The sequence below is a fragment of the Vicugna pacos genome, chromosome 10, assembly GCF_048564905.1.
Source record: "Vicugna pacos chromosome 10, VicPac4, whole genome shotgun sequence".
Lineage (NCBI taxonomy): Eukaryota > Metazoa > Chordata > Mammalia > Artiodactyla > Camelidae > Vicugna > Vicugna pacos.
This window is the reverse complement of record NC_132996.1, coordinates 2,736,679-2,858,574: the sequence shown is the minus strand read 5'-3', so window position 1 is coordinate 2,858,574 and position 121,896 is coordinate 2,736,679. Positions and strand designations below refer to the sequence as shown.

Here is a 121,896-nt window from a genome sequence, read left to right as displayed (position 1 = left end):
GATTTCAGGTTTATTTGCAACAAACGTGCTGGTTTCTGGGAGCTAAGCTGTGAGCCTTGGGGTGGATGGTGGGGGTGCAGGGCTGCAGACTCCTCTTTAACTCCTGCACCACTGTTAGAAGGGCCGTTATGTTTATGGCATGAGCCCCTTCCAGGGCTTAACAGTAGCTGCAAACAGCAGGTCTAAGCTGACGTGGCCCTCCTGGGAGAAAGGCAGGGGATGTCCACGTGCAGAGCCAGCTCTGCTTTTTTCTGTGTGGTTTGTGCGCTGGCCACACCTGTGGTAAGAGCCTTGGTCAGGCAGCCCTTCAAGGGGTCCCTCACTCTCAGCCCACTATCGGGGGGAGCGCCCATTTCTGGCAGTTCCCACACTTGCCACGAGGAGCTTCAGTTGGGTGACTTAGGGAACACGTCTCCGGATTTGGCGCTGACGGTTCCCCATGCTGGGCTGGACTGTGTGTGTTCTTGAAGGCTCTGCCTTCCTTGGAGCATCTCCATAGGAGTTCAGCTCACCAGTCCGATGAGGACAGCTTCTGTGGCCTGTGCCATCTGGCCTTCCAGGACAGCTGCACGGTGACTTCTCTGGAGAGCCGGCCTGGCCCACTTGCGGGATCTGGCAGTGGTGGACTCACTGTCTGCTTGAGGATGGCTCCTGGTGGGCTGATGGGCTCAGGAAGTCAGGACCCCACCTCTCTCCCAGGAGTAAGTGCCTCCATGAGGAACATGGGATTTGTTTGTAGCCAAGAAGGGTACCTGCTTTGAGGGAAGTTTAGGAAGTAAATCTAAAGGATGTGGGACCATCACTGCACAGCCTCCGGGGCTGGGGCGGGGCAGCCAGTCTGGAAAGGAAACCGGTACCCAGGGCAGCACGATCTGGCCGTGGGTGGGCAGCAGGGATGGAGACTTCTGGTCCTGCAACTTCATTGATGTCAAGTTGGACCTGAAATTGTCACTTCCACTTCATTTCCAGTTCTGTATTTGTCAAACCAAGAAATCCCTCTTTGAAGTGGTTTCTGTCCAGCCACCATATGGGATGTAAGGGCTTTTATTTCCCTAAAAATTTCCTCTTACAGCTCTCATTGTGGGGTGACATTTGTTGCTAAAAAGGAATAAACATTTGCAACCAGCCCATGCTAGTTACAGCAAAAAATTTTTAAAGTAACTTTGTGAATCTCAGTGGTCATTGTCTTTGAAATATGTGCTATGCTCTGCACAAAAGAGAAAAAATAATGAAACGATCTCCTAGAGCCCATGGAGGATGTATTCTAAGCCAGGCAACATAAAGTGATCATCTTAACGCTTCATGGAAATTTGCCCTAAGATTCTCGCATGATGCCAGCCAGCAGCTTTATACTGGCCGTGTGGGTAGCGGTCGGGAGGGAGGGTTCTGGAGTTACCTGGCTTGGGTGGCTGGATGGCTCTGGCGGTCTGTTTGCCCTCATTATGGTTTAGTCCTCTCATCTCTAAGCGAGGGATGGATGGAATGTTAATGCAACAGTGTTGTCAGGAGGATTACATTAATTGATGACTAAGGCAGAACAGAGCACGTGGTAAATAATCACTATGTGTCCACCAGTATGATCAGGAAGAAATAAATTCAGGGTCCAGTTTGAGCCGTCCTGCACTGGGCATAATCAAGCCATTTGCTGACTTACCATAAAACTTAGGTGTTTGTTATTTCTAGTGTTTTTTTACTTGTTTACATATGGTTTGCCACCACTTTCCAAACAGCATTTTGGCTCAGCTTAACCACAGAAGGACAAGGCAGAAATATAAAAGAGAAACAAACAATCAGAGCAAAGGAATACGGTAAGCACAAGGGTTACTCTAGTCCTGTGACATCAACTCTGAGTCTGAGTTTCCTGGCAGGCAAATCACAAAACCATGAAACACAAGCCCTGATGGGGGCACACTGCATGCACATTTTTCAGGGAGGACAAGATTTTCTCTAGTGCTAAGTTGTAAAAGATGCTCTCATGGTAGACTTAGTTTAAAGGGGTCGGTTTACATAACATACATCAGTTGTACAAATACAGAGTGTTTTTCATGGTTGTATCTTACAGCAGACTTGGAAGGAAGCCAAAAGCAAACCGTGCATACACAACCCACGAGAGGGTATAATGACCTTTTCCTCATATTTCCAGGATCTCTGCAGGACCAGATGGGAAACTGGGTTTCAGGAGCTGGTCTTTGGGCTCTGGCTGTCCCCCAGTCTCCTTCAGTTTAGTGTCTGTATCTCTGGTGGATAACTTGGATTTCTTGGTCTTGTGTTCCTTCTTTTTTCCCACAGTGCTTTCAGGGAGATGCCTAGGAATGTGTCTCAGCCGGAGATGGGGGCTCTTGTCCTGAGTGTGACTGTTGTCCCCCTGCTGTTGCTTCCTCCCAGTCTCCCCACCCCACACCTTCAGGAGGGTGGTCCCTGTCCCTGTGTACCTGTGATGGTGCCTGCCAGCTGTGAGCACCTTGTCTGTCTGTCCTCCTCCCTCTGGAAGCACGGTTAGAGGTAGGGTGCCTGGCCATATCATCCCTGGGTCCCCCTAACCGCCTACGGCTGTGAAGGAACTGCGAGCCAGGGAAGTGTGGGCTCCACCTCCCACACTGACCTCCACTGTCTCTCCTCACTGGTCCCTGCTGTCCCTGCCTGGTGGGAGGACTCACCATCTCATCCCCGTGTCCTGATTCGGACGCACAGCGGCGAGACCCTGTGCTCTTGCTCACTTGTCACCATTTCTTTTTTGTGTTTTCCCCGTGTTTACCCTCCCAGACCTGGTTGAAGGGTGTGTCCCCTGTGGTATGAGAATGGATGCTTCAGCTTGGTCACCCTGGGGGTCCTTTGTGCCTCTCAAGGACACTCCTGGGGAGATCCTGCTCCCACTCGTGCCTGGAGAAATGGGGAGCTGGACAGCCTTGGCAACCTCCCACTTCCCCAGAGTGTTTTAGATCCTATCACTCGATAAGTATTTGAGAGAATGAGCAAATCCCCAACCAGCTGACCCTTCGCTCCCTCCAGAGGTTCCTCAGTCACATGCCTTTCCTCTTGCTTCTCTGGCTTGTGTGAGTCTCTCTGAGATACAGACCTTACGAGCACATCAGTGGATTTGCCTGTTTTATGAAACTTTGGCCTCTTCAAAAATAATCTCCATTTTCCTGCATTCTTTGTAATATTTTGACAGTTTCTGGACAAATTTCTGATTGTTTTCTGATTATATTAAAAACTTAATATAGAATTTATATTATAGATAATGTAGAAATTTTCATAAGTAGTTGAATGGTGTACTTTGAAACTTCCATTGTGGCCGCTGTATCGCATTCCTTAGTCTACAACATAACTGTCACTTACATGTGGGTGTTTGGTGCCCACTTCTGCTGGTGAGACTGACATTTTCTGAGCTCATACTCTGTGTCACGTGCCCTGCGAGTATGGTATGTGCACTGGCTTGTTCACGGCACCAGCCCCGTGAGATCAGCCCCTTAGAAGAGGGGCCAAACTAGGAGGAAGGTCAGTCCTATGTGGGGTCTGGTGGAGCCGGCTCTGTAGCCGCTGTCCCCAGGGCCCTCGCTGCAGTGTGCTGTGTCTGGGTCAGGGCAGGTGCCGACCCAGGGACCTGCATGCAGTGCTTGCTGAGCGAGGGGACAGAATCAAAGTACTAACACTCCTTATCTGGGGGTGCCGAGCCTAGAGGTGGTTTTGGTTTCTTTTTCTTTTTTTCCTGTTTGCATCAGACAAAGTGGCCTCTGCAGGACTGTCCGTTAACTCCTAATGAGGCTGGGGCAGAATGTGCGAGAACCCGTTCTCCTCGCCTTCCTTCTCTGTGGCTTTCTCTGGTGGCTTGACCCTCCACGTTGCAGAGGGCCATCACCATTCAAGGCTGTCATTCTCAGGTGTGACAGATGGTGAAACATAACCTCACACACGAATTTTTTCTAGTGTTATTTTTTACATTGAAGTATAGTCAGTTACAGTGTGTCAGTTTCTGGTGTACATCATAATGTCTCAGTCATGCATATATATACATATGTTAATTTTCATATTCTTTTCCGATAAAGATTACTACAATATATTGAATATAGTTCCCTGGGCTATACAGAAAATTGTTTTTTTAATCTGTTTTTAACATTTGCAAATCTCAAACTCCCAAATTTGCAAGTCTTGTCCAAGTTAGCCACTGTAGCTCAGCTCGCTCGTCATGAGGATGAGGCCAGTGATCCACTGAGGTTTTTTCTGAAACCCAGACTGCTCAAGTGCATGGTGCTTGGTGGGAAACATCTGGACTATGCTAGTGCGTCCAGCCATCCGGATGTGCACCTGCTGCGGGCAGCCTACCATTTTCACGTGATTTTAATTAGTATGGCATAAACATCTGAACTCAGTAGACAGTTAACAAAGCACCTGAATTTTCTTTCAACAGGATAGCGAGATGGCCTTAAGCAATGAATTAAAAAAAAAAAAAGCCTTCAAACTCCATAACCGAAGGATATTGAAGATGCTTCATTCCAACAGGCTGGAATCAGGGAGAGGACTGGGACACCCTGCCTGAGTGTGGCTTGGCAGGGCGTCCTGTCATGTAGTCTGCACAGCTAATGCTGGTTGAGGAGCAGTTTTGGAGGGGGAAACCAAAAAGCTTTAAATCTTTAGCTGAATCATTTTAACGTGCTTCTAAAGCAAGTAAAAAGCATCTGTAAAAAGGTGAGAATAATACTGAGTGCCCTCTAGTATTACACAGTTCTTTGCTGTGTTTTCAAGGTCCCTTGCAGCTCACTTAGGACTAATGCCTTTTCGGAGAAGAGATCTGTGAGACGTGTTTTGGATGAAATTTCGCAGTGCTGGCCACTTGCCAGTTGGAATATCTTTTTAAGGTCACCAGTTTAAGGCTTAAAATCCTTTTTATGATGTAAGCGGCCTAGTTTACATTTAAAATGATCCCCTAAGATACATTTTACACTTTCATGTTGGAACGCATTTCCAGATCTTGGCAAAGTTCTCAAACAACTCCCCCGTAGAAAGAGCTTTTTCTGATAGATGAGTGAGCTGGAGAGAGCGAAGCTGACGCTTAGCCCTGTTTTACTCCAGACCAGGATAGGCGGATGACAGAACGTGTGGTCCTGCAGAAGCTGAAGCCCATTGCTCCTTACACCATCACCCTGTCCTCCCTGCATCCTGATGTGGAAGGAGGTCGGATGATGGGAAGAGGCGAGACCGGTAAGTGAACCTGGACTCTGTGGCTGTGTCAGTAACCGTCGTGGGGATGGAGTCACATCTTCCACTGCAAACACTGGGGTGGCACGGAGTTTTGTTAACCTTTAAAAATGCATGTTAGTAATGATCTTCATTGTTTCTGGTTGTTGTTTTTTTTTGTTGGTGGGGGCGGGGGGTAATTAGGCTTTATTTATTTGTTTTTAATGGAGATACTGGGGGTTGAACCCAGGACCTCCTGCACACTAAGCACACACTCTACCCCGGAGCTATACCCTCCCCCCAAGAGCTAAATTGTCTTTAATATCCTTACTGCAGTTATCTGTCTCTGGTCTTGGAGAAAGGTGTTTATTACCTTTTAGGATAACAGAGACAATGCTGTGAGGCCGCAATACCTTGTGGAGGGATGAGACATGTACCAGATGATCCCAGACCTTTTTTCCTTTATTCACTACTTCAACAGATATTTGTGGGGTGCCTACTAAAGGGGTCCTGCTGTAGGATTCCCGGGACCCCTCAGTAAACCAGGGCTTCATGTGTGCTGGGTTGTTAGGGTCACACGTGATGTGCTTTCTGTGCCTTTCAGAACCTTTGACTGCCGTGAGGAACCGCAGAATGCATGGCCCTTGCCACCAGCACTTTGCACGTTCTCTGGGACCTCGCGGAGGGAAATCCTGGTCAGTACAAGCTCATCTCTGGAGTAACAGTAGGTTGTCCGGAGGAACTGGTCATTATTTCCTGTAGGGAAGAGTGCGTTTTAGGTTCAGTTGTAGATTGCAAAGTGGAGATAAAGAGTTAACCAGCTTACCGTAGCGCTGAACGAGGCCATGTTCCTTCAGTAGAACGTGAAGGAGGGCAGTTGGTTTGGGCCTTAGAGCCCGGGTGATGGGGGCTTTTGGGAGACTGGGGCTGGGGAGTCGAATCATTCCAGGGACTTCTCAGGAAGGAGTGAGGGCATGTGCAGGTAAGTCTTCATCAACTCTTACAACAGTTTGTATGGGGCACATCCTTAGCTCCCAGTATTACAGAACCTGCATCTTGACTTGGTCTTGAGTTAATATTTTGAGTATTTTATTGTTCAAAGTATTATTTCTCGTACAAGATTTTCAAATCAAGTACTTTACATTTTATTAAAATCTTCAGGTGCTAATCCCTGGGAATCCCAATGATGCTGTTCTTAGGAGTCTGCAGCCGGATGCCCTGTACATGTTACAGTGGTTCCCCTTTATCCTGAGGGTGATGGAGGGCATACAGTAGGCACTGGAAGGACATGAAAGTAAGAAGACAGAAAAATTTAGCATTTTCATGATGCATTTTGCTTTTTAGTATAGTGTAAAGTGTAAAGAAATTTTGGGGATTCATTATGATGGAATAAAAATGTAACAATTACCCATAGTTTACCTCCTAACACCACCAGTTGTTAATATTTTAGTGTATGAAATAAAAATGAATGACATTTTTCTGAAATGATAGCTTCAGGATTCTTAAGTGTGTATACAGTTACCAGTATTCTCTGTCACTGACAAAAAGTTCGTGAGCTTTGCTTTGTGCTTGATAGATTTGTGTGAAGCAGTGTTTTGTCACTGGCTTTCAGTGTCAGTTGTTGAAATCTGTTGGTCACGTTAATTGATAGCACATGTCTGCTGATGAAGTGCTTTTTGGCTTTGAAAATTTATGTGCTTTTATTTTCTATTGACATTTTGAGAAACCAGTTTATAGTGGTTTTACAGTTCTTTGTAGTATTGTTTAAAGGCTTTGGTGCATACCTCTAAATATTTTGTTGGCTTAAAAACATAGGTGCTGATGGCTTAAAGAAAGCAAGTGGATGACTTCTTTTGGCAAAAGATTAGTGATCTAGAAAAATGATGTTATTGCTAAACTGGAGTTTGGAGTTAATACATGGATTTAATTTGCATGTCTTTCTAAGTCCCTTTTGGGGCAGTTAATTGCGAACTGAGTGTATCTTTGATTTCTCCCTATGTTTTTCCTTTTCTTTGAATCACAGAAGACATTCAGTGTCTGTTTGTTGAATGAGAAGAAATGAATGATTGAAACTGGCTAACCTAGCTTCCCGGATTAAATGGGCGTCCTCGGTGTTGTCAGTTCTCATTTAGAGGCGGAGATGGTAGAATCCTCTTGTCTCTCTCTCCATGACCTCTGCTGGAAAGCTGCAGCTGCTTTTCCAATTTCTTGCGCCTCATCCCTTGTCCTTTTTTGGCCAACCCAAAGTACCACTACTTTTACTCCCTTGTTTTTATTGGCAACAACTTAGCGTCTGTAGAGACCAAGACCCTAGTTGGCTAAGTTTGGCTAAATTTGGGTTCGGAGGGTTTTAATCTGCTTTTGTGTGTAGATAATTCAAAGTTTAAGGAGGACAGTATTTTATCATGCTGCACAGTGGAAGTTCAGGAAGAGTGATAACAAAAGCTCGACACGTGTAAATAGATGTAAGAAATGTGTGTTGGCTTTCCTTTCCTCAGTGGTTAGAAGACTGGCCAGAAATGTCCAAGTGTACAGTCCGATGCCAAACAGCCAGGACGTTGGCTGGACCCCGCCCCTGGCCAGTGCAACAGCACTGCATGTGTGTGCTCCCCTGGCTGGCACAAGGCCCCCGGAACCTGTAAGTACTGTTGTCATCTCAGAGCTGGCAGAAGAATTTTGTAGATTTTATGGCGCCTCCTGCTGTGGTTGTGGCGCAGGGCAGTAGATGAGTTGGTGTGGCACTGGGTCACGTGCACACTCATTTCCTGATGAACTTAGTCTCGTGTTTGTGTCGTGCTTGGCAGCCTGTGAGAATGCAGGCCACAAACATGCCCACGTACAATGCTTAAGTGATTGCTTTTGATGAATTAAATCGTAAGGGTATTAACTAACTGTAGGGTTAGTAAGCAAAAATGAATTTGGGGAAAATGCAAATTAGCTATATGGGTTAAAAAACCCCAGTAGTAAATGGAAGTCATTGACCTTGTCAGTATGGGCTTTCATTGTAACACACATGTCTTTGTTTGGAACCTACCTGAGTTTGCCTTCATTGGCTCTTAGCAGATTGCCCATCTGTCTTGGTACTATTCTGTTTTCTAAGTGGATTAATAATACAGAGAACAGAAATTACTAATTTGAGTAGGGAGAGTATCAGAACACGTGAGGGAAAGTAAATTCATGAGACTTTACAAGAAGAAGCAGGGACCGTGAACAAAGATAAACAGACACTGAGCCTGTTGCAGTGTTGATTTGCACCCTTGTGTGTGGCAGGGCATGTTCAGACAACACTGCCCTTAGCCATCGCATGGAGAAGCTCTCCATTTTAATAAAAAAATCTCTCCCTGAGTAGTGTAGCTTATGTGTACGTGTCTCTAACATTTGGGATGCTTTGGGGTCACTGTTGTAAACCCTGGATGTTGTATGTGAGAACCTTCCCCAGGAAACTAAATGGGAGGTTGTTGAGGTTGCTAAGGGTCAAGTGTGGACTGACATTTAGTGGAGAGAGAATTTCCGAGGGTAAAGTGCATCTAATGCTGTGGCCTGGGTGGATGTCACGAGGTAGCACAGAGGTTGGCTTCTGCTGTGTCTGGGCTCAGCCCTTTGCTATAAACGCTATTATGCTGACTAATAAGAGACTAGGTAAGCATTTGGGTTGTCATCAGACAGAATTTGTCATGTCCTTCCACTCCAGATTGTGGTGCCAGGAAACACCCACATGGGGCACTTGGAGCAGCTGATTCCAGACACACCCTGTTCTGTGAACATCACTGTGCTCCACTCAGATGGAGAGGGGAATCCCAGCCTCGGCCGGGGCCAAACACTTGAGGCTGAAATCCTTTCCACCCAGTTCCCTTGTGACTCAGTGAGGAAGGCTGGGCAGGTGAGGGAGGGGTGCTGAGAGCTGCCTCCACCTTGCACAGGTGAGGGGAGGCCTGGTGCCCACTTCTGCCCGGGTCCCCCATGTTCACATTTAGGCTGAAAGCCCTCTGGGCTGAGTGAGTGTCATCAGGCCATTGTCTCATCTGGGACCTGAGTTAAGGAGAGGTTTCTTCCCTCCTTTTGCCCTGTGTTGGGTCTTCTCACCAACTGGGCACTTTTGAAATGTGAGGGCTTGGCCTCTCTGTTTCATTCAGCAGGAAGTAGTCAGGGTAGTTGAAATCCCTTGCTCTCCCAGTCTGTGCATTTAGGTTCCAGCCTAGTCTCTGTCTAGGGAAGTTCAGCACATAACCGTAGCTCTGAATGGAGCACTTTCTACTGTTTTCGGGTCCACGTGAGAAAGGTAGGAGATGCGGATTTTATCACAGGGGAGGAAACACCCCAGAGAGTGGTGAAACCCCTGGGTGCAGTTACTCTGACAATGCATACAGTTCTTTTATACCCCTCCCTTCACCCTCATGTCCACCATGCTCACAGACAGGCCACTAACTCTATTGTGTTTTATTTATTTAGGACCATGCAGTGGACCGAGGAATCTGAGTCTTTGGAGAGACAACCAGCAGCCTCTCCGTACACTGGGATCACGCTGATGGGCCAGCTCAGCAGCACAGGATCATTTTTTCTCCCACCGTTGGTGACCCAATCGATGAATATGTGAGTCCGATATTTGTTCATTTGAGCAGTTTGTAACCTGTTGCCTGGTTGGAGGGTGAAATTAAGATTTCTTCTTTAGAAAGTGCTGTGATGACTGTTGAATCCTATCTTCTTGTGTGACATTGACAGTGTCCTGTGTTTCTTGTGTGACAGTCACATTTTACGTGGTTTCTTTGACCTGGCCAATCGGAATCCTCCCCAGCTTGGGGGTGGTGACGTAGGGCTGTGCTTGGTGGCGCAGTGGGGGCCAAGACTGAGGTAGGAGACCTGGAGCCCCCACTGGAAGTCCTGGACCCGGGACCCTTCCCCACAGCAGGGGTCACTGTCACCTCCCTGGTGGTCCTGCCTCCTGGCCTCCTGTCTTGGGGCCCTGCTGGGATCCTCTCACCTGGCCCTGCCTCAGGTGAGTTGCCTTTCAGGAGGTCTGTCAGCCTCCTGGGCTTATTTTTCTTCGTAGTGCCTGCTTACTTCCCTGTTGGTTCTTTGTGTTTTCTTACATTGATTTGAAGACTTATTTTTAAAATTTCTGTTACCCAGAGCCACTGGGCTCAGAGGCGCTGGACATCTGACCAGGGGCAGTGTGGTGTGAGTGCCAGCTGCACAGGGAGGCCGATGTTGGGCCCCTGCTGGCCTGTGCACAGCGCCCCACAGCCTGGGCTGGACCCAGCCTGGCTGGGGAGACCTCACAGCCCCTGCGGGGTGGCCAGGCACGGCCTCATGAGGCCTGAGGCATTTTTTTAAATGTGGTTAAAGTTAATCTTGTATTGGGTCTTTTCTCCTGTGGATACTCATTTCCTCGTCTGGTGTTTGCAGATTAATTTAATTTTGTTTGTTTCTTGCTCATGCAGAATACAGTTGATTTTATACACTGATCCTCAATCCAGTAACCATTCCTTAATTCATTTACTAATTGTGGATGTCTTTGGATTATGGTGGATTTTCCATGCATATAATAATGTCATGCACACACGATGACAGTTTTCTTGCTTAAAATTTGATCTTTATGCCTCCTGTTTTGCTGCTGCTGTTACTGCATTACTTTCCTGACAGTGTTTTCAGTACAGTATCTAATAGAAGGGGTGAAAGCTGGCATCTGGTCTGGTTACAGAGAAAATTCTTTCAATATTTGCACATTAATTGTATTATTTACTGAGTCCAGACTCATTCTCCTCACTGCATGACAGGCCAGTAAATCAGGAGACAAGTTGTTGGGACAAGGAATAGCAACTTGAGAAAGCTGGCTGACCCAGAAGATGGCAGACTGATATCCTGGAGAACCATCTTCTCCAAGCCAGAATTCAGGCTCCTTTTCTACTAAAAAGGGGAAGGGGAATGCTTGGTTCTTGTAAACTTGTTGGTGTAGGAATTCTTTGTTCTTGGAATCCTGTGTTCTTGCAGCTGTCCATGTGGGTCAGAGCATGGTGTCCCTGTAAACCTCCAACCAAACAAATGTTATTTTCTATATTGCAATTTGTTATCTTTATATGAATGGAAATGTGTTAATATCCTTAAAAGTCAGCTTTTGGAACAGGCCCTCCTGTATGTTTTACAAAAGGTGCAGAGCTGGCAAGACTAAGCCTAGGAAACAGCACAGGGTTAAAGCCAAAGAAACAGATCTAATGTGGAGTCAGATTTGTTCTTTTCTTTTCCATTATGAGTTCACTTAGATGATCAGATTTAGGAAGTTGCTTTCTTTCATTTTCTTTCTGGTTCATGCTTCTCTGAGCTTCTCTGAGTGTGTTTCTTCTTGTCTGGATTCTAAATATTATTGGACTCATCGTGCTCACTCATGTTGAATCAATTTTTCTGTTTACTTCCTCTGACCTCACTTTGCATTCCTGTCTAGTAAAAAGCCAGTTTTCAGTCTGTTTCCTTCCAAAGAATTTGAACAATACTGTGAATGGAATTTCTGTTGGTAAAGCAATAAAGATGGCAATCTTTATTAGAGATCTTGTACCTCAGAGGGAGGAGTAACTACAGCTGAAGTGACCTGGGTAATTGCAACCACCTACAGGAGCTGCCTGCACAGTTGCAGATTTCTGTAAAGGGGAATGAAATTGTCACTTTTGTTTCTGAACAAAAGGCAAAAATTTGCTGTCTTTTTGTGTTCCTCTCCCATGCTGTTTGCATTTTCTTGGACTTCTGAGTGTGTGATTCCTGTACTTGGGCACCTGGAGTCTTGAAAATTAATGCCTGGTGCAGGATGCCTTCTCTTTATTCTCACGTTGCTCATCCTAAAGTGTTTGCACCGACTCATCAGGATGGGGTGTTAGTGCGGACACATGTTACTGTGCAATAGAGTAAGCCCATCTCTGCCACTCCTGCCTTCCTCACCCACTCCAGGAATTTCAAGAATAAGGCCCAATATATACTTTCTTACAGAACCACAATTAGACAGTTGCTCAGAGTTAATGATAGCAGCCTTCCTTTGTGTAGCAAAACAAAACAAACACATGCATCAAACCCTCAACACTTTTATTGAGCTGATTCTGGATGTGCTGTTCTTCATTTAAGCTTCATTTGGCTATTTTTATTTAGCAGGAAGATGCCTAAGAACAATGGGGTGTCTGCATTTTATCTTGTGCAGAGACCGGAGCGAACTTTTGTTGATGCTGTTACTGCGGCTTCTGTGGCTGATGCTCCCGCTGTGCTGTGACCACTGCCTGTCTTCCTTGTATTGATTCATCTTATTACAGTTTTCAAAGCATCGTTAACCCCGTTCTTTCTCAGTACAGCTTTGCAGGATAAGCAGTGCAGGTTTTCATACCCTAAGTTTTATATGTAAATGAAAATTGAAGTTCAGAGACTTGAAGTGGCTGGAATCAGAAGTGATTAAGTAGTAAGATGTAGTCTAGTAGGATGAAGGTCTGTGCACTTTTGTTCTGGTTCCAAGACAGGTCTGAGTCCTGGCTCTGCCACTTGCTGTCTTGGGAAAACTGCTTAACTTCTCCAAGCCAGTTTCATTCTTTGTAAAATTACCTATGATACAGATCTTTTTACGATTGATTGTCTTATAAGTGACATAATGTGAATTAAGCCCTTAGCACAATGATCACCAAAGGATGTACCCAGGGTTACCATAATTATTATTATTGTTGTTGTTGTTATTATTACTAATGTTGCTAAATGTTCACATTATCCCAAATATATCCTTTTACAAATTGCATACATGTTTGGTTTGTTTGTTTTTATTGAGATATAATAGACATACAACTTTATATTAGGTTCTGGTAAACAACATAATAATTTGATTTGTATATATATTGTGAAGTGATTACCACAGTGAATTTACTTAACTTCCATCATTATATATATTTACACATTTTTTTCTTGTGATAAGATTCTACTCCCTTAGTAATATCAAATATTTTATGTGGTATTATTACTTAGTCACCACAGTGTATGTGTCATGACCCCATGTTATTTATTTTGTAAATAGAATCTTGTATCTATTGCCCGCGTTCACTCGTATTGCCCCTCTCCTCCTCCCCACACCTGGCAACCACCAGTCTGTTCTCTGTGTCTGTGAGCTTGTTCTTGGTTTTGTCTTAGTTCCCACCTGTAAGTGAAATCATACATGTTTCTCTGTGTCTAATTTATTTCATTTAGCATAATGCCCTCAGGGTCAATCCATGTTGATACAAATAGCAAAATTTCATTCTTTTTGATGACTTAATAGTGTGTTGTCAGATATGTACACGCATACCAGGTTTTCTTCGTCCATTCATCCCCTGATGGACACTTCAGTTGTTTCTGTATCTTGATTGTTGCAGTCAGTGCTGCAGTGAAGATGGGCACGCAGATCTCCTCTCAAATTAGTGTTTTTATTTTTCAGAGAAATAAGAATGGAATTGCTGGGTCATATTGTAGCCCTATGTTTAACATTTTGGGAAGCCTCCATGTGATTTTATATTGTGGCTCCACTGATTTATATTCCCGACAGTCACAGCTTTCCCTTTTCTCCATGTGTTGCCAACACTCTTACGTCTTGTCTTTTTGATAACAGCAATGCTAACACATGGGAGGTGAGACCTTGTTGTGGTATTGATCTCTGTTTCCCTGATGACTAGTGATGTTGATCCTTTTCATGTTTTAAACAGATTGGGGTTTTTTGTTTTGTTGTTGTTACTGAGTTGTAGGAGCTTTTAAATATTTTTTGTATGTCAGCCCCTTTTCGGTTGTATTATTTGCAGTTCTCTTCTCCCATTCAGTAAGGTACTTTTTCATGTTTTTGTTAATTTCCTTTGCTGTGCAGGAGCTTTTTAGTTTGATAGAATCCCACATGCTTATCTTTATTTTTGTTTCCTTTGCTTTTGGTGTCAAATCAAAAAGCTCATCACCAATGTTGATGTCAGGGAGCTTACTTTCTGTGATTTCTTATAGTAGTTTTATGTTTTACATATAGTAGTTTAGTTTTGCATTCAAGTCCTTCATGCATTTTGAGTTGAATTTTGAGCATGGTAATAAGATAGGGATCCATTTTCATTCTTTTGCACGTAGCTATACAGGTTTCCCCATACCACTTAGTGAAGAAACTGTCTTTTCCCCATTGTATATTTTTGACTCCCTTGTTGTAAATTATTGATGATATATGCACGGGTTTATTGATGAGCTTTATTCTGCTCCATTGATATACATGTCTGTTTCCAAGCCAACACCATACTGTTTTGGTTATTTTCACTTTGTCATGGAAGTTGCTTTCTTTTACAGTTTTGCTAAGTTATTTTCATGACTGATTGATGGAAGTTTATTAAATACCTTTTTACATTTATCCTACTTAATCATTATTTTATCATTGCTCTTCTGCTAGTGGGATAATTTACAATTATTTTTGAATCTTGACCAGTATTGCATTTTCCAGTATAGTCTACTGTTATTCTGTTATGTTTACATAATGGCTTAATTCATGTAATAATACTTTAGTTGAATGTGTACAGCATAATCCTTTAGTTGTATATATAATATATATATATATACTCATTTTCATATTCTTTTTCATTATGGTTTATTACAGGATATTGAAAAGGTTTTCCTGTGCTATACAGGAAGACCTTGTTTTTTATTTATTTTATATGTAGTAGTTTGTATCCATTGTTGTTTGTATCTGCTCATCCCAAACATCTAATGTATCTTCCTTCTTGCTTTCCACCTGGCAATCTTGTTTGTTTTTTATGTCTCTGAGTCGGTTCTGTTTTGTAAATAAGTTCATTTGTGGCATGTTTTAAATTCCACATATAAATGGTATCATGTGGTATTTATCTTTCTGTAACCAACTTACTTAGTGTAATCTCTAGGGCCATGCATGTTGCTGCAAATCATATCATTTCATTCTTTTTTTAATGGCTGAGTACTATTCTAGTGTGTGTGTATAAAATATATATATAAAATAGTTCTTTATCCATTTATCTGACAAGGGACATGTAGGTTGCTTCCATGTCTTGGCTACTGTAAATAATGCTGCTTGAACATTGGGATGCATATATCCTTTTAATTTAGTGCTTTCTCTGGATAAGTCCAAGAATGGGATTGTTGGATCACATGGTAGCTCTACTTTTAGTTTTTTAAGGAACCTCCATACTGTTTTTCATAATAGTTGTACCGATTTGCAGTACCACCAGCAGTGTAGGACAGTTCCCTTTGCCCGATGTCTCCAGCATTTATTTTTAGACATTTTAATGATGGCCATTCTGACTGTGTGAGGTGATATCTCATTATAGATTTGATGTGAATTTCTCTAATAATTAGAAATGTTCAGCATCTTTTCATGCACCTGTTGGCCATTTGTAGTTTTCTTTGGAGAAATGACTATTTAGGTCTTCAGCCTGTTTTGGGGTTTGAGTCATCTGTTTTGTTGTTCTTGTTATTGAGTTTTATGTGCTGTTTGCATATTTTGGAAATTAAGCCCTTTTTGGTCACATTGATTGCAAATATTTTCTTCAGCTTCATAGTTTGTCTTTTCATTTTCTTTATGGTTTGCTTTGCTGTGCAAAAACTTACAAGTTTGATTAGGTCCCATCTGTTTATTTGTGCTTGTATTTCTTGCCTTGGGAGACTGACCTAAGAACACATTGCTATATGTCAGAGAATGTTTTGCCTATGTTCTATTCTAGCAGTTTTATGGTGTTATGTCTTATATTTCAATCTTTAAGCCATTTTGAGTTTATTTTTATGTATGGTGTGAGGGAGTGTCCTAACTTCATTCATTTACATGCTGCTATCCAGTTTTCCCAACACCACTTGCTGAAGAGACTGCCTTCTCTCCACTGTGTATCTTGCCTCCTTTGCGGAAGATGAACTGTATGTAGGTCTGTGTGTTTATTTCTGGGCTCTGTATTCTGTTCCATTGATCCAACACCACACTGTTCTGATTACTGTAGCTCTGCAGTATTGTCTGATGTTTGGAGGGTCATTCCTTTAGCTTTATTCTTTTTCTTCAGTAATGCTTTGGTAATTCTACATCTTTTATGATTCCATATAAACTTCAAGATTATTTGCTCTAGTTCTGTGAAAAATGTCCTGGGTAACTTGATAGGGATTGCATTAAATCTGTAGATTGCCTTGGACAGTATGGCCATTTTAACAATATTAATTCTTCTAATCCAAGAATATAGGATATATTTCCATTTCTTTAAGTCATCTTTCTTTAATCAGTGTCTTGTAGTTCTTCATGTATAAGTCTTTCACCTGCTTGGCCACATTTTCTCCTAAGTATTTTATTATTTTGGATGTGGGGTTTTTTTTTTTTTTTACTTTCTTTTCCTACCATTTCATTGTTAGTGTAAAGAAATGCAAACTTATTTGTGTATGTTAATCTTCTATCCTTCTGCCTTGCCAAGTGTTTTTGTAGTTCTTCTCTGTCTTTCTTCCTTCATACTCTTCTCTTACGGTTAGTTGATTTTCTTTATTATATTTGTGTTTCTCTTGTTTTTGCACATCTAATGTAGGTTTTTGATTTATGGTTACCATGAAGTTCATATACTTTGCTGCATTACAATATCTGATTGTCTTAAAGTGATTGTCATTTAAGGTCATATAAATTCTAAACGATCTGTTTTACTCCCCCAACCCTTTTTTTTTTGTTTTTGATTTCATTTTTTACATCTTTATATGCCTCATATAAGTGTTTACTGTAATTATAGTTGCTTTTACAATTTTTGTGTTTTAGTATTTGTAATAGCTTATTTAAGTGGTTAATTCACAGCCATTGCTCCGTTTTTGCCCTTAAAGTGGGATTTTCCCCTTCACACAAGTTCTTATTTCTTACTCTGTTTCACATAAAGAAAATCTTTTAATATATCTTGTAAGGCCAGTTTAGGATTGATGAACTCTTAGTTTTTGCTCATTTGAGAAGCTCTTTAACTGTCTTTCAATTGCGATTAATCTTTGCTGAGTAGGTAGCCTCGTTTCTAGGTTTTTCCTTTTAAGTAATTTAAATACATCGTAACTGTTCCTTCTGGCCTGCAATGACTGTTGAAAAACAGCTGATAGGCCTCCATGACCTCTACTCACAACTGCAATGAAACCACAACTGACTAGCGCTAAACAAGCATCAAATAAAAGACTGGAACCTAGCAAAAAAGATCTTCAACTTGAAATATAAAAAGGGAACCACAGCAGGACGGTGCGAGAGGCATTCTCATGATATAATCAGGCCCCATACTCCTCAGGGTGGGTGAACCAGAAGCTGAAGAATAAATCACAGAGACCCTCCACCAGACTGAGAGTTCTAAACCTCACATCAGGTTCTATTGCCCATGATTCCGGCATTGGGAGGTGGAGGAGACCCCAGGATGTCTGGTTTTGAAGGCCAGTGGGGCTTAGCTCTAGGAGCTCCACAGGACTGGGGGAAACAGACTTCATTCTCTTGGGAAGCATACACACAATCTCATGTGTGTCAGGTTCAAGAGCAGAGGTAGTGATTCCATAGGAACTTGGGGCAGACCTGCCTGTTGACTTTGGAAGGTCTCCTGGGGACATAGAGGGCACCTGTGGCTCACCCAGGGGACATAAAAGCTGGTAGAAGACATTCTGGGAGCGTTCATCTACATGAGCTTTCCTGGAGGCTGACATCTTGATTGGATCGTTAGAACCAAGACCAGCCCCACCCATCAATCAGCCTGTAGGAAAGCCTCAGGCCAAACGACATACAGGGTGGGAACACAGCCCTACGCATCAGCAGGCTTCCTGAGCCACAAAGGCTTCTAAACAGGGCCCTACGCACCAGAGGTCCAGGACCAAGCTTCACCCAGCAGTGGGCAGGCCCTGGCTCCTCCAGCCTGGAAACCTGAATATAAGCCTCTAGTCCAGCCTCATCCACCAGGGAGCAGATGCCAGAAAGAAGCAAACAACAATCCCAAAAACTGTGGAAGGAGTCCATACAGAAGCCAGATTCCACACTGAGACTGGCTGGACCTTGGCCCTTGGGTGACAAGAGAGGAGCATACTGCTGGGACACATAGGACATGTACCACAGAGGGCTGCTTCTTCAAGTTCAAGAAATGTAACTAACCTACCTAAAAATACATACAGAAAAACAGAATGAGGCAGCAGACAATAACTCCCAGGCCAAGACACAAGATAAAATCCCAGAAGAAGAAATAAGTGATGAGGATATAGGCAATTTATCTGAGAAAGTTTTAAAGTGATGATGGTGAAGATGTTTAGAGAACTGCAGAGGAGTACAGATGCACAGAGCAAAATTTTTAGCAAAAAGTTGGAAAATAAAAAGAATACCCAAACAGTTGAAGAAGAAAATCACTGAAATGATTTTAATGATCTAACACAGTAGAAGGAACCAAGAATAGACTAAATGAAGCAGAACTGATCAGTGAGCTAGAAGACAGATTAGTGGAAATCACTACTGCAGAGCAGGAAAAAAAAAAAAAGAAAGAAAAGGAATAAAGACAGTTTAAGAGAACTCTGGAACAACATGGAGCACACTAATATTCACATTATAGGGGTCCCTGAAAGAGAAGAAAGGACCTGAGAAAAATTTTGGTGAGATAATAACCAAAAACTTTCCCAGCTTGGGAAAGGAAACAGTCACCCAAGTCCTGGATCAACACAGAGAGGAACACACCAAGGCACATAGTCATCAAATTGACAAAAATTAAAAATTAAGGAGAAAATGTTAAAATCAGCAAAAGAAAAACAACAAAACAACACACAAGGCAACTCACATAAAGTTATCAGCTGATTTCTCAGCAGAAAATCTACAGACCAAAAGGGAGCAGCACGACATACTTAAAGTGATAAAAGAAAAAAATGTACGGTGAGGAATACTCTATCCAGAAAGGCTCATGTTCAGACTTGATGCAGAAATCAAAAGCTTCACAAATAGACAAAAGCTAAAAGAATTCAGCACTTCTAAACCAGCTTTACAGCAAATATTCAAGGAACTTCTCTAGTCATCAAACCACAAGAAAAGACAACAAAAAAGAAGAGAGCAGGGGAGGAAAAAAAAAAAAGACGTATACAAGATTGCTTTGGCTGTTAGGCGGCTTTTATTCCATATAAATTTTGGAATTGTTTGTTCTAGTTCTGTGAAAAGTGCCATGAGTGTTGACAGGGGTTGCATTGGATCTGTAGATTCTTTTGGGTAGATGGCCATTTTGATAATGTTGCTTCCAGCCAAAGAGCATAAGATATCTTTCCATTTCTTCGTATCATCCTCAATTTCCTTCATCAGTGTTTTACAATTTTCAGAATATATGTAACCTCCTTGGTTAAGTTTATTTCTAGGTGTTTTGTTGGTTTTGATGCAATGGAAATGTTTATGCCAGTTCTGAAATTCTGGGTTTTGAAGTTTAAAAAAGTGAATGAAGGGCCACAAATGGAAAAATACCCTTCTCTTATGGGTGAACTGTATTCCATTACCTACATATGGTGCATCTCCTTTATCCATTCATCAGTTGATGTGCACTTGGGATGCTTTCATGTCTTGGCAATTGTAAATAGTGTTGCTGTTAATAGTGGGATGCATGTATCTTTTTGAATTTTTATTGTGTTTGATTTTATTCCTTTAATAACTACATAAGTTTAAAAAGCTAAAGCTCTAAACATTCTTAGAGACAATGAACAGTGCATATATGTAAACTTAAAAAATATGTGCAGTAAAGACAGCATGAGGGATTTCCTTTCCTGTGACACTTTCCTTTTTTCTTGCTGCCTTCAGAATTCTATCATTGTCTTTAAATTTTTCTTATTGAATGATGATATGTCTTGATGTGAGTCTGTCTCAGCTGATCCTGTTTGAGACTCTCTGATTCCTGTGCCCTGATACTCGTTTCCTTCTTCAGATTAGGGAAGTTTTCAGCCTTAATTTTACCCAATGTTTTTCAGCCTTTTCCTCTCTCCCTGCAGGGACTGTAATGTGAGTGTTAATATGCTTGATGCTGTCTCAGAAGTGCTTCAAACTCATGTAGCAGGCCTTTTCTTCTTGATTTTTTGATTGGGTGTTTTTCATTCTGTCTTCTGGATTGCTAATGGATCATCTGCATTGCCTAATCTTCTGTACTACCTGCAGTTATACTCTGATTGGTTCTTTTTTATATTTTCTAGTTCTTTTGACAATTTTTCTGGTGCTCATCTCTTCTTTTTCCCAGTTCAGTTATCATTCTTCTTGCTATTGCTTTGACCTCTTTGTCAGATAAAGTATTTATTTCTTTTCACTATGGTTATTTTGTTATTCATTCATTTAAAATGTGTTCTTGTGTCTTCTCATTTTAACTTTCTGTATTTCTGTGAAATTAGGTGAAACAGTTACCTGCCCCAGAATGAAAGGTGTCCTTGTGTGAGAGCATTCCTGTGCAGTTTTCTGTGCCCAGCAGGTTTGTTGGGAAGAGCTGGACCTGAAGTGATCCTGGGCTGCCCTCTTCCCCCGGGACGTGCTGGCAGCCACTGCAATGGGGGTGGCAGGGCTGGAGTCAGAGGGACTGGAGCCAGTTCCAGGTTGAAGCAAGGGCTTCTCCTCTGCTCAGTGACTGTTCCAGCCCTATCAGTTGTGGCACGGGGTCCTGTGGGGCTGGAGCAGGATCTCTGGGAGTGGGGTTCTCCTGGGTGTGGTGGCAGTCTCTGGTTTGGGATGTGACTGAGGCCTGAGGGCTTGCAGCAGCCCTTCTGTACTGGTTTTACCTTTTCCCCAGTGTGCACATCTTGGCTAGAGGGAAGGTCCAGGAGAGGGCAGGCCCAGCAGAGGGGAGGCACAGGTGAGGGCAGGATCAGGTGAGCGCAGGAACAGGAGAGGGCAGGCCCAGGAGAAGTCCTATTAAACTTCAAAGAGATGATGTTGAGAGGCAATGGGTATTTGAGTCTGAAATACAGGAGGGAGGTCTAGGTTGGAAACAGCAGTTTGGAAGTTGTGAACTTGTAGAGAATACATAAATATATAAAGCGGCAGCAGACAGTAGCAGAGGCCAGAAGACTGAGCCTCAGGGGTGCTGTGTGCCAGCACTCAGGGGCTGGGACTGAGAAGACCGGCCAGGGCCATGGGAGGAAACCAGAGCAGCCTGAAAGCCGGGAAGCCCCGTGAGGAAAGGGCTTGAGGAAGTCGGGGAGAGCAGCGGTGGGAAGTGTGGCTGCCAGGCCGTGCGAGGAGAGGGCTGAGAGCTGCCCATGGAGTCAGCACCTGGTGAGTGATGGGGGACCCTGTCATGAGCAATTGCAGTCAGTGGACACGCTTGCTTGGATGGAAAATGAGAGGAATCAGAGAAAGCGAATGGGAACAGCTCCTTTGCAGGGGCAGGAGGCGTGTGTGCCGGAGAGCAGAGAGATGGGGCCGCAGCTGGAGGGTGAACGCATCTTTTTTTTTTAAGACGAGGGAAGTAACAGTGTATGCTAATAGAAAAGATAGATTAAAAGGGTAAATTAGTAACACCACATTTACTTAGGTCAGGGGAGTTGCAGGTGATGGCAGGTGTGGGCCCAGAAATGCTCCTGAGAGAGTCAGCTTCAAAACACTTGCCAGGTCGAGTCCACTCAAGACCAGCTCCCAGGAGTGTCAGCCACTTAGAAACTCTGCCGCTCCCTGCAGTTTTGATCCTGGCAGGGCCAGAAGCCGTAATTAGCCAGCTGAGGGAGGAAGGATGGAGTTAGGCAGGAAGAAGAGGCCTGCCCTGCCTTCCCCTCCTCCTGCAAGTGGTCAGCCAGCAGCGTGGCCTCGCTGAGTAACTGACGTGGTGTTTTCATACTTACGTGATTAAAAGGTTCTCAGATGTTATACCATGCTCCCAAATAAATCTTTGATTAAGGATTTACTTGGTGGAAATAAAAGCAAAAAATAAAATAAAGTGAAAGCGTGTAAACATAAGGCTGAGCCACAGAGCAGGGTCAGCAGACATGCGGAAACACGTTTTCATTTAATCTGGAGAGCGCGTGTTGGTTTCTCAAGTTTGTACTTAATGATACATATTGTCACAGTCTCTGAAACCATGAAAACAGCTTTCTGCTGTTTGCATCTGCTAAATTCCATGGAGACTGGCTGGGGCCCAGAGGGATGTGGAAAGGAATGAACTGAGGGATAAGGAGATTTAGAGATTTTTGGTGGGGAGCTCTCAGAGGGACTAGGCCTTCAGCATCCTGTGGTTCCACCCCACTCTAACCGCAGTTGCATACAAACATGGCTTTCTCAGGGGAAAGTCTCACTTCTGGAAATCCCTCAAAACACTCAGCCACCTAGCACCAACATTTGAAAGGAATCCAAAATGGCCCACAAGCAATTGCAGAGATTTGAAATGCCTTAGGCTCCCACGTGCGCACCGGGCACGCTGGGCCTCCAGGCCTCTGTGCGCACTCACAGGGACACTGGCTCTGGAGGGACAGTTGAGGGACAGTTGTGGGTCAGTGCTGTTGCTAGGCTACGAGTGTTCCGGACCAAACATTCCGAGCCGTTGAGCTTTGCAGCCAAGGTGTGGCAGCGAGACCTCTGTGGCTCTTCTGTAGCGCCAGCGCTGAGATCGAGAGGCGGCAAGAGGCCAGGAGGGAAGTGAGCGGTGTCGGAAGGCGATAAGCCAGATGAAGAAGAGACTTGCTAAGTTCGTGAGCTGGGTGGGCTTCAGCGCCCGTCAGAGAGCGCGCAGGGTTTGTGAGAAGCCCGTGCCTGGGTATCACGTCCATAAGAGTGAGCTAAAGGAGTTCCACAGAGCCGCATATTTAGGTGCCAGTTGTACAGTGGAGGAGTTGCTGTCTTGTAAGAAAAATGTCGTAGACAGCAGAGACAGGAAGAACAGGTAACAGCAGCGGGGCGTGGCGGGCCTGGGAGGAGCTGCCAACTATGGCTGTAAGACATGAATTTTAAACTGCCTTCCCATGTCAGAGATGTTGAAGTGTGAGACAATGAGCATGTTAGAATCATTGAAGTACAGTGTTCTCTCTCATCCTTGCAGCAACAAAGTAGATACACTATCATTTTACTTAATTGAAATGTTGTCTTTGTAAGATAGTAACAGTAACAATTATAGTATTACCTAACAATTATTGAGCTGTTAGTTTGTGCAAGGAACTGCCAGACACCTTGCATAGCTTTTCATTTAAGCATCACAGTGGCATCCTATAAGATAACTACTACTTCATGCCCGTTTTGTTGATGAGGAAATTGAGGCACAGTCAGGCTAAGTGAGAGCTAATAAGGGACAGTGTTAAAGTAGAAGTCAGACCCAAGTTGAGCTGAATCTCAATGGCATGCCCTTTCTATTCAAACAGGTAGTTCTTCCATTAATGTGGTGAGTAATAAGAGCTAATAAATATTGTTCTTTCCCCATAAAAGGAACTAAAATAAGAAAACTAAATGTTAGTTTTAAAGGGGTAGGAATAGCATGCTGTTGAATGTTGACAATTACGTAACTGTGTCTTTGAACTAGTAAGCTCTGATTTCCTAAACAGTCCTCTTATGTTCACAGGACTGCCCTACACTTAGCCTGCACCAGAGGCCAGTCATCAGTGGTGGCTCTCCTTATCCAGTGGAAGTGTGATCTGAATGCTCGTGATGAGGAAGGCAAGACAGCTCTCATCAAGGTGTGTAGCAGCCAACCGTGTCCACGTGAGATTGATTTGATTTAATTACTTAGAATAAAAATGAATTTGTTTTAAATGTAACGAACTGTTGGAACTTGAGGAATGTTAACTTGGAATGCCTAGCACTTATAGTCTGTTTCTTGGCATGATACCAACAGGCTGTACAATGCCAGAAAGAAGTATGTGTCACTGTCCTGCTGGAACACGGTGCTGACCCAAATCTTGTGGACGATAGTCAAAGCACTGCTCTGCATTACGCCGTCTTGGCTGAAGATACATCAATTGCAGCAGAGCTGCTCCGCTATAAGGCAGATAGCGAGGCGATGAACAAGGTATAGCTCAACTGACTTTATTTACAAGATATTTGAAATACAGGGTCTTTTCTAGCTACGGGTGTTTTATTTATAGTAATATGTGTACTGAATACAATACATCAGGCCTTGTTATCATGGAAACAACTCCAAAGCCAAGGCCAGAGGCTAGAGGTAGTGCCCACAGAAAGGGCAGAGCTCTGTCTCCCAGCCGCAATTCTACCCCAGAAGGAACAACGTCCCATTAGGAAGTGCCTGGGAGTGGGTGGTAGGCTCAGAGCCTACAGAAGATGAAGGCTTGCGGGGAGTGAAGTGATGGCAGGGGCTGGCTGCCTGCCTGGAGAAGGTGGGAGGAGGAAGGAACCCAGTACCCAGCAGGGGGAGCTGGGTGACTGCACCTGGGCAGGGGAGGCAGCAAGCCACAGGCCCTGAGCACCCCAGGATCCCAGGTTCTAGAATCTGGGCAAGTGAGGTCAGGTCATGTTCGACAGCCAGCCAGCAGGGGCATTCACTTGTGCTGGTGGCCACATGGCCCTCCACGTAGACCTTCACCTTGGGGTCTTCCATGCTCAGCCTGGTGTAGCTCCCCTGCGGGGCTGTGGCTGTAGGTGGGGAGCAAGTGATGGCGAAGCTGGTCCTCCTGCTTTTTCTCCTGGTTCTCCCTTGAAGATTTTGATTGTGTCTACACCTGAGTACATTTATTCAGGTATTTAGAAATACTTCCTGAGATTCTGATACAACCCTTGGTTAAGGACTATTGAATGGATTCGTGTAATACATGTAAATTCACAGATCTCAAAAATAAGACATCTCTGGAAGAGCAGGGGTTTGATAGATGCTGCTGCTTTCAGTGCTCTGCTTTCCAGCCATGTTAGCCTGACTTTTATCCGTCTGTTCCTCTGTGATTGAGGAGTTTATTGGCAATATTACTGGCAGTATCTATTGCCTGGAAGAATAGCTCCTTTTCCCTTCTAACCACTGATTATTCAGTGGCACTCAGTCTTAGAAACTTGCTTGTGGTGAGTGATTCAATAAGTAGAGTCGGACACTTTAAAGATTTTGCACCTTTTGTTCCCATCCAGGTCATTAGGTCAACAGGGTTTTTCTGATTGCAGTAATAGGAAATCATGAGCCTTCTTTTGGTTAAAGCTGTGTGACGGACTCTTGCAATATATCTGTTAGATTCAGTGAGCCCTAGCATAATCAAGATGACAGGTTTTTTTTAAATTAAAGTCTAATTGATTTACAGTGTTGTGATAGTTTCTGGTGTACAGCAAAGTGATTCAGTTATATATATATATATTCTTATTCAGTTATATATATTCTTATTCAGTTGTATATACATTTTTAGTTACATATATATTCTTATTCAGTTATATATATATTCAGTTATATATATTATTCAGTTATATATATATATATTCTTACTCAGTTATGTATATATTATTCTGTTATATATATTTTTATCAGTTATATATATTCTTACTCAGTTACATATATATTCTTATTCAATTATATATATATACACATATTCATATTCTTTTTCATTATGGTTTATTACAGGATATTTAGTATAGTTCCCTGTAGTATATACAGTAGGACCTTGTTGTTCATCTATTTTATATATAGTAATTTGTATTTGCTAGTCCGAAACTGCTAATTTATTCCTCTCCCACCCCCTTTCCCCTTTGGCAACCATCAGTTTGTTTTCTATGTCTGAGAGTCTATTTCTGTTTTGTAAATAAGTTCATTTGTATCGCATTTTTAGAATCCACATATTAAGTGATATCCTATGGGATTTGTCTTTCACTTTCTGACCTCACTCAGTATGATAATCTCTAAGTCCTTCCATGTTGCTGCAAATGGCATTATTCCATTCTTTTTTATGGCTGAGTTGTATTCCATTATATATAAGTATACCATGCAAGATGGCAGTTTTAAACATCAAGACCCATGACATTAGTAACAAATTGGAATTGTTTTAATAATTTAGTTTCAGCCATCTCATGAACTAATTATCCATTTGATTAACAATTGGGGAGAATTAGATACAGGTAGATTGTAGTTTTAGTAGGCACTGGAAAAATTCTTGAAGCGGGTATTATGAGCCTTTTTTAAATGTATTTATTTTACAGTATATTTTTTTAATTGAGGTATAGTCGATGTACTATATTATATGTTACAGGTATACAGTTGAGTATTTCACAAATTTTTAAGGGTTAGGCTCCACTTATGGTTATTATAAACTATTGGCTCTATTCCCCATGTTGTGCAATACATCCTTGTACCTTACTTTATGCCTGATTGTTTATACCTCCTAATCCTAATTATCCATTTGATTAACAATCATGGAGAATTCGATACAGATAGATTGTAGTTTTAGTAGGCATTGGAAAAATTCTTGAAGTGGGTATTATGTGTCTTAATCACAATTTTTATTACATGTTGGGGCCCAGTGTTTTTGTGTGTAAGACGTATGATTCTAAAGAAAGGCAAAGTTTTACATACAAATACTTGATTTATACCCAACTGTTTGGAAACACAGCAAACATAAAAACACAAGTGGGCTATAGACTAAACGTGGCCCTGGATATGTTTGGTTTGTCTCCACACATTGAGTCAACATTTCAAATTTAGGAGACTTGTGCAGAAATCTACATTTCAGAACTTCTCCTAAAGAATCAAATCTTGTCCCCCTTGAGCCCAGGCTCCCATGTGGTCTGCTCTGCAGAGGTGGCCCCTTCTCGGTGGGGCGTGTGTTCTCCAGTTTGCTGTCCTCACTTGTGACCTTGACTTACTCGGGCCACCTATGTTGCCTCTGTAAGCATTTGAATTTACAATTCCTGTGGTATATTTTGATATATATTTCAAGATTTTAAAGACAGTCTATATTAATTTATAGTCTACTTCATATTTTATAATAATCCCTTAAGAGTGGGATGGAAGTTTTCAAATTAGAATTTGTAAGTTGGTTAAAGAAAAACTTTTTCTTTACATGAAAATTGTCATAGTCCCATTGGAATGTCTGCAAGCTTTATGAGATTAGTCGTAGTTGTAATTGGATAGGTTATGCATGTTGCAGATAGTATGGTATCTTTCTCCTCAGTGTGGCTCCTTAGAAATGTAGTTGATTCAGTAGCTGAATGGCTCTCTCTAGAGCAGTGTTTAGAGTGTCGGGAGTAGTAGTTGAGCAGTAAGGTAACTAGAGAATGCCTGATACTGCGATAGAAGCGTAGGTTCTTGGAACCAGCAAATGTCTGAAGTGAGTTTCAGAGAATAACTTCACAGGGAAACTTTCGAGGAGGTTAAGGAGGAACCTTTTAAAGAGAAGGAGCACAGAGGGGCAAGGAGGAAGGGGCTACTTTTTATTTAGTTAATAGTGTATGTTTAAGTTCAGAGACTTAAGTTTTTAAACTCAGTTTTGAAATTTCTATGTAATTTTACACATTGTCAACTGTTTTTACTATTTTATAGTATAAATACACACCACTTCTACTCGCCATCAGGGAGAACAGAGAAGAAATGGCCAAATTTTTGATAGAGAACGGGGCAAATATACATGCAGTCGACAAGCTGCAAAGGTACAATAGCGTGTTCTCTCTCTCTCTTTTTTATTTTAAATCTTAATGTTGTTCTAAAGTAGTAACAGCCATTCAGAAAGATTAACTTAATAAGAAGAGGATTAACTTAGAATCAACACATCATCAGTTAGGTAGAAAAGCAATTATTCTGCCTGGGTGTCACAAAGAGCAGTATGCAGCAGGATTCATCTTCCTTTATGATAGTGACTGATGTCATTTGCAACCTGATTTTTTTGGTCATACGATCTCACAATAGTTCAGGGGTTTCATTTTAGTTTATTAGTATGGACTCTTAATTTTAATTTACCTTATGAGACAGTGTTGAATTTCTTCATTCTTTTCTAATTTGTTTTAACCTCTTCTTGGTATATATTTTTTTCTTAAAAGATGCATATTAAACAAAGAAGAGTTTGTTTTGCTTTTTGGATGACTCTGCTTTAAATTGCTTTCTTTGAAGGATACTGATGTTATTAGGTTCTAAGTGAGTATGACTAAGAGAGTAACTATGACCAGATACTGTGGGCTCATCAGTTTTTATCCTTTTTCATTTCTAGTACATTTTGATGTTTTTATTTTTAATTGATAATGGTAGAAGGAAGAAAAATAGCTTTAATTATTGAACAAACATTCCCTTTAAAGAAGACAAGTCTTTGGTGGATGATAAAGAGGAAAGAGCTGGGCTTTAGAGTCAGACGAGGTTGAATTCCCAGCTCTCCTGCTGGCCAGGTGTGTTACCTGGGGGACATGACTTATTACCAACCAGTATGTTTCCTGACACGTAAAGGAGGGTCGTAGTACAGCCTTCAAGGGTGGTTGTGCCTAAGAAAGACCATACGTAGACTATTCAGGTTAGTGCCGGGCACATGCTTCTCAGCGTGATTAACTGCAGCCGTGACTATTTTTATTGCCTTTTTTATTCATATTACTGTTTTCAGCCTGCAAACAGCTTCTCCTTACCTGAGCTCTAGCTGATTTTAAAGTATTATATTTCAGATGAGGGAAGAAATGGGGAATCCTTTATTTAAATCTTTACCTACTTCAGACAAGTGACCTCAGCGTCCTTTCTTGTCCTTCAGAGGACTTTAAATTAGCCACTTCTACTATGTGCTACCCAAGTAGGACAGGAGGCTTCTTTTTTGTCCCTCCATTTTGGCCTTGGAGGTAATTTGCAAAGATGAGCACTCGGGCGTGTAAATGGTCAGTTCTCCAGGGGTGGGCAGGAGATTAACTTGGTAAAATAGGTCAAATTAACTAAGTTAAGCTAAGTTCCTAAGGGCGAAGCTGTCTCTTTTATTTTAGATCAGCACTCATGCTTGCCGTATATCATGACTCACCGGACATAGTCAAGCTGCTGCTTGAGAAAGGTGTTAATGCCGATTTGCTAGATGTACACGGACAGTCTGCTGAACAATATGCTTCTTATAGTGGTTTTAAACAGTAAGTGTTTACATTAAAGTGCCAGTTATCTCTAAACTGAGGTTGGAAATGACCTAACTGTTACTTGTAATGTGACAGGTGAGAGTTCCTAGTTGGGAGCAGGCACTTTGGGGATGGCAGTGAGACCTTCCCCATCACCAGCTGGAAACCAGCAAAAGGCCAGACTAGTGAGATGGAGCAGTGGGCACAGGGTTCTTTATCTCAGGGTTTGTAAGACCTTTTTCCTTAGGTTCCTGCTGTTCTCCATTTCATTCCAGTGTAACCCCAATGCATGGGGTACAAATAATGTCACATACCTGATTTTTCTAACTAGTTATTTGGGTCTTGAAATGTTTAGTAGAGCAGAAAATCCTGTATTTGCCTTTGGGGACTTTCTTCTATAATCTTCCTCTTGAATTTTCCAGGAACCTAAGGGATTCCCTAAGGCCACAGTGACGATCCTCTCCCACAAGGCATTGGGGCAGCGCGAGGGCATGCTAATCGTTCTCTTGTTTCCCTTGATTCTGTTGCTGCAGCGTTGGTACTAAAACTGGTTTTAACAGGATCTCCTCGGCAGCTGGGTCTGGGGTCTGGATGTTGCTCTCTAAAGACCTTTAATAAAATTTTCAAAGAAGAAAAGGAAAAAGAAACTGGTCCTGCAGTCGGGTCGTGCCTGACCTCTGCTCCTGGGATGCCTGTGCTGATCCAGTTTCCGCGGTCTTCGTGGTGATCGACACGTAAACTTCAGCATGACAGCTTGTTTAGTTCTCATACATACGCTTGTATGAGGTCATATACTTATAAATAAGTTTAACTACAAGTTAGATAGTAGCTGAGGTGCCCTGAATTATAAACCACAAAGAACAGCTAATCACCGTAATTTGTAACATTTTCTGAAAACTACCACATTTAAATGTTACACCTAGGAAAGAAAACACACATTGGGTTTTATTTGGGATTCTCAAATAGTTCCAGCATTTAAGTTCAGGAAGAAATTTTTCCATTCTGCCACTAATTCTCTGAGCATCTGGGGGATACATTATCTCATTAAATCTTCGTAATACTTTTACGAGTATTAATAACTAACTGCCTAACAAGACAGTAAGATCCCAGTTTTATAAAGGGAGACTTTGAGCTGAAGAGAAGCAACTTTTCCAGGAACAAATAGCTGTTGGTTATAGAGCTGGGACTTCTGAGTTCGAGATACTTTCCATATGTCAGGCTCGCTCTAGTTAACTTACTGAGCTGTACTGCCCTCAGTTCATGACTACTTCATCTTTTTTTTCTTTTTTAATTATACATGCTAAATTTAAAAGTTTGTAGATTGTACAAATTTGAAGTATATGGGACAATTGAAGTTTTGATACTACCTTTGATATTGTGTGAAATAATCTAAGAATTTAATATATTTGGTAATTGTGTTTCATATTAGTATTCAAGTAGTAATATTTATTTATCACCTTTTTTATACATAGCCTTTACCAACTGATTGTCGACTACAGAGCCGGAAAGATACCAAATACTTCCCCTCAAAATAGCGACCTAGGACAGAGTTCTGGTAATAAGTTACTCTTGTTGGGCCTACCATAGATAAGGAAGATTGAGGAACTTTTAATAATGAAAGAGCAGTGATAAAAGCCAGTGTGTAAATTTCATGTATGTTTTTATTTTTTAATTAATTTTTTCCTAAAGGTCTAGTATTCAGAATTATTCGAGAAGTTAATTGTAGGTAATTTAAAATCTGGGACAATATTGTCTGAAAAGAAATTCATTTATTTAATCATGGCTCCTGAAATCCCATATTATATCTTTGTGTAGATACGAAAAACAGGTTTTTTACTTTGTTGTATGTTTCCTGTAACATTATAACAAGTTGGCCTTGTTACAGAACTGGATCTTTAATTTTTACAGCAAATGGATTACATTGGGTAAATGAATGCTAGTTATTGCATAGTGATTAGCCTCACTAAAAAGTGATCGTCTTTAAAACTGGGAGCTTGGCAATACCTTCCTGGTGCTATAAACAAATGGCCAACAATTAGAACTGCACATCTCGGCCAGTGTGCAGCATACTAACAAGAGATTGTTTTTTAAAGATACCTAGTGATAGTGCAGAAGTCAGGAAAGCAGTGCCTTGTTGAGAAGCAGTGGTTACTTTTCGCATCATTACACCAACAAGGTCTCTCTTACCGATTTCATTCCTCAGAAGTGCAGGGTGCGACATGTTGCCTTCATGAGAGTCAGATGCTTTCTTCTTTTTTTGGGGATACTTGTCATGAAACTATAATTTTGTTAGAACAAGATTGTTGCCATTAGTTAAAGGATTGTGATAATAAATACTCAAATAGCACAACTCAGGAGTCAACAAAGTGTAATAAAAGCACAGAAGTGCTTCACATAAAAAAAAAAAAGGACTGTGTTGCCTAGGTGTGACCCCTCGCGTGCTGTTCAGTCTGAACTGTGTGAGGGCACCTTAAACCTGGTAGACCTGGATCAAGCAAAGAACTTCTGCTGTAGGAAATACAAAGACAGAATAGACAAGAGTTTTGGTTTTCACGGTGCTCGTAACACAACAGAGTTGTCCCTGGTTAATATCTGTATTTTTTAACAGGACTTTCAAAGAAAACATTCTTGTCTGTTAATTCATCCACTTAACAGATGACTCTCAAGTGTGTTTTAGGTACTGAGCGCCACTCTGACATTGCAGGATGCAAACAGGTCACAAGCGCAGTTCCTGGCCTCCGGGAGCTTGTTCCTGTCATCCTTGTTTGTATGATTTGCTTTACTTTAGTCTGTGCTTCCTGTGTCCCAGAGCTCACTAGGACTTTGTAGCTGTCTTTATGTATTTTTTATTGGCATTTAATATGTGCCAGATACTTTAAGTCCATGGTGAGGAAAGTTGTTTTTTAAAAGTGGGTAGGATGTCAGGCAAGCCATGCAGAGCGAGTAGAAGTTTGCCAGGGAAGGAGGCAGAAGGGCAGTGTTTGGTGGGTGGAACATCTTTGAAGATTACATTTGGCAGAAAGGACAGCGGTGAAGAGGCTAAGATGTGCCAGTGAACTTTGCAGGATCTATGAGTTTCGTGTTGGTGGTGCAAAAATGCTGCTGTAGGAATGGTTGGGAACGAGGTGACTATCTAGCTCAGGCACGCTTCTGAAAGCCTTTCTAGTACTATAGAAAGGAGGAGGTCTGCTGTAGACCTTGGGAGATGTGTCAGAATGCTTTCAGCTGCAAATAATAAGAGACCTAAGTAACAGTGGGTACAGCAACAGGAGTCAGGATTGTTTAGAAGGTTCGGTGATGTCATCAGACGCTGTCCCTCCTTCAGCTGTGAGGCTGCTGGTGTTTGATGTCGCCTTCCCTGGTCTGCTGATTGGCAGCAGCTCCAAGCGTCATCTTCTCGCATGACAGTATCCACAGGCGAGGAGGGCTGCTTCTCTCTGCATGTTTCCTGTTAACGAGGAAGAAAACAGAGACGCTTCCAGTAGACTTCCCCTAGCATCTTACTGGCTGGGCTACATCGCAGGCTCATTCCTAAACCAGCCACTGGGAAGGGAGATGTAGTTACTGTGATGACTGTTGAATAATCATTTCTCTTTACCTTCTTCTCATACTGGAGCAGAGAACATCCAAGGAAAGTTGCAGTTGTCCGGCAAGGATGACGAAGAAGAAATTGTTGTCGAGTTGGAAACCAGCAATGGCGGCTGCACGGATTCACCGAAGAATATTGAGCAGAAGAGTAAGAAGATTCGATTAGAGTCTTAGGGTTTCCTGTTATGACACAAAGCAGGGATGCACAAGCTTTTTCTGTAAAGGACCGGAGAGTCAATATTTTAGGCCATGTGGTGTCTGTCACATCTACTCACGTCTGCCATTGCAGTGTGAAAGCAGCCCTAGACAGTATGTGAGCGAATAGGGATGACTGTGCCCAGATAACATGAGGCTGACAAAGCCAAATGGGGTGGGTTTGTCCCATGGGTGTCGTCCAGAAACACCACACTGTGTGAGCCTGACGTTGTCAGTTTATGATGCTGATTCTACTAACAATTATCATTTTTTGTGAGTCTCATAAAGTTTGGTTGGGATTTTGGTTCCTGTAAACAGCAGTTCACTTTAAGATATCAAATTTGGATAAACACCCTTTGTTTTTGATAAATATGAAGGAGGGAAGTGGTTTTTATGCATTAATCACCTACCAGGAGTGTACTCAATATTCACTCAAGTGTGTAGTCCCAGGTGTGGTCCCAAAGGAATGCTTTTTAACAAAACATTGGTCTTACACTTTTAATATTCTGTATTTTTCTATTGCTGATATAGAATCTGTTTTACTTTTTTCTTTAATAGCGGATTTAGAGGTTGAGTTTTCACCGAGGTTTGAAGACATCTCTGTCATCGGGTAGGATTTTATGGATTTTTAAAAATATGTTGACTAGGGGAACACAGAGGAAAGAAACAAGGCTTGTTGAGTGTCCTACTCTGGGTTAGACACCGAGTTATGTACTTGACATTTGTTACCTCGTACAGTCACCATAACAGCTTTGCAGAGTAGCTGTGCTCTTCTTGCAGCTTACTGTCAGTTAGGCAGCTGTGGTTTAAGGAGGTGACTAGTTGACCCATGATTCCATGGTTAACAAGTAGTTGACCTGTGACTTAACCATCAGGCAGCCTGGCCCCCAAATCTGCTTTCTTATCCCTCAGCATAGACTTTTGTCACTTTTGTTTGTTTAAAGAAATGAACTCACTCATTTTTGACATGTATTTTTGCTCCAAAGTATTTCACCGAAACATGATGTTGATGATTCAAGGCCTCCATCAGACGGTGACTTAGATCTTGCTCCCAAGGTAAAGTGTTTTCTTGTGAAATTAGTTTTTCTGCTCTGAATTTAGTTTTGCGTAGTATTTACTGTTAAAATTTAGCAGTGGCCTGCCTATCATTGTTTTACGTTTGTATTAGAAAGTTGGTCAGAGTAAACCATTTTATAAAAATATGACAGGTTGAATTTTTTTCGTTTTTTACTTTGGTAAATACTGAAGATGAGGCTGAAGTAAAATGGAGTAGAAAATAGATCGTGACAGGAAAACTGCACTGTGAAAAGGTTTCCCACAACAGAGGAAGTGTGAAGCTTGCCCAAGGATAAGGATTCTTTGACTTTTAAAAACACACTGACGGCACTTGTGTAATACTCGTGCCTCAGGGACATCTTCAGTGCACACAGCTACTTACTGTGATAATCATGGCCTCTTCCTGGGGCCTTCCAGTTCCAAAACTACGTAGCATGTATCTTTTTTTTTCCCCTTGGACACTTTTTATTTTGGTATCAGACTTGTGAGGGAAGAGGGTTTTTTTTTTTTCCTTTATTTCTATCTCTGGTTCTGCATTAAGACTAAAATAATAGTTGAAATTATAGAAACTTAGAAATTAAAATTCCGTTTCCCAAACCCATGTTATAAAGAGATTCCTCCGTGTTTTCTAAATTATCTCATTTTGAGTATATTCAAAACTTGTCATCTAATTGAAGAGTACATGTTTTCCCTAAAATAACAGCCAGCTCTCAAAGTAGACTCCTAATAACAACCATATAATAAAACCTACTTCAGAATTCTTTTGTATTATAGTTTTAAAAAGTATGTCCAGTCCTCGTGTCCCATCCTAAAACTTCAAGTTTCAGATATTTTGTAGTATAGTTATTTCCATGCTCATTTTATAGCCCCTGCATCAGTATACACCGCTAGAGATTAGGCAACGTAATTGTTCATTTCCTAGAGCACCGAGAATAAGGTCTTAAATGTAAGAAGCATTTTATTATTTTTTGAGTGTGAATGCATGAAGAGACATGGAATTCTGCATCATGCTGCAGGTACTGTAACGTGCACACTCTATCATAATGAAATCTATTTGACGGTACAGGTAACACGATATGCGTACTATGTCATAATGAAATTATTCAAATTCTAAAAATATGACTTAAATTTCTATTCCCTTTATTTAGGCTGTAAAAGTTCAATTGTTATGAGAGGAAGTACGTCATAAATGCTGAGGAAATAGATAAGAAGTATATGATAAATAGAAATGTTACAGTCTGTTTTTCAGTATCCACCAACTGTTAGCTTAGAATTTGAGATGAAAACTTTTTAACCTCCTTTTAGCACCCTCTCATGTTCCATTAAATATATCTTTTCAAGCTATATATTATCCTTAGAATCCTGATTACCAGTTCTTTCTCTAGGTGGAAATTTGATATGTTAGGAACTTCCTAAAATCTATTTTTCTGTCTCTCTAGTAATAATTTGCAGCATTCAGGTAGTGAGAGAGTACCATGTTCAGTTGAGTGACTTAGAGTGACAAAATTTAACTCTTATAGTAGTATTTACAAACAAACAGTTGTAGAGTAATACAGGTCAGCATTATTGGGGATATACTATGAACAAAGGCCTTTGTTATATATATATGTTTTATATATCATGTATTTTGATATTTTTATAAAACTTGAATAATATATATACTTGCATATACAATTTATGTATTTTTATATATATAATAAAAAGGTAAAACAGAGGCTTTCACTCATATTATATCCCTAACAATACTGATATATCCCTGATCTATTATATTTAAGTGCTGAAATATATGTATTTCTCCACATGCGTTGTTATACTTACGTTTTCCTTTTTTTCTTGCCTGAAGTTTGTACTTGACTAGTCATGTCTCATTTTTTGTTTTCTTCCTCCTTCCCACTTTTTTTTTTTAATGATTTGCCCCAAACCTAATATTTCTTTGCAGAAAACACTTCTTCGGTGTCTGGTCTTTCAGTCCGTCTCACTCTGCCTCTGTGAACATGTTTAGTGACAGCTTTCTGTTTGCTATGTGTGTGGCTTTCACTCATGAGTCATTGCCCCTCAGAATTTCTTTTGTTTTTATTCCTCTTTCTTAGAAGTAGCTGAATTTGAACAATCATTTGTCTTTAGTTTTTTGGCGAATGGAATAGAAGTAGCTTATACTGTCTGCTGTTCTAACTCATCCAAATAAGATACTGCTAAAAAGTAAACTCTCATATTTCCCCCATGAGAGATCATTCACACATGTATAAATCATGCAAGCACATTTCAAAATATAACAATCACTTTAAATTTCTTAATGTTAGTTTTTTCAATAGGACTCTAAACTATCAGGGATATGTTTTTGTTCTAGATCATTTTGGTCAAGAAAGTCTTCTAGTGGATACCGTAGTGTTTGTATAATAATCAATGAGGGGTAAAGAATGTAACATTTTGGGACCCCTGAGGTCATCTGTCATAATCCTCACCCCATGAGAAGATGTAGGTTGGTAAATGACAGACCCAGGACTTGCATCCATATCTGGATGATTCCAAAGCCAGGGCTCTTTGTGTTAGATCATCTAGGAATGGGGAATGTTATAATTATTTTATTCAATTTCATATCTGTTGTTCTTAAAGCTGTTATTTTCTTCTCTAGAAAGTCCAGCATCCAAGATTCGCAAAGCTAATTCAGGCCTGGCAAGAACGCATGATAAACAGTAAGTTATTTGAAGACTGTCTTTTTGTGTTTTCACTGATGAGAAATTATAGGTAATTTCATCTACCATACCTTGTTGTCACTACAGCAGAGGCAAAAGATGGTGTTTTGAAACCAGGAACTAGCACCTTCTTTGAGGACAGTAATTCTAATAATGAAAATGAAGATGCGGTTAGAACCTTTCCCCAACCATCCACCGAAGTTTCAGGCTTTTCTCATCCTGCCTTCCCAGTACTGGCTCCTCTCACGTCTTCAGCAGACCTTGGTGTTACAGGGGTAAGTCATTTTGTTTTTTAACTTTTTCTTCCTGTGCTTTTTCACTTATCATCCCCCTGATTCTCATGGGATGAAAAGGATCCTACACAGAAATGGAAGTCCTCAAGATCACAATAGAAAACAGTGTGATAACAAGAGAGGTACACGTGCAGGACTGAGATTTGTTAAGGTTGGTGGCAATAAACAGTTCTCAAAAATGCCATTAAGAAAAGAAAGAGTAAGAAAGCAACTGGAAAGAACAGCTGGATGAATATGAAGATGGGCAGGGGTACAAAGGGGAAGGGTTCATCTAATAAGGACAAGATGAATATAAAGATAAACGAGTGTCAAAATGAGAGAGATGATTATACAGACACAGCAGAAATAGTGGGGTTAAGTGAGAGCAGGAACTCTGTAGTACAAATTATGATAGAAATCACCTCAAATTCAAATTAAGAGAAGGAAAAGTCAGCTCATGGAAAAAAGTGCTCAGACTCTTCTGAAGGACATATAGCTGATTTTATGCACATCAGAAAGAAAATTTGACCCTCACCTTTTTTCTTTTTGGTTATAGAAGTTTGTTTTTTAATTCAAATGTAGTTGATGTACAGTATTGTATGAGTTACAGGTGTGCAGTAAAGTGACTTGGCTATACATATATATGTATTTATCTAATTCTTTCTCTTTTCTTTTCCATTATAGTTTTTTGTGAGATACTGAATATAGTTCCCTATGGAAGTTAGTTTTAACTTGAAGTTATTTCTTTTTTTTTAGAAATCCTCACATTTAAATTAATGAAGTGATGTCTTACATTTAATCTAGCAAATTTTGTCTCTCCATTCCGTCCCCAGTAACTGAGTTCTAGTTTTCCATGTGGCTTATCATGCTGTTTCACACCTCGACCTTTGGCTCAGGCTGCCCTTTTTAGAACCCCCTTCACATCTGCTCTTTGCACGGGGTCTGTCTTTTAAGACACAGTCTGGTCTTCCCAGCATTCCCGGAGCTATTGACATGCAGCAAGTCTCTTCTCTCCTTTGTGCCCTTACTGTGTCTGTTCACTGCAGGTGTAGAGCTGTTCAATGATACTTGTCTGTGTTGATTGATTTTCATGTGTCTCTACCTCCCCTAGAATATAGAGCAGAATCTGTCTTTTATGTATATTGCCAGCTTCTCCCAGGATAATGCCTATGATCTGATGGATACAGTAAATACATGTTGTCTTCCTGACTGATGGATTGAATGACCAAGTGTAGGAATATGATGTTTTCTGATGTTGGGTTTTTGTTACATTGTGTTTTGTTTTTATAGGAAGAGGCAACAAAGCCAAAAACTGGGGGAAAAGAGAACGGCAGTCGGACTACTAACAGTGTTCTAAAGGAGCAAGCAGATCATAGCAAATTGGTTTCTACTGACAGAGCATGCAAAGTTGACAAAGGTGGTAAGTCAGTGAGCATCTGTGGGCTTTCTTCTCTGCTTAAAAGCTAGTGTGGTTGGAAGGGGGAGGGTATAGCTCAGTGGGAGAGAGCATTCCTAGCATGCACGAGGTCCTGGATTCAATTCCCGGTACCGCCATTAAAAAAAAAAAAGCTAGTGTAAAACATCTGAAGTGTGTAGATCCAAATATGATATCCATTTCTTCTTAAGTGTTTTTCTTTTGCCATCTTCCTTCATAAATATCCCGACTACGACCAAGTTTTCTTCCAGAAAATGCTTCAACCCTCTGAAATTCTTTTCTGCCACTTTAATTTATTGACGTATTCATGAATCGAGATAGACATATATATATTTAAACTTCCCAGTGGTATGTGTTCTCATTAATGTATCTGTGACTGCATTTTGTAGCTGCAACTTCAACTTTAGGATTAGAAGAGAAGGAAGATGTCGAATCATCCCAGGATCCTGAGGTGCTGTCTTCTATTATTATCATTTTCAAATATAAGCATTGCGTGATGTTAAAACATAAATGGAGGGATGTTTTGACTCCACTTTCTCACTTTTGCTTTTGCCCAGCAAAATCTTTTCCTCATTTTAACCCACGCTTAGTAAAGTCATTCCGTGCTACATGTCATACCACTGCAGAGTGCACTTCTGTTAATTTTCCAGACTCACCTAGTGAAACTGGTGTATGTCGTGCAAAAGCCAAGGCTTAGAAGTCACAGGGAATCGGTTTGGGTTCTGAAGTTACCTTTTCTAAAAACTAAAGAAAATAATTCTTGGTCAGCCTGTGACCAGATGTTTGTTTCTTTTTTATCAATGAGTGTGTAAAATGCTTAATGAGATTCAGAGAGAAACAGGTTGTACTAAAAAAGAAAAAAAAACAAACAAACCAAAAAACGGTGTTTTTGTTTAACCACTTTGTCCTTGAAAAGACAGTGCCTGTGACTTGAAAGTACTATTATATTTGGATTTTCAAGTAGATCTGCAATGAACATTTCAGGAGAAGCAAAAGCATGGAGAATAGTAATAAATATATGGGGTTAAAATACAAGCAGTTTGGTTTAGTGATGTTTTACTGAGGACAGCCCATTTTGGGTAGAAAATAGCAGGCACTGAGTACCTTTATGGTGACCGGACTTGAAGGAAGCTAAGTGCAGGGTAGTGGTGACCTATTCCAAGGTGATAGCCATGGAAAGAGGGAAGAAGAGCCTGAACTCTTGGATCTCGGAAGCTCCTGCCTAGTGGCACAGCACTGTACTTGAAGTCAGCAGATGTAGCATCCTGGTTCTGACCCACTGTGGGATCTTGGAAAAACTTGTCTGACTTATTTGAATGTCAGTGACCTCGTTCGAAAACATGGTACTGATACCTACCTCTCAGGTTACGTGTCATGAAAAAAATGTGGTAACAAATGTGAAAACACATTGTCAACTGTAAAGGGTGCTATAGAAATGTAAGACAGAATGAGCACAGTGGCCACTAGTTACCTACTGAAATGTTGAGGCCACTTTTTTAAAATCTGAAGGACAGTAAAATGGGAAAGTTAGAGCGGGCACGGGGATTTCTCATTTGGGCTATGTTGAGTGTTGGTAGACTATTATCGGACATCTCCGATAGGTATATAGTGCTTTGGTACTTGAAGCTTTCTGGGGAATTTAGATGTTTTGACCTAAAATAAATTCCTATTCCTGAACACCAGCTATGCACCAGGCAGTTAGACACTGAACGTAGCAGCTGAGGGGTTAGGCTGTAGTGGCAGGAACAGAAGAACAAGTAAACAGGAACCCTTTATCAGGGACAGTAAGTCCTTCATATAAGGAACGTGGAGAGCGTTTGGTTAGACAACAGTGGGGGAGTTTGTAGTTAGCACGGGGGTGGTGTAAGGGTGGAATTTAGGTAGTTAGAAAAGAGCTGAGTGTGACCAAAGCTGCCAGATGACGGACAGGAAGGAGCCAGTCACACGAAGGACCAGGGGAGGGATGTTCCGGACAGAGAACAGCGGGTCCCATCTGCTCATCATGGTACTCCAGCATCTTGGAGTGGCCAGGAAGCAGCAAGTGGGTAACCGTCCTTAGAGTCACTGTTGTTATTGTTGTGTGTAGAGAAGAGAGTGCATGATAAGGGCCTGGCACGTGCGGGTGGTCACTAAACAGTGTTCTTATTCTTCCCTTAGTAAAGTAAAGCTTATGGTACTTTTTTGAAGAGCTGCATAGCTACATTTAAAATTTTTCTGCTGTTTGTTTAAGCATAAATGTTCTTCTTTCTACTTTGGTACTTTATTCAACTATTTTCCCTATCAAAAAAGTTTTATCAAATAATAGTTAGATTCTGCTAAGCCTTTGTTTACTGAGATGTAGCAGTTTCCACAGTGTTCTGTTAATATTCAACATGACAGACTCCCAAGGCTTCTTTTCATGGCACGTATGTTATTTTAATACTAAAAACAGTACCTGTCCTAAGAAACATTTTAAACTTTTAGCACATACACTTACTAGAGAATATATTTAAATATATGTATTTTTAATTTTATTTTTTAGTGAAGTGTGATCAGTTTACGATGTTAGTTTCAAGTGTACTGCAAAGCAATTCAGTTATACAGATAAAAATGTGTCTTTTTTTAAACGTCCTCTTCTGTCGAGGAATGCAAAATGGAATTAGCTGTTTTGAAATTAATTTTTCGTTGAAATCTGCATGTAAGTCAGTATTTTGTCTATGAAAATATTTGCTCTGGCTTTCCCTGCTCAGTTTACAGAGTCAAAAGCCAACTGAAGATAAAAGATAGACTTGCTCTAAAGAGTGTATATGAAATTTTCTATTTAAATGTTTGGGTTTCCAGGATATGGTTATTTTGTTTTTTAAGTCTAATTGCTTTTAAAGTATGAAATTAGAAAAAATACCAATAAGGTAGGGAATGCAGGTATTTTCTTAGAAAGGGATCAGGAAATCTTTATGCAACTCATTGTTAATACTAATTTTAACAGCGTACCTCCGAGATTCAACTACCGAACTGTGTTGATCATTTATCTGGAGCTGCAGGTCTAAGAGAAAAAAATACATTAAATGGACAAATAGAAAGTAAGCACTGTATTTTATAAAAAAGTCATTTGAAAGAATGTTGATTTAAATCATGGATTTGGATCTATTCTCTCAGCCAAAGAAAATCACCTGTTGAACATATAGTGAGAAAAAAGAGGAGGAAAGGAAGTAAATTGTATATCTTATCACGTGCCAGCAACAGATTAAACTAGAATGCTGTTTAAGGAGCTCAGTTGTTAGCTTTTTTTCAAGATGCTCTGTGACCTGAGGACAGTCAGGAAACCAGGAGGAGGGAAGGAGGGAGTGAAGAATGAGAGAGGCAGGGAGGAGGGGAGTAAATGAAGGAAAAGGAGTTGGGGGCTCCTTGGCAGGAGGTGGTAATGTAGAATACTTCTTTAGAAGAAGGAAGAGAAGAGTGTTTGAAATGAGATGGGTATGAAGTGAGCTTCTTCCAGCACCAAAACTTGTCCGGGAGGCACAGCATAATGTTCCACTCCCCCGTCCCCCTGACCGTTAGGAAGGCAGTGAGGACTGCGGTACCTGATCACGCAGAGCTGGGTGTGCCTGCCGAGGGTGAGCACAGGCGGGTGTGGTCAGCTGTCAACGTCTGGATCTTCATGTCATGCGGCGTGTTGCTGCCTTATAGGAAGGTGTCTCATAGGCCAACAGAGGAGTGGGAAAGAGGAAGAGGGCAGAGTGCGTTCCGGGGAGTTCAGGGGCGCTGGAGCCTGGTAAAGAGTCCCCTGAAAAGTCTGCAACCCCTGATGCAGCTTTTGGGGAAGTGTTACAGTGAGACGCATGCGGCTGTATTTCAGAAGGATCAGTTAAGTCCGAATGCTGTAGAAGCAGACTCGGTATAGACCGGAGTTTCTCAAATTTAAATCAGTCACCTGGGGACCCAGTGAAAAGTGCACATTCTGAGCAGTGGGTCTGCATTTCTAACAAGCTCTCAGGTGATGCCCTTGTTGCTGGTCTTCAGATCACGCTCAGAGGGTAGACTTGTGTTTAGGGGAATCTGGAAGAAGAGCCGCTGGGGAGTTAAAGACACAACAGCATCAAGGAAAAGCATGATTTTGAACGTGCATGATCTGAGCACGTTCATAGCCAGAGGGAGGCAAAGAGTTGAAGTAGAAGTTAGAGGTGTAAGATAGTGCTGCTAAGCAGAGAGGAAAAAGAAGTGGTGGGGATCATCCATCAAAAGAATAGAAAAGGGGAAGAATTAAGACCACAGACCTAGAGGTACCTTTGAAAAGGGAAGTGAAAGGAAGGAAGAAAAAAAGGCCACAGGTAGGTGATTTTGGAATTGAGGAAAGTTGAGAGAACTCCTTTTCGATGCCATCAGTGTATTTGCACTGAAGCCAGGTTAGATCATTGCCACTCCAGAGGATACTGGAATCAGGAGGGGGCCTAGAATTGGGGTAAACCACAGCCACTCCTCCTATCAGGCTTCGAAGGTATATGTTGTATTGGTATTTGTTATTCAAGTGAGATTAACTTGAATATGAAGCATTGGTTGTGCTTTTTTTTTTTTAAGGATTCCTAATTTTTTGGTAAGATAGTTTTTTTCACAAAAATCCTTGCAAACATTAGCCTGATTTACCAAACCAAACTAATTTAGGAAACAAAAGAAATTAATAGGGTTCATTCCATAAATGCTAAAGTTGTTATTTTCAGTGAATACTACACAGGTTTTGAAATGTAAAAGACTTTTAATATCTAATGATCCTGTGGCAATTAAATTTTTTTGATCACTAGATTTCAATATTGAAAACTCAGTAGACATTCTTTCTTGCATGAGTGGATCAAGAAACTTTGATGGCTAGAGGATCCAAGAAATGTAGGCATACCAACAGCCCATGTGGGTATGGGAAAAAATATTTTTATGAACTAGTATTCTACAAGTGTGTATCCAAGCTGATCAACTCGTAACACTTTCTCTGATGAGAAGTGAATTGCACGTTGAAATGAACTGTCATCACAACTGTGGACTTCCTAAATCACAGGACAAATTGAAGAGCATGATAAATACTTGTAGTCTAATGGTGTCAGTCGCATTAAAGACTTGCTGTTGCATTTTACCGTCAGCTTTCACATTTGTCTTCTTGGAGCCGTGACTTGTTCCTCTGATTGGAGATCGCTTTTCTCCTCCTCAGGCAGCATGTTCACATTGGTATACGTGCACGTTTCTATTTTATAAAGTCATTTGAAACATAATCGTACTTTTGAGATCTTAACTGCATGTTTTGTTAAACCTACATTCCTGTTCTTTATTGAGTATCTATAATGGATTCATATTTCTGTCTTGTTGCTGTCCTAACTGCCCCTGAAAAACAAAACACCGAAACCTAATGTGTTCATTTCCAAAGCAAGCATGAGGATTGTGCTCAGTACTAACTCTGCGTGAATGGATAGTTGGCTTTCATATTTGCATATAATTGATTATGTGTCCCTTTTGGCTTTTAGATTCTACTGAAAAATATCCTCACTTGAAGGTAAAAACTTTTATACTTTTATCTTGAATTTTTTTTTTTTAATGAGGGTACTGGGAATTTAGCGTAGGACCCCATGCACTGCTAAGCAGGCACTCTAGCACTGAGCTAGACCCTCCCCCCTTGAATTATTACTATAGATTTTATCAAATGTACATTATTAATTGGTTTGTTTCAAAAACCATTCAGCCTGCAGTTGGAGTGAAAGATTCTGTTCCTAATAAAACAAGAGAAATGAAGAATTTACAAACATTCAAATCAGGTAAATTTTGCAATACAAAGTTCACTCTGAAAAGAAGTACAGTCTTCTTATTCCTAATTCCTTTTATTTCTTCAAATTTAATTGAAAGATGACATAAATAAGGCAGATGTTATTATTGATATCCATGTTTGAAATATATATATATAAGCATAAGAAGTAGATTTTTAAAATGTCAGCTTTGACTCGGATGTTTCTGTTGATGCTGGGAGACACTAAAGTGCTCAACTTGGAGTCCCTATACTTCTCGGGGATTCTGAGAGATTATTAGGTTCTAAGATTTTTCCAGAGTTTTAAAATGCTTAATTGAATTCTGACCTTTACGTAGGGGTAAAGCTTCACTTGCTAACGTGTCAGTCATATCTCACTTTAATTAGTTCATCTAGTGCTATCACATTGATGATATTTATTTCTGTATTTATTTATTAATGGAGGTCCTAGGGATTGAACCCAGAACCTTGTGCATGCTAAGCATGTGCTCTACCACTGAGGTATTTCCCTAGCCCAAAGATCTTATGTCAACTGGATGTTTTGATTAGCAGTGTGTGTGTGTGTGTGTGGTGTGTTTGATTATTAAAAATGCTGGAAGTAATTAGTCCTACCTTAATATTTGGTAGGCACAATCTTTTAAAACAATAATCCTAGAAGTTTTGGCATTTAGGATATTTTTTATACTATTAAAAATTACTGAGAATTCTGAAGAACTTTTAAGTGGGTTGTATCTATTGATGTTCAGTATATTAGAAAGTAAAACTGAAAGATTTAAAAAACAAGCACACACACACATTCCATTAGCCGTTAGAGCTGTGATGTTATCACATGTCATGTATCTGGAAACCTCCACTGCACACTTAACAGAGAATGAGAATGAAAATAGCATTCAGTATTACTGTGAAAATAGTTTTGACCTCCTGGACTCCCTATATGGAGGGAACTTGGGGCTTCAGGGCTTCTCAGATGACACTTGAGAACTGCGGTTTTAAACAGTTCATGGATGTGAAATAAGTGGGCTTTAAAGTTCACTTCTACATTTCCTGCCTTTTTTTTTTCTTTAACTTGTCTTAAAAAGTTTGAAGCTGACAACTTAATTCTTTTTTAAAAAAGGAAAACATTTTTGTTACATATTTCCTGTCTCGTGGCACTCTACTCTTTGGACCTAGTTTGTACCTAGATTTACCCTATTTTTATATGGAAAAAATTAGTCACTCAAGGCTATCCTTCCTTATATAAATTTATGATGTTTATCCACGGCTTAAGGTAAGAATTCTGAAGATATTGGTACATTGAGGAAAGATTGTCTCATTGTAATGTAAGTAGTACCATTCAGTAAAAGTTTTCTTAAAGCCCATGTCTCTAGGACACAATACTGTCATGCATACTTAAACGTCCAGTAAATGGCTAGTTAGACATACATTTTGTTAATGAAAAAATTCACATGTTGAAGAAATAATTATTCATAAAGCTCTTACGGAATATTGACTGTTTTATAGAGAGTGATGAGTGAATCCAAATAAGTAATACTAGAAAATTAAAAGTAGAAAGAGAGACAGTGGTTCCCTATGTGAACAGCAATGACATGTAAAGTACAACCAGCTGGGAAGGAGCAGCGTGTTTGTGGGGAGAGGAGGACGTGGGGCGGCTGCTCTGGGAAGAGAATCCGTACAGGTTATTCAAGTTTGTGTTGTTACTCACATTCTAATAAGTGGAAACTTTGTTTTCAGATCCTTCAGACTGGGATTCTACTAGTTTGAGCCCCAATAATGGGGCTGGTCAAAGAGCCAAGCTTTTGAAAGTGGATCAATGTCCGTTGGTATCACAGTCAGTGACCACAAACCAGTCAGCACCCACAGAACTGAGGCAGACGGCCCTAGTAGGTAAAAAACAGATGAATATTGGAGCCGTGTTTCTGTCAGAAAATGCAGCGCTCCGTGACCTGCGTCAATCACAGCTGCCAGAGAACAGAAGCAGCAAAGAAGGTAATAAAGCAGCATAGAGAGTTAGCCATAGTCTATCTGTGCGTGGCTTCACCATACTCCAACTTTGCAGAAATCACTTTGTGGCAGGATCTCCTTTGTGTTTACTCCTTTTATGCAACCTGCAACCAGACAAGACCTTTTAGCATGACATTTACATTCATCCTCTGACCAAAGCAGCATATTAAGTAGCAAAGAGGATTAGGAGAAAGTAAGTTCGTTCAGACTAGCATTTAGCACACTCCTGGGAGTGTGTCGGAGGCTGATGTCTAGAGCTTTGTGACTAGTTGGGAAACCTAGATGGACATCCAAAGATTCCCTTCGGAAAATATGGTTTCTTAGCTTTATTTTTATCTAGCTCTGAATTTGTATATATTAGTTATAGCTATATTCAGTGTAACTGAAAAAGCACCTCTGCAACTAAATATCAAAATATTTCTAGTATATTCTCTGCCTTTCTGTATTTTAGAAATGGCTTTCCCAGCAGTAGTGGCAGTCATTGGGTATTTGCTCCACAGGACCTCCTTCTTAACTGTGTCCACATAGTGTATATATCAGCTTATTTTATTACTTTTAATGGATTGATAGGTCAAAAAGGGTATTGGTTTTAAGGAGTGCTTTAACACTTAAAAATAATATATGGAATATCAATTCTAATTCTTCTAGGATACCCAGTCTGTTGATTAACCACATCTAATATGTGTTCTACTTTATATACCAATTAATTTAGTGCCTTAATCAGTGATAGGATCAGAGCTGTAGTAATAAATCATACAATATTTTTTCTGCTCTTGTTTTATCTTTTCTTTCCTTACCTGTAGAATTAATGTCATGTTTGCAAAGGATTCTGTTATCTCCTATAGTAGTGACTCCAAGCTCTAAACTCAGTTTTTCTAATAAATAAACTGTTTATACAAAGATACTTTTAAGAGTTTGTCCTCCACAGCATAGGAGCAAAGAGGATAGACATGTAAAGAAATAGTTTACAGTTCAGCTGATGAAGACACACTAGAAAAAGCTGTGAGAGGTACCAAGGTAGCTCCGAGGTAGGAGATCCCTGTGTCTCTGTGGAAAGACAGCTGCAATCAAGGAGGACTTCACAGAGCAGCTGAGTCTTCAAAGAGGAAAAGGAACTTGTCAGAACAATAGAGGGAAACATTTCAGGTTAAGAAAAGATAAAAGCATAAAAAGTAACAGTAATTTTGGAAACCATGAATAACATTGCTCTTGAAGCTTGGTATGTTGTTAAAAGGTACTGTTAGGAGGTAGAGAATAGAGTCTATTGTGACTTTGTATATTTCTACTGTATTTTTAAATGTTGTTTTATTTCTCTTTGTTTTGTTCATGTCTGGTGAATCAATTTGTGAATAAAACTTTGAGATGTTTGTATGCCTTTATCTGGTAACATCTAGTATTTCCCAAATAGTTTGTTGAAGTTTTAGATAATTAGAAGTATTTCTTAAAGAAGTAAATATCCAGCTAAAGATTGAGCTTAATTTAAACTGCCAATTGATGAAATGTTTTTTATGTTTTTATAAAGATGATGCCTTTTATCTAGTTGTTCTAAGCAGTGAATTTTAACTAAGTATATTCATTTTTCAGCAGACCTTGACTTACAAAACACATGTGAGGAAGAGCAAGAAAGACTCGATGGAAGTGAAAATAACCACTCACAGGTATGTAAAAATGTAAATTTAAATTTCTGGTTTATATTGTTTTCTGTGCTTTAATAACACAGTTATTCAAATTCAAAAGAAATTGCCTTTCAAACTAGAGTTTTAGAGTCAATAATTACTTAATAGTTTTTAATAGCATTTTATCTAGTTACAAAACTTAAAGTATTGTTAGAATCTATAATAACTTATAGTTCAACTTTATCCTTGGAATTGAGGCAAAAAAACTTCCTGAATATTGTTTACTACTTCCATTTTTATAGCTCCCTCACATGATAAAGAAGGTAATATCAAATATTAAGTCATGTGATTAAGCAGTTGAAATTGTAAATAATACAGCAGTGATGGCCACCAAGTTAGTTTCATGTAAGGAACAGTCATTCCCAGTGGTCCAAAATTTGCAGTTTCAAATTGCAAGTCATTAATGCCAATGAAAGATTTCTTCTGTCTTGTGATCTCTATGTAATCGATTTCAGAATCTACAATCATGGAGAGAATAGGTGTCATAGAGTCAACTCAGCTGCCTAGTAAGAGAATCAAACCTTCCAGGATTAGACATTTGCTGTTAGGGAACAAACAAAAATGTTCTAAATTATTTCATTTCAGGGTAGGAAATCAGTATTATTAAAAATTCTTTTATTCACTCTCACTAGTGAATGTTAGAGTATAATATAACTTGGATGCAGAGAATACATACTGAGATAGATCACTATCATAGTATATCATTTGCACTTAAACTCAGGAATTTGTTCCTCTGATTGATGTTAATTGATTTTGGCACCTAATAATTTGCAGTTTTCTTATTCTCCAGTTATTAGTCCTTTAAAAAAAAATCTTTACATGCACTGGAGGGGCTCACTATTTCAGGTATGTGAGGTGAAATATTTTTTAGTGAGGAAATCTTTGTAATGTTAAAAATCTTATCTCCTCTAATTCTTGGTAGATTTGACATGTGTGAATTGTTTAGTTCAAACAAACAGTGACAAAGTTAGGTTTCTGAGTTCCTGTTTTTCTCCTATTTCAAGTCTAAGGCAAGTTATGTTTCACGTCTTAGTTTGTGAGTAGCCAAACGTAGATTAAGAAGTTTGTTAAATTTTAGTTAGTTTTTTATTTTTCTTTATCGATACTTGACTACTAAAGGATACATGTGTTTTACGATCATGTACTGTGAAAGAAAAGAAATCTGGAGAGCAAATCAAGCGGATTAATCTTTCATTTGTGCATCTGCAAAAAACGCCTAGAGAACCAGAAGTGAATAAGGAAGATGACAGAAAAGATGTACCTGTATCTTTAAAACATTCTTGTGTGGAGAAGCATGAGGACATGTGGGTCAAACAAGGCAAATTAGACTGGAAAAATAATTCCAAATTTATCACAAAGAAGTCAAATCAGAAAATCAGTAAAATCCATGAAAAATGCAAAATTATTTTTCATCGTAAGGTGGAGTCACTACATGACAACTCGGAACTACATGGTGACATAAAGGAACTACCTCCCAGTGTGACAGATAATATATTTGATTGTGAGGAAAAAGATGCACCTGGAGCCTTTGTCTCTGTAGGATCCCAGGCATTCTCTGAACACAAAGAGCCCAGTCTTGAAAATGTTTTTCCGTCTTATTCCATGTCTGAGTCAAAAGAGTATGGTTGCCAGTCATCTTCAAAACTTTATTTAAATGAAAATAAGTTATGAACATGACAAACCAGGCACTGAACATGTTTTTAACAAAAATGAGGAGAGTTTTTATAATAGAGAAAATGAAATAAGGAACCAAGTTCCATTTACAGTGAATGAAGACCAAGAACTTGATACAAAAAGAATACAAAAAAGGAACCAAAATACTCACTGGAAATCAGACATTGGACGTGCTCCTCAGGTAAGTGACCCAAAAAGCCTTTTTGGTTTGTGGCTTGCCCGCTCCAGTGAGATGAAACACATGATTCAAATAAAAAGTCACGATATGTCTGCTGTTTCAAATACTTACAAGAAAACCAAACCAATGCAAGACCAGCTCCAGAAGCCATTGCTTGCAGATAACTGTGGTGCTGATAACTCTAAAATCATGGACCCTGAATTAGGAAACGTGAGTTCTTCTCCATCAAATGGTAACAGAACATCCAAAGTATATCTAAAAGAGTTACACCAAGATATGCCAAAGGTTTAGCAATGAGGTAGGCATGTTACAAGTAGAATTCCTGGCTTTGGAAAAAGAAAATTCAGCTTCAAAAAGAGGTAGAGGTTCCTTTGCTGCTACTCTGTTTTTTTCCTCCTTATCAATAATCTCTACCATTCTGATCCATATTTGATCTGATTTTCCACTTACAAAAATAGCCTATATATAAAACGGGGTCATCTAAATATGTAATTGTGTAGAAACAGACTATTTCTGCCATCTAAATAACAGGAACTCAGGGAAGTATTTTCCTGGGTTTTGTTCCTTAATCGACCTAAGTCTCTGTGCCGGTCTTTGGTATGAAGTGGGAAAGTAAATTCAGCTGTGTGCCACGTGACCTTATGAGCTGGAATAAACGCGAGTGAAATAGCTTAGGAAATATAATAAGCTCAAGGGTTTTGTTTTTTTTGTTTTAATCTATTGGCTTAAATGTAAGTTGCACATCCATAGAATGGGAAGGAAACAGTGACTGAGAGAAGGGATATAAGCACACGCTCTCACTAAGCTGATCCGTGTATTGTGTGTTAGTGAGTGCAGGCTTCTCTGTTTTACTGATCTCTGGACACTTAGAATTCCATCATGGCCACTTTGAGATATTCTTAAGGATACACGTGCTTGCACATAGTCTTGAATCACCACTTCGGGGTGTTTCTGTTGAGACAGACACTTACATTATATTATTTAATAAAACGTAGTAAGTTTTGACATGTATGATTCTATCATATAGGTAGTATGAACCCTCAGCAAAAGAAATTCAGTATTTATCTTCAAAGGAGAAAACTTGAGTTTTGAGATGCACTGAATGATTTTAGTTCTAGTAATAGATTTTTAAAATGTGTGTGTTCTTTTGTGTGAGGTGCAAAGAATGTTAAAGATGGAAATCTGAAGTTTTCTCCTTTAATAGAAGAAGGAGATGAGCCCTGCCCCCAACTTTGCCAAAGTCACACTTTTAACTTACCGATCAATTTGATGAATTTATTTGGTAGCTTATTAGATTCAGTGTTACAGAATTGTATCATCTCTTTTGACAAGGTAAAATGCTGGGGAATACTGCTTTAGGGAATTTGGACAAATCATTTAACCTTTCTTGGTTGTGTTCCCGTTTTCAGTAAACAGTGGGGCTAAGGTAGATCACTCGTTACTCCTATGCCGTCTAGCTATAAAATGGCCATGGTTATTGAATGTGAAATTGGGAAGCATTATTCCTTCTGCAGAATTCCACATAACTGGCAGTTCATCAGTTTCACTCTGCTCCTTTCGGTAAACTTGTGTTCATATGTTTTATTAAACACCACTTTTTTGATACTCCAGGATCCAAATGAAACAAGAATTATAAAAAGTAGTGGGGAAAGGATAGCTTTAGCACAGCAAGAAGAATGTTTCCTTTCTGTTACTGAAGCACCAAGGTGTGACATCTTCTAAATCTGGCTGTTTAATACAAAGTCTAGGTGGTAAAGACAGAAGAGGACAAATTTTATGCCTTTGTCTTTCTATTTCTCTGTCTCTGCCATTCACATGGGGAAGAGTGGATGTAAGAGCACAGCATTCAGAAAGTCCTTTTTGAAATTTTGGAAATTCTGTTTCTTTTCCACAAACAGAAAGAAGCAGAATTTACAAACATTCCAATGTCTTGAAATGATAAAAATTAAAATAAGCACAAAAATATTTTAATCAATTGAAATCAGGGCAAACTCTGAGTCAAATGATAAAGTGAATGATAACAAAGTCTTTATAATGAATAAAGTAATAATTACCCTTTTTATCAAACTTTCCCTGAAGGTTGAAGTAGAAGAGAACAGAAGCAAAAGTGGTGAACTGAAAGGATCAGAAACCGTATGTGATGGCAGTTATCATGAAGGATTAACTCAGCAGAGGAAGAGGGGAAAAACTGATGAACAGCAGTTTCCTGCTCTGCAGAAAGGAGATTCTGATAGGTAAGCCTGTATCAGTGTTCAGCAGTAGGTAATTATTATTTTCCTAGAAATTGTTCAGAATTTCTTCCCAGACTCATCTCTCTACTTGCTTCCATATATTTTATACTCTTCCTTCCAGGTTCCTAGGACATACCTAAATGCCATGTGCCTAATCTTTGTGCTCACATTCTAATCTCTTAAGTAGAATAATTTCCTCCTGTCTCTTTTGCTCATGACTTCCTGTTTATTTCCCCTCTTCTGTAAAGCCTTCCTTATGCTCACTTTGCTTTCGTATGTCAGCTCTTGCGTATCACATTGTATCATAATTGTGTATCTGTCTTTGAAGCAAGAATTTGTGTTTCCTTGCATATGGTTGGCCCTTGTTAACCATTTTGTGAATTAATAAATGATTGAAGATGGGTAAGAGTTGGAATTTTACAAAAATTGGGGTTTTTTTTAATCAGTAGAATTATTTTTTAAAAATTGGCTTTTTTATGGATTGTTTTAAAGTAGCTGTCCTGGCTTGCATATGAAGGGAGTAAAGAAGAATGAAAGTGGAAAACGGACATTAAAAGCATCTGTGACTTCACGTGTATTTGCAAAGACCACCTCACTGGCTGGTGGTCTCCTACACGTGAATGACAACAGCGGTTTAAGTGAAGGAGATCAAGGTTGTGGCAGGTAAAACCTACAAATTCTTTATTTCTAGCTGAAGACGTATTAGCAGTGATTACCTTCTCTGGAAATAGAACAGCAGCATATAGTGCAAAGGCCAAGGCAAGAGAATTCTCAACTGTGTTGGAGGAACACTGCCGAAAGGCTAAGATGAGGACAAGTGCCTTTGACCTTAAGTAGTTTCAATAATATGTCCCCATGGAAGCCGGGCTGCAGTGAATCAGTGTGAACAGCCCCTCAGAGGACATTCCCTGGGAAGGCAGGAGAGGACTGGGTGATAACTGATGGGAAACGTGGGGCTCGTGGGGGTTCCCTTTCTTTTTTTAATGATGAGATGATTGTTTGTAGAGGATGTCTCTATGCTGTTGGATGCGATTCCATAGATGTGTTTTTCAATTTAACTTTGGATTTCTGATATTAGATAGTGTATTGATGGTACTATATTATCTTTAAAATATTGTAGTAAACTATTCATGTATGGTATTGTTGTAAGGGCTTATTCATTAGTTCTGAAGCGTAATATTCTTACACAATTGAATATGCAGATAATGACTTTAAAGTTACACCATTGTCCATAGATTTTTTAAAAATTGTATACTCAGAATAACTATACAAACACTTAGGCCATACTGAATAGGGTTTAATCATTCCTTGATGATTCTAGATTTTATAATGTCCTTGACAGTATCATCACGAGTGGCTATGGTTTTGTATGCTATTGCAAAATACCAGATTATATTATCTTAATATTTGTTTAGATTTTAGGAAGAAGGGGAAGATTTTGTTTACATACAATAGAATAATAAACTATTAACAATCTATCACAGGTGATTACTTTTGGATTACTAAGTTCTAAATTAAAAAAGCCATTATGCTCCATAAGGACCTGTGAAATGCATGAACACAACAGCTGAATGGATAATGAATGCCCGCTGATTAATGTCTTTAGCGAAAGCAAATCTTTATTAAAAGTAGATTTCCAGTATTGCCTAGGTCTAAAGTCTTTTTAAAAAATAGGTGTTAAGATTCAGAAATTATTATTATTTTAACTTTTTTTTATTGAGTCATAGTCGTTTTGCAATGTTGTGTCAAGTTCCAGTGTAGAGCACAATTTTTCAGTTATACATGAACATACATATATTCATTGTCATATTTTTTTGCTGTGAGCTACCGTAAGATCTTACATATATTTCCCTGTGCTGTAGAGTATAATCTTGTTTATCTATTCTACATTTTGAAATCTCAGTCTGTCCCTTCCCACCCTCCTCCCCCTTGGCAACCACAAGTTTGTATTCTATGTCTATAAGTCTGTTTCTGTTTTGTGTTTATGCTTTGTTTTTTTGTTTTCGTTTTTGTTTTTGTTTTTGTTTTTTAGATTCCACATATGAGTGATCTCATAAGGTTTTTTCTTTCTCTTTGTGGCTTACTTCACTTAGAATGACATTCTCCAGGAGCATCCATGTTGCTGCAAATGGCGTTATGTTGTCGGTTTTTATGGCTGAATAGTATTCCATTGTATAAATACACCTACCACCTCTTCTTTATCCAGTCATCTGTCGATGGACATTTAGGCTGTTTCCATGTCTTGGCTATTGTAAATAGTGCTGCTATGAACATTGGGGTGCAGGTGTCATTTTGAAGTAGAGTTCCTTCTGGACATATGCCCCAGAAATTATTACATATAATTATACCTAGACATAGAATAATAATAGAGATTCATTTACTACATTAGTTAAAAATACTTAAAAATAAATATTAATTTCTTAGCGTAGTGTGAAATGCAAGTATTGAAGCCAGATTGCCTGGGTTGGAATTCTGGGCAGGCATAGGGGCTTCGACAAATGACTTAGACTTTCTGTGCCTCATTTTCTTCCTGGGTAAAGTACCTGATGTATTACCTACCTCCCAGGATTGTTGTGAGGATTAAAATGTCTTTAAGACATGTAAAGTGCTGATAATAATGCACAGCAGTTGCACACTAAGTTTTCAAAAAAGCTGATGTCATGGTTATTAGAAAAGGGTTTCTTTCATATAAGGACTTAAGTAATACTTTCCAAATACTTTTATTGCCATAAAAGCCAGTTTTTATTGCAAAAGACAACAACAAGAAAATCCTGGTATATTTTTTCCTTTCAAATAATACAAGTAATTTTATGTTCTTCCTTTTCCTTTCCTTGTCTGCTTGATTTAAATTTAATACTTTGTTAATAATATAATTGATATGCTTTCTTTGTCCTTTAATGTTACTGTTTCCATTTTTTGTTTAATCCCTTTTATTGAAAATTTAATTATCAATGCAAAGATGTTATATAAAAAATAATAGATTTACATACATCTTGCATTTTCAATATTTAGTATTTGGCTTTAATGAATTGCTTGTTTCTTTTTTCAGGTCTTCAAAGAAAACGTCTACTAAAAAAGACAAGGTATAGTAAAATATTAATCATAAAAATATTTTCCTGTAGTAAGAAAAATTTATAAAAGATAGAGTGGGAAAACAGAAAATCCTCCTTTGTTGTAGAGACGTTTACTTAAAAATAATATAGAAACATGATTGACAAAGTTAGCCTTTTGACAAAAATCAGTTCTTTGGAGAAGTGTTTTTTTTTTTTTGCTCTCATAAAAAGATGGATATTTATCACCTCTGTACACTGAGCATATTTTATAACTATGTTGGAGACATTGTGAAATAGCATTATTTATTTGTAGGTCAAAGAGCAGCTTAATTCTGTTGATGACCTCGGTGACTCATCTCTGGCACTGGAAACAGCTTCTGAGGATCGCAAGTCGCTTTACCCTAACTGTAAGAATACCCTGAGGCTAATCGAACAACTTGGCCCGGAGAGGAAAGGTAGGACCCCCGTATGACTACACAGCCTTTTTAAGTTATCTGGCGGTAACCTGTGCACACCTAGTACTGCCCCAGGGAGCACGGATATGTTACAGTCTGCTGCGTCTCAGAAACCTGCTTTGTGTTAAAGCAGAATCAGACGTGTGTGCTGCCAGCCAGGAGCTGTGGCTGTTCCCTCTCCCTGAGCTTTCTGTTGACTCTGCTGCTCCTACGCCTTCACCCAAGGTCAGGGTATCACTACTTCCCTCCTAGAACGCTGAAATCACCTCAGGAATTTCTTCTCCACTGTTCCATCTCCTGGAACCTTGGTCTACACCGCAACCGTGATTACTAGACAGTTTTTAAAATTCAGGTCTTTGTTACCTCCTTGCCTAAAATCCAGCTCCTGCTTCTCGTAGCTCCATAGTTAAAGGCCACAGTCCTCTGGCTTCATCTTGTTTCCTTTTATTACCCTTCTTTCCACATGAATTTTAGAATTGGCTTGTCAATGTAAAAAAAAAGTCTGCTAGTGTCCTGGAAATGAGATGTAGATTATGTTGAATCTGTAGATTAATTTGGGGAGAATTGACTTCTTAACAGTATGGAATTTTTAACCCCAAACAAAGTTTATTTCTCCATTTATATAGGTCTTCCTTGATTTTCTCAGTAATATTTTAGAGTTTTTAGTGTCTGGATCTTTCTGTCTTTTATGAGTTTACCTGTATTTCTTACTTTTCAGTGCGGTTATAAGTAGTATGTTTTTACTTATTTGTTTTAAAATAATATATTTTAAATTTTAGTTTCTGATGATAGAAATACAGCTGATTTCTGTGTGCTGACTCTCTGCCCTCCAACCTGGCTGAACACATTGATTAGTTCTAGTAGCCTTTTTATGGATTCTCTCAGATTTTCCACGTAACCAAAGGTGGTCAAGCTTTTTCTTCTTTAAACAACTGTGTTACTAAGGATAGTTCACATTTAAGACTTGCAGCCAATAAATACATTCTCTGTCACAGCTAATCAGCTCTGTCACTGTTGCAACAAGAGTAGCCATAGACAGTACACAAGTTAATGGACGTGGCTCTATTTCAGTAAAAGTTTATTTACCAAAGCAAGCAACTCGGACCACAGGTTGGAGTTAGCTGACTCGCACCATGTGATCATATTCCCTGCTGATTAGCAGACAGTTTTACCTCTTCATTTCCCATCCAGATGCCTTTTGGTTCTTTATTTTGTCTGATTGCACTGGCTCTAGTACAGTGCTGAATAGAAGAAGAGAAGCCACTCCTGTCTGGTTCCTCACCTTCTGGGAAAAGCATTCCGTTTTTCACCGTTGCATATGGTGTCAGCTGTAGGCTTAGCACAGATCTTTGTCATAGTGAAGACGTTCCCTTGGTTCCTAGTTTGCTGGAAGTTTTTATCAGTAATAGATGTTGAGGTTTGGCAAGTGCTTCTTTTTATCCACTGACATGATCATATGGTTTCTTTTTTAGTTTGTTAATATGATGAATAACATTGATTTTTACGTGTTAAAACAGCCCTGCATTCTTGGGATACACCCAACTTGGTCACGATGAATTATCCTCTATTGTTGGATTTTTTTCGCTAATGTTTTGTTTAGAATTTTTACCTCCATTTTCATGACATCAGTTTTCTTTCTTGTAATATCTTTGTCTGGTTTTGGATTCAGGGTAAGGATAATGCCAGTTTTATAGAATGAGGACATATTTCTTCCTCTTCATTTTTTGAGGAAAATTTGTGTAGAATTGGTATTAAATTTTCCTAAAACATTTGTTAGAATTCACCAGTGTAACCATTGGGACTGGAATTGTCTTTGTCGTAAGGTATTTAAGTAGGACTTTTGTTCTGGTTTTTAAGATACAGGGCTTTTTAGCTTATTTGTTCTTTCTTAATTGAGCTTTTGCAATTTCTCCCTTTCAAGGAATTTTACCCACTTCCTCTGAATTGTCAAAGTTATTTGCATAATGTTCATAATATTACTTTGTCATTCTTTTAATATCTGCAGAGCTTAGAAGAATGTCTTCCATGTTATAGATGCTCAATATCCATTTGTTCAATGTAGAGATGAATGAATGTGAAAATGCATAGTCCTTTATACACAAAAATTATTCATTAAGTTTGTTTCTATTTTTGTCTTCTTCCTAATGCAGATTCTGATAGGTTATTGAAAATTCAGGATCCAGTTCATTCATTCAGATCAACAGAACTTAAAGAATCTGACTGTGCACTACTTAGAGGAAAACTTAGAGAAATGGAAAATAAGGTGAACTGGCTACACACAGAGCTGCTGAAAACAAGAGAAGAAAAATCACAGTTAAAACTTCAAAATGTGGAGTGGGAACGAGAGCTCCGCCACATGAGGTACTGAATTTCTTGGTTTTAAAGAACTCTTTATATTTACTTTAATACTGTAGGTATGTAGGAGAAGTGTTATGATTGCTAACTTACCTTTTGGGATTTTACAGGGGAGAAAATTTCATTAATATTGTGGAATATGAGACTCTTGGAAATAACACAGCCCTATATATATATATATATCTCCTCATTCTATATATTTCTTTAAAAAAAATCTTTGATCCTTATCTCTCAATTGTCCTCCAGAAAGTTTATATTACTTTACATTCCCACTTGCAGAATTATGAAATGACCATTTTTCTCAAGGTAGAAACTTTAAAAAAAAATTATGCAGTTTGATTCTGAACGTATGAATGGATGGACTAAAAAGTAAAGTGGAAAGTGATTACTGGTTAGTTTATTCAGCATCTCTCTCCTGCAGAGATAAGATTAGTTCCAAGGTCTATGCTGAAAGCATGGATTACTCTTTATTTTTTAATTACTTACTATGGATCCTGCCTTGTACCAAAAGGGATTTAAAAATGATTTACTAAATAAATAATATTCAACAAGGTAAGTTCAAAGTGTTGCAAAAGAAGGAACAGAGTGTAGGGCATCAGGGAGTAGACTCCCCAGCCTCGCCTTGGATTATGCTAATTAGCGGATCTGTGTTCTGGAAAAGACGCCTGTGGATGTTACCTTCCGCTGGAGATCATGTAGGAGTCCCTGTAATACTTCATGAAGTTGAAATTTTATCTCTCATGAACTTACAAACTTGTTTCTAAATAGCAACTTCTCTTTTAACTAGTAACTAAATTCTCTGTCCCAATGAAGGAGTAATTTATGACTATGTGGGGGAAAAAGGTTAATTTTCAATTCAAACCTTACTGAACAATTGCAAAATTTCTTTCCTACACTGTTGACCAGAGTTACTCTTGACTGAAACTCAGTAGCATTGTGTCTTTTCATTGCTACTTTTCAAGTGTGTGTGTGTGTGTGTGTGTGTGTGTATCTTTATGAAGAGATTGAAGTGAGAAATTTAAAATGTGAGACTTAGAAATGAAAAAAAAAAGAGAACATAGAAATTCCGTTGGGGTAATAAATCAGCATGTGAAGAACCATATCATAAAATGAACTTTTTACTTTCTAACAAAACAAATTTTAAGATAAGCATGTTTCACTGCAGATTCACATTAAAACAAGAAACAAAGAAGAATAAAAATGCTTATACATTATATGAAAAATCTAAGGATGATTTAAAAAGAAAAGAGAAACAATACGATGAGCAAGTTTACCTGAAACAACAACTTGAAAGCACTGCCCGAGGACTGGAATGCAAACTGAAGAGCGTAAGGAATAAACCAAATCAGGTAAATTGATCTTAACTTGAAAGCTTCATATCTCTAAAACTGTTTCGTCAATATTGTTTATAATATTCTTTTGAATTAATCTGTATTTTCATTTAAAACAAAAGTTATCTCATCTTAAATATGAACTATGACATTTAGAGCTTAATTTACTAATTTCTTGGTGTTCTTGGTATCTAATAGATGCTCTGTGTCTTTTCTGAATGAAGGAATGGAAGTTAAATTGAGCTTAATCACTAACATAAGGATTGATGATTTTGGTCCATTCAACAAAGTAACAAGTCTAATTCAAATCCATGTGTTAATTTTGGCTTTTTGAAGTTAAAATCCAGGCTAAATTGCCTCGAGGCTAGATGGAACTGGTTAAATGCCTTATAAAGAAATTTTCTGTCACGGGAATTTCAAAATTTGTAGATGCTGACAGGCATATGCAGAATAGATAAAACAAGATTATATTGTATAGCACAGGGAAATATATACAAGATCTTTTGGTAGCTCACAAAAAAAAGTCACAATGAATATATATATGTTCATGTACAACTGAAAAATTGTGCTCTACACTGGAATTTGACACAGTATTGTAAAATGACTATAACTGAATTTAAAAAGAGTAAAAAAGTTTTTCTTTCATGATACTACATCCCTTGTGTTTTTGCTCTGTGATAAATTTAGCTGTCATGTATATTAGAATTTGAGTTATTTATGTGCATTAAAGGTCCCTGTGCTTAAAAAGGCTACTTCTTTTTAACAGGTTTAAAAAAATTTTTTTAAAGATTCCCCTCCTAAGCTTTTTTTGACTTTTTTTTCATGGTATAAAACCCAAAACCTAATGAAATATGTCTCCAGGTTTTAGAAGAGCAAAATGACGCTCAGAGACAACTTTCTCGAGAGCAGAATGCCAGAGTAATGCAAGATGAAATCCTGTCCCATCATCTTTCCCAACAAAAGGAGGCAGAAAAGGCTAATAAGAAAATGAATGCTGAGGTATTTTCTTTAGTCATCTTCAAACATGTGTGTGTATGAATTTGTATACTTACATAGTTTGAAAACCAATACTGTAGGTACAGAAAGTATAGAGGGTTTTAAAAGCCTATATATGTAAATATATTTTCTGGAGGTTTCATTTCCGGTCTATTGGATAAAGCGATATTTTGAATTCAAGTCCACTTGCCGGCAACAGTGACGTAGTGACATTCACAGTGGCCTCATCCAAGGAGAGGCTGTTAATATTGTCCATAGGAATTGATGAACTTTCCATTATCTCAAAACTGTTGCTACTAACGACAGGCATTCCAGTTTCTGGCAGTGATCTCACTCCTTTGATAGACGAATGGAGAGGTTACTTTATCATTTCCACTGATGGTAAGGAGGAAAAAGTATAGCCAGTTCAGAAACCGTAGTTTGGGTGTCATTCTCCTACATGTGATAAAAAGTAACGCTCTGCTGCATGTGGTATCCGATTTCAGTACAAGGAGCTTTCGTATACAGTGATACATATGCCATAATCTATACTTAGTGATAATTTATTGATCAGTATTTTATTTTTAATAAAACAGTTCACTGTATTTGCCTGCTATTTCACATCCATTACTGTTATAAACACCATGAAGAAGAAATAAAAATTATTGCAGAAGCAAATAGTCTCCTGCTTTTCTAAGAAGAGCTCTGCAAATTTGACCTTCTTTAGCTTTAGTGTATTCACCATTAGGGAAATAGAAGGCTTCTCTTGTGTTTATGTATTTATCCTAGAGAAGTAGCTTTGGTTTGATGTAAGTCAGAGAATCAGAAGCCCTGGGGAAAACCCTGCAGCTTGCTTGTGTTTTTAACCCTTTATTCCAGAATTGTCACAGCTAAATGAGTTAACTGATGTTTGTAGACATGCTTAGTACAGTGCTTAGATTTATCATTTATCCGTAGATGTAATTCTTATAACTCGCTCTAAAAATGTTAGAAAGGGAGAATATTTATGGAATATTCTCAGGAAAGAATTTTTTAGGAAATCTAACCTGTCCCAATTTATACAGAGCTAAGGCTCTTACTTTGGGGGTAGCTGTAAAGGTTAGATGTCAGATATAATTTTTAAGTGTAGTCAAATTTATTCATTTTTTATTTTAAGCCTTTTGGGTTTGTTGTATTTCAGAGAAAGAAAGGCCTTTCCGATTCTGAGCTTCTTAAACATCCTTTTGTGGTTTCTTTTTTACTTTCATGGATTCACTGTCTTTAATTAAATTTTTGAACTTTGGGGTATTTCTGGTTGTTTAAAGTTTGAGATTTGTATCCACCTTAAGTTTTTCCAGTTGGATACCCAGTTACTGCAAACTTTTTGTTGTATAAACTTAGAGATTAGTCTTTCACTTCAATGGAAATTATGATATGTCAGTACATATCATTGCGTACAGTTCAAAGAGTAAGAGATGAGGGGTTTCACTTACAGGACACAATGGATTTTGAGCTGTCTGACCCAAAAGATAGCAGCGAGGTGCTTCCTCAGCAACTTCCCAAAGCTGAACATCAATTCCGTGGCCCAGAAATTGAGCTCCATCCCAGGAGAGATGCTCTTAGACCAACGACGTTGGTATTAGAATGTGTGAATAGAGACCGAGGCCAAGCCCAGCGTTCAAACAAGGAAACTGAACCCTTGTCTCAGAGCAAACAAGGAGACATCAACAGATACATTGGAAAGCAGGCATTCTTGAAGGAGACAATATGTAAACTACAAAGTGAAAACACGTTGCTTCGACAGCGACTAGAAGTGGCTCAAAATAAAGCCAGAAGTGAAAAGACAATATTTAATACCCCAGAGCCATTTCTGGATCGCACGGGAAAACTTGAAGCCATGAGCAGACGAGTTCTGATGCTGGAGGAAGGAAACATGGAGTTAATTAAAGAATGCAGACATTTAAAGGACAGACTGTGTCAGTATGAAACGGACAGAGCAGAAATGGAAGTAAGTACCCAGAAAGGGAACTAATTTTCAGAGTTCCTCAAAGAAAATTCAAAGTAGTATCTGATGGAAGCTGAACGTTGAAACTAGTTGAATATAAAAATGTGCGGGCTATAAATATATACACTGTAAAGCAGCCTAAAGGCATTTCTTGTATCCAGCAAACAAAAATTAGACCTGAGAGGTGCTTTACTTTGTGTAAAGATGCCGTGTCACCTGAAATTCTAAGAGATTAAGCCAAAAGTTGTTGACAGATACAGGCAAGTCTTAGTAATTTATACCGCCCAAATCATTTTAATCTTTCTGTCACCACATTTTAGTATCATGAAGCAGATAAATGAAATGCTCAGACCTAAAATGAGTATTTTGAAATTAAGATTCAGTTGTGTGAACAAAAAAGTAAACAAAAAAAAAAAAGAGAAAGAAAAGATTCAATTGTGTGGATTACCTTGACAGTTAATGTGTAAATGCTGTATCTTGCAGTACTTTTCCTTCAGTAGCTTTTCATACATTTTAGTTGATATAACTTTATTTTTATTCATGTCAATTGGAATTAAATTTAGAAATACTTCCATCTCAAATCATGTATGTTATGACCTCTCCACTCCTTAAAGGCATCTACTTTTCATTCAGTCATAATTTGGGACAAATGTAAATTTTAGCAAAACTGTTTGACTTAGTCTCCCCTGTTCTATTTATAATTTACTTTGAACGGTTTTCCAAATAACGTGCTTACACTTCTCATTGCAAGGCTCAGTTACTGTCATTTGGATCTAAGTTTGTCCAGTACAGAGGAACTGGGGCGCTCTGTGATGTACGAGTTTGGCATTGAGGTCCCATTTTCAGACTGAGGAGGAGCAGCCAGAGTCCTGAGTGGCAGGAAGGGAGTGCGTGGGAGGGGTTGGGGGAGCTGTAGGAGCTGCAGTCCAGGAGGTGGGGGAGGCCAGGTTGTCTTGGGTCCCCAAAGGCCATTGGAATAACCTCATTTTTACTGTGAGATGGGAGTCTGTTGGAAGGATTTAAACACCAGATTGAATATGTGAAGAACTCTGAACTTAAGCCTCTAATGAGAAAGAGGGAGAATGTTCCACAGTGTGGAAATTACCAACACTCATCCCACCCACACACCCCTTTCTGTTAGAGACTTCAGTGGGGGTAAAGCTTGGCCGCTTCCTGGGAGTGGCAGGGAATGGCTGGTGGACTGCATCCATTGTCTAAGTTAACTTACTGTCAGTAAGGCAGGAGGGTCACGCCTTCTGTGGGTTTAATGAAATTCAGTAAACAGGAATGTGTGCCTATGAGGAAAAGAAGGTGAACTGATGACTGTGGGGATAGTTGTCAAAGTCCATTTGTTGAAGTTATATATTGTTAACAATGATAAGGTGACTTAAAATTCAGTAACAGAGTTATCTTTTTAGGCCCGTATGAGACAGCTTCAACAAGAGCTGACTGACACCCAAAAGAAAGTGTCCATGTTGGAAGCATCCCTGGAGGTGACAGCACATCATCAAACTAACTCAGAAAACAAGAGACGGGATGGAGAGAGGAAGTCACAGCAAACTGCGAACCCAGTATGTATGAAATTCAGCACGTCGGCCGTGAACGTGCAGCGCAGAGTGTTGCAGGACACTAGCTTTTCAGGGACAGCTTTCTTTTGCATCTTCTTTGTAATTTCACTTTTATTATCTTTATAATGCACTTGTTTCTTAAATTTTGACTTCCATTCTGCCATTCTTTATTTTTTTCTTATAATGTTTACCCTTAGAGAAGTTGAGAATTATACCTGTTTCCTCACAGAAGTTAACTTTTTTTTCCTATTAAACAGTATTTTTTAGTGATCTCTCACCACAATGAGGCAAGGTAGATAAAATCAGAGGACAATGTTTCATGGAATGTTCCAGAAAATTGTCATGTCTCATCTTCACTTTTGTGAATGGATATAGAATCTGTGTGTATTTCATGGATTTCAGAATACCTTGTGCAGAAAGGTCATTATACAAACCAGTTGAAGTTAGGCACTGCCTTCATTTTCTCTTCATTTTAGACATGTTGTCAAAGCATGGAGAAGTTCAGATCACATCTGTACACCCAAAATAGAGAATTAAGAAAATTGTCTAGATCTTGCCTTTGGATTTTTTTTTAACTTTGTTGAGACATAATTCACATATTATAGGGGGATTGCATAACTCAAGTGGTAGAGTGCATGCTTAGCATACACAAGGTCCTGGGTTTGATCCCCTGTACCTCCTCTAAAAATAAGTAAGACTTAATTACTTACCTCCACCAAGAAAGAAAAAAATTCACGTATCATATAATTCGTCCATTTAGGATGCATAGTTAGTATCTCCTAGTATATTCAGAGATGTGCAGCTGCCACCACAATCAGTTTTAGAACATTCCCATCACCCCAAAAAGAAAGCCTGCATCCCTTGGCCATCACCCCCAGCACCGCAGCCCCCCATCCCCCGGCAACCACCAGTCTGATTTCTGTCTCTATAGATGTGCCTGTTCTGGGTGTTTCCCAGGAATGGAATCACATGCTGTGCAGTCCTTCATGATTAGCTATTATCATTTGACAAAACGTCTTCAAGGTTCATCCATGTTACAGCGCTTGTCAGTATTTCCATTTCTGTTTACTGTCGAACAGTACTCGGTTGTGGGGCTAACCCATTTATCCATCCATCAGTTGATGGACCTTTGGGTTGCCTCTGCTTTTTGGCTATTGCTGATAATGCTGCTGTGAACATTTCTGTCCAAGTTTTATTGTAAACATGTTTCCATTTCTTTGGGGAATATACTTAAGAGTGGAAATGCTGTCATATGGGTCATATGGTAACTCTGTTTAACCTTTTGAGGATCTGCCATACTGTTTCCCAGAGTGGCTGCACCATTTAACATTTTTACCCAAAGTGTGTAATTCTCCCAATTTCTATGCATTCCTGTCACCACTGGTCATCAGCTCTCCTGGTAGGTGTGAACTGGCATCTCATTGTGGTTTTGATTTGCATTTTTCTGATTAAGAATGTTGGGGATCTTTTCATGTGCTTATCCATTTGTGTATCTTCTTTGAAGACCTGTCTGTTTAGGTTTTTGCCCATTTTCAAATTGGGTTGTCTTTTTATGAATGAATTGTCAAGAGTTCTTTTTGTATCCTGGGTGCAATTCTTTGATCAGATGTAGGATTTTCAAGTATTTCCTCCTGTTCAGGAGCTTGCCTTCTTACCTTCTTGAAGGTGTCTTTTGAAGAGTAGAGGTTTTTAATATTGATGAAGTTCAGTTAATCTATTTCTGTCTTTTACTGTCCTAGGAAACAAGTGCCAGATCCAGTCATGAAGACACACGCCTGTGTTTTCTTCTAAGAATTTTGTAGTTTTAGCTCTTTCATTTTGGGTTAATTTTATATATGTTGTATGAGGTAGAGGTCAAATTTTGTTCTTTTGCATGTGGATATCCAGTTGTCCCTGTACCATTTGTTAAAAAGACTATTATTGTCTCATTCAGTTATTTGACTCTCATATTGAAAATCAATGGACTGTAAATGTGAGGGTTTCTTTTAGATTCTCAGTGGTGATGCATTGATCTATGTCTGTCCCATGCCAGTACCAATTCAGATGTTATGAGAACTCTTTCCGAGTCTTGCATATTACCAGTTGTTTTACATAATAATAAAAAGTCAGTGTCGCGGAATGTCTGTAACTGTACTTCTGTGGAGATCTGCTGCTTCCTGAAGGGGACTGTGGCCAGCTTATGCCTTGCTAACTCTGTGACATGACAGAAAGCTGGCTTGCAAAGGTAAAGTCCATTCCTTCCCCCCGTTCAGACCTTTAGTTTCTCACCCAGTGCCTCCCACTTCACTCCAGTTTCCATCAAATCATGGTCATGGGATCTGCTGACTCAGTCTGCAATATACTTCATTATGTTGCACTCATAATTCATAGATTCATCCATAGATTTCACTATCTAGAGGCAAAAGATTAAGCCTGGAGGAGATTAATTCAACCTTCCTCTTTGGAAGCCTCTCTAATCCATCATCTTGCCGTTCACGATGAAGTCCTCTTTTGGCTTGGTTCTTGTGTGTAACACTGGTGCCGGTCTTGTTCTTGGTGCAGATCCTGCATTCTCAGCTCCCTGTATCTACCTCCTTTTACTTAAAATGAGAGGTGCCTAGCTGTAGTCTATAGCTTAATGCATAATTAATGAAATAAATATTTCATCCCATCCAAGGAAAATTTTCGAAGAGTACAGCTATTAAAAATTAGATAATGTTCAATCAGTTTATCAGAAACAGATAACAGATTAGTAATTTGAATTTCAAAAGTTGAAAGCCAATCTGTGATATGGGAGAAGCATTGTGCTACAGTATAAAGCTGAGACAGTCTTACCTTCCCTTACCAACAAGCTTTTAAGTAAGGTAAAGGAAAAATTGTATTTAAATACTGCCAAAGGACACTACATTTATGGCTCCATAATATTTTATTTTCTCTCTGAGGAAAGGAAAATGAAGAGTGAGTGCTAGATTAGTAAGTTCTCAAAGCTGTCTGTCTCTGAGAAGTTCAGTTAGTTGAAATGAAGTAAAAAGGTTGATTTTGGTAAGCTGACTTTTTCTAGTTGTTTTTCAATTATTAGACTTGAAATCCTATGTGTCCTTGCTTACCCGTCTTCCTTATACTCAAAGTTGAGGGGAAACTGTGAAATACATGCCTGTTTGTAAGAAGCTGTAATTGGAGGGAACTCTGAAGTACCTTCCTTCTCACTAGTTCTTAGGTTTTTCTTTCAGTTATCTGCTTCTTCTCATCAGCACTTTGTCATTAATAAGTTATTCTCAGCGTTTGTTACTTTCCACTTTATAGGAGACCAGTTTCTACTATATTCAAGTTACATTTCTTACTAGCTTTTTTTATCCACTCTTCTGTTTGTCTGTTTTTGCCTAACAAAATCCCCAGAGTTCATTGGCTTAAATAAGCATTTATTTTGTTCACAACCTACACTTAGGAAAAGTGTGGCCAAGACAGCTGGCCTCTATTCCTCTCAGCTTCAGGTGGGGCAGCTCGAAGGCGGGGGGCTGGAATCACTTGAAGGTTCATCCATTGATGTCTGATGGTTGATGTCGGCAGTGGGCTGTGGCTTTGGTGGGGCAGGCAGGTGGACCACCTCCCCTGGAACACATAAGCTGTCTTTGTGGCCTGAGCTTGCCCACCTGAGACTGGGTTCCAGGGTTAAGAGCGAGGCAGAAGCTGAAGTGCCTTTTCAAACCTGCCCTGCAGTTCACTCGGTGCCACTTTCACTGTTTTCTGTTCATTAGGAGCAGAGCACTTAAGGTTGGCCCATATTCTACCTTTTTTATGGAATTAATTTTGAAAATTTATGGAGACATTCAAAAACCAGCATAATCTTCTCACTAGCCACAATGTTTTGTCACTGCTTTCATACGAGAAGTCCACTTATCCCTACTCAGTCATGAGCAGGTCTCGGTCGCTGTGGTGTTAGGCTCAGGCTCCAGCCCAAGGTCTTACTTTACCATCTTCACCAGGTCCAGGTGGGGCTGAGGTTCCTGGGTGTGGTTTCTGGAGTACAGCCCTTGGGTACACTCCTCTCAGTGCTGAGGCTTGAGGATAAGGAGACACGGGTTATTTGCCGCCACACACCCAACATTCTGCTAAATCCTAAGGACTCCCTCACTCACAGATGGAAGATGGGAGGCACACTGGCCCGTAGCAGTTCTGAAATGCAGCCTGATGCTGCCGGCTCTTTGATTAGGACTTAGTCCTAACCCTGGGACGGGTTCTCCTTCACTGCCCTCTCTGAGCTCTTTGTTTTGTCCCTTTCATGAGCAATGACCTGTGTTTGCAGCTGAGTAGTTCTCTCAAGCCAGCTTCCTCCTTGTAGACCTTCTAAAAAAAACCCAAAGTCCTCTTCCTGTTTTGTACTGTCTTTGTCTCTTTCAGTCCAAGCTAGCAAGCAGTAGTTTTGCTACCACAGTTCTCTTTAAAAACTGAGTTTCCTGTGAATTTTATTGGGTTCATGCCATTGGAAAAGCTACTCTCACGTCTTTTTGAGATAAACTCTTCACCTTGGTCTTCCTGTGAAGCTGTTGTGGGACCATGCCTTTGAAATTCTTACGCTTTCAAGAACTTTAAAGGAATTTGAGGCAGCACGTTAAATCTTTCCAAGGTCTTAACAAAGTCTTGGCTTCATCTTTAGACTGTTTTCCTGGCAGCACCCTAGATTTGATCTTAGTCTGGAAGCCATTTCTCTGCTTAACCATTATGTGACAATTGGGCATGTGGAGATGCTTTAAATGGGATACAGATACTTGAACCCAGTGAGTACTGGTTCCTTTATATTTAATAATCTTTTTGTTTGTTTTAGCTTATCTCTCTTGTCAATTTTTCTTTCAGCTGTCCGGTAGCAAGAGTCCCGTTTCCTCCGGTTTCAGTGTCATTTTCTTCTCTGGCCTAGAAGCCTTCACTCTCAGCCCTTCAAGGGCCCTCAGGCTTCCACCAACAGTCTTGTGGACACTTTGGGTTTTCACCCTTACTCTTCTCTACATCTGTTCAGGTTTCACCTACCTCCAGGCGCAAAGGCATCCCCACATTTTGGGTTCTTTTTTAATGGCTGTGCCCCATTTTCAACATCAATGTCTGTGCCAGTTATTTATTGCTAATAATTTATATAATAAAGTGTTTCAAAACCTGGTGACTCAAAACAGCATTTGCTTGGTTCCAAAATCTGTGTTTAGACAAAGCTCAGTGGAGCCAGCTCATTTCTTCTCCACTTGGCATCAAGCAGGCACTAGAATAATCTAAAAGCTTGTTCATGCACATGTCTGGAAGTTGGAGCTGGCTTGGGTTAAGGACATTTGCTGGGGTCATCAGCTGGGACAGCTGCGTGTACACTCAGTCGGTGGCCTGGGCTTCACAACGTGGTGGCTGGGTTCTAAGGGTGAGCATCCCTATGGAGTGAGAGTCAGAGGCCATTTAGCCTTAGAAATCACACAGCAGTGCCCCCACATTCTGTCCCCTAGAAAGCAGTTGACTGAGGCCAGTACATACTTCAGGGGAGGGAATTTCGCAGGGGAAGTGTCAAGGAATTTGTAGAGATGTTTTACAGCCACCACCTCCACCTGCCTTGTCTCACCAAATAATGCGTCTATCTGAAGGAAAGCAGTTCTTCCCAAGTCAGTGTCACTGAAATTCCAGCAAGTTTTTTTTGTTTTTGTTGAGTATGTTCTCTTGATTTGTGGAGAGCCACAAAGGATTACAAGAATGAAGGCTTTTTTGTTTGTTTAGAAAAATGTATGGGTCATCTTACTAAACCACTACACAAGAGATGGATTTCTCCTTAACTCTGTGAATCATTCATTGCTCCTTGGAATGCAATTCAAACTAGCATAAAATATTTGTAGTTCAAAGAAAGGCTTATGGCATTAGAATCCATATTTGTAAGATGTATTAATTGCAGTCTTGTTTTCAAAGTCTTGTTTGGGAGGCATTTATTAATTCAGCCCTAAGTAACTCAATATGATCTCTCTAAAACTTTAAAAATCATGAAGAGTTAAGACTTGGGGAAGGAAGGAGTAAGAGACTTTCTACAAAGAGGTGCCTTATAGTCATTATGTAGGGAAGACATGAAACAATTACGGAAAAATAAGAGTGTAAAATCAAGTACAAATGTATAACAAAGATGATGACAGTAAACAGTATATTTTTGTGACTCTTGGTGGTTTGAACTTTCTTTCTTGATTTTCTGAGTAATTTGAGTTTCTCCATTCCACAAGGTAGATATACCATTTTATTGTAACTGAATTTATTTCAGCCTTTGATGCTGGGTTAGAGTTAGGCTGTTCTCAGTCTGCTAACCTCATTACCAAACAATTTTATCTTTTTCATGCAGAATGCTGATCTTCCAGCAAAAGAGGAATCGACATCTTCAGTACTTGTCCATCTGAGTGGAGAAACTCAGCTTCTTCTAAAGGAGTTACTACCTATGACAGAGATGCAAAAGAAATGTGAAGCACTAGAGGAGGAGAAGAAGAAGTTGGAGGAAGAAGTAGTAAACCTCAGATGTCACCTCGAAAGGAACACGGTGGAACGCAGTCAAGTGGAGCAGGACAAACGGGAGACTGAAGAAGAAACGAGACAGGATGTAGTAAAAGCACTGAAAAAACTCAAGCGAGCTGTGAAGTACAGACGGGAAACTGAAAAGCAAGGAAGACGCGATGTAGTAGAAAAACTGAAAGAAATCAGCCAGTTTCTACAGGTGAGACATTGATCTGTAACGTGCTCTAACTCACTTCGCTGAGAATTACAGTTCGGATGTGTATGTTTTATGTGTTTCCTCTACTTCCCATATAGCAGTTTGTTTTGTAGATTTCTGGAAGGAAGGCCGCATTTGTTACTCCCTTTAAATAATTCAGTTTCCATCATCACTATCACTAAATGGATCTTTCAGAACAGTTCTCACTAGAGAATCATTTTTAAGACCAATTGGGGTAAATCAAGACTACTAGGAGGAAAGAATATATTGTGATGTAAATACTGTGCCACACTCTGGGATTACTCTTAGGTTGTATTGTTCAATTATGAAATTTTAAGTTGATCCTATTATTCTTTGAACTATCACATTACATGAGTACTAATATAAGAGTGATTCAACTTTAATTTTGTAATTCAGATTTAATTCACTTGACATTGATGATAAGTAGTTTAACATTCAGGTTTTTTCTCACACTTAAAATTGCTCTCTGAGTCATTGACTGAAAACTAAAGGGAACAAACAGACTGCAATTACTCAGGTTATTATTATTTTTAAAATTGTATCCTTTTAATGTGCTTTAGGCACAAGCAGCACTTCAAGAAAACGTGTTAAGAGAGTGCAAACGTGCTTCAGTCAGTCAAACGGAACAAAGAGTTAAAGATCTGGAACCTGAACTTAAAAGTGATTCTAATGAAAACAAATTGGAAAAGTACAAACAACTGTACCTGGAAGAGCTAGAAAATAGAAAGTCTTTGGCAAGTCAGCTAACCTCGTAAGTCAAAACGTAGAATTATAGAAAATAATTTAGGTCGTTAATTTGCCTCTAAGGCATCATTTTTTTGAGCCAGGTTCATGAGGTGAATAGCAAGTGAGAGCTAACTAGATAGTGTAATTTTGGGAAATGATGTTAGCAAATGAACTCTCCTTTAAAATGTCAGTCCAGGGCAGTTTGCATCTCCCTGCCTTTTGTTGCTTTTACATGACTTTATTTTTTATATTTGCATATATTTAACCTGATCTAGTCTTTAAGCTAGGGGTTTTGCAAACTTTGTAACTTAGACAGCCATATTATCGCAAAATTTCCAGCTGGAATTCCCATAAATAGGAATGTTAATGAGTTTAAAATTAACTGTGTTTTGGAAGAGCACAACGTAAACCCAAGGGGCCCCATGCTGGTGTTTGGTGAATTTACTTTCTTGATTGTGATATTTGGTGTCACCGCTCGTATGCACCCTGAGACGAAGTACTGTACCCTTCTAAGTTTGTCTCCGCTACATAAAGGCATGCTTGGGGAATAGGGGGAAATTCACATCGGGGTGAAGGGCAGCATAGTGGTTCACAAAGTGGCTAAGAAGAATATGGTGGCCTGCCTGAGGGGGTGTGTGGAAGACAGAAAGGGCGGGTCCCACCTCTGGTGTCTGAGTAGCAGTGTTACAAGCTACAGGTCTCCCCGCTATCCAAAAGTAGAGCCTTCCTATGAAAGTTGTCGGTGTAAAGCAAAGGGGCAGTTACCTTAGGACACATCTTGCTGGTGGATGCATGAAATAAATATGCATGAAGCACAGGCGCTCACAGACACAGTCCAAAGCCATGGCGGCGTGATGCCGGGACACTGAGTGTGGCTCTGCGGAAGGAGGTCGGTGGGGCCCCTCTCGCTGCTCGGGGTGCTCGTTGCCCCTCTGATGGCTCGGGCTAAAACAAACACCCAGCGCTATTCTGGCTTTTTGCTTTTTTTCCATAAAAGTGAAAATCCGCTTGAGATTCTGTTTGGTTATGGAAAGCAGGTGCTGATGTAGGCCTCTGGTAAAAGCGAAGTAACAAAGTGAGCTTTGGGAAATCGGGGGACATTTGAAATTGCCCCTGGCGCTGTCGTATTTCTTTCCCACCATCGACTCTGCCGCCTGGTGCCCCCCAGAGGTGGTGGCTCTAAACTGTTGCTCAGTGCCGCGTGCTTGATTTCTCCCGGGTAATGAGTGAAATGTGTATATAAGGGGGGTGAAAGCAAATGCTTGAAAATGGCTTTGAGGGATGGTTTATTTTTTATTTCTAAACTGGTTTACTGAGGGTGAGTATGTCTAGATGCAACCGGAGCAGAAGGCAGTTGGGGTCCTCTGTGGGTGCGTCTCCAACTCTGACTCTCCCCACTTTGAAGTACTTGTTACTTAAGGGCCCCCCCAGACACATACGTCCTTTAGGACAGTTTTAAACTGTAATTGTTTACAGTAGGTCTTCGCTGACGCATTTTTATTGTTAAAACGCAGTTTAATGGGGCAATCTGTTTACTATTATAGCAACTTTAAAAATACACATCACTTAGGAAGAAAATGAAATGAATGAAATCTGTGTTCTGCGATCCTTGCAGGGCTAATGAGAGGCTGGCCAAGATGTGCACTAAGCTTCAGCTGGAGAAGCAGCACAAGAGCTCTTTCCCCGGCTTTGTTCCTACAAGGCCTGTTGGTGGACCGCCTTCTGCTGCTGGTACTAGCGCGGAGGCCAAAAGCAGTCCTACTCGAAGAAGGCGCTTCAGGACTTTTTCAGACCCTTCGACTAACTTTGAGCGATCCCTTGTTCCGGGTTAGTTACATTGCCTTTTTTTCCTTGGGTTTCAGATTTCTGATACAATTCTTGTTTTTAATTTGATGAAATTCTGAGTTGTTTATTTGACTTATGCACACTAAGTAAAAGCCATAATTAATTGTGCTAATAAAGAAAGGAGACAGAAATTTTGTAAATTTTTTAAGTCCCTGGACTTGTAATTTTCAAGAGATACCTGTCATTAACTTTATTCAATAAATGCAACTAAACAGACAAATTTTAAATTTCTTAAAAAGCTCCACTTTAAATTCTATTTTAGAAGTTAAGTATTAGTGCCAAATAACTAGCGATCCACTTTCCAATGTTTGGCTTAGTTTCTGATTGATTTCGGTTTGGCACTGGTTGATAGTAATTTCCAAGTTTTGCTGCACCCCAGTTTTCCTACTCCTAAGCATAAGTAAATGATTGGCATTGAGCTACTTAACCACTTGCGGATGTTTTTTTATTTAAAGGAATCCAAGATAAATTCTTTTTATGAATTCAATAAACTTGTAACACTAAAAACGTTAAGTTCTGTTTCTAAGTTTAAAATTTTTATCATTTTCTTCTGTAAGAGTACATCCTTAATTGCTATTTTACTTTTATAGCATTGTTATTTTAATTGTTATAAAATGTCTTACTGAGCAGTTGTAGAACATTTCTAAATACGTAGTCAAGTAAAGCAAATACTTAAATTTTTAAAATGAAGTTCACTTATGTCTCTGTCTTGCCCTCACCTGCAGGAATACCAAGGTGGCAACAATAGGGAGTCTTTAAATTATAACCAGTTTTCATTGTGTATCGTTGTTAAAATAGCCATTTAAAGCGGTGCGCATTGGTTTATGGTTTGATGGTGTTTTCATGATCTTCTTGATGCAGAGAACGGTAGCACAGGCACTTGTTAAGTGAGGTCTCAACCTGTTTCTTCTCACTTGGCTTCATGTCATAATAAATCAAAGAAGAAAAAAGCTCAGGTTTCGTAGATAGTGTTGTGGGTAAATTGAGTCTAAGTGCTTCAGAGTCATGAAACCGGACTGCGTGGTGTTTAAAAAAAAAAATGCATGGCTAACACTTCCGCCAGTGGCTAAGCATGATGCAAACTCGAAATGTTTTCATTAGTTGTCACCAGAAAATCGACAGTGTGTCACTTTGCAGGATGATGGTGGAAAAGTGTGAGTGCAAAAGCAATGCAAGAGAAAGCTCCTGAGGACAGTTTTCTCCTTTAATGTTTTTGGGAGAGAGAGGTGTCTATGTTTTAGTACTTCAAGATACACTGGAAAATGATTTATTTTAAACTCAGTGTTGTAGTTCCGAAGTACACATAGTTCTGGGCTGTGGGGCTGTGGGGCCGTGGGGCCGAATCATGCTGGGTTTAGCAGGGAGGTTCACGAGCCCTGCTCTGTCCGGGTGCAGAGACACGGCTCCCTCAGCGCTGCCGGGCGCCTCTCAGGAGTTACTGTACGGTTACTGCTTACAGATTTCTTAGTCAGAATTAGAGAAAGAAGGCGCCTTGTGGAATTGCTAGGGATGTAATTGTTTCTGCTGGGAAAACATAAAGTAATGCTATGAGAGGTGTAAACATACTGTTTAAAATGACAGGAAGGGATGGGTTTTTGCATGGGGCTTAACAAAACAACAGACTTCCACAGCTTTTCAGCTATGGCTCTAGAAAGCAAAATGTTAAAAATGGCATTGGGATTGACTTTAACATTCTCTTTATGTGCAAGGTTTTAACATTTTGGACTGTTCCTACTGTGAAGTTCCAGCTTACTCAGCAGTTTTTTTTCTAACTTGGCGGAAGTGTTGCTCTAAGTCTGTGATTTCAGTGGTGCTGGTTGTCAAAGCAAGTTTTTTCCAGTTCGTAACACTTGGGTTTATCGCCTCTCTTACCGCTGCATGAAGTACAGCCTTGTCCCGTGACATCGTTGTAGCGGTAACAGATGGACCCCGTATCTGTTTTGCTAATTTTTATCCTCAGATTTCACATTCTAGTTTATTTCTGGGATGTTTTGTCCTACATGTCAGAAACAATTTTACAGTTTTACTCAATGGTGTTAACTCTATTACTATAAAATACAAGAAGTTAAAATTAGCCTGAGCAGATACATCACTGTTAGATTTTCTTGCACATAGAATTTTTTTCTGAGAACTGAAAACTTAAAAATGGATTCCAGACAATATTATAACAGACAAAATTTCTCTGTTTTAAACATTTTTTTATGTTCAAGAGTTTTTAAGTATTGGTGTGCCTAACATGAAGCATGGCCATAGTTAATAAATGTCCTTCAAATCTATTTTAAATAGGAAGACTAAATTTTACACTCATTGATTTTGGACTTTTGGTGTATTATTGACACTTTCTAACATTTTCTAATGATTTATTTAACTAATTTTTAAATTTCTCAAATGTCCATTCAGTTTAGCAGCCGTTTTTCTAAATGGGATTATAGCAGTGCACCAGAGCTAAAACGATTAACATTCTAAGATTTTAACGTTTTACATGACACAGCACTGCATCTCAGCAGAATCTGGTCACGTTCCTTTTAAAAGTAGGCTTCCAAGGCAGGGCACATCCACTCTGAATTTTAATTCTAATCAAACTATCACAGTAGTTAAGTTCACTTCTCATAAGGCAGAGGCAGAGTTCAGTAACCTTGTTTCTGGTATCAGCTCTCTGCCCTATGGACTCCCTCCTGCCCTCATTTCATTTTGTCTGAATGGACAAATGAGGAAGCGTGTTATCTTTTGAAAGACAATCACTCAACTTCTTCCAGTTCTTTTTCTTTCATTCACTTTTTTCTCTGTACTTAATTTTTTAGCTCCTTGATCAACAAATACTTTATTTCTTTTCTCTGCAGCAAAATGTATGCATTTAATAGTTACAAACTGACAAGTGTCATTTCCTTCATACATTAACCTATTTACAACAGGATAATGAATTGAAGCAGTTAAATGACTTGATTTTATTACATTTCTGGAATTGTACTTATTTTTATAACATTTAAAATAAGAATGGTACCAAATTTTAACTGAAAAGTATCAATAATCTGAAAACATATTCACTTCGGAAATGAACGTGTGTGTATACGTGTTGGCAAGTGTATTTTTATCAAACTGATCTGAGGAAGAGAGGGCAGCATTATCTTTCAGCCTGTGACCTCAGTTTTGACCTCAATCCTGCAGTGTCCCCAGTGGGACCTTCTATTTCTATGGGACATAGTCTGCAAACTGCCAGTTAGGAGAGAATCCTCCTAATTAAAAATCATTAGAATTAAAACTTGCTGATACATTGTCTTCCTGTGTATAGTTTTCTCACCTTTCTGTGTTTTTGTTAAATGGATAAGTTTAAGTAAAACTGCAGGTGCCTTCTCCTTTGTTAATGTTGGACTTCAGACCACTTCCACCATCTGGACATATGGGGGTCCTCACCTAGAAATAAACATAAAGGTCCCAGAAGTACCTGTTTAGGAAAGTAGCTTTGCAGAGGAAAAGATAGTACTCGTACATTCAGCTCATGTGAAAGTGTGATCTACATTTTGCATAGTGTTTATTAACGGTTACATGAATTTATTTCAGTAAAGTCTTCTCCCTTCATCTGTTAGGCGTTTTTCACTTCACAGGACCCACCTGGCACTGTTGTCATGTTGTTGGCAGCAGGCCTCCGTAGAATGTTCTGGTCAGACAGTGTTACGGAAAACAGGCTGTGAAAATACTGGCAAATGGTAGCCCCAAATTTTGTCTTTGCACCTAACATTTACAAAGGCCTCAGCTTTCGTGTCGCTGTTATTACCACAGTGTTTATTATGTCTGGTGTACTAGTTTAGACCCTGTTTAGTGAGCAGGTGACTTTTATAAGAAAAATTTTTAAAAGAACACTCTAGGTGGGGACATTTGTAGTTTGAAATGTCCCCACACATTTCATAATTAAATATGTAACTAATTAAGTCAAGTTTCAAAAAGTTGGCCCTAATTTCTAGAATGGAAACAAAGTTACATTTAAAGAATTACGTATTGTTTTCCTTATTCCTAACTCTGGGAAGTTGTGAATCAGAAACCAACTTTTGAAACTGGCGCTAGCCCTCTTCTTTTCTTTTCTTGAAGCAGATTTTCTGATACAAATATTTTAGTCATCTACAGAGAGCAAAATACATTTGCTTAACTTGTTTGCCAGTAGAATTTTCACTTGATATTATAGCAGAACCCTTTTCTTCATTTTATGCATCTACGATTCTGTGCTAAAAACATGAGCAAGAACAGACCTTAAAATTTTAGTTTTCTAAAAGTGCAGGAATGGAAAGCTCATTTTAAGGAAAAATCCGTTAATGTTAAAAAAAACTTAACTTTTATAAAAGGCAGTTTTTCTGAGAACTGCAGAGCAATGCATTCAGTGTAGAACGTGACTTGAATTGTTTAAACTCTTTGTGCTAAGATTGGGCATCGCCCTCTGAGATTATGTGCATCTGCTAGGGCAGGGCTCACTGTGCTTTCCGTCAGGGGAATCGAAGTAGCCTTACATACATATGTTCTCTATTATCTAAAATCAAAGTAAGTAGGAATTTATTTGATTTTATTCCTGTGATTATTTTTTCTATTTAAGCAATCCCCAAGTTAGGTCAAGTCTCTAAAAGTATTTATTTAAAGGCCACACTTCATAAGCTAGCTGTCATTCCTATGATAGTGTTTCTTGTTTAACTTACACATTAAAAATAATATTTGACTTATTTCAGATGCTGAAGAAGTTGGAGAAGAATACAGATAGAGAATTAAAAGAAGGTATGTTGCCAATATTTCTGAATTAAATTAAGGCATTGATTTCTGAAATACACTGTAAACAGTAAATGGCACCTCTTTCTATTGTTTGAATAACAGATACTATGTTAAATGTTTTTCTTACACATATCTAATGAAAAATGTGAAAGCATAATTTCATTCATAATGATAAGTGTACTTGTTCCTCATTTATTCATCATGAGCCATAGCTTTAAAAAAAATCTCAGGAAGTCTGTGTTCTCTATTTCTGGCTGTGCCCTTCCTCTTCTGCTGTCCCCGTGGGCCTGTCATCTGCACACGGACCTGTTCTCAGAAAGCATGGAGGTCATCAGCTTCTCGAGTTTGGTAGTGACTGAAGGCCAAAAACCCAGACTCAAGCAATCACAGTTCATGTACCTGTCTCCTGGTGGATGACAGTTTCCTGTCATTCACTTTGTCAGGGGTTAACCTTTTGCCCTCAGGAAAAATTCCAAATTCCTTAGCTTGGAAGAAAAACACCCACATCGATTTGGCTCTTGCCAAAAGTCTTTATCCGTATCTCTTTACTCCCCTGCTCTGCCCTTTTGCTCCAGCGACTGGTCAGACTGTGTCCAGCTCCGCGGGCGCCCTTGCTGCCTCTGCTCTTTGTGTTTGCTTCTTGCCTCTCCCTCCCACACTTTCTCCTCCTCCTTCAGGTATCTGCTTACACATCACAGCCACCAAAGAGGGGACAGTATTGACACAAAGCTGGACGTCCCTTTTGAGTTTTCCAACTGTGCCCTCTTCTATACCTGTCATGGCGTTTATGTCTCTGTACCGAAATTGCCTGTTCATCTATTTTTCCAGTTTACGGTACATGATTTTTCAGGGTGGACTCTGTCATCTTCATCTTGTGATTCCAGTGCTTGTCACAGTGCCTTAGTACATGGTTGCTGAGTAAATGAATGAAGAATGAGAAAGCCAGGGGCTCTGATCCTTAGCCACAAAAGCAGTTAATTCAACGTGCAGCCCTGGGCAAAATGTAGAATAGTAATCTTGTATTTTGTGTTGTAATCGTATGTAGGTATTTTTCATTCTTGTTAAAACTTAGAAGAGTCTCAGCTTTTCTTAAAAAATAAACTGACATTTAGTTACCTATGAAAGTATTTTAAGTAAAGAATCTAATTCTTTCATTTCCTTTCCAGCTACTACTGAACTTGAATCTAAGTCCTACAGACTCTCTAGTAGCCTTAATGGACGAGTCAAGTCCAAGTCCAGATCTGGTTTCGAAAGCACGTGAAGAATATGTGGAGATTTTGAAGAATAAGTAGAATGATCTGCAAGATAAATAGTAAACGTTTACCTGCTGGGCTGTTTGCCTAACATTTCATTTACTTCCCGTTATGTAAGATACTGACACTGTTTATTAAGCGAAAATACTCTTGCATTCTCTGTGCATGATTAAAATTGATGTAGTATTTTAAACCACGTTTCTCTGCATCTCATTGACTTTTAAGCAGATTTTGGGAATAAAACCCAGCACTTTGGAGTATTATATACTCAAACTGAGCCTGGATGCCAGCTGTTTAAACAGCACCCAGCCAACCACCAAACTTGTCATTGACATTGAGCCGTGTTGATAGCTTTTTTGAATTTTCCATCGTTAATCACTGTCTGTAGACCTAAAGATTTAGACAGACAGCGTTTGGATCTGCTTTGGCTGTTTCAGTGTTCTGATGGATCACAACAATCATTACAGTGCCATCACGCTTTCTATATGTTACCTTAAACACTGATTTCACAGATGTTTCCTCATGGAGAAACGAAATCTGCCTCAGGCTTTTCATCTTATTTATTTACTTTTTGGAAACAGTCTTAAAATTAGAGACAAGTTCCGAGCACCAGACTCAAACGGACATTGTCACAAACCTGCCATTTCTCCCATACATTCTCCTAAGGCGTTCTCTATTTTCCCTAAATGTCAGTTGTTCTACCATAAGTGCCCTTTCTCGCCCCTCTCACCAAGAAGTCATTTGTTTTTCAGAAAATGCCTTTCTTCTTTTCCTGTCACTTATTAAATTGCATATAAGCCCCCACTTCTAGCCACCCCTTCAAATCCCATTGCTTTGTGAACTCCTGCATGTATTCATACGTAATTTTTTTCTCACAGTAATCTGTTTTAGTCAATTTAATTTGCAGGTTCCCAATCACTGAATGTAAGATGGTAAAGGAAATACTCTCCTTCTCAACAATTTCCAGGAGCTAAATTTTTAATAACTCCTTAGGTCCTTTATTCCCTTTTCTGTCTTTTCAGTGTGCTTACTTGGCAAAGCTCCCAGCTGCACAACAGACTGATTCTCACTCTTCCCCCTTACATCCCCCCAGGCATCTAAGTGCTGCTGAAGAAAGTCACGCACTGCCCAGCGATCCTGCTACTTTTATTTAGTTAACTTGCACCTTCTTCCTTCTCAGTGATGATTTCAAATTTCCCTCTCTGTAAACATCTCCCTCTGTTTCTTCCCTCTCACGTGAACCAGACAGTCTTACTTCTGACGACAAACTTCCTGAAGGATTTGCCTGCTTCTCCACCAGCAGTCTGTCCCCACCCACTCTGGTGTGTCTTCCCTTCCTCCGTTCCCACGCAGCGAGTCTCTGATGACTCCCACGTCTAAACCAAAGTGACACCTTTCCAGCCCTTGTCTAACTGAACTTCTCATTCCTCCAGGCATTCCATGTAACTGACCTCTATAACTGACTGCTGCCTGCAGCTTCCTCTTTAGTCTTTAGCTGAAGAGGATGTTGAAGGTGAGGGCTGCAGCCTTCTTGGTGAGTTCACTCAGTTTACCCTGGCTGTCTCCCATCGGTATACACAGGAAATATATGTTATTCAATTTTTGTTTTATTTTTCTCCTGTTAGTCTGCCTCATGTCAGGTTAATTCTTAGACCAGCCAGATGAGCCTAGAAGAGTGGAGGACTGCTCCCCGCCCCCACCCCAGCTCAAGCCTGAGCACAGGTAGCTGTGCTCATTCACAGGGGGCGTGGGCGCTGCCGCGCCTGCAGGGAAGAGATCGATGGCGAACGCCGCTCTTCCTCCAGCACTAGCCAGTGAGCTGAAGCTCACCTGAATGTCCTCCAGGCTGAGCTGGGGTCACCGCTCCCGGCAGCAGAAGACTGCCTTTGTGAAAGAAAAACAAAAATGGAGTCTGCATTGCTCGAGAGGGCTCACGAAGGAGGTGTGACTTACACACATCTCAGCCCACAGAGAATCCGGCCCCGTGAGCATTTATTGCCCTAATGAAGTCATCCGGAACGCCTGCCAGAAACTTCAGCTACTGACCAAGCCCTCACCTTGAAATAAGCTGTGATTCCTTAAGGACACAGGTTTCCTGTGACACTGACGTGCCAGTCACAATTCTCATCAGGCAACTTTTGACAGCCTCTTCGTTTTTTGTCTTTATAAGCCCCTGACTCCTGTCCTTGAAACACTCAGTTTTACCCAAATCTGTGTCTCCCAAGTCGCAATTTATTTCTTCCAGTTTATTGAGAGATAATTGACATCAGCACTGTATTTTAAGTTTAAGGCATACAGCACCAATTTCACACCGCCCTTGGCTGAGACCCCCCAGCTAACACAGGTGAGGCAGAGCAGCGCACAGGCCAGGGGCAGGGGCTCAGGGCGGGAATGGCAGAAAATCTGAACTTGCAGGGGCGGGCCCAGGGTCAAGCTGGCTGAAGCCAGGATCCCTGCCCCCGACCAGGTCCTGGGGGATCTGGCAGGTAGGGGAGGGGGTCTCGGGAAGCTCTGTGCACCAAAGTTGGGTTTACCACCCTGACTCTCCCTTTAGCCTTCTCTGTGCCATTGATTTTTCCACAGCTCAGTTGGCCCATCTGTAAAATGGAAACTATATGTGAGGGACTCCACTGAGACCTGCGTCCCGTTGCTGCCGACGACCACCGTGGGGCCTGGGCGAGCCTCCGTTCCCCTTTGGGGCTCCACTTCACCAGCCATAAGATGAGAGGTTTGGACGGGGCAGGCTTTAGGGATTCTCTCTTCACGGTGGGATTCAGGTAAGCCTCAACTTGAGCCCAGGAAATGTGGGTTCTGTGACCTTGGCCAAGGCCCTACACCTTTCTGAGCTGCCTCGGTTTCCTCACCTGCAAAATGGGGACCACACAGGTCCCTACTTCAGAGGATGGGCGTGCAGCTCTGAAACAATCCACATAGACTGATCCCACAGGAGCTGCCCGAGGACCCCCAGCTCCTGTTAGCAGAGGGAGTCAGTGCAGAGCTCAGGAGTCAGGCAGCCTGCGCTGGGATTCAGAACCCACCTGGTGAGGACATCCCTGGAATTCAGTGGCTGTTCTCACTGGGCCTCAGTTTCCTCAGCTATAGAGTGGGGATGATAACGTTTCCAAACGGTTGATTTCAGACTATGAGGATGCAAGAACCACGTGACATGCCTGTCATGGTGCCTGGCCCACAGCAGGCACCCAGTACCTGCCAGAGGTGAGGTTGAAGTTGCGGGTGATGAGAAAGCAATTCCAGGCAGATGCAGCAAAGCCCCTTTGTCCCCCGGCTCTCCACATGGACATTCCCTCCTGCTGTGGGTCCCTCAGCTTTCTGGCTCTGATGTGCTCATCTCAGCCAGAAGGTTCAGGATCTTGTAGGGGCTACAGGTCCCTCAGTCCTGGGAGCCCCTAAATCTTGTGGTTATTAGACCCCATGTGCCAAGCCCCGGCAATGATGTTTGCCACAGGCAATTGCTTGGATCTTGGCCAAAATTGGGGGGATGAACAGAGGACCCCTCTGACCGCCCTCCTCAGTCCCTGTGATACTTAGGGCCAAGGAACGCAGAGCACTCGGGGAGGAGGCCAGATTTGGTGCTGGAATAGGAAAGCTTGGATCTGCTGCAGACTGGCGGAGTGCCTCCAGGGGCCTCAGCATCCTCACCTCTGAAGTGAGATGCTGCCCTCTGGCTTGAATGGTCAGGGAGTTTTGGGAAAGGACCCGGCTCACAGTAGGTGCTTCAGTTATGTCGGCATTCTCCACTCCCCTAGAGGGGGAGAAAGGGGAGTCAGCTCACGTCCAGAGCTCTGCCCTGGTGTGTGTGCCTGGTGGCACTGGGGATGTTGGGGAGGACCAGCTGCCAGTCTGAGGTAGGATTGAAGGAACATCACGGTGTATGAGGAGCTGAAACTCTGCCTTCAGAGCCGCTCACGTGGGTCAGAATCCCTGCAGGGTAGCTGAGCAACGATGCTGAAAATCTGGGAACAAAAGCTGTCCGGTTTCCCCTTTCACCTTGCAGGCAGTGCACGTGCTGCTCAGTTATCCTGGTCATCACAGTTCAGATTGTCCCTGTCACAGATCACCAGCAGGAGGGCTTCACACCCACCAGGCCCCCAGACCCACTTCAGCTGCCAATGGCAAAGCAGAGCTGGTGGTGGGGTCCCTGACCAACCAGCACCCCTCCCCAGTGTCCCCCAGCCAGCCTCTGAACTCCATCTGTTCATCTTCACCCCATCCTCTAAGGATAGGTCCGCTCCTGCTCAAGAAATGGAAATGGCTCCCTAGTGCCCACGCCATCAAGTCTAACTACACAGCTGTCTTTCATGTGTGTCCGTGTAATGTCTGCAGCCAGCATCCTCTTTCCCTAGGCAACTTCCTGACTGTAAGACCCATTCCTCCCTCCAGGCCTTGTTCCTTGCTGTCCCCACACCTGGAATGTCGTCCTTCTGGCATCGCTCTGGAGCCCAGCTCAAGTGGACTTCAAGTGAGTCCTTGCTCAAAAAACCCATCCTGACCTTCTTCTCTGAGCTCCCAGGGCACCAAGTGCCACCACAGTCCAGCCCAAAGCTCTTAGTTTCATCCTTGGTACGTTTCCCTTTTCACCTACATCAGAGGCTTAACATACTACTGCCCAAGGGCCACATTTGGCTCAGCCACTGCCTGTTTTTCTGAGTGGAGTTTTAGTGGAACACTGTCACATCCCTTTGTTTCCGTGTTGCCTGCAGCTCTCTCATCCCACAGTGGCAGAACCAAGTACCTGCAGTGGAGACAGTATGGCTCCAAAGCCTCAAATATTTACTAGCTTGCACTTGCAGAAAAAGTTTGCTGACCCCCAGTCTAGACTGAAAATCCAGAAGGACTTTTCCCTTCAAAGGAAGGTTTGGGCACCTGTGTGCTTGAAAATTCTTGGTGATGATTTTTTTCTCAGTGGAAGACCCCCCAGCCATGCCTGGTTCCTCTTTGTCCCCCCCCAGACTTCGGCATCAGCTGGGAGGCAGGGGGACACCTGAGGGGCCTCATCCATCTTAACCCTGCCTAGAGCAGCTCCAAACTCCACCCCACTTCCTGGGCCCAGCCACAGATCCCCTACCTTGTCCACAAAGCCCCTGTCCTGCCTGACTTCACAGTCCAGGTCGCAGTCCAGGGCTGTGTCTGCAAAGGGAGGGCAGAGGGTAAGTCACGACAGGGTTCCCAGGAGCCCAGCACAGGCCCATGGCCTCCACCTTCTAACCTGTCTCAGGTCCCATCTGAGGCCAGGCAGACAAGTCATTTCGAAGAAGTCACTGCCCAGAGATGAGAGCATCTGGAGCCCCCCACCCTGGGCTAGGGGCCCGGGGGCCTTGGGGAGGAAGAAGGGTCAGAGCAAAGGTCAACTGCTGCCCCCTCCAGGAAGCCTTCCCTGAACTCTCCTGCATTCCTACAGTCCTCACTGGGATGTGCCCTGTACGGAGCCTGGGTCACCCTGGGCTCCCTTGGTCTGTGTGAAGCTGCTTCATCTCCTTGGGATGGGGCAGTGAGCCTGGACTTTGGTGTCAGACAGTCGTGAATGTGAATTTGGGCTAGCACCTGCTGGCTGTGTGGCTTCTCTGAGCCTCAGCTTCTTCCCAATTCCCAGCCCCCTTCCCACCTTCTTAATCTTTCTCCCTAGAAATGTGGGGAGATTTTACAGCACCAGTGAGACACTGAAGGGAGAGAGAAGACACCCAGCCCCCAGTATAGAGAGAATTTGAAATGATTTTTAATCGTGTGAAATGGCACCCGATCACCATGCAACAGGGCATGAATCTCACAGACACAACACAGGGCAAAGGACGTGTGTGATATGGTTCCATCCACAGAGAATTCAAATATAGGCTAAAATAGACTGTATTATTTGGGTGTGACCACAAGTTAATGGTTACCTCTGCGGGAGGGAGGGGCTTATGATCAGAGAGGAGCTTGGGGGCAGGGTGTGCTTTGGGGTGCCTTGTCACATTCCGTGTTCTATTTCTTGACCTGAGTGATGGTTGCCCAAGTGTTTGCTTGGTATCTATTCATTAATGTGTGTGTATGCACACGTGCACACGCACACACACACACAAAATAAAGCTTTGTGCACGTTTCTGTATGTGTATTTTCTTTTTTTAATTAAAAAAATTTTAATTGAAGTATAGTCAGTTATAATGTGTCAATTTCTGGTGCACAGCCTAATGTTTCAGTCATACATGTACATACATATATTCCTTTTCATATTCTTTTTCATTACAGGTTATTACCAGATATGGAATATAGTTCCCTGTGCTATACAGTAGAAATTTGCTTTTTCTGTATGTGTATTTTCCAATGAACAAGGATGTCTGTGTGTTCTGGGAGGGGGAGGCAGAGAGATACCCAGCCTCAATCCTAACAAAAGGAAAGCAAATTAAAGCAACAGTGAGAATCTGTCCTCTCAGATTGTCAAAAAAGAACAATGGTTGATAATGTACAGAATTGGCAAGGCACTCCCAAATGATGGTGGGTGTGTGAAATTGTACGGTCTTTTTTGAAAAGCCATTTGGCAATATCTACCAGAATTTTAAATGTACATTGCCTATAGCTCACCGGAATCTGCTTCTAAAAATGCTTCCTGCACACAGAAAACAAACTATGGTTCCCAAAGGGCACAGGGTGGGGAGGGATAAATTAAGAGTTTGGGGTTAACAGATACACATGACTCTATATAAAATAAACAAGGTCCTACTGTAGAGCACAAAGAATGATATTCAATTTCTTATAATGACATGGAGAAAAATCTGAAGACAAGAAATGTATCAGTATTTATATGCATAACTGAATCGCTTTGCTGTATGTGCGAAACTGTTACCGAGTCCAAGCTCTGCTCACTTCACGACAGGCCAATAAATCAAAAGATGAGGTGTTGGGGCAAAGAATGTCATCTTTATTTGGAAAGCCAGCCGACTGAGAGGATGGCCGACTAATGCCTTGGAGAACCATCCTCCCCCAGTCAGAATACAGGCTCATTCTATACCAAAAAAAAAAAAAAAAAAAAAGTTTGGGGTGCGTGTTAGTTGTTGTAAACTTCTTGCTGTAGGAGTTCTTTGCTCCTGCAGCTGTCCACGTGCGCCAGGTCATGGTGCTCCTGCAAAACCTCCAACAAAACAAATGTTACTTTCTAGCCTGCAGCTTGTTCCCGGAATGCAGAAGCCTTAAAGGCCAGCGCCCCGAGAACAGGCTCTCCTGTCTATCTCAGGCTAAAGGCAACATTGTTTCCCAAAAGGTGCAGAGCCGGCAAGGCTAAGCCTGGAAAACAGGGCACAGGGTTAAAGGAAAAGGAACAGACCTAACGTGGAGTCAGATTTGTTCTTTCCTATTACATCACCAGTATTTATTATTGTCATTATTTTTTAAACTGCGCATGAAAAGATGCTCAACTTCGCTAATAATTAGGGAAATGCAAATCCAGCCAATAATACATTGAAAAATCCAAAGTAATCAAAAGCAGAGCACAGGACAGTGAACCCTCTGTGCCCATCTGCTGCAAGGATCACGAACTCCTGCCACTCTTGTTGGACAGATACTCAACATCCCTGCTCCTATGCAATTCTGGGGGTCTTTTGAGGGGGGGAATGAGGCTTATTTATTTTAATGGAGATACTGGGGACTGAAGCCAGGACCTTGTGTAGGCGAGGCAAGCGCTCTACCACTGAGCTGTACCGCCTCCCCCTCCCCAAGCTTTTCTGACACACATCCAGGGCATAATTTCAGCCCTAAATACTTCAGTGATTCAATACTCAGTTAACTATATTAAATTACCCATTATCCCAATGAACAGGCACTAAACTCAAAACAAAACACCTTGAGCCCTCTGGCCACACAGATGTGCCTCCCCACCCTGGTCAGAGGACACTGGTTCACCTTTCATGTGGACTGTTAGCAAGATGTTCTGGAAAGGGGCTGCGTGCATCAGGTCACATACTTCTAAAGACCAGAACAAAGAGAAAAGGTCACATGAGGTAGTTTATCTCACAGCAAAGATGGACAAAGAAATCAGTGCTGAAAACAAGGCACATCTTTGTCACTTAGTGAAAAACAAATGGAGTCTCGGGGCTGGTGGAAATGTTCTCTGCTGTCCACCGAGGTAGCTGCCGGCCACCTGTGGTGATCAAGTCCTTGGAATGTGGCTGAGGAACTGAATTTTCAGTTTACTTTCTTTTGACTGATTTCAATGTGGACACGCACAAACCCAGCCTTGAACGTGGCCTTTGCTTTCCAGCACTGATGGCCTGACAGCCGTCCCTGCACAGGCAGAAAGAAGGCACTTCCTGTGCAAACAGGGCAGGAGGCAGGAGGAAGGGGCCCTACACCACGCATAGCCCATCCACTCTTCATGAGAACCCAGTGTGGAGTAAAATTTACTTCCAGCATCACAGGGGTGACAGAACTCCCAAAGCCCCACCGTGCATCCACAGATGGTCAAGCACAGGGCACCCTTCCCGAGTCTGGGGCCCACAAACAGGAAGTCTCCCCCGACTGGTGCCTTCAGCTCAGGGCAGAAGATGAGCATGAGTTTCTGCACCTCCTACTCTGCACCTAACCTGAAACCATAAAGCAGGTTATTAAACAGAAATCAGACAGTCAAAGCATGTGACTGCCAAGAGTTTCCCTTGAGGAGCTCCCCCAAGGTGACAAAGCTAAGACCAAGAAGAGGGAGAGAAGGCTTTCTGTCCCCAACAGATGAGGGTCCTTTTGTCACCAAACAGAAACCTCATGCAGCGGTCAGCAGCCATCCCCGGCTCCACCAGAACCCCCCAGAGGGAGGCTGCTCGCCCAAGCTCCTGGTCACCTGTGCCTGAATCCTGTGCACAGAATACATGTGACGGGAGCACTCAGAGCACCCACACTAGCTGTTCCCGGGCCTCCTCTAGAAGTCTGTATGTGTGGCGGTGTTGGGGGGACATGCTCAAGGAAGGAGAGCACCGGATGGTGAGGCACAGCTTGCAAACAGGAATGAGGGTGGTGTCTGCGGGAGTCTATGCATCTACAGAAAGGTAGAGGAATGTCACCACTCATGTGCTGTGGTCTCCAGGACATATTTACTGGTAAGCAAAAAGTGCAAAGTGGAGATGGGTGATCGGCCAGCCTGCACCAGCAGGGCAGGAGGGCATTTGGAAGGTGACTGAGTGCAAGAAAGTGGCCCGGCCAATGGGGGGCATCATGGGGACAGTGCCACACAGACAGGGGTCTCAACTGGTGGTAAAGCACCTGCCTACAAACAGTGCCCCTCCAGACAGGCCATAGAGCCATTTTTGCTGCTTCCTGCTGCCACAGGCAATGAGCTCAAATTATTGCCCCCAAACCAAACCACAGAAAGACGGTGAGTGGCTACAAAAGTCAGCATTAGAAACAAGCATGCAGCAATGTGGGTGGATTCGGAGAGCACCATTTTAAGTGAAATAAGCCAGAAAGAGGCCCAAGAGAGGGCCGGCTGAAGTGGGGGCTGGCCCAGGATTGTGAAGGCCCATCCGATAATTTCACCTTAAATCACAGACATGAATTACATTTCCGAAGACTGAAATTCTTTCAGAACTGTATGTGTGAAGAATGTCTGTGCCTCTTTCCTTAGATAAATTTAGTGAATAAAAACATTCAGAATACAAAATAAAAAAAGTAAAGGTACAGTTAGTGATGCTTATAAAGTAAAAGTGAATTAATGTTCAATGTTTTCAAATGGGATCAGATAGAGTGGGTAAAATTTATTGGTGATTCATTGAATCAAAAAAAAAATCATGAGACTTAAATGCATTGAGCTTAGCTCGGTATTGAAATGTTTATCTAAGTAAAAATAGCTTCAAAGCATTGGAAGGTCTTGAATTAACACGAATCATTTTTTCTTGTCATTGGGGTGACTCGCCAGAACACATTTCCAAACCCTACATCCGTGCTGTTTCCCTTAACTAGTTTTTATTTACTTATGCTACTTCTGCTTTGCAGTTTAAAATAAGGCTATTGAAAATGTTAGAAGAAATGTTTTTTAAAATGGTTTTTTGTGACTATGAAAGTGGGAAATATTTGGGAACAGAGCGATCCCCGGCGCTGGTGAGAGCTGAGCGGACACCCAGACGCGGGGCTCTCTCTGCAGGACTGTTGTTAGGGCGCAGCAGAAGCCTCGGGGGAAAGTCTGACTCTTTACTCAGAAGCATTATTTCAAGGCCTATGTCCTGAAGAAACAATAATTAAGGAATTTTACTTTAAATAGTAATATTATGAAACCATAAAGCTGACATTGTAGAAATGCACTTATTAACTTGAACAGACCGTGTGTTTAATACTGTTGGGGGAGGGGCTCGGTCTGCATCACCCTACATTTTATTATTAAATACAGAAGGGAGAAGCCACAGGTGCATTGCCCAAACTCGAGTCCAGCTGTGCGAGGCTGGGTGTGGAAGGAGAGATGGAGGGAGCGCCCCGAAGTGCCAGCAGTGACTCTCCTGGGGGTGGGGGTTTTGTCGTGTATTATGTGTTGTTCTCACTCATCTGGATTTTCTCATTTTCCTTCAGCAAGTGTGTAGTAGGGGTTAATAAAATGCGTATGCATCCCCAGCACTAGAATGAGACCTGTAAGACTTAGGTTACTGTCTCAGGTCTGCATCCATAAGGGGCTGCATCTTAGCTGACCTGTCCGTGGCTGTGGTCTGCTAGCTCCATTGGCAGTTCGAGTGTGGGCGAGACCACCTCCATTCCAGGTATAGAACACGTGGGGTCCAGGAAGCACACGGTAACCCTTGTCCCCTGCAATTCCTCTGCCTGTGGCCGACGCCGGGTCCCGCCAGCTCAGCAGGTAACAGATCGGCAGCACCACCCCCAGGAAGGCTGGGGCTGCGACCTAGTGAGGAGATGAAAGCTGGAGCCGTGGCGGCTGCGTTCCACAGGCCTCAGCCATAGAAGCGATCTCATGTTTTCAGCCGTTGACACATTTCTACCTTGAAAAATAGAGTCAAATTTTAAAACAGAGAAGGAGGGGCTGCAGCAGTGCTCAGGAGAGGGAGACCCTTAATGACAGACTCGGCTCTGCAGCGTGTGACCTGACAGCTCCTCCGTCCACTAAAGCCCATGGTGCAAACTCTCTGCATGGGCACCCATCCCACGTGTGCCCGAGTGTGTGTGTGCATGCACGTGCGTGTGTGAGCTTGTGCGCACGCACCCGAATGCCACTTGAGAAATCATTTTCAGCACTACACTGCTATTGTAAAGCTGGTCAGAGTTTCAGTTAGTGCCTTTCTCATACTTGACGATTTTCTCAGAATATCCACCTTCCTTTTTGGGAAATGATGAAACAGCACAGTGTGGGGTGATTCGTCTTCATTGTGAGAGCTGGATTTTTAAAAATAATCATACCTAACAGTTATCAAATGAATCTTTTACACCTAAAAGTGTACCATGTGCTGCACCTAATAATTTCTCCAACATCAATAACAACCTTGAAGTAAGTAGCATTATTACTCTCTTGCCAGATGAGCACCTTGGTGCTGAGGTCACCGAGTCACTAGCGGGCAGAGCGGGAGTCACCCCATGTCTGGAACAAGCACCCCTGGTGGCCCTGCCCAGGCGCGGGGCAAGGGGGGCCACTCGGAGCCCCGTGTGCTCTGTGTCACACTGCCTCCACCCCCGAGGCACAGTTGGAGCGGACCTCCCACCTCCTTCCTGGGCAAGGGGGGCCCTGTGGACCTGCTGCCCTCTCTGCCCACAGGTCCCCGGGTGACCCCGATGGCCTGCCCGACGCCCCGGCCACAACATGCTGAGTGGTCCCCTGCCTCCCCGCACGGAGCCCTCTGGCCCCAGGGCCCACAGGCACGCGCACTGCCCTTCTCATGACCCTGCACCTCCTGCCGTCACACTCAGGCAACGGCTCACTTTTATGACACAAGTGAAACGAGCGGTCAGACTGGAGCCGGACTTGCCCACCTGCTGCGCCTGGGCCCTCGGGCTCCTGCTCTGTGGGCTGCTGGGCCCCATCTGGGAGGGCGGGGCCTCTGTGCCCCCAAGGCAGCCGCCCCCTCCCCAAGGACATCCCGCTCTCACACCCTTCCAGCACCAGTCATCGACTTCTCCTTTAGGAAACAGCGCTGCCCAGGCGCTCAGGCCAGAGCAGCTCCCCGCACAAGGAGCGCTACCCTCCCCTCCACTCCCCTCTGCTCCCGAGCCGGGCCGCGTCTCCAGCCCGCTCCCCGCCCCCTTCTCTGCGGCCGCGTCTCCATCTCCATCAGGTTGTGGAGAAGCGGGCCCTCCTGCTCTGTCCTGACGCAGGTCCGGGACCACTTTCTGACCCAGGGGCCACGGCCCGTCTCGGCCCCCCCTGCAGAGCAGAGTCAGAGCACAGCACAGCGGAGACAGAGACCCACACGGCAGAGTGAGGACCCCGCACGCTGGAGACAGAACACTGAGCTGTGGGCGGATGGCCAGCTCACACTCACCTTGCAGGGGGAGGGAGCTTGTTGAACACGGGTTGCACACGCCTCCTTTACGTAAGTGAAACTTCCAAACAGCTGAAGCGTATCTCCATGCATTACACACATGCAGGCCTTCTTGATCAGAGAATACTGACCACACCTTGGACTACTATGACTCAAGACCCTGTAACAAACGTTCCATGTTGTACTGAATTAGTGGAAAAATATAGTGACTCTTCTGGTTTGTTGAGAGGCCTGAACGAGGTGACAGGTGAAGGCCTTGTCCAGCCTGGGACCGGGGTCCGTGTAAACCCCACCGCTTTGACGTCATTTGTCGTCTGTTTGATTCTCTTCTGCTTTCCCCAGTTCTTGGGTTAGACACCACAGAACCCAGCTCTGACCTCCAAATCTGACACTACTGTCACTTCAAAGTTAGCATCTCTGGGCCTCCGTGTCCTCACTTGTGTGGTGAATGCACAAGGCTTTGTTTTCCTTTATCAGACGTAACACAGGTGGTGTTCATGCCCCGCACACCAACACGCACGAGCTCTTCTCACACACCACCTGGGCAACGATGGTCCTGCTCCAGCCTAGAGGCCAATGGGCCACGGAGAGGGTGCAGACACCAGAACGTAACTGCCTCTGTGTCGACACCACAGCCTGGGAGACTTAACAACACGTGTGTTCGTCCTGGTTCTGGAGGACGGGGGTCAGAGTCCAAGGTGCCAGCAGACTGGGTGTTGGAGGAGGCCCAGGTCCCGGTTCCCAGAGGCCCTATTCTCACTGTGCGGTGTGTGTGGTGAAGGGGAAGAGGGATCTCCTTCATAATCTCAGGCAGGAGAGATCCCCCTCGTGCCCTGGTCACCATCCAAAGGCCCCGCCTCCAAGCACCATCACATGGGGATTAAGGATTCGCATATGGATTTTGGGGGGACACAGGTGTTCAGTCCATGCAGTGACCCCAGCCCTGCTTTCCCTCCCAAAGCTCAGACACCTGTACTTTGGTATGTGGTGCGACCTTGAGCACTTCATTACATAGGTCACCATGGGTAGTGGTGTCCTGTCAAGTGTCCCCACATCTTGTGTCACTAGTCACACCTTCTGCCGCACTCGTGGTCCAGGCCTCGGTGCTCAGCCCAGCTTAGCTCAGCAACTGCTCTGTGTAACAAAAAGACGTCTGCACCACCCACCTTGTGGCACCCGGGAGAGGAAGGCAAATTTCAGATCTGCTCAGCCTCCCAGGGCTGCGGGAAGGGGGCCCAGACGCCCACCGCTCCTTGTCGTTCACCATGTTGTCGAACGCTCAGTGTCAGTGGCCGGTTATTAGTGTTTTCCCAGGCTCCTGTCTCACACCTAGAACTTAGTAGATGTTCACATTCATTCCCTAAGGCCGCCTTAACAAGTTGCAACCACCTAGGGGGCTTCAAACAGCACAAATTCATTTCTCTTGCAGTCCTGAGCCCAGAATCCAGCAGCGTGGGGTCATCAGAGTCACATCACCTCCGGGGGCTCGGGGAGAATCACTCCTTGATGTGGAGGGTAACTCTCATCCTCCTGTCTTCCTGGCCTCTCCTCCCCGTTTGTCTGTACATCTGTCTCTGGTCTCTTATAAGGACACCAGTGGTTGCATTCAGGGCCTGCCCTAGCCCAGTATGGCCTCATTTTAACTTGTATCCTAATTATATCTGCAAAGACTGTGTTTTTAAATAAGGTGTGACTCTTGGAAGGACACTGTTCAACCCAGGACAGTGATGGATAAACATGAGAACCGCTGGGTTCCCTGATGTCACCTCCACGCATCCTGCTGCGGATTTGAAGACACCAGTGCAGCTCACCCCCGAATGTCCACACGCCTGCTCCCCCAACTTCCCCAAAGCATGAAATTACATAGTAAGACATGTTCTTTTGGATTAAGACATTGAGGGCTGATGAAGTGCAAACATACTTAACTCTTTATTTTGACTGAATGGTGAGACATTTCCATTGAGATAGTAACCGAGGCAAGTCTCAGTTGCAAGGAAACGTTCATTAAGAAGGAAGCACTGGGAGAGGGCGGGAGGAGCTTCGACTCCAGGGAAAAGGAGGGGAAGGGAAATATATCGAAGCCCAGAGAAAAACACCACCAGCTTTAGAGTTTTGCTTAAGGTGGACCCAGTGAGCGGAGTTCATAAAGTTACACAGACAGAAGACAGGTCAGAGGTCCAGCAGCCACACTTTGTCAGGTTCTCTGAGGACCTGGAAGACCTGCCGCTCCCCACGCCGGCACACTGTCCCGCTGAGCCAGAGCATCTGTTCACTCAGCGGCCGCTGTTCAACACGCCCGTGGGCGCCACCCCCCGCTTGTCATGCGGACGCTGCGGGGCCCTGACGGGATGATGATGGCAGTGGGGCTTGGAGGTGCCGACACCATGCTGGGCACCGGACTCAGTAATTCCCTCATTTACTCTAACTCTCACAACCCCTTTATGAAGTTGATGCCTTTACTCTTTCCCTGTTTGACAGATAAGGAAGCTGAGGTTAGAAGAGGCGTGACTTTTCAATACTAATTCCTGGTGATGGAGGTGGGGCCTAGATGTCCATCTCCATAGCATAAAGATCTTAACACACAGAGAATCCAAGTAAATGGACATAGACTCTGATGGGTGACCCTTTTCCACTTGGTTATTTCTTCGTCTGGTTTACCAAGGTGTTTTCACTTTCTTACTTGAAATGTTAAGACTATCTTGACCTCCTTGCAAATTACCAACTGGATAGAAGGTCAGATGCCAGATGGTCCCGAGGTCCCTCTGACTCAGTGACATTGTGAACTGCTATAAATAACAGCCAGAGACCCTTCAAGCTTCCGCGTCAAAAGGATAAGCCTGCACGTTACGTTCAGCCATTGAATCCCGACAGCGTAGGCTGCCTTCTCCCAGCTGACGCCCCCTTTGGTGGATATGTATAAAAATGATGTCAGCCAAACCAGAGCTTGGGCTCCAATGACATACCTTATATGCATGATATTTACATACTTTACATGCTTTTTAGTAAACTCATGAGAGTCCCGTTTCCTAAACTCCAGGGGGTAGAAATGAAAACTTGCAACATAATGGAAAACTTTGGAACTGAAAGTTAACTCACTCCCCCTCCTACATAAAACTCTGTGCTGGTCAGGAGATGGTGAGGAAAACTGATGATGCAACAAGTGTAGTTCCTTCCCTAAAATCACTTGTGACTTCATCGATGAGATAATATATAGAGAAGAAGTCAAAAAGCCAGCATTAATATGCGAGTGCTGTGATAAGCTCTGTGGGGATTGTCTCAGGCTGAGCTCCCCGAGAAGCAGATCCTAAGACAAAGACATGTGTGCAAGCCTGTTTGGGGTATGTTCTTAGGAAGTTCCTGGGGGGAGGAAAAGTGAAAAGTGGAAAATGCTATTTCAATTGAAAACAAAAGAATTCACCAGCCCCCACTTAAACCATGTGGGCAGGCACAAAACGCCCTTTCCTATGGTTTCACTCATAGGGAACACCCATGAGAGGTAAAGACCCCTAGAGAGGAAGAGGACTCGGGGTTGTCAGGGGCTGGGGGATGAAGGAAGGGGAGTGCGCGCTTTGGATCCAGGGTTTCATTTTGAGGAAAGAAATAGCGTAAAACTAGATGGTAGTAATGGTCGCACAGCATGTGAATGCACTTTACGTTCCTGAATTGAACAATTTAAAAGGGAAAAAATCTGTATTTTATTAAAGGAAATGGGAAATGGAAAAATAAAGGATGCCATAAATGATGTAAAATAAACAAACTAAACTAAAGAAAAACAAAACAAAAACAACTTCAGAGGTAGGGAAGTCAACTTCGGGTAGGGGAGGGGATTCATGGTGGGATTTTGGAGAAGGTGTAGGAGGGGGCAGAGGGGGCTCAGCCCTAGGGGGTGATGATGCCTGAACTGGTTCTCCACTGCCCAGCGGCTCAGGTGCAGGTGCAGGTGCAGGAGCTGCAGGCTCTTCAGGAGCAGCAAGATCAGCAGGAGCGGCAGGCTCTTCAGGAGCGGCAACATCAGCAGGAGCTGCAGGCTCTTCAGGAGCGGCTAGATCAGCAGGAGCGGCAGGCTCTTCAGGAGCAGCAAGATCATCAGGAGCGGCAAGCTCTTCAGGAGCGGCAAGATCAGCAGGAGCGGCAGGCTCTTCAGAAGCGACAATATCAGCAGGAGCTGTAGGCTCTTCAGGAGCGGCAGGCTCTTCAGAAGCGGCAAGATCAGCAGGAGATGCAGGCTCTTCAGGAGCGGCAGGATCTTCAGACACAGCTGGATCAGCAGGATCTTCAGGAGCACCAAGATGAGCAGGAGCTGCAGGGTCTTCAGGTTCAGCAGGAACAGCAGGAGGGAGCTCGCGGACTCCTGCTGGATCCTGGTGGTCTTGTTTTTGTTCTCTGGCATCTTCCCCTGCCCACGCCTGCTCTGGACCAGTAACTGTTGGACGTGGAGAGAGCTTTAAGTCTAGTGGAAGTGCTCAGGCTGTGAGAAAGGAAAAAGGTACCCACGTGCCTCCCTTTCTATGCGCCTTTTCAAGAACAGAAATCTTCCCTGAGCTTTGCAGACAGCTCCCACCGAGCAAGTGCCCACAGGATGTGTTCTGTGACTGAATTCTACCAGACAGGTGGTCTGAGGCCTGTATTTGCTCAGGTCCCAACAGCAGCCTTTGGGGATGCCTCCCTGTGTGGCCCAGCCCTCCGCCCTCCCTCACCTACACACCCGCACCAGCCCCGCCCTTCTCACCTTTTGGCTCTGTTTCGGGGGGCTCCTTGTCCTCTACCTGACTCCCCTGGAGGTGGGCACGGTGCTCCATGTCAGAGCCGGGTGTGCTGAGCTGCCCCTCAGCCCTGGGCAAGAACCTGGGGAGAGACCTGGGTGGTGTCTGAGCAGGAGGCCATGGTGGTGGGGAGCCCTTCATACCCAGACTCTTCCGGAGCCTGTGCTGGCCTTCCACAGTGTGGCACACCAGCCCCTCACTTGGGGAGGTGGCATGAGTGTCCTGGTTCCCCGGATCCTGCGGTGTCTTGCTCTGCAATGACAGTGACCGGCAGCCGGCCCGGCCCGGAGGACTCAGAGCCCTGCCCGGCCAGGACCACTCCTGCTTCTGCCCCACTCGACCCTCTGCTGCCAGATCAGACTGGGACCTTGGTCATCTCAGTCACCCGGGAGGCAAGAGACACACCCAGAGGGCATGGGCGCCACCTCGGGCAGCAGGTCCCTTCTCCGGTTCTCCACAACCCAGCCAGCCCGCTTGGACCCAGGTTGTGGACGTGATCGGCCCCCCAGGCCTCTGACCCTTCCTCAGCCTGCTCTTGCTTGACGCAGGACCCCCCCAACATGACTGCCCCACCTCCACCAGTCAGGAAGGGGCCGTGGGGCTACCCGGGTGGGGTCTGAGTGGTGGCTCGGCCTGGGCGGGCCTGCCCTGGGCCTCCCTGTGTTACCTTTCGGTCCCTCTCGCCAAAAGGCCAGAGGCTCCTGGAGTGAGACCCGACCCACTGTCGGCACTGTTGGCAAAGGCCGTTGCTGCGGGCTTTCCGGGGGCCGCGACCTCGTGATCTTGGGACGCAATAAAACATGTCTGAGCTGAGCTGAGTTCAGCAGCCAAGTCAGTTGAGAAGGGTTCTTCTCTACAGAGCGGGTGCCTGGTGACCTGGGTTCCAAGTTCTGTTGGGCTCTGTAGCCAGGGAAGTGAGGTCACTTCCTGGGGTCCCCTTCCCCAAGCTTCCTCCTTACACAAAGCTCCCCAAGGGCCTCTCTGGGCTGCCAATGGCTCACTTCCCACCCCATGCCATGTTCACACAGTGACACCAACTCGGCCCCTCCTATAGCCCTGGGGAGGCCTGGATGCAGCCAGGGCCACAGCTCTGAGGACACAGCTGGGTTCAGACGCGGCTCCCCCGCCAGCAGTGCTGTCACCCTGGACAAGCCACCTGCCTCTCAGGGTCTCCCCAATCCCCCATTGGCCCAGTGAGGGTTATTCTGGACCCTGCTTCCTGGGGAAGCTATCCTGTCTGTAGACCCATAAACACCTAGCACAACTCTTAGCCCCACAGGCTGGCATCACAGGGAGCTCATGTGCAGACTCAGCAAATGAAAGGCCCCACAGAGGGCTGGTGGGGAGCAGGGCACACCCCACACAGGCTGGGGTCTGCCCTGGGCTCTGCGGAAAGTCACCCTCCTTGCCGCCAGCTTCCCAGCTCCCTGTAGGCGGGTTGAAATTAAACACAACTCTGATATCGTCCATTCTGGCATGCGACCTCCTAGGTCATTCTGTCATGTCAGATTCAGGCCCAGTGCCCCATCTCGGCCTCTAGGGTGCGCTGCCCCACAGTGGCTCCCTGCGTTTTTTTTTTTTTTTTTTTGCCTTCTGGTCACACATCCTTGTGTGATTCCCACACACTCCCCTGCAGGGTGGATGGATACTGGGACCGGGTTCTGATATGTACACTGACTTGTGAAAATGTGCGTGACTTCCACTCATTCCCATCTCCAGTGTTCATTCTCTCTCTCTCTCTGCCTCTCAGTGCCTCTCTGTCTGTCTGCTATCTTCTCTCTCTCTCTGTCTCTCTGTGTTTCAGTCCGCCTGTCTCTTTCCTGAATGTATGTGTGTATATATTTATGTGTATATATGTGTATTTATGTGTGTATATTTAGACCCAGGGCAGGTCACTTCTGAAAATGCCTTGATGACATACTGATTGTTTTAAATTCATGTTACTGAAGAAAAACATCTTTGAAAGTTGTGCAAGCACTTTGGTGAGGTCAAATCTAAGGACCAGCACTGCTGGGGAAGGGATGCCCCTGTGGCCATTTGATGAGTCTTGTTCCCTGTTCCCCCAGAGAAGAGCAGGGCGGGCAGAGGGGTGGGCCCGCTCTACTACCCTACCGCCCAGCCTGCCCGGCCCGGCTGGCAGAGAACCGGACAGCGGGAGCCCCACCCCGAGCGTCCGCGCAGACGCTGGACCCCGCCCGGCGCGTGTGGAAGCTGGACGGGAGCCGGGCGCCCCTGGACCTGTTCCCAAGGAGGAACACGGCTTGGGGTCTGGGCCGCCTCTTGCCGTCGCCTCCGCTGCTGTCGCAGGGCAGGTAAGGGGGTGCTGGCGGGGGGCGTGCAGATCGGGGAGCTGGGTGAGGCCTGGGCTGCGCAGCTGGGGAGGCGCACAGGGAGGGGGGCGTGGGATGAGATCCAGGCCGCCTGTCCCGTTATGACCCTGAGGCGGGGGCGGGGCCAATGTCATGGTTTGTGGTGCCTTCCCCCGGTTAGTAGCCCCTGAACCTCGTTTCATTGCTGCCGCTTGTACCCGGGTTTGGGTAGGCGGGTGCAGCCCCGGGAGGTGGGAGGGCGCCGGACGGCCCTGGAGCACTTCCCACTGGCCCTCAGGTCATGGCCTGCCTGCGGGAGGCGGGTGCGGGGCTGCCAGGGTGTGGGGGCTGCGACATCCACGGCAGCAGCAGGGAGAGGGGTCTGCTCCTGGGAGCTGTCCAGTTGCTCCCATCTACCCCATGGCCTATCCTGGGGGCGGTCTCTGCTGCCCCAGGTTCACAGGAAGCATGTGTTCATGTCAGCCTGCTCCTGGGAGGAGGGCGCAGTGTGGTCAGGAGGCAGTGTCAGCAGCAGAAAAGGACTTTAGGAGGACCGGGCTCTAGCCCAGGGTAACTCACTCTCCTTTCTGCTCTTGCTTCCTCAGTGGGTGGCTGTAGCAGCTTTTCCAGTATAAGTTATTACCAGATTTTGAACATAGGTTTCTGTGCTATACAGAAGAAACTTTTAAAAAAAGTCTACTGTATATTTAGTGGCTAAAATTTGTAAATCTCAAACTCCCAAATTTATCCCTTCCCACCCCATTTCCCTGGTAACCATGATTATTAACCAAGTCTGCAAACCTGTTTCTGTTTTCTAGATGAGTTCATAGTGTCATTTTTTTTAGATTATATGTGTGAATCATATCATTTGGTATTTTTCTCTTTGTGGCTCACTTCTCTAAGAATGATGATCTCCATATTGCTGCAAATAGCAGCCTTTTAACCTTTTTAACGGCATTGTAGTATTCCACTGTATAAATATTACTACTTCATCTTCATCCAGTCACCTATTTCTTCATTTAGGTTGCTTCCACATTTTAGCTGTTATATATAGTGGTGCTATGAATTCTGGGGTGCAGGTACCTTTTTGCATTGGAGTTTCCTCTGAATATATACACAGAACTGGGATTGCTGGATCTTAGGGGAAGTCTATTTTTAGTTTTTTGAGGAAATTCCATACTGTTTTCCATAATGGCTACACCAAACTACATTCCCACCAGCGGGGTAAGAGGGTTCCCTTTTCTCCACACCCTCTCCAGCATTGATCATTCATGAACTTTGAAGTGACGGCCATTCTGACTGGTGTTTTGTAGTTCTCATTTCCGTTTCTCTGATAATTAGTGATATTGAGCATTTTTACATGTGCCTATTGGCCATTTGTAGTCTTCATTGGAGAATTGCTTCTTTAGGTCTTCTGCCCATTGTTGGATTGGGTTGTTTGTTTTTTCCTATTAAGTTTTATGAACTTTATATATTCTGGGAGTTAAGTCTTTGTCAGTCGCATCATTTACAGGTATTTTCTCCCATTCCATAGGTTGTCGTTTTGTTTTGCTTATGGTTTCCTTTTCTGTGCAAAAGCCTGTAAGTTCAATTAGCCTTTAAGTTTAACAGCTCATGCATCTTAAACATGTTTAACAGATCATGTATCAAGGAAATACAAGTGAAAACTAGATGAGGTACCATCTCACACCAGTTAGAATGGCCATCATGCAAAAGTCATTGCACACGTCACCCACAAATCGTAGCGCACATCATTAATTATGGGGGCTTTTTCCACTAGTCGCACTCGAGTTTAAATTCCAACCCGCTTACTGGCTGTAAAAAGCCAGGGAATTGTGTCCAGTGAATACACATCTGTATTTGTCATATTCCTTCTTCAGTGTGGTTTCTCTTTCGTATAAGAAATGATAAGCACATAACTTATATTGATTTTTATGTATACATTTACATATAATAGCCACAAAATAGAAGGTCACTGAAAAAAAGATACTCCTTATTTCTTACTTTAGAATGTGTTCAAACCTTTAGCGGATTCAGCAGTTACAGGGTTTACAGTACAGATGCCACCCCTCCCCGTTCTGGGGCCTCACAGGGACACTGCCAGGCTGAAGAAAAGACTGTTTTTCCTCCAGTTCATCTAAAGCTTTACGACAGGCGAAGAAATCGGGACACGCGGTGTCGGGGTAAAGAATAGTGACTTTATTTGGAAAGCCAGCTGACCGAGAAGATGGCTGGCTAATGTGCAGGAGAGCCACCTTCTCCGAGTGAGAATTCAGGCTCCTTTTACAGTAAAAAGGAGAGGGGTTGTGGGTGGTTGGTGCAAACTTCTTGGTGCAGGAATTCTTTGTTTTTGGAGCTGTGGGTCAGCTCATGGGGCCCCTGTAAAACCTCTAACAAAACAAATGTTTCTTTCTTTGCTGCAGCTTGTTGTGTGTAAAGGAGAGCAAAAGTGTTCATATCCTTAAGGCTGAGAGCCTTCCGAATGGGCTCTCCTGTCAAATTCAGGCTGAAGGCAACATTGTTTCACAAAAGGGGCAGAGCTGGTAAGACAGCCTGGGAAACAGCACAGGGTTAAAGGAAAAGCAGATCTAATATGCAGTCAGGTTTGTTCTTTGCTATTACACCTTCCCCAGCAGGGCTGGCCTCAGGGAGGAAGGGTGACCCCCAGCCCCCGAGAGCCACCTGCAGGGGGTGGGGAAGGCAGGGAGGAGGTTTGCAGCGCTGGTGAGATAAACTAGACATGGCTAATGAATGGACAGTGACTGCAAAGTTAGAAAACCTCTGGGTTTTCCCTCTTTGGGGAGGGAGAGGGAGCCTCAACAGAGGGCAGTGACTGTGGAGAGAAACCCAAGAGCTCCTGCCAGCCCCTGCAGGTGCCCTGCGATCTCTGTGCTTCCCGTCCAGTCCCCGACCTCCTGTTGCATCATGTTCTACCTCAGCCCCAGTGGCTCCCACACTGTATCTGTGTGGGACTGAGTTCATTTACTTATTGAAGATTGTCCGTAATTTTTAAACTTTGAATTGTGATTCACTGAGAGTTGTGAATTTTTTTTTTTTTTTTTTTTTTTTTTTTTTTTTTTTTTGGTGAGCTGTGTGTGAAAGGACTGGAATAGGAATCAATGAAAACGTCACTGCCTGACCTGTCATCAGGGATTCCTGGAACTTTCTTTCAGATGTGTGTGTCTGTGCGGCTTTGACTCACATGGTTCCTGATTTGTCACCTGGTTAGAAGCCTTTGAGGGCCCTGCCTCCTGCACGGGAGCACGCGGTCCAGGGAGCCGGACCGCCCACCTCCTGGCCGCTAACACACAGGGCAGGAGCCCTGAGCACAGGCCGGATTGCAGCCGGCTGAGTGGAGAAGGACGGGGTTGTGCAGTTTTCATGTTTGCCTGAACTGTTTAAACTCCACAGCCACCGAGCTGAGGCACATCGAGGGGTCGTCACTCAGTGGCCACACTGCCTCCCACCGAGTGGTGCAGCTGCGGTGCTCATGTGTCTTGTCCCGGCCAAGGACAGGGCACGTCCAAGTGGGGGCAAGCCCAGGAGTGTACAGGCGCAAGAGAGGGCCGGCCGAAGTGGGGGCAGGCCCAGAAAAGGGCAGGTCCAGGAATGTGCAGGCCCAGGAGTGTGCAGACACAGGAGTGTGCGGTCCCAGGAGAGGGCAGGCCCAGGATTGTGCAGGCCCAGGAGTGTGCAGGTCCAGGAGAGGGCAGGCCCAGGATTGTGCAGGCCCAGGAGTGTGCAGACACAGGAGTGTGCGGTCCCAGGAGAGGGCAGGCCCAGGATTGTGCAGGCCCAGGAGTATGCAGGTCCAGGAGAGGGCAGGCCCAGGATTGTGCAGGCCCAGGAGTGTGCAGGTCCAGGAGTGTGCAGACACAGGAGGGAGCAGGCACAGGAATATGCAGGCCCAGGAGTGTGCAGGCCAAGGTGTGTGCAGAGACAGGAGTGTGCCGCCACAGGAGGGAGCAGGCCCAGGAGTGTGCAGATACACGAGAGGGCAGGACAGGTGAGGGCCGGCCCAGTAGAGGGCACGTCCAAGTGGAGACAAGCCCAGGAGTGTGCAGGCCCAGGAGTGTGCAGGCGCAGGAGAGGGCCGGCCCAGTAGTGTACAGGCCCAGGTGTGATCAGGTCCAGGAGTTGCAGGCACAGGAGGGAGCAGGCCAATGAGTGTGCACGCCCAGGAGTGTGCAGACCCAGGAGAGGGCAGGACCAGGAGGGCACTGGCCCAGGAGTGTGCAGGCCCAGTAGTGTGCAGGACCAGGAGAGGGCAGGCCCAGGGGTGTGCATGCACAGGAGAGAGCAGGCCCAGGAGTATGCAGGCACAGGAGTGATCAGGTACAGGAGTGTGCAGGCACAGGAGGGAGCTGACCCATCAGTGTGCTGGCCCAGCAGGGTGCAAGCCCAGGAGTGTGCAGACCGAGGAGAGGTCAGGCCCAAGTTTGTGCAGGCACAGGTGGGAGCAGGCCCAGGAGTGAGCAGGCCCAGGAGTGTGCAGGCCCAGGAGAGGGCAGACCAAGGGGAGGGCAGGCCCAGGAGTGTTCAGGCCCAGGAGTGTGCAGGCACAGGAGGGAACTGACCCATCAGTGTGCAGGCCCAGGAGTGTGCAGACTGAGGAGCGGGCAGGCCCAAGTGTGTGCAGGCACAGGTGGGAGCAGGCCCAGGAGTGAGCAGGCCCAGGAGTGTGCAGGCCCAGGAGAGGGCAGACCAAGGAGAGGGCAGGCCCAGGAGTGTGCAGACTGAGGAGCGGGCAGGCCCAAGTGTGTGCAGGCACAGGTGGGAGCAGGCCCAGGAGGGAGCAGGCACAGTTGTGTGCAGGCCAAGGAGTGTGCATGCACAGGAGGGAGCAGGCCCAGGAGTGTGCAGGCCCAGGATTGTGCAGTCCATGAGTGTTCAGGCACAGGAGGGAGCAGGCAGAGGAATGTGCAGGCCCAGGATTGTGCAGGCCCTGGTGTGTGCAGGCCCAGGAGGGGGCCGGTCAAAGTGGGGGCAGGCCCATGGGAGCTCACATCCAGGAGTGTGCCATATCAGGAGTGTTCTGGCCCAGCAGAGGGCAGGCTCAGTTGTGTGCAGGCCCATGAGAGGGCAGGCCGAGGAGTGTGCAGGCCCAGGAATGTGCAGAAATAGGATTGTGCAGGACTTGGAGTGTGTTGACAGGAATATGCAGGCCCAGGAGTGTGCAGACACAGGAGTTACAGGCCCAGGAGTGTGCAGACACAGAAGTGTGGTGGCCCAGGAGTGTGCAGGCCCTGGAGTGTGTAGTCCAAGGAGTATGCAGACACAGTAGTGAGCAGGCAGAAGAGTGTGTAGGCCCAGGAGTGTGCAGGCCTTGGAGTACACAGGCCCAGGATTGTGCAGACACAGGAGTGTGCAGGCCCAGGAATTTGCAGGCCCAGTAGTGTGCAGGCCCAGCAGTGTGCAGGTACAGGAGGGAGCAGGCCCAGGAGTGTGCAGGTCCAGGACTATGCAGGCCCAGGAGTATGCAGACACAGGAGGAGCAGGTACAGGAGTGTGCAGACCAAGGAGAGTGCAGGCCCAGGAGAGTGCAAACCCAGAAGAGGGCAGGCTCAGGAGGGAGCTTGCCCAGGAGTGTGTAGGCCAAGGAGAGTGCAGGCCCAGAAGTGTGCAGGCCCAAGAGAGGCCTGGCCCAGGAGTGTGCAGGCCCTGGATTGTGCAGGCCCAGTAGTGTTCAGGCATAGGAGGGAGCAGGCCCACGTGGGTGCAGGCCCAGGTGTGCGCAGACACAGGAGGGATCAGGCCCAGGAGTGTGCAGGCCCCGGTGGGAGCAGGTCCAGGAATGTGCAGGCACATAAGGGAGCTGGCCCATGAGTGTGCAGGCCCAGGAGTGTGCAGGCGCAGGGGAGGACAAGCCCAGGAGTGTGTAGTTACAGGAGAGGGCAGGCCCAGGGGTGTGCAGAGACAGGAGTCAGTGGGCCTAGCAGAGGGCAGACCCAGGAGTGTACAGGCGCAAGATAGAACATGCCCAGGAGTGTGCAGGACCAGGAGTGTGCAGGCCCAGGAGTGTGCAGGGACAGGATGGAGCAGGCCCAGGTGTGTGCAGGCCCAATAGTGGGCAGACACAGGAGGGAGCTGGTACAGGGCTGTTCAGGCCCAGGAGTGTGCAGGCCCAGGAGAGGGAAGGCTGATGATTGTGCCGGCCCAGAAGTGTGCAGTCCCAGGTTTGTACAGTAACAGGAGGGAACAGGCCGAAAATTGTGCAGTCCCAGGAGTGTGCAGGCCTAGGAGTGTGCAGGCCCAGGAGTGTGCTGGCCCAGGAGTGTGCAAGTCTAGGAGTGTGCAGGCAGAAGAGGGAGCAGGCCCAGGAGTGTTCAAACCCTGCAGTGTGCAGGCACAGGAGGGAGTAGGCCCAGGATTGTGCAGGCCGAAGAATGTGCAGGACTAGGAGTGTGCAGGCCCAAGTATGTGCAAGCCCAAGGGTGTTAGGCCCAGGAGTGTGCAGACAAATGAGTGTTTAGGCCCAGTAGTGTGCAGACACAGGTGTGTGCAGGCCCAGGAGTGTGCAGACACTTGAGTGTGCTGGCCCAGGAGTTTACAGACACAAGAGTGTGCAGGCCCAGGAGTGTGCAGACACAGGTGTCATCAGGCAAAGAATTGTGCAGGCCGAGGAGTGTACAGGCCCAGTAGAAGGCAGGCCCAGGTGTGTTCAGGCCCAGAAGAGTGCTGACACCGGTGTGTGGAGGCCCAGAAGATGGGAGGCCCAGGAGTGTGTAGGCCCAGGGGTGTGCAGACACAGGAGAGGGCAGGCCCATGATTGTGCAGACACAGGAGTGTTCAGGCCCAGGAGTGTGCAGACACAGGAGAGGGCAGGCCCGGGGTGTGCAGGCCCAGCATTGTGCAGGCCCATGTGTGCGCAGGCACAGGAGGGAGCAGGCCAAGGTGTGCACAGGCACAGGAGGGAGCAGACCCAGGTGTGTGCTGGACCAGGAGTGTGCAGGCAAAATTCTGAGCAGGCACAGGGGTGTGCAGGCCCAGGAGTGTGCAGACACAGTAGGGATCTGGTCCAGTAGTGTGTAGTCCCAGGATTGTGCAGTAACTGTACAGTGCAGGCCCAGAAGTGTGCAGGCCTAGGAGTGTGCAGGCCCAGGAGAGGGCAGGCCCAGGATTGTGTTGGTCCAGGAGGGCCAGGCCCTGGATTGTGCTGGCCCAGGTGTGTGCAGGCCCAGGATTGTGCAAGCCCAGGAGTGTGCAGACACAGGGGTGTGCAGGAGCTGGAGTGTGCAGACACAGGTATGTGCAGCCCCTGGATTGTGCAGACACAGGGGTGTGGAGGCCCAGAAGAGGGCAAGATCTAGGAGTGTGTAGGCCCATGTTTGTGCAGACACAGGAGAGGGCAGGCCCAGGTGTATGCCAAAACAGGAGTGTGTAGGGCCAGGAGTGTGCAGACACAGTAGTGTTCAAGCCCAGGAGTGTGAAGGCACAGGTGTCTGCCGGCCCAGGATCGTGCAGACCCAGGAGTTTGCAGGCCGAGTGTTCAGGCCCAAAAGAGTGCAGACACCGGTGTGTGAATGCGCAGAAGAGGGCAGGCCCAGGAGTGTGTATGCCCAGGTGTGTGCAGACACCGGAGAGGGCAGGACCAGGAGTGTGCAGACACTTCAGTGTGCTTGCCCAGGTCTTTACAGACACAAGAGTGTGCTGGCAGAGTAATGTGCAGGCCCAGGACTGTGCAGACACAGGAGGGAGCAGGCACCGTATGTGCAGTCCTAGGAGTGTGCAGGCCCAGGAGTGAGCTGGCCCAGGAGGGAGCAGGCCCAGGAGTGTGCTGACACAGGAGAGATCAGGTCCAGTATTGTGCAGCCCCAGGATTGTGCAGTAACTCTACAGTGCAGGCCCAGAAGTGTGCAGGCCCAGGAGTGTGCAGGCCTAGGAGTGTGCAGGCCCAGGAGAGGACAGGCCCAGTATTGTGCTGGCCCAGGTGTGTGCAGGCCCAGGAGGGAGCAGGCCCAGGAGTGTGCTGACACAGGAGGGATCAGGTCCAGTATTGTTCAGCCCCAGGATTGTGCAGTAACTCTACGGTGCAGGCCCAGAAGTGTGCAGGCCCAGGAGTGTGCAGACACCGGGGTGTGGAGGCCCAGAAGAGGTCAGGACCAGGAGTGTGTAGGCCCATGTTTGTGCAGACACAGGAGAGGGCAGGCCCAGGTGTATGCCAAAACAGGTGTGTGTAGGGCCAGGAGTGTGCAGACACAGTAGTGTTCAAGCCCAGGAGTGTGAAGGCACAGGTGTCTGCCGGCCCAGGATTGTGCAGACCCAGGAGTGTGCAGGCCCAGGAGTGTGCAGACACAGGAGAGGGAAGGACAGGTGACGGCCGTCCCAGGAGAGGGCAGGTCCAAGTGGGGGCAGGCCCAGTAGTGTGCAGGCCAAGGAGAGGGCCAGCTGAAGTGAGGGCAGGCCCATTAGAGGGTAGGTCCAGTAGTGTGCAGGCCTAGGAGTGTGCAGACCACGGAGTGTAAAGGCCCAGGTGTGTGTAGGCCCAGGAGTGTGCAGGCCCAGGAGTGTGCAGACACAGGAGTGTGCAGGCTCAGGAGTGTGCAGACCTAGGACAGAGCTGGCCCAGCAGTGTGCAAGCCCTACCGTGTGCAGACACAGGAGGGAGTAGGCCCAGGTTTGTGTAGGCCGAGGAGTGTGCAGGCCCATGAGTGTGCAGGCTCAGGTATGTGCAGGTCCAAGGGTTTTAGGCCCAGGAGTGTGCAAAAAAAGGAGTGTGTAGGCCCAGTAGTGTGCAGAGACAGGAGTGTGCAAGCCCAGGAGTGTGCAGACAGTTCAGTGTGCTGGCCCAGGTCTTTACTGACAAAAGAGTGTGCTGGCCCCGGAGTATGCAGGCCCAGGAGTGTGCAGACACAGGAGGGAGCAGGCACGGTATTGTGCAGGCCGAGGATGTGCAGGCCAAAGAGTGAGAAGACATTTGAGTGTGCTGGCCCAGGAGTTTGCAGACACAAGAGTGTGCTGGCCCAGGAGTTTACAGACACAAGAGTGTGTAGGCCCAGGAGTGTGCAGGCACTGGAATGTGCAGACACAGGAGGAAGCAGGTGCAGGATTGTGCAGGCTGAGGAGTGTTCAGACCCAGAAGTGTTCAGGACCAGGAGGGAGCAGGCCCAGGAATGTGCAGGCCCAGGTGTGCGCAGGCCCAAAATAGTGTAGGCATGGGGGTGTGCAGACACAGGATTGTGCAGGTCCAGTATTTTGCAGACACTTGAGTGTGCTGGACCAGGTGTTTACAGAGAGAAGAGTGTGCAGGCCCAGGATTGTGAAGGCCCAGAGGTGTGCAGGCCCCGGTTGCAGCAGGCCCAGGAATGTGCAGACACAGGAGTGTGTAGGACCTGGAGTGTGCAGACACAGGAGGGAGCAGGCCCAGGTGTGTGCAGGCCCAGGAGAGGGCAGGACCAGGGATTTGTGGGCCCGGGAGAGGTCAGGCCCAGGAGAGGGCAGGCCCTGGAGTGTGCAGGCTCAGGAGAGGGCAGGCCCCGGATTGTGCAGTCCCAGGAGAGGGCAGGCCAATGTGTGTGCAGGCTCAGCAGTGTGCAGGCCCAGGAGTGTGCAGGCACAGGAGTGTGAAGACACAGGAGGGGCTGGCACAGGAGTGTTCAGGCCGAGGAGTGTGCAGGCCCAGGAGAGGGCAGGCCCTGGAGTGTGCAGGCCCAGGAGTGTGCAGACACAGGAGGGAGCAAGCACAGGCGTGTGCAGGCCCAGGGGTGTTCCGGCCCATAAATTGTGCAGAAACAGTAGGGAACAAGCCCAGGAGTGTACAGGCCATGGAGTGTGCAGGCCCAGGAGAGGGCAGGCCCAAGAATGTGCAGTCCCAGGAGTGTGCAGGCTCAGGAGTGTGAAGGCCCTGGAGTGTGCAGAGGTAGGAGTGTGTAGGCCCAGTAGTGTGCAGAAACAGGAGTGTGTAGGCCAAGTAGTGAGCAGGCACAGGAGGGAGCTCGCCGAGGAGTGTGAAGGACCAGGAGTGTGCAGGCCCAGGATTGTGCAGTCTGACAAGGAGGATTCAATCCCACACACCTCGGGTAGCAGAGGCCCCCCCGAGGCCAGGAGAGGGGGAGATGGTAGAAAAATGAATGACTCGCTGATGCATCCCCCTTAGCTGCTGTGCCACCTCCATATCTGCCGATGATCTCTTCCCCTATCATTACCATGCCTCCTCCCAGGAGGAGGCTAAGTTCAAAGGCTTAAGTCCGACGAATTTGGGGGAGCGGAGGATGCCCCCAGGCAAGGCAACTAGGGACATGGGATAAAATCTTATGGCTCTCCAGTGGCCCTCCTGTTCTCGGACGCCACTGCTGAAACCTGTCACCAGATCGCACCCCGCCTCTAGTGTGTCTGTCTGTATGACTTCCTACATGACTGCCTATCTATTGGAGGATGGGAGAGGCTAGACAATGTGTGTGCCCGTCTGTTTATCTAACGGAGTTGGAAGAGACACGTATGTCTCTGTATTTGCCTGCCTATCTATCTATCTATCTATCTATCTATCTATCTATCTATCTAAATATCTACCTAAATATCTAGCTATCTAACGGAGGCATACCTGAAGGCTACTGTGTCTTTTTATTTGTCTGTGTATTGGAGGAGTAGGTTAGTGTGTCCATGTAATTAACTAACAATTTGAGGAACAGGAGGATGTTACTGTGTGTATGTGTGTGTGGTTGTTTGTGTGTGTGCGGGTCTGTGTATCAATGTACCTGAAAATAAAGGCGGGGGAGTCTACTGTATCTGTCTATCAGTCTATGTGTGCATCTAATGGTGGAGGAGTAAGCTAGTATGTGTGTCTCTCTGCCTACGTATCAGATACGTATATATGTACATTTATCTAATCGAGAAAAGGAGTATGCAGTGTCTATCTCTCTGTCAGAGGAAGAGAAGACTAGTGTGTATGTCTGTCTGTGTGTCTGTGTCTATTATTATCTAATGGAGAAGAAGAAGGATTCCCATTTGTCTGGCTATCTGTCTGTCTCTCTTCAGGAGAACATTGAGGCTAATGTTTGTATCAGCCACTCTCACTGACCATCTATCTAATGGAGGAGGAGGAAGAGTCTATTACGTTTGTCTATATGTTATCTAATGGAAGAGGTGATTAGTGTGTCTTTCTACCTACATAACTGAGGAGTAGTAGGACGCCAGTGTGTGAATGTGTGTGTGTGTGGGTGTCTGTTCTATGTATGTATCTGTCTACCTATATAATGGATGAGGAAGAGGAGGTTCGGAGATATGGCTGTTTCTTAATAGAGGAAGAGGCTAGTGTGTCTGTCTGTCTGTTTATTTGTCTCTCTGTCTAATGAAGGAAGCCTCCCAGTGTTCGTCCCACCTGGAGGGATGGCAATTGCCACCCTGAAGCAGCAGAGGGCGCCCCAATTGCAGGCTGAGGGGGACACTGGATAGAAACCCACCGGCTTGCCTGGGCATCCCATGCCACCCGCTTCTGCCCTCTCTGTTTCCGCCAACGACCCGCCCCCCGCCCCGCCCACTGACCACCCCTCGCCCGCCTCCCCGGAGCCGGAAAACGCAAAGATGTGCACCTCGTGTACCTAGGGTAGCAGAGATCAACTTTAGAACCGGCCAAGGGGGAGATCTGAGCAAATACAGGGGCTCGGTGGGGCAGCCCCGACTACTCACTGCAGCCCCTGATCGAACCGCGCCTGCCTCGGGGCGGACGCTGACATGGAAACATGCATACGGTGAACCTGGGACAGGAGAGGCCGACCCCAGGCCAGGCTGTTGTGGAAATGGGAGCAAACTGATCGGCTGACCCGAGGCAGTCCGCCCTCCGCGACGTCCCTGTCCACTGAACTCACCTCACCAGCATCCCAGGACCTGGCTGATAAGGAGACCTAAATCCAGGAAACCTGGGTTAGCAGAGGCCGCCCCGAGGCCAGGAGAGGGGGAGTTGGGAGGAAAATGACCAACTCGCTGATGCATCCCCGTTTGCTTCTGTGCCGCCCCCGCCACTGCTGCCTACCTCATCCCCTGACCTCACCACGCCCGCTCCCAGGAGCAGGGAGACTTGAAAGGTTAGAGTCCGGTGAACTTGGGGGAGCGGATGCCACCCCCAGACAAAGCAGCAAGGGACATGGGAGAATATCCTTTGGCTCGCCACTGGCACCGTATTCCCCGGTCGCCTCCGTAGAACGCCTTCCCCAGTCTGCACATCTGTAGTTTGTCTGTCTGTCTGACTACCAGTGTGACTGCCTATATATTCGAGAATGGGTGAGGCTAGTCTTCGTGAGTGTCTGTCGTTTTACCTAACGGAGGAGGAGCCGACGAGGATGTGTCTCTATTTGCCTGCCTGTCTGTCTTTCTATCTATCAGTCTATCTATCTATCTAACTAGTGGAGGCATAGCAGTAGCCAAGTGTGACTTTTTACTTGTCTGTCTGTTGGAGGAGGAGGTTAGTTTGTCTATCAACCTATCTACCTATTGGAGGAAGAGGAGGAGGCTTGTGTGTGTGTGTGTGTGTGTGTGTGTGTGTGTGTGTGTGTGTGTGTGTGTCTGTCTATGTATTTGTCTCCCTATATAATGGGTGAGGAGGAGGAGGCTAGGATATATGGCTGTGTCTAATGGAGGAAGAGGCTAGTATGTCTCTCTGTCTATTTATTTGTCTCTCTGTCTAATGGAGGAAGCCTCTCAGTATTCGACTCACCTGGAGGGATGGCAATTGCTACCCTGAAGAAGCAGAGGGCGCCCCCATTGCAGGCTGAGGGGGACACTGGATGGAAATCCACAGGCTTGCCTGGGCAGCCCGTGCCTCCCGCATCTGCCCTCTCTATAGCCGCCCGCGCCAAGCCTCAGCCCGGCACCCGCCGCTCCCCATCGTTCACCCGCCTCCCGGGAGTCGGAAAACACAGAGATGTGCACCTCGAGTACCTAGGGTAGTGGAAACCAACCCTAGGACCGGCCAAGGGGGAGATCTGAGCAAATACAGGGGCTCAGTGTGGCAGACCTGACTCCTCACTGCAGCCCCTTATCACAACGGGCCCTCCTGCGGGGCGCAGGCTGACATGGAAACATGGATACTGTGAACCCGGGGCAGGAGAGCCAGACACCAGGCCAGGCCCTTGTGGAGATTGGAGCAAACTGATAGGCTCACCCGATGTAGTCCGCTACCCTCAACGTCCCTGTACCCAGCGATCACCTCAGCAGCCTCCCAGGGCCTGGCTGACAAGGAGAATTCAATCCCGCACACCTGGGGTAGCAGAGGCCACCCTGAGGCCAGGAGAGGGGGAGATGGTAGAAAAATGACTGACTCGCTGATGCATCCCCCTTAGCTGCTGTTCCGCCTCCATATCTGCCGATGACCTCTTCCCCTATCCTTACCATGCCTGCTCCCAGGAGCAGGCAAAGTTCAAAGGCTTAATTCCAATGAATTTGGGGGAGAGAAGGACAGCCCCAGGCAAGACAACTAGGGACATGGGATAAAATCTTATGGCTCTCCTCTGGCCCTCCTGTTCCCGGACACCGCTACTGAACCCTGTCCGCATATCGCTCCCCGCCTCTAGTGTGTCTGTCTGTATGACTTCCTACATGGCTGCCTATCTATTGGAGGATGGGAGAGGCTAGCCTATGTGTGTGCCCGTCTGTTTATCTAACGGAGGAGCATTAGTCTCCTATGTCTCTGTATTTGACTGCCTATCTATCTATCCATATATTTATTTATCTACGTAACTATCTATCTATCTAAAGGAGGCATACCTGTAGGCTGGTGTGTCTTTTTATTTGTCTGTGTATTGGAGGAGTTGGTTAGTGTGTCTTTCTACATATCTCCCAATTTGTGGAAAAGGAGGAGATTACTGTGTGTGTGTGTGTGTGTGTGTGTGTGTGTGTGTGTGTGTGTGTGTCTAACTATGTATGTATCTACCTATCTAATGGATGAAGAGCAGGAAGTTAGGATATATGGCTGTTTCTAAATGGAGGAAGAGGCTAGTCTGTCTGTCTGTCTATTTATTTGTCTGTCTGTCTGTCTAACGGAGGAAGCCTCCTATGACTCGACCGACCCGGAGGGATGCCAATGCCACCCTGAGGCAGCAGAGGTCGCCCCAGAGCATGCTGAGGGGGACACTGGGTGGAAATCCACAGGCTTGCCTGGGCAGCCCGCGCCCACGGCATCCGCCCTCTCTGCAGCCGCCCCAGCCCCGCCCCCGCCCCGCCCCCTGAACACCCCGCGCCCGCCTCCCGGGAGCAGGCCTACACGGAGATGTGCACCTCCTGTACTGAGAGTAGCAGAGACCGACCGCACGACCGGCCAAGGGGGACATGGGACCAAATACAGGGGCTCTGTGGGGCAGCCCCGCCTCCTCACCGCAGCCCTTGACGGCACCGCGCCCGCCTCCAGGGCTCAGGCTGACGTGCAAACATGCATACTGTGAACCTGGGGCAGTAAAGGCCGCCCCCAGGCCAGGCCTTTGTGGAGATGGGAGCAAACTGATCGGCTCACCTAAGGCAGTCCTCTCCCCACGACGTCCGTTTACCCTGAACTCACCTCGCCAGCCTCCCAGGTCCCGGCTGACATGGAGAATTAAATCTCGCACATCTGGGGTAGCAGATCCTGCCCCGAGGCCAGAAGAGGGGCAGATGGGAGAAAAATGAGCAAGTCGGCGAGGCATCCCCCTTAGCTCCTGTGCCGCCTCTTCTCTACCCCCGACCTTTTCCCCTGATCTCACCAGGCCCTCTCCAAGGAGCAGGCTGACTTCAAAGGCTTGAGTCCTGCAAACTTGATGGAGAGGAGGCCACCACCAGGCAAGGCAGCTAGGGACATGGGAGAAAATCCTCTGGCTTGCCAGGGGCATCCCCGGTCGCCGCCTCCGACCCCGACCCAGACCGCACCCCGCCTCTAGTTTGTCTGTCTGTGTGACTGCCTGCCTGGCTACTTATCTACTGGAGGTGGGGAGAGGCTACTCTATGTGGGTGTCTGTCTGTTTATCTAACGGAGGAGAAGACCACTAGTATGTGTCTATCTTTCCCTGCCGGTCTATCTATCTATCTATCTATCTATCTATCTATCTATCTATCTATCTATCTATCTACCTACCTATCTATCTGTCTATTTATCAATGTAGTGGAGTCATAGGAGCCGGCTAGTGTGTCTTTTTCTCTGTCTGTCTGTCTGTCGGTTGGAAGAGGACATTAGTGTGTCTGTCTACCTACCTTCTTAATTGAGGAGTAGGATGAGGCTAGTGTGTGTATGTGTGTGTGTGTGTGTGTGTTTGTGTGTGTTGTGTGTGTCTGTCTGTCTATGTATGTAACTATCTAATGGATGAGGAGGAGTAATTTAGGATATATGTCTGTTTCTAAATGGAGGAAGAGGGTAGTGTTTCTGTCTGTCTATTTATTTCTCTGTCTGTCTGTCCAATGGAGGAATCCTCCCAGGACTCGACCGACCTGGAGGGATGCCAATTGCCACCCTGAGGCAGCAGGGGGCGCCCCAGAGCAGGCTGAGGGGGCTTCAGGGTGGAAATTCACAGGCTTGCCTGGCCACCCCGAGCCCCCACCTTCCGCCTTCCCTGTAGCCGCCACCTCACCGCCCCCTCCCCGCCCCTTGACCACCCCGCGCCTGCCTCCCGGGAGCAGGCCAACACAAGAGCTTAACCTCTTGTACCAGGGTACCAGAGACCGACCCCAGGACCGGCCAAGGAGGAGATGGGAGCAAATACACGGGCTGGGTGGGGCAGCCCTGCCTCCTCACTGCAGCCTCTGACCGCAGGACGCCCGTCTCCGGGGGGCAGGTGGACCTGGAAATATGCATACTGTGAACCTGGGATAGGAGAGGCCGCCCCCAGGCCAGGCCGTTGTGGAGATGGGAGCAAACTGATCGGCTATCCCGAGGTAGCCCGCCTCCCGCGACGTCCCCCGCCTCCCGCGACGTCCCTTTACCCTGAACTCGCCTCGCCAACATTCCAGGACCCTGCCAACAAGGAGACTTAAATGCCGAAAACCTGGGGTAGCAGAGGTCGCCCCGAGGCCAGGAGAGGGGCAGATGGGAGGAAAATGACCAAGTCACTGAGGCATGCCCCTTAGCTTCTGTGCTGCCTCTCCTATGCCCCCAACATCTTCCCCTGCCCTCACCACGCCTGCTCCCATTGGCGGGCTGAATTCAAAGGCTTGATTCCAGTGAATGTCGGGCAGCGGATGTCGCCCCCTTTTTGCAGATGAAAAGAAACATTGTTTTCCCAACAAGATAGGTGAATAACGGCTTTCACACACACTTATCTCTCAGAACTTATCATGGGGAGAGACGTTCGTTCATCTAGCACAAAGGGAAGGGTTTGCAGGAGAAACACTTACTCTGGTTTCTCAGTCTGTTTCCTAGTGCCGGTTTGAATTTCCTGCAATTTTCACTGTAAAACAGTGTTGGAGCTAGTACCTCCCCAAATATATGTATGTATGTATTTTCTAACTGAAAAGAAACTTTGTTTTCCCAAAAAGCTAGGTGAAGGACGGCTTTCACACCCACTCATCTCTCAGAAATGAGCATGTGGAGAGACGTTCATTCATCTAGCACAAAGGGAACGGTTTGCAGCAGAAACATTTACTCTGTTTTCTCTGTCTGTTTCCTAGTGCTGGTTTAAGGTTCCGGCAGTTTTCACTGTAAACCAAGTTGGAGATAGTACTTCCCCTTATATATATGTAGTGTAGTTTGCAACTGAAAAGAAATTTTGTGTTCCCAACACGCTAGGTGAATGATGGCTTTCACACACACTTATCTCTCAGAACTGAGCATGTGGAGAGACGTTCGTTCATCTAGTAAAAAGGGAAAGCATCGCAGGAGAAGCACTTACTCTGTTTTCTCAGTGTGTTTCCTAGTACCGGTTTGAAGTTCCTGCAGTTTTCACTGTAAAACCGAGTTAGAGCTATTACCTCCTCATATATATGTATGTAGTGTAGTTTCCAACTGAAAAGAAACTTTCTGTTCCCAACAAAATAGGTGAAATACAGCTTTCACACACACATATCACTCAGAACTGAGCATGTGGAGAGACGTTCGTTCATCTAGCTCAAAGGGAACGGGTTGCAGGAGAAACACTTACTCCGGTTTCTCAGTCTATTTCTTAGTGCAGGTTTGAAGTTCCTGCAGTTTCACTGTAAAACCGAGTTGGAGCTTGTACCTCCCCATATATATGTATGTATTGTAGTTTCCAATTGAAGAGAAACTTTGTGTGCCCAAGAAGCTAGGTGAAGCACGGCTTTCACACACACTTATCTCTCAGAATTGATCACATGGGGAGGCTTTCGTTAGTCTAGCTTAAAGGAAATGTTTTGCAGTAAAAACGCTTAGTCTGGTTTCTCAGTTTGTTTCCTTGTGCCGGTTTGAATTTCATGCCGTTTCATTGTAAAACCCTGTTGGAGCTAATACCTCCTCATATATATTTATGTCCTGTTGTTTCCCAGTTAAAAGAATCTCTGTGTTTCCCAGAAGCTAGGTGATTGACGGCTTTCACACACACTTAACTCTCAGAATTGTGCACGTGAACAGACTTTCGTTCATCTGGCATAAATGAATGGGTTGCATTGAAAACACTTATTCTGGTTTCTCAGTATGTTTCCTAGAGCCGGTTTTAAGTTCCTGCAGTTTTCACTGGTAAACCGAGTTGGAGCTTGTACCTCCCCTTATATATATCTGTAGATCATTTACCCAATCAAAAGCAACTGTGTGTTCCGAACAAGCTGTGTGATTGTAGGCTTTCACACATATTCATCTCTCAGTATTGATCATGTGCAGAGACGATAGCTCATGAAGCATTAATGTAATGTGGAGCAGTTGAAACACTGATTTCTCATATGTTTCCTAGTGCTGGTTTGAATTTCATGCAGTTTTCTCTGTAAAACAGTGTTTGAGCGAGTACCTCCCCATATATATTTATGTAGTGTGTTTCCCCAATCGAAAGAAACATTGTGTTCCCAACAAGCCAGGTGATTGTAGTCTTTCACACACATTGATCTCTCAGAATTTATCATGTGGAGAGGCGTTCATTCATCTAGCTTTAAAGAAGTGGGGAACAGTAAAAACAGTCTGATTTCTCAGTATGTTTCCTTGTGCCGTTTTGAATTTCATGCAATTTTCACTGTAAAACCGAATTGTAGGTAGTCCTCCCCTTATATATATATGTGGTGTGATTCCCCACTCAAGAGACACTGTGTTTTCCTGACAAAATAGGTAAGTGTTTGCTTTCACACACACTCAACTCTCAGAAATTAGCTGTGGAGAAGCGTTCATACATCTAACATAAAGGAAATGGATAGCAGTAGAAAGACTTACTCTGATTTCTTGTATGGTTTCTTAGTGCCGGTATAAAGTTCATGTAATTTTCACTGTAAAACTGAGTTGCAACTAGTACCTCCCCTTATATATGTATGTAGTCTAGTTACCCACCCAAAAGAAACTGTGTCTTCCCAACAAGCTAAGTGTTTGGCGGTATTCACACACATTTAACCCTCAGAATTCAGCATGTGTTTAGGCGTTCTTTTATCCAGCATAAAAGGTAGAGTGAATTGTAGTAACACATTCTCTGATTTCTCTGTATGTTTTCAAGTGCCGGTTTCAATGTAAAAGTTGTTTGCTGTGGAAAATACAATTGCAGCGAGTGTTTCCCCTTAGGTATGTAAGTAGCATAGTTCCTCTAGACCAGAAACTCTGGCTTTCCAAGAAGTTAGGTGAAGGACGGCTCTAACACACATACTGATGTCAGAAGTGACCATGTGCTGAGGCATTCTATCATCCAGCATTGAGGGTTAAGTGACATACAGAAACACTTACTCTGATTTCTCAGCATGTTTCTCAAAGCCGGTTTCAAAGAAAAGTGGTTTGCAGTGGAAAACCGAGTTGGTGCTAGTACAGCCCCACATATATGAAAGCAATGTAGTTTTCCCCTGGCCAGAAACTCTGGTTTCCCAACAAGCTAGTGGAAGGACGGCTTCCACAAGCATACAGACCTGAAAATTTAGCATGTAGAGAGGCATTCTTTCATCCAGCATAAAAGACAGAGGGACTTCTAGACACACATTCTCTGATTTCTCAGAATGTTTCCTAATGCCGGTTTCAAAGTAAAAGCCGTTTGCTGTGGATAATCGTGTTGGAGCTTGTGCCTCCCCTTACATATGTAAGTAGTGTAGAAGCTCTAAGACAGAAGCTCTGCGTTCCCAAAAATCTAGTTTTACAACAGCTTCCACACAGATTGAGATGTCAGAAGTGAGTATGTGGAGAGGCGTTCTTTCATCCAGCATAAAAGGTAGAGTGACATGTAGAAACACTTACTCTGATTTCTTAGCATGATTCCTAAAGTCGGTCTCAAGTAAAAGCGGTTTGCAATGGAAAAGAGCCCTGGAGTTTTTGCCTCCCCTTAGATATGTAACTAGCCTAATTCCCCGTGGCCAGAAACTCTGGGTTTCCAAAAACCTAAGTGAAGGAGGTTGCAACACAGATTCCGTTCCCAAAATGGTACATGTGGGGACTCATTCCTTTATGTAACGTAAACAGCAAGGCTACACCTCAAGCACATACCATGATTTCTCAGCATGTTTCCTACAGTAGGTTTAAAGCTAAAAGCATTTTTCACTCAAAAACCTTATTAGAGCTTGTTTCTTCTCTTATATTTATAGGTCAGGCACTGCCCCTAACACCAAAATTCTGTGTTCCAACAGGGTTGGTGAAGGATGGTTTGCACACACATTCGGTTTTCTCTCCTCCTCACTCTTTTGCTAAGGGAACCATGCAGGTTGTCTATTCTGGAAGCCAAGGAAATATTTTTTCATTTCGGATCAGCCTCGGAGAAAACTGAGACCTGCTTCTCCTTCTTTTCCCTGCTAGATTTCCTCTTGATGCATTTCCAGATATTCACTAGTGAGTTCCTGTAACCAAGAAATTATTTCAAAGAAAATGAGCAGGTTTCCATAAGGCCACTACTTCTTTTATATTCTTGCTTTTTAACACCTCTTTTCCATCTCTTTATCTCCAGGTATTTTATTTCTATGTTCTTTGGTTGGGGCTGAAGGCTAATCAGCCCTAGTGTAGAAATTATTGCTTGATATTACTGATCTACTTTCTTTCCATGGATATTTGAATTATCATTGGATTTTAGGGAAGATAGTTTCTTTAAAAAAATTCCGGTAAGTATCTTGTGGGTGATTCTGAATCGCTTCGTTAAGAATTATAATGCTTAATTTCTGAATAAGTGATGTTTTATAGAGCTCAAAATTCCAAAGGTTTGAGTGCCACCACTGTCCCGAAGCCTTTCAAACTTTTCCTTGGGGGCACTCAGAACTGCGTGTGTGTGTGTGTGTGTGTGTCCTTCTGGACTTAGTTTAGCCTGAAATGAGCAAAGGGAAGTACCCCCCTTTTTACACAAACAGCAGACGACTTTCACAAATTTATGACTTTCAAAAATATATGAACTGTAATGTAGAATTTTACAAGAGGCAGTGACTTTCAGGGCTGTCAACAATGGAGGCAGAACAGTTGGAGGGACAGCAGGTGCTCATGCTCAGTGGCTGAAGTCACACAACATTCACGGCCACCTCTGGTTAATTTTATAGAGTTGGTGCTGTCTGCAGGCTTTCAGGGCTGTGCCCCCCTCCCCACCAAATATATATATTAGGAAAAGTGGTGAGCCTCAGTATGAGAAACAATAAAGAATTAGAAGGGGAAATTGAGTTTATTGTTTTTAAAAAGAAAAATTAGCTTCCTGGTAGTTTAATTTTGGCTCCTAATAGACTGATGTGATGACATTGACAAGGATGCATAAACACCTGTAAGATCATGGGGCAGGACCGGAGACTCTGAAGCAGCAGTCACCACACACAACTTTCACTGCTGTCCTTGACAGCCTTATTGAATTACTTGCTTTAAAAAAGACAATAGATGTTAAATATCATCATTTTGAGAAAGCAGTTCTTTTGAAATATTATATACTAATGTAACTGAATTGGATAAAGAAAGGCTAAATGTGTAATAAAGTATCCAAAGAGGTAACGATTACTGAAAACACTACAAGTTGAATAGGACCACAGGATAATGTGCATATATATTTTAATGATCTGGAAGAATCAGCTCAGCAGTGTATTCAAGACATCTAGAGATGATGTCAAATGTGGTTGTCCTTGGATACCTTTTTGTGAATGTTAGAATGAAGTCAGGGTCAAGCACACAAGTTTAGTTTAAAAGAAAAAGGTGAAACAGATTTCTTTTCAAAAAGCTATTGTGTCTGGTTAGAAATCATTGAATCCATGGGTCAAGGGAAGAAAAAACACCTAGTGACCACGTGACTGTTTCAGGAGCTGGTAGTAAAATGACAGTTGACAATTGTGTAAATTAGATATGATATTGATGTCTAACTGACCCAATGATTTTTAGTCCATGTGCAAAATATATATCAAGGAATAAATACTGATTTATGTTTTCTCAGCTCTGTTGCCCCCCTTCAAGCCTGCATTCTGATTGGGAAACTAAGAAATTCTACTGCAGGGAGGAGGATTTTCAAAAAATGAGTATCCCCAACTGAGAAAATAAAGAAAAAGTAGACATAGACCGTAGAGACACAGGGAGATCTGTTGAGCCAGATGACACTTGCTCTTCTGTCAATTAGTAGGAGGCGCAGCTTTTTGATGAGTTGGGTAACATATTGCTGCCTTTCTCAAGGTATTGCCCACGGCTCTTGAGAAGTGATGAAGTGGGGCCAAGGAATTAGCCTCCAAATGCCCTTTGCCATGGATGTTGTCTCTATTTTCCACTTTTAAGCTTTAGCTTAGACAAGTTGCAGTGTCTTGCCAAGTGAGCTACAGACAGTAAGTTCGTCTTAAAGCACACGGCTCTTTCCTCCTCACTGCAGCAGAGAACCTTTACATTGGAGCATCCTGAGATGTCATCGGTGGTCATTTTTCATGTTAGGAATCAGTAAGGATGCTATGTCCACATGGATGAGGAGGGTAAGGTTTCAGTCTCTAAAGTGGTAATGATGGGTTGATATTTTCACTAAAAGAGTCTCACATCAACAAATGCGTGTCTGTTCTGGACCAAGAAGAAACAAATGTTTCAAAAATAATAGCTTGAAAGGTCAGTGGGACAAGTCAGGCACCTTCTTCATGTCTTCAATTTCGGGTATCAAACATGGGTTTCCTATCCTGAGTGATACTGACAATTTGTCATGCTCTGTGCCTCATGTATACCGAAGGCTTTCCTAGATAAAATGTCTAGAAATGGTATCATTCTTGATATGTGTTAAACCGGGGGAGATGAAGGAATTAAAATTAGTCCCTAATGTGCATTGATTTTTTTAAAGACATCAATTTTATAGAAACTTTTGAAGAATTAAAGTGGCAGAAAATTGCAAAGCACATTCTCCTTCTGGTAGAAAACTGTTCTGTTTTCTTTTTTGATGAATGTGACATAGAACCAGTACTAATATTGTTTGTATTGCACTTAGTGTTTACAGAGTGATTCACAGCTATTCTCCTATTTCATCTGTGCAATGACCTCTGGAAGATAAGATTTCCTAGTTATGCTTTTTAATGTCTATTTCTTAACTGTGTCTAAAAGCAGATTGATTGAGCTCCATTTACTCAATTTAGAAGGCTGGACTGATTAATTGTGTCAGAACATTCCAAGAGGCAGAGGAAAGGAAGAGACAGGGGTTCTACACGATGGAAGCTGTTCCTGAAATGATTTGACCAGCAGTCTTATCCATTTTTCCCAAGGTCGGAAACAAAACACAACCCAAGACAAGGAAAACAGGGAGCCCATGTGACTCCAGCCTTGTCACGTAGAGTCACGGCTGTCCTCCTGTGCCTTGGAGAAGAGGATGCTTTGGGTCTCTGTTCTACAATCTCTGTTTTGCTTTTCCTCCACGGAGTCTTATTTTACTAGCATATGCTGAAACTTGACTTACATTTCATAGCATTAAAACAAAAATCAGGAACTCTTTATCATTTATTAACTATTTGGTAAATAGTTTTTGGTGAATCTTTAACTTTATTATTAGGACTTACCATGGCAATGTACAACAGCTACTTCCCCAGATAACAGCAGTGGCTTACACATGCTAAACTTGTATTTCCCTCTTACATAAAGAAGTCAAGCAATCGGTACCGCAGGGCTGGTTTGCATGAAGGCCCCAGGGTCAGAGAACCAGATGCCTGTTATTTTCAGCCCGTCAACTTGATGGCCCAAAGTGGCTGCCTGAGTGTCAACCATCAAGTCCACATTCCAGGCAGCAGAGAGGAGGGAAGAAAGGTGCTTCAGTTCCCTTTGGGATGGTTCTGTAAAGTCCCAGGTAGCTTTCCTGCTTTTACCTTGCTTTAGACAGAGGGCTGAGAGACAGCTTGCTATGAGGTAAGCTCAGCTGAGGACCAGCCATCTCCCTCGAGGGGAGGGGATGGAGTAGGCGGGGAGGCACCGCTCATCCTGCACGTGGTGTAAGACACCACGATGAGCCGCCAGGGGCCTCCGCTGTCCGTCCATTGCTTCGGGCTGCACTGAGCGGTTGGTAACGGTTGAGATTTTCACGTAGAGCTGCGTGTATGCTGGAACAATTGCTTGGT

The 121,896-nt window shown here is 43.6% G+C and overlaps 1 protein-coding gene and 2 long non-coding RNA genes across 3 annotated transcripts; 2 read left to right on the top strand and 1 right to left on the bottom strand.

Moving 5' to 3' along the window:
- The first annotated feature begins 534 nt into the window (after positions 1-534).
- LOC107034774 (ankyrin repeat domain-containing protein 26-like) lies at positions 535-79,039 on the top strand. The gene is made up of 36 exons (XM_072970752.1): positions 535-701; positions 1,731-1,808; positions 5,071-5,199; positions 5,780-5,870; positions 9,625-9,765; positions 23,661-23,775; positions 23,934-24,107; positions 27,561-27,667; positions 28,967-29,104; positions 30,559-30,641; positions 32,703-32,822; positions 33,428-33,479; positions 33,856-33,925; positions 36,558-36,618; positions 36,706-36,893; positions 38,181-38,310; positions 38,715-38,776; positions 41,291-41,384; positions 43,809-43,837; positions 44,024-44,096; positions 45,815-46,069; positions 47,669-47,742; positions 51,692-51,846; positions 52,336-52,506; positions 54,893-54,926; positions 55,210-55,351; positions 57,502-57,712; positions 58,872-59,055; positions 59,899-60,036; positions 61,487-61,999; positions 63,415-63,567; positions 69,890-70,255; positions 70,834-71,024; positions 72,615-72,826; positions 77,554-77,599; positions 78,760-79,039. Exons 3-35 carry the CDS (start codon positions 5,085-5,087, stop codon positions 77,583-77,585), a joined length of 4,674 nt encoding a protein of 1,557 aa, XP_072826853.1. The 5' UTR covers positions 535-701; positions 1,731-1,808; positions 5,071-5,084; the 3' UTR covers positions 77,586-77,599; positions 78,760-79,039.
- Positions 79,040-80,387: 1,348 nt separating this feature from the next.
- LOC140698910 (uncharacterized) lies at positions 80,388-84,943 on the top strand. Its single transcript, XR_012076918.1, has 2 exons — positions 80,388-81,190; positions 81,430-84,943. It is a non-coding gene; the product is annotated as an uncharacterized lncRNA (long non-coding RNA).
- Positions 84,944-95,448: 10,505 nt separating this feature from the next.
- Positions 95,449-96,858, bottom strand: LOC140698913 (uncharacterized). The gene is made up of 3 exons (XR_012076922.1): positions 96,723-96,858; positions 96,022-96,307; positions 95,449-95,715 (listed from the first exon to the last, which is right to left on the bottom strand). It is a non-coding gene; the product is annotated as an uncharacterized lncRNA (long non-coding RNA).
- Positions 96,859-121,896: the final 25,038 nt, after the last annotated feature.

Bases quoted from the DNA above. Each gene is read 5' to 3' on its own strand.
- LOC107034774 (XM_072970752.1), top strand. From the start codon at position 5,085: ATGACAGAACGTGTGGTCCTGCAGAAGCTGAAGCCCATTGCTCCTTAC. The intron at 32,823-33,427 runs GTAAGAAGATTC...TTTCTTTAATAG, and splicing joins GAAGAATATTGAGCAGAAGA to CGGATTTAGAGGTTGAGTTT. The intron at 41,385-43,808 runs GTAAGCACTGTA...TTTGGCTTTTAG, and splicing joins ATTAAATGGACAAATAGAAA to ATTCTACTGAAAAATATCCT.